Source organism: Calypte anna, chromosome 24 (assembly GCF_003957555.1).
Source record: "Calypte anna isolate BGI_N300 chromosome 24, bCalAnn1_v1.p, whole genome shotgun sequence".
Taxonomy (NCBI): domain Eukaryota; kingdom Metazoa; phylum Chordata; class Aves; order Apodiformes; family Trochilidae; genus Calypte; species Calypte anna.
In genome coordinates, this window is record NC_044269.1 from 1,483,106 (window position 1) to 1,608,399 (window position 125,294).

Genomic DNA, 125,294 nt, shown 5'->3' on the forward strand with positions numbered 1-125,294 from the left:
ATGTTTTTGGGGGGGCACAGCTGTGGTTTTGGGGCACATTACGGGGATGCTGCCAGGCTGCTCGCGGTGCTCTTGCTGCCGGACGCCAGGGGGCGCTGTGCCGCACTCCCGCGGTAGGCGTGGCCTGTGATGGAGGCGTGTCACGGTTGGTGGGCGTGGCTGGTTACGAAGAGGTGGGCGTGGCTTGCAGCGACTTGCGCGACCGTTCCGATTTGTGGCGTGGCTTGTCTCGAGGGCGTGGTCAGCAGATGGGCGTGTCCCGGTGTGGGGCGGGGCCTGTGGCCGCGGCGGGCCGGGGGCGGCGGGGCCGGCGGTGCGGCCGGGGCTGCGGGCGCGGGGGGATGCGGCTCGGCGGGCAGGTAGGGCCGGGCGGGCTGTCACTCACGCGGGGCCGGGGAAAGGAGGGAGGGGAGGGGGGTGAAGCGGGGGGGAGGCGGGGCGGGCGGACAAAAGCGGCCCGGGCGGCGGGGCACGTGCGGCGGCGGGGACCCCCCCCCCACCCTCCCCCCACACTCTTCTTCTCCTTCCCCTCCGCCTCCAGCCCCTTCGATGCGGGAAGTAACTTGCGTGTGGGTGGCTGTGTGTCCCCCCCAGGGTCCAGTCCCCCGCCCCCCCGGGCTAACCTCCAGCCCGCTGCGGTTTGGCGTTGCGGTTCTCTGCGGTGACCCCCCCCCTCCCTTCCCCCTCCCCAGGCCGGTTGTGATGATTTGGGGTTGGGGGCCGTGTGTGTACAATCGTCTAGGGGGCTTTGCGGCTCCCCGGCCCGTTGCAATACCCTGTGCAGACCCTCGGCCCCCCGGGGAATTGCAGCTCCCCCCCCCCCCACGGGTTGTAAACCTCCCCGGTTGTTACCCCCCCCTCCCGGATTGTAAAGCCCCCTTCCCGGTTGTAACCCCCTCCCCGGTACTTTGCAGCTGCCCCAGCCCGGTTGCCTCTGCAGATCCCCGAGCGGGTGTGATGTTCCTCGGGGGGTTGCAGACCCCCCCTGACCATTAGCAATACTCCTGAGGAGGTTGGCAAACCCTCCCACCCCAGTGCAATGCCCGCCCCGCCGGGGTCTGCAAACCCGGCCCCCCCCTCGCCCTTCCTTGGCCACTTGCAAAGCGCTCTGCAGCCCCCCGGCCGCTTGCGATGCTCTCGGACTGTGGCATTGCACCCCGGGGAGAGCGGAGGGGGGGGGTTTGCAGAGTCCCCTCCCAGCCCATTGTGAGACCTCTGCAAACCCCCAAACCAGTTGCACTGCCCCCCCTGGGGGAATTTACGACCTGCGCCCACCGGCCAGTTGCAGCCCCCTCTGGAGACCCCGACTGCTTGCAACCCCATCGACTTGTTTGCAAAGCCCCTCCTGAGGAGGGGGGGGTTGGCAAGTCCCTCGCTATTTGCAGTGGCCCCTTGCAGCCCCCCACCTCGCCAGCTGGTTTGCAGTACCCCCCAACTGGTTGCAAACCAGTTGCAATCGGGGGGGCGGTGGGGGGGTGTGCAGCCCCCTTAGGCTGTTGAATGTCCCGCGGGGGGGGGCGAGTTTTGGAGCCCCCCTTCGGGTGGCAACGCCCCAAGTAGTTTGTAACCGCCTGACCCTTTGCAAATGTCCCTCTCGCCCGGGGGGAGCGACTTGCAGCCCCCACCGCCAAACATTTTGCAGCTGGGAAGTCCCTCCCGCCGTGTGCATGTGGGCGGGGAGGTGTCACCTTCCTGGGGTACCCTTTACTTTGGGTCGTCACCCCCCCCCAAGCAGCACGCGTCACCCATCTGGGGGGTGGAGACACGCTTGGGGTCTTAACACCAACCCCTGGGGTTCCCCCCACCCCGGGACACCCTAACACAGCTCCTCCCTGTGTGCCATTGAGACGGGGATAAATAATGCATATATCCCCCCCCTCCCCCCTATTTTCACAGCTTCCTAACTATCCGGAGGGGGCTTTTTTTTTTTTTTTATATTTACAATTACTTATATATATATATATATGTATTTTTTTTAGCGCGTTTACACTTTTAGAAGCGGGGGAAGTTGAAAGCAAGGATCCCTGGGGTCCCGTTGTGTGTGTGTCCGTCCTCCCCCCTAATTTTATCAAGACTCAGTTTGGACTCTTTGTTTGGGCTCCTCCCGATTTTTTTTTTTAATTATTTTTTTTTCTGGCTCCCAAGGATCTTTTTTCCCCAGTAATCTCCTTGCTCGGGTAATGGGAAACCCTAAACCCGGTGGGATCTTTTCCAACTCCCAGCCGGAGCGATTAGAGGACGGGCAGAAGAGAAGAGCGGGGGGGGGGAAGGTTGGATGGATTATTTTTGGCCGGGATGCGGGGGTAGCTGTCTGCTGGTGACAAGGAGCAAAAAAAAGGAGTGAAAGAGCTTAGAATCTCCTTTCCCCCCCCCACTTATTTTATAATGAAATCTCCCAAAAACTGGCGGGAAGGAAGAGGGAAAACCCAAGGGATGCGGCTGGGGCGAAGCTTCGCGCCTCCCAAAGCGCCGAGTCGGTGGGTTTGGCATCAGAGGCATGAAAAAAAGTGTGTGGGGAATCTGGGAAAAGAAAAAAATACACCCAAAAAACCACCCAAAAAACTGGATTTGAGGTTTCGTGGCTCCGTGTGGATGGGGAGAGGAATTTGGGGAAAATAATGGTGTTTTGGTGCATTTTGTTTCAAAAATTGCACTTTTTTCTTTGGATTTGAAACATACAGAGCAGATGTGATTGAGTTTCCCAGGATTTTTTTTCCTCCCTCCCATTTTATTCCACTTCACATTGTTTTTAAGAAATTTTCCTTTTTTAAAACAAAATTTTTTTTTAAGGAAATTCCCCTTTTTAAAGAATGAAATCACGGATTTGGAATGAAGTCTTTCTGGAAGGAAATCTCATTTTAAAAAGTAAATCTTACCTTTATTAAAGGAAATAACCTTTTTTTAAGGAAATATCCCCTTTTTACAGGAAATCTTTGTCTTCCCAAGGAAAATCTTCCTTTCATAAGGGAAATCTTCCTTTTTTAGAGAGCAATGCCTGTTTTTTTTAAAGGAAATTGCCCTTTTCCTCAAGGGAATTCTCCTTTTCCTCTTTTAAAAAAATAACTTCATTTTAAAAGTAAATATTTATCAAAGGAGGTTTTTTTAAAGGAAGTACTTTTTTTTAGGGAAATTCCCATTTTTTTAAAAAAAGGAAAATCCTTTTGTTTAGAAGAAATCACTTTAATTTTTTTTTTTTAAATTTTTTTTTTAAGAATTTCCCTTTTTTAAAGAAAAAAATTTAAGTCCCTGCCTGTGAGACTTTGGATTTCGGGGGCATTTTTTTATTTCCCACAAACTTCTGTATAATTCCACAGATTTTTCCTGTTGATGGAAGCTCTGGGATTAGGGCTGGTTGATGGATGATTCTTTCGGTTTTGCAAATTTATGGGGAGAATTTTGCTGCAGTCCCAACGACTCATTTCCCAAATAACTTTCTCCACCACTGAAGGGGAGAATATGAAAAAAAAGGAATTATTTCCTGGCTTTGTTAATGGGATTGCTCTGGCTCAGGTTAAACACCCAGAGGGGTGGGAGTTAAAACCCAGTTAAATTTTTGACCCAGGTTTGAGTCCCCTCCAGGTGGGCAAGAGCTGAGCTGATGGGATTTGGGGCTTTTTAAAGAAAAGCTCTGAAAACGGGGGCAAATGTTGGTGCTGAGGGGGATGCAGAGACTCCCAGGGAGTGGGGGAAGGATGGGGAAGGGAAGGTTGGGAATTGGATCTCAAACTTCAGCCTGGGGGCTTTTTGAGCTGGAGACATCTTCCATCACCATTCAGATTTTTTAAACTTTTAATTTTTTTTAATATAATTTTTTACATTTAATTATTAATTTGATTAAGTTTAATTTCAATTTCTAATTTAATTTTCCATTGTTTTTTTAATTTTCAATTTATTTTTTCAATTTAATTTTTAAGTTTCTTTTTACTTCTAATTTCATTTTAATTTTAAGTTTTAATTTCACTTATTCATTTTAATTTTAGTTATTTAATTTTATTTTTTAAAAAATTTCATAGTATCATCAAATCCTGAAATAATTTAAAAGAATTGAAATAATTTTAAGAGCCGTTAAGGTCATCCAGTGCAACCACCAAATCCACTACTAAGCCACATCTCTAAGCACCCCCACCCTTATTTTATTTTTCTTTCCACGTTTTAATTTTTCTTTTCTATTATTTTTTTTTAAATTTTATTTTAATTTTTTGGGATAATTTTCTTTTCCACCCCATGCTTCAACCATCCTGTGCTGTTCAACCTGTTCCATCCCACATCCACCAGCTCTACTCCAGGCAGGAAAATCCCAATATCTAGGTCATCCCAGCAAAACGCCAGAAAAATTCCAAGTTCTCACCCAAAAATTCGCATTATTCTAACACAGGCGGAAGAGATTTTCTTCCAAGGTGATGTAAAATCCTACTTGGATGAGGAGAAAGTAATAAAAGATAAGTAGTAAATACAATAACGTTTTAGGTAAGAACTTAAATAATATAAAACTATTATTTATTTATTTATCCAGCTGTTTATTTTTTAATTTTTTTCTGTCTGTCTTTTGCCTTTTTCCTCTCCCTGAATCCCATTGAGCCGATTCACAATAATCCAAATTTTGGGTGGATTTGGAAGGTTCCTAATTCTAATTCTCCCCTTTTTTTGGGGGGGTTGGTTTGGGGCAGGAGGAGCCCCTCAAGCTCAGTCAGGAATTGCAGCTGCAGTGAAACCTCTGGAATGGATCCTTCCCCTCCCCCCTTTTCTGCACTTTTCTTTCCCCTTCCCCCCTCTTTTCCCCCTTTATCCCTTTTTGGACCTTTTCCCTTTTCTTTCTGATTTTTATTTTCCTGTTTCCTTGTTTCCTCTTTTTCCTTTTTTCCTTTTCCCTCTTTTTCCTTTACTTTTCTCCTTTCTTTCCCCTTTCCCCTCTTAATTTTTCCCCTTTTCCTTGTTTTCCCATTTCTTCTTTTTTCCTTGATTGCTTTTTCCTTTATTAAATTTTTCCTTTTTTCTCTTTTTCTCCCTTTTCCCCCTTTTCCCTTCTCCCCCTTCTCCCCCTTTCCTCCTTTACCCCCTTTACCCCCTTTTCCCTGTTTTCTCCCCTTTTCCCCCTTTTCCTCTTTTTCCCCTTTTCCCCCTTCTCCCACTTTTCCCCCATTTTTTCCCCACTTTAGGGGTAATGTTTCATTTTTTAGGGATGCTGGAACAATTTTGGGGGGTCCTGGTGTGATTTGGGGGTGCTGGTATGATTTTGGGGGTTGCTGATGTGATGTCAGAGTTGCTGTGGAATTTTGGGGATCCTCAGGCACTTTTAGTGATGCTTCTCCAATTTTAGGTATGTTGGTGCTGTTTTGGGGAAGTTTGGTGCACTTTCACTGATTCTCATCCAGTTTTGGGGATGCTGGTGGGATTTTGGGATTGTTCATATAATTTTGGGGGCGCTGGTGTAGATTTAGGGATGTTGGTGCAGTTTGGGGTTGCTGGTATGATTTTGGGATTGCTGGTCCAATTTTGGGAATGCTGGAGTAATATTGGGGATGCTGGGTGAAATGTTTGGGATGTTGATATGGTTTTGGGGATGTTCACATAATTTTGGGGTTGCCTGCTGCAATTTTGGTGACACTTGTGTGATTTTGGGGATGCTGGTCCAATTTTGAGGATACTGGTACAATTTTGGGGGTTATTTTGTTATTTTGGGGTTGCTGGTGTAATTTGGGGGGTGCTGGTGCAGCTTTCAGGATGCTTGTTGACTTAGGAGTGCTGATGCAATATTTGGGATGTTGTTAAAAATTTTTTTGGGCTGCTGGTGCAATTTTGGGCATGCTGGTGGGATGTTTGGGATGTTGGGGGTGCTCATGCAATTTTGGGGGATGCTTGTGATTGCAGGAGTGCTGGTGCAATTTTTTTAGGGATGCTGGTGCAGTCTTTCGGATGCTCACTTAATTTTTAGGGGATGCTGGTGCAAAAATTTTGGGAGTTACTGGTGTGATTTGGGGCTGAGGGTCCAATTTTGGTAATGCTGGAATTATTTTGGGGATGCTTGTCCACTTTCAGGGATGCTGGTGCAATTTTTAGGGATGCTGGTGCAATTTTTAAGATAGCAATGGTGATTTTGAGGATGTTCATGTGGTTTTGGGGGTGCTGGGGCCCTTAGATTCTTGTCTGGTTTTGGAGGGATGCTGGTTGCAGTTTTTGGGGATGCTCATGTGATTGTGGAATGCTGATGCAATTTCAGGGTGCTGGTGCAACTTTAGGAGTGCTGGTGCAATATGTACAGATGCTGATTGCAATTTTGGGGATGCTGGTGCAACTTCAGGGATTCTCGTCCCAGTTTTGGGGGATACTGGATGTAATTTTAGGGATGCTTGTGCACTTTCAGGGATGCTGGTGCAACATTTGGGATGCTGGTGTATTTTGGGGGATGCTGGTGGGGATTTTGGTGATGTTCACACAAACCTTTGGGCGATGAATTTGCACCCGTTGTGTTTTTCTGGACTTCCTTTTTCCCCCTTTTTGGACATTTGGTGTTGTTTTCCCTCATGGGGTGGGGTTATTTACTGTGCAGCCATTTGGGTCGGGATTGGGCTGGGCAGAGGGAATTCCATTGGCAGTCACTGGGAAATTTTATCAGCTCCAATTCCTGCTCATTTCCCCTTGGAATCCCCTTTAGAAAGAAACTTTTAGGAAAGACCCCTTTAGGAAGAACCCCTTAGCAGGACCCTTTTAGCAAAGACCCTCCTTTAGGAAGAAGCCCTTTGGGAAGTGATCTTTAAGGCCCCCTTAAGAAGAACCTTTTTAGCAAGAACCCCTTAGCAAAACCCCCTTAGTAGGAACCCCTTGGAAAACCTCCCTAGCAAAACCCTGTTAGTTAAGAACCCCTTGGAAAAAACTTCTTAGCAGGAACTCCCTTATCAAGAGTCCCCTTGGCAAAACCCCCTTTCCAAGAACCCTGTTAGCAAGTACCCCCCTGGCAAAACACCCCCCTTAGAAGCCCCCTTAGTAAGAACCCTGAGCCGTGCAGCCAGAATCCAGAACTTTGATTCCCCTCCACAAGCCCCCTCTTTGTGCTAAATTTTAATTAACCCCCAGGGGTGGGGGTTGAGACTATAAATACCCTTCTTTTTTTTTTTTTTTTTTTTTTTTTTTAGGGGAGGGGGTGGACCCAAAATTGAGTTAAATTCATTTAATCCCAACTGCCTCATAATAAAAAAAGGGATTGATTGTAGAGCGGGAAATCCCGGGTTGATTGGTTTCTAATTGATAATTATCGATGGGTTGATTGAGGATCAGCAATTAGCAAGCTCTTAGGGGAGGAAAATCATCCATCGACCTGCTTGGATACACAAAATATTAACTTTTCCAAATGTGAAAAACAACTTTTCTGATGCTCTGGTGCTGTGGTCTTTTTTGGGTTGTAACATGAATTTCAGACTTTCCATCCCATTTGCAAGCAAGGGAGGAGAATAACATAGAGGTGAGGTCCCAGGAACTGCAGGAACAGAAAAAACAGAAACAGAACAGAAAAAGAAAATGGGAGAGAAAAAAAAAGGGAAATAATAAAGTAAAAAGAAAAAAGGGAATAAGAAAACTGGTAGAAAAAGGAAAAATTTAAGAAGACAACATGTACATAAAATACAGCTATGGAAAAAGAGGAAAAAAGTAAGTAATAAAATTGGACAAAATCGAAAAAAATAGGAAGAAAAATAAATAAATAAGTAAAAATTTAAATAAACAAAGTACCTTGATTAGCAGAGATGCTTGTGAGGCATCTAATGAGCAAAGGCCCAAGCAGAACATTGGAGACCTCAGCACCCTAATTAGCAACAAGCTCGATGGGGCCTCCCAAATCACCAGAGAGGGCACCTTAATCCTGATGAGGCACCCAAGTCAGCCAAAGATGCTTGCAGAGCACCCTAATTAACGAGGACCATGGGGTGGCACCCAAATGAAGCACAGCCCGCTGGGGGGGTCCCTGGATCAGAGACCCTGCAGTGCACCCCAATTAGCAAAGCTGCTCAAAGGGCACCCAGATGAGTGAGGATCCTTGCCCAAAGTCAAACTAAACAAATGAAGCCTATATATATAAAAAATATAATATAAATTAATATAGAAGATTGGGGAATAGATCTGAGAGCCCTGGGGCTGTTGAGGCTGGAGAAGGCTGAGAGGGAATCTCTGAATGTCCATCAATATCTGAGGGGTGGGGGGCAAGAGGAAGGGTCCAATCTCTGCTCAGTGGGTGCCCAGGAATAGGACAAAGAACAATGAGTTTAAGATAGAACATAGGAAGTTCCACCTCATCTTGAGGAGAAACTTCTTGCCTGTGAGGGTGAGGGAGCCCTGGCCCAGGCTGCCAGGGAGGTGCTGGAGTCTCCTTCTCTGGAGACTTTCCAACCCCCCCTGGATGTGTGTCCTGCCCTGGAGGATCCTGCCCTGGCAGGGGGGTTGGACTGGATCAGCTCTAGAGGTCCCTTCCAACCCCTGATATTTTGTGATTCTGTAGTATAATGCCATATAATATCACATTATATTACACTGTATTATATATAGTACATTGTATTAAATTACACTACATGTTTTTGAATTGCACATTATTGTACAGTATTAATTATATGTATATATATTGACAATACAGTATATTGCATTGCCTTAGGTTACATATATGAGAATATATATTGTTTAAAATGCTATATTATTTATTCTCTAAATAACTCCCCAAACCAGCATTTGTATCCCATAGCTCTCAGCAGTGAGGACCCACAGGCCCAGTGGGGACCCAGTGAAATTTGGAGGGCTCCAAAATCCAGGTTTTACCTTATTTTGTTAAGTGATGAACCTGAAAACCCATCGGTGCCATTTGCTTGATGCAATCAAGGCACTAATGTGATGCTCAAGGGCTTTTTGGGGGTCTTACCATTAACCTCCCCCCCCAAAAAAAAATAGACACTCCCTCCCCTTCCCATCCTTGCAGTGAAAATTGGAGCACTTGGTGCAATTAATGCCTTTGTTTAATCACCCCCCCTGTCCAGAGAAGAATTGTCTTATGGATAATTTCATTTGCCTAACAAGATTTTTCCCTAATTAAATCTCCTCACATTCTCTCCTGGCAGGATAGGGAATGGTTGTGAACCCGCTGGCTAAATAAACCTTTTCCACTCTGGGAAACCTCCCCCATGGGGACTGGGGGGATGCAAACGTCCCCCTGGTAAATTAATTAATTTTTGCAACCCTAAAAAAGCTTTTCCATCCCCAAGAATCTCGACAACTTGCTCCCTGTATTCTCCTTTTGCTCTGGTGCAGCCACACAGCTAAAAAAATTGGATTTCTGGTTGTGAAGTATCAAATTCAGGAAGGTTTGGGATTATTCAGGGTTCCTTAATTGGGGAAAAATCCACCTGGGGTTTTCAGGCTCTTTGTGTTTTGGTTCTTTGGGGCGTTGCAGTGAAAAGCAGATTGGTTTTGGAAGAAATGGGATTTTTGTAAAGCGGAGGCATTGCCAGGATAGCAAAATCCTGCAAAAATCTGGGAAATGCAGGAAAATTAATTCAGGAAAACCAGGAAAATTAATTAAGGAGATTTAGGAGTTTCAGGGAATTTGGGAAATTCAAGAGAAATGCATTCAGGGAATCCAGGAATTTTGAGAAACTTGTTTAATTCAGGAAAATGCGCTCAGGAGATCCAGAAATTTCAGGGAATTTGGGAAATGCAGGAAATTCAGGAAGGAAATTCTTGGAAATTGAGCAAAGATCCAAAATCACTCATCTCTGTATCACAACACCCTTTTTTGCCCTTAAAATCCCTATTTCCATGGTTCCCCTGGGAATCTCTGAGCAAAATTCTCTTTGGATTAAATAGACCAGAATGGAATTGCCCAAGTATCTGGAAATGAGAGTCCCAGATACCTTAAATATTATTATTTCTCAGTAGATCTCAATGGAGAGAGAGAACGGGGATGTATCAGGGGTTTCAGAATCATTATGAAATATTTTTATCAATTGAGTTGAAATCACTCAAATTGAGGTGTGTCCATGTCCTTGCTGCCAGTGGCAATGATTTTGGGTTGGTTTGTGGGTTTTTGGGTGTCTGTAGGGGCCGGAAGGGTGGGGATTGATTTAAAAAATGCATCTATTTTCTATAGAATAAAGGCTAAAATGTGGGGATTGACTTAAAAAATGCGTATTTTACATAGGATATGGGGAGAAACCACAGGGTTTTAATAAAACATATACAATATATATAAAAGATAAAAGATAATGGAAGTAACATATAATATAGGGTAATATCTCTTTTTACTGTGGTATATATAAAAATATTATATTGGTGTGTTTGTAATACGATGATCATATAGGAAACAATAGATAATATAGATGACTATATGTATGATTATACTGTAGAAAAAACATACAGATTATATATATATATAAAATATGTCCTGTGTATTTTTATAGAAGTGTTATTGCATATTTTTTCACACATCGTCTTCCTCTTCCCCTTTTTACCATCAAAACTCCAAAACCAGCCCAATTTTCTCCCAATTTCCAGCAGCTTTGCCCAACAAGCACCTTCCCAGCAGTGTCCCTGCTTGGTGCCCTCAGGCGTTTTGGCAGCTCCTAAATATTTGTGCCTAGGGCTTTGCAGCGAGATTTAATAGCATTTGATAATATTTAATAATACTTTTAACATTAATATAGTGATAATGTTTAAGAATATTTAATAGGGGCTGATAACATTTAACGAGAGGTAGTATTTAATAATATTAAATATCATTTCATATTATTGACATATTGACATAATATCAGATAATAGTACTGTAAGAATTCACATTCTTTAATAAGATCAAAATAATGTTTTATAGCACTTTATCCTATTTAAATAATATTTATTCTTAGTTTAAATCACAGTTTTTCAGCGTGAGCATCACCTGCAGCTATTAGGAGGCCAGAAAAGTTATTGGTGAAAACGCCAAATCCCTCTGAGAGAAAAAAATCTGTGACTGAGGAGAAATCTGGGCCAAATGAACATATATAAAAAATAAATAAATATTAAAAAAAAATCATATATATTAACCGAAACATTAACTCTCAACATGAGTTTGACTTCCCGATGGGGAGCTGGGAGGGGGGAATGCATGGCAGCGAGATCCCACCATAAGGGAAAGAGAAAAAAAGAAAAAAAAAAAGAAAAAAAAGAAAAAAAGAAAAAAAAGAAAAGAAAAGTGGTTTTATCTCTGGTCTCTGTGTGATAATGATCTTCATGGGGGTGGGAGGCGGCGAGGCAGAAGAACGTCATGGTTTTTAAATGAAAATCTCCTCTGCACCGAGGTTGGAGCTGAATTTTGGGGTATTTTAATTTTTTTTTTGAGCTAATAATATTTCGTATTATTTGGGGGTGATATTTTATTATTTTGGAGGTATTTTATGAGATTTTGGGGGGTATTTAATTTTTGAGAGGGCTCCTTTATTATTTTGGGGGTAATTTTAGGATTTACTTGGGATATTTTATGGTTAATTTGGGATATCCTATCATTTTGGGGGTGTATTTTAATATTTTGGGGAGTATTTCTTTTTTTTAAACAGGGCATTTTACCATTTTGGGGGAAAACTAGTATTTGTTTCGGGTGTATTTTAATTTGGGGGAGGGGAATTTTATTACTTGGGGGGAATTTTATTATTTATTTTGGGCGTTTTGGTGGTATTTTATTACTTTGATTGTTTCGGGGAGGATATTTGTATTTGGGATTTTTGCTTTTTTTTTTTTTAAGCGTAGGAGTGTGTTATGATTTTGGGATAATTTCATTATTTGGGGTATTCATTTGGTAACATTTTATTATTTTGGGGGGATTTCATTGTTTAGAGATACTTTATGATTTTTTTAGGGGTATTTTATTTTTTGTTACTTTTTTGGGGTACTTTATTATCTTGGCGGCACTTATTTTATTTTTTTGGGGGGATTTTTTAGTCCCTGTCTTGTTGGCTTATCCCAGAGAGATTGAAGAGGCTCCAATTAGGAACAAAATAAGAAAAAAAAAACCCCAAAACTTTTATGTGGACGTTTTGCCTCTATTTTGGGGAAACAGGAGGGGGCAGTGATTTAAAAGTATCCCAGAGGCTGCCAGAGCCAAATGGGGAAAAATATTGGAATAGCAGCAGCAGGGGGATGCTGTGATGGGACTGTCTGGCTGCAAACCCCTCTTTGAAAAATCTGGAAATGCAGATTTTTGGCACTTTTTTTTTTGCCTTTTCAAGGCATAAACTACTCTTTGAAGAACTTTTTTTGGGTGCTAACCCTTGTTCTGAGGGCTTTTTTAGTGCAAACCTATGTTTCAGGTGTTCTTTTGGATGCAACAAGTGGGGTTTTTTTGGGTGCAAAATTTTTTTTAAGAACTTTTTTTGCAGCTACCCCTGGCTGAAATATATTTTTCAGTCCAAGCGTTTTTTTTTTGAAGGGCTTTTTTTTTTGGTGCAATCCTATTTTAAAGACCTTTTGATCACAAATTTCCATTTAAAAGTGTTTTTTGTTGGTGCCTACCTTTTTAAATGCATTTTTTTGGGGAAGGGGCAGGCCCCCTTTTTGAAGGCTTTGAGTGCAAACCTGGTTTTGAAAGGCTTTTTTTGGGGTGCAGACCTCCAATTTAATGGACTTTGGCTGGGACGAGTGTAGGATAGGCTTTACTTTGGAGGAAAAAAGACAGGATTTTAGGAGCAAGGAGTGAAGAAAGGGTTTTAGAAACATAATTTAGCCTTTTATCCTTTCCTGCTCCAAGTAAATCCCTTAGAAATCGCCATCCATAATGCTTTGTTTCCTATATATTTTATATATTTTAAATCTGGTTTTTATTCTTATAGTAGAATAACTCATCCTTTACTAAAATTAATTTCATTTTGCATTCAGAAAAGGACAAGTTTGGTCCTGTTGCCAGCCCAGTGCCTCCTCACGGCCACCCCCACGAGCGAAACCATCTTGTTTTTAAACCTTTTGGGTTTGGTTTGTTTTCGCCTTTACTTTTATCCCCCTTTCCAACCAATTTTTTTCCCTCTCCGTGGACTTCGTACAGGTGGAAAAAAATATTTATTTGATTTGGAGAGGGGGAGAAATGAAGTTTTCTCCACTTTTCCACCGTGCCACACACTCGCCACCCGCTGTCTGTTTTTTCCTCATCGAGGTTCAGTTCTAATTATGGTTGATTTTCTTCCAGCCCACCCCCCTCCCAGCGAGCTTATTAGGGGAATATTTTTATTTATTATCATTTTGCCCAACTCCCGCCCAGCATTTCCAATTACTCTCACCGCTTCCTTGTAATTGTCTTTCCATAATGGCTGCGAAACAATTGCGCTAAATGAGGTGGCTCCGGCAAGATGAGGGTTTCACTTCATTAAGGCTAATGGATTTCCCAGCTCCTGCTCTGGTGGGCTTAAAAAAAAAAAAAAAAAAAAAAAAAAGAGATTTAAACAACTTCTTGTCTTTCAAGGAGGCCACTTTTTTTTTTCCATTTTTTTCCTTTTTTTTGGTGGGGGCTGGCATTATTTTTCTCTAAACTCCCTCAGGTTTGCAAAAAACTGGCATTCCCCTTTTTTTTTGGATGAAATGTATACTGATAGAGTGTATTTTTTGCCATGAACATGTTTATGTTATAGATACTACATATCAGTATAATAGCATCTCTAAAGAATATAAAATATCTTAATACAAATATTTATATAATATAAAACATCCTAATTTAAGACATGAACATACAAATGACATAAATATACATAATAGCATATAAATAGAAAGTATTATGTAAATATGTGACATACTGGCTGAGGCAATATATTGATGTATAATATGATTGATATAAGCAATACATCAATAAATATTGATAAAAGCAAAATAATGATGAATAATGTTTGATAGATAGGGATATATTGCTAAAATGTTTCTATTGCTGTATATTAAATAGCACAGAATATTTATTACAGCAATAATCATATTGCTCTCTAGTGGTATATATTTATTTTTCTATTTACCTTTTCTATCTAATTTATCTATTTATCTGTCTCAATATAGTATTTTTATTGCTATAACATACTCACTTCTGATATCAAACATCTGTCCCCGCAGCCAGGGGTTGAGGCAAACCTTTTTTTTAGGTTTTGGTTTAAAATTGAGTATTATTTTTTGCTCCTCAAGCAGTTACTAATTTTAATGTTATTTTTCTTCCTAAAACCTTAGTTTTAATTTTTTTTCCCCTTAATTTTCCCCATTCTTCCTCTGTGTTTTCTCATCTTTTCCCTGGGCCCAGGTGTGGGACAGGGCTGGGATGGATCCAGGATTCATCCTGGTGCTGGGACTCAGGGATTATTTTTTCAGTAAAAAACAGGAATAAATTCACAGGGGGACTTTATATTGATTTGAAAAAGAAAAGGAAAGAATGGAGCCCTTGGTGGGGTGCTTGGGGCTATTTTGAAGCACAGGATGATTTTTTGGAGCAAGGGGCACCCCAAAGTAAGAGGGAAGGAAATGCTTTTAATTTGGGGGATTGCTGATCAGGGAAAAATGAATTATTGCCAGCATGCTGGAGGGGGAAAACCCAAGAACTTCAAGAAAATGTGGGTTTTGTTGTGAGAAAAGTGCAAGTTTGTGAAAAAGGCAAAAAAATGGCAGCAAGGAAGGGTTAATATTTACAGAGATGGGATGTAAGTATTAGAGATGTGCTGGATACATCACATTGTAGCCATCCCTTGGATAAAAACAGATATTTTGGATATTCCCCGGTCTAACCACCTTATATCCATCCATTGGATATGTTACATGTATCCATTAGAGATACTGTATCCAGAGAAGATTATATCCATACTATGCATCCATGTAATATCTCCACTGGATATTTATATAGTAGAATATATCCAATATATCAATAAAATACATAATTTGTATATATTTTAATACATGTCTATGTCCTGCATCCTTTCCCCCTCATATATCCCTTTTCTATATATTTAGGCTGGTTTTATATATACATATATATATCTGTGTCTTCATCCACATTATCCAACTAAGTCCATGTATTATATATAATAATTCAATTAAAAATGCATTGGACGGATTTAATGAGCTAATATGAAGACAGGTGTATCTCTAATATATATATAATATATATAATAATAGGATAAGCTATATATTGGGTGGATATTGTTGGATAATGAGGATGACAGATCTCTTATTTGTTATATATAAAATAATCCAGTAATATATATGTTGAGTGGATATATATATATATTATTTTTTTAAGACATAAACATATTTTACATCTACAGAAGAAGGAAAGCTCTTGTGTCCCGTGGTTTCCTTCAGTGTCTTGCACACATCTCGTGTCTCCCCACAAAGCTCCCTGCACCCCATTAAAAAACAACTCCCCCTCAAAAAAAAAAAAAACCCTAAAATAATTTTTTTTGCCATAGGAACAAGGTCTTTTCATTGGAAATATATTTATTGTTTGGCATAATAGTGGAAATACTGAACAGTGCATCCTTCAGGGAGCTGTGAGAAATTCCCATGTGCCATCCTCAGCCCGGGGCTCCTCACCTTTATTCCCTCTAAGAGAGAAAATGCATTTAAAAAAAACTGCAAAATTTAGTATTTTAAGAAACTAACGGACCTTTGTGCCCTGCCCTTTAGCAAGTGGGATTTTTCCTGTAGAAATAGGAAATTTTTTGGCACACAAATGCCCGCAGGTGCCACCCAAGTTTGCAAATCGGTTGAATCGCGATGGGGGGTGACCTGAGCTTTGCTTTAACCACCCAGAGATACAAATTTAGCTTTAGAAAGAGAACAAACAAACAATCAAACAAAAAACCCCACCAAAAACCCCCTTTAAAATTAGGATTGCAAAATTTTGGGCCATGGCTGCGGTGCCGGTTCACACCGGATGGTACCGAAGCACCCAAGAATTGGTGCAGAATCAGCCCCCTCCCTGCAAATAACTCTCCCTGGAAGAGATTTTGCAGGAATTTGTGACCCCAGGAGGGGGAAAACCAAGGAGCAGCAACTGCCTGCCCTCCCCTGGCACTGACAATGGGTTATAGCATCCGATTGGGGGCAAAACCCCCGGGGATTTTGGCAAAGGTGTCTGGCAGCTGCTGCTGCAGAGCTCCATTAACCCAGCGCCGGGACCGCCCCAGGCCCCCATGTCGTTACCTTAATGATTTTTTCTAATTTTCACCCTGTCCTTTCAGGGCTCCTGACCGGCTGCGCGCCGTTGCTTTCCTCCTTATTTTCCCAACAGCTTCATCCTCTTTCTCCTCGGGGGGGATTGCATCCCTCCAAGTTTCCATCTCCTTATTTCCAAGGAATTTCAAGAGCATCCATGGTTTTTCCCACCTGAGAACATCATCATAGCAATAATTCTGGGGGTTATTTTGAGATTATTTGGGCCCACAAGCTGAACTACGGAATTTTTTCTGACGTGGCCTTGCAGGGTTGATCAACTAGACAACCAGGGATGCTCATCTCCAAAAAAACCTCAGCCCAGGGCAAACTTGGTGCAGGGTCCTCTGATGAAGCCATTGTGCCCTGACCTTAATTAGGCTTTTGTCATTAAGCACAGAGCTTAAGTAACCCCATGACCAAACCTCCCCAGCTCTGGATCGGGACTTTATGGTGCTCAAATGCATAGAAATAAACTAAAAAAGCACATGAAGTAGCTGCAGAGCATCATGTCTCAGCCACCTCCTTAGTAAAATAATTATCAAACCGTTTTGCAATTATTTGTTTTTTGTAGGATGCAACATTTCACAACACTTGAGGCTTCATTTCTCTTCATCCCAGGGCAGAAGAATTGCCTGTAAGGTGGCTTCAAAGCTCAGCAGAGTAGTTTTTTGGTCCTATTTGGGAACTGGGTGTAGTTCTGGGGACTGTTTTTTTTACCTCCAGTTTTTGCATCACTTTTAGATTTTGCAGGGAAAACACCATTTTTTGCAGCTTTCTCTGTCCTGGAGTTATTTCTAGGAGTTAATTCGAGCTCAGGTGTGCTGAGAGAGTGGGGAAAAAATAATCTGGGAAATACCACCTTTTTTAAAAAAAAAAGATACAAGCCCACAATTAAAAAAAGCATTTTAATTGAATTTCAGATAATGAGGATTTTCTGGGGTATGGGGAAGGACATGGCCAGACTGAATTACTCTGTGCTCAGTTTAGCTGATTTACCAATGCAAACAGGTGTCAAAAAAGCTCCCAACAAACCCCAAATCTTGAGGTTTTTCCTATGAACTCAGGAACTAAACACCTATTTTTTTGGAAGGGTTGCTGGAAGCCTTTGATGAAGCTGAATATCTCTTGTGAGGGAGCAGCCCCCATTGAACAGCCCCGTGCAGAAATTCCTAGCAGTGTGTTTTGCAAGAAATTCAGGATAAAAAAAGTACCTTATGCTCTGGGGTTTTCTGATGAGTTAAAAGTATGGCAGCAAATGATTTTGCAGAATAAAGGCATGGAATAGCTCTGGGCTGAGGGAGTTGAACCAGGCATGTACCAGGCAGGCAGTGCTGAGCCTCACCAGGCTGCTGGTGGCTTGGGGAGATGGAAAAATGGGCATTTTATAAAAGTCGGATCAAAGAGTGAGTTGTTGAACTTTGCTCTTAGCCAGTGTCTTTGCTTTGGTCTTAGGCTATGTCTGTGCTTTGCTACAGGCAATGGAACTTTGTTTGGGAATCCTGGGGTTCATTTTAACCAGGTTCCTTGGATGAATTTTAACCAGCATCCTGTGTTTGATTTCAGTCAACATCCTGGGTTTGATTCTGGCATCCATCAGTCTCAGCCATCACCTTCCCTTTGCTCCTTGGGCTGGTCTTAGCCAGCATACTTGATGTGACCTTCACAGGCATCCCTGGGTTGTGTTTAGATTCGGTTTGATCCCAGCAGCCTTGAGCAAATCCCCCCAACATTTGTGCTCTGCTCCTCAACCACCATCCCTGATGGGATTTTTAGGTCATGTCCTTGGTTCAGTTCTACAGAGCATCTTGGCTTCAACCTTAACCAGCATCTTCAGTTTGAATTTATTGTCAATCCTTGGTTCATATCCCAATCAGCATCCTTGGTTTGATCCTGTCCAGGATACTTGGGTTGGTGCTCTCCAGAAATCCTAGTTTGATCCTGGACAGCAACTTTGGAGGTCCCTTCTCCAGCATTTCTGGCTTGATCCTGCCTAGACTCCTTGGTTTAGTCTTGGTCACCATCACTGGATTGATCCTCACCAGCATCTTGGATAGGTTGCATTCCCGATCTGATCCTAGCCAGCATCCTTGGTATCCTTGGTTTGCTCCTCCCCAGCATTCCTGGCCTGATCCTGACCATCATCCTTGGATTGGACCTGGTTCAGCGTCCTTGGGTAGGTCTTCCCTAGCATCCTTGGATGGGTCTTCTTCAACATCCTTGGGTTGGTTCTCTCCAGCATCCTTGGATTGGTTCTCTCCAGAATTCCTAGTTTGCTTGTGGCCATCATCTGTGCTTTGGTCCTCTCCATCACCCCTGGTTTAACCCAAGGTGGTGATTTTAAACCTTGTTTTGCTCTGTGCCACTATCCTGCTGTGTAAATTCACACCATTTCCAGCCTCTCTCTGTAAATACATAACATAAATCTAAATCCATATGAATTTATTCCTGAGGGCTGCCCAAGAAACTCCGTCAACACCTGGAATGACTTGAACTGAGGTATTTTTTTGGCCCATTCCATTTTGTCCTTTCGCTGACAAAACACTTTGCTGAGCATGTTCTTTTGTTAGCTGCTGCTAATTATTTTAATTTTGCTGTGATTCAGCCACCCCAGACTCTGTTTTCTTCCCTGCCTGGAACCTGGAATTCCTCCTTTTGAGGTGTGTGTGGGGGGATGACCATGCATATCTGGGCTTGTCCGGCAGAATTCTCTCTGGGAAGGAGCAGGCGCGCAAGGCCGGCAGGGAAATGATTTTGCGCGGGTTGGTGCAGGGTGGGAGCTACCCTCAGCACAACAAAACCTTTGCTCTTCCTGGGCAGCAGCTGAGTGCTTGGTTTGTCTGGAATGCAATAATAATTTTCACCCTGGAAAAAAAGAATACTTAAAAAATAATAGGAAGGATCAGCATGGGTGACTTGGTAAGCCAAAAACCTGATTTTCCATGCTCAAATTCCTTATTTACAGTTTTTGCTCCCACTGCAGAAGAAAAAAAAAAATCACCCCCAAATCTGGGAGCATCAGGGTGAGACCTGGGAGGTCAGCGAGCAAAATCTGTCTGGGTTGTGCTCCAAGGGCTGCTGTGCACATGTGGGTGTTTGCGTGTTGGGATGTGCATAACTGCATTAGCAAGTTTCCATGTGTGTTTTTCTGCTTGTCAGTGTGTGTTTGTATGTTTGCACGTGTGTTTTCCTGTGCTTTTCCATTTTCATGACTGTGCATTTGCTTGTGTGTATCAGCACGTTGGCACGTGCAGGTTCATGTGTGCATGTGTGCGTGTTCATGTTTGCATGTTCATGTTTGCAGTTGCATTTGCCTGTTTGCATGCAGGTTTGCATGTTTGCTCGTGCATGTGCACATTTGTGTGTGTCTGTGGTTGCCTGTGTGTATTTGGATGTGCACCTACATTTGCAAGTTTGCTTGTTTATGCTTGCAGGTGAATTTGCATTTGCATTTGTTCATGTTTGTGCGTGCACATGCAAGTTTGCAAGTCTGTGTTTGCACAGGTGCCTGCAGAGATGTTTGCTGCCATTCCAACCCATTCATATGTGCAAAAAGACTTGGAGCAAAATCCACCAGGTTTTTTTTTTTGCAGGCAGGACTCCTGGCGAGCAGCACATGGGGATGTCTCTCCCCCTCGATGAGCTCTCCTGATTTACACCCTCCATAACTTTCTTGCCTTTCCATTATCCCTAACCCACAGACTCCAGGAAGTTTAATTTCTTCTGCCTGATAATCACCATTAAACAGAAATTGTCGTTTTCTGTGTAAACACGTCATTAGCGGCGCTGGTTTCTGCAGGGTCCCGATGTCATTTTTATGAAAATGAACCATTTTTTCGGCTCCTTGCCGTGGCCGCCGATGAAGGGCCACGGTCAAACCCGTTGGGTTGGCCACAGCTAATTGCACCTGCGGTTGATTGGGGCAATTAGGGAAATCCTGGCTTTGCCTGCAGAAGAATTTGCATTTTCCCTCTTTCCTCTGGGTCCCACTTCCCTCCCTGGCCTTCTGGCTCAGCCTGAGCAGCCCAACCTAAAAAGAAGATTTTTAGGAATAAACCATCATTAATTATATATTATTCCCATCATCTCATGTATAATATGATTTGTGGCAATAATGGATAATAAATAACTTCTTGTTCCTATAGATTATGATAGATAATGTATAATCTAGGGGGTTAATATCTAATATATTATTGGAATGATTTGATATATATGATTGCCATTTAGTATGATTAATATAATAAATAGTACATTGTTATAGGACATATGTACACCCCTGAATATGTTTGTAGAATATAGAATACATAATATTATAGAATGCATAATAGAATACATAATAGATGTTATATACTGCAATTTGGTGACAGTATGGCTGCTCCCTCTCTCTCCACCCTACCCAGACCTTGATTTTTGGACTGCATTACTGAAAAAAAAACAAACCCAAATTAATTCAGAATATACCCTCTACCCCATAGACCCCTTTGCGGTGCTTGTTTTGCCTTCCGAGTTTCCCTATCCCATCCAACGTGGAAAATCCAATTTTCCAACATGGGGGAGCAACATATCTCCCAAATCCACCGTTTTTGCCCCCAAATCAGTAGCAGCTCATCTCCTCACCCCAGGCCCTTGCCCAGAGAGATCATTTCACATCCCGCAGCTGCTGGGCTCCTGTTTGCACAAACACACGAGGGGACAGTGAGGGGTTGTGGGGCCACAGCAAACCCTCTGCCAGCCCAGCCCAACCCAACCTTTTTTTACCCAAACTGCTCAGACGAGCTTTCTTTTGCCTTGCTTTTATTTGATTTCCTTTTTAATTTTTTTAATTATTATTTTATTGTTATTGCTTTTCCTTCCTTTTCTTACTTGGCTGTTTCTTGTTTTCTTTGTTTGTTTGATTTCTTTTCCTTCATTTTACTTTGATTTTGCTTTTCCTTCTTTATTTTGCTTCTCCTTTCCTTATTTGTTGCTTTTTGTTGCTTTCCCTTCCTTTTCACCCCTTGCTTTTCTTTCCTGTGAATTTTTATTTTTTTCTTGCAGATTCCTGCAAGCAGCTAAGCCTCCTAGCTAGGATTATGGTGTGAAAAACAACCTTTCTGGGCACAGGGGCTCATTTCTCCCCCAAATATATATATATATTTTTTTTTTTTAAGGGGGGCGGGACTATCGCTGCAAAAGGAATCATTGCCTAGGTAAGTAAATTCCAGCAGTTGTGTTAAAAGCCACAGATGCCCCAAACCAGAACTTTCCCCCAAAACACAGAAGGGTAGTGGCTTGGTTGCTCTAGGGAAGTTAAATTGCACAGAACTCCCCTACTTAGGGTTTAAAAATAGTGGAAATAGGATTTCGGGGAAACAGCGGGGTTCTGCATTGTCTCTGACACCTGGAATTTTGCAGCTGAGGTGGGGGTTTGTGTTAAAAACATCTGCCTGAATTTTGCAGGAGACTTAAGGAAAATTCTAGCTCAGGTGTCTGGAGTGATGCAAAGGTTCAAGCAAAGTTCCAAAAAATCCCAAACAAACAAACCCCAAAAGCAAGCAAAGTTGAAAGGCATTGAAAAGTTTAAACACACATAGCACTGGAAAGCTGCAAAAGTGTCCAAACCTGCAAGCACATTGCATTGCAAAATTAGCAAGCAGGTTGTGTTGGAAGAACTGCAAATGGATTGCATTGCAAAACCAGACAGGTTCCATTGCAAAGCTACAAGAACACTGCAGATCCTGCATTGCCTTGGAAAAACTGCAAAACGTTGCATTGGGAAACTTGCAAATGTGTTGCATCGCATTGCAAAACCTGCAGATCGCATCATGAAACCAACAAATACAAAACCTGCAAATGTGTTGCACAGTGTTATGTTACAAAGCTGGAAATTCATTGTATGGCATCGCATTGCAAACCTGCAACACGTTGCATGGAAAACTTACAAACAAGCACCTTACGTAGTAAAATCTGCAAAAAAAATCACTGCATTGCAATGCCTTGCATTGCACTGAATTCCCTTGCAGTGCATTGCAGTTCCTTGCATTGTAAAACCTGCAGACACCTCCGATTGCATCCCAGTGCCAGAGCTTTGCACTTGCAGAGTTCCTCAGGTGCCAGCCTGGAGTTGATTTATTGCCCCTGCCAACAAATTAGTTCCAGTAACTCAGTGTTTTTCTGAGGCCAGGAATGAATTCCCTCTTCTGTGTTGCCTTTGGAAACTCAAGTTTAATGATTGGAATCTTTTCTTGCACCCATGTCCCCATTTATTTCTGGAGCCTTTTATTAGCCTTTAATTTCTTACCTGGCCTGTGCCCTTCCTCACCACCCCAAATTTCTTGCTGCTTATTAAATACAAAGGGATTTATTTTCCTTGGAGAGTGGTGTTTCCCTGGTTGGGGAGAATAGTTTTGCTCAACTCCAAAAGTTGCTTTAAGCCTGTTGGAAGCCACTGGGACAGAGGCTGCTCTGCCCAAGCCTGGGCCTTATTATTTTAATTTAAGATTTATGAAGTGACCGCGGTTGATTTTGTGCAGATAAAATTAATCTGAATGAGTCCACCTGTCAGGATGTTAAACCCTACTTGGGTTGCTTGAAATTTGAATTTTTTGCTCCAAAATCCTAAAACCCACCGAAACACTGATGCGAAAAAAGAGGGGTGAAATTAGTGGAAGGTTTAATTGTGGTATTTTCAAACTCTGGAGTTTTATGTTCCCATGGCAACTGGTATTTTTATCCTCTTGGTTCGGTGCCTTGCGAGATGTAACCATCAGGAAGGATCTTCCCCCCTGGGTCCCCCAAAAGTGTTGGGGTCGGGTCAGGAGGGAAATAAAAATACATCCCTGCTTGCCAATTAAAAAATGCAGGAATTTTGTTGCTCTCCCTCTTGCTACAAGCACAAAAAAACCCATTTTGGGGGATGTTGCAACCATCAACAGTTCTTGCATCCTCATGCAAACCTCTAAAACACACCAACCCCCAGATATAGGTGAAAAAAAGCATAATTTGTGCTGGAAAAATCTTATTTTTTCCATCTTCCCATTCTCTGTTAAGTGCTCTGGCTTGGGATGCAGTTTCATGGGCTGAGTTGAAACCTGAGGAACTCAAGAAAGAGAGGAAAACAATCCCAAATTTTCAATGGAATCAAAATGTCCCGTCTTTGTCCCCAGAAAAATTGTGGATTTCGAGATGCTTTTACTCCAATAAATCTGATCCCTGCCATATTCCCCAGGCTTCCTCTCCCCTGTGATTAATTTTTTTAAGTTTCTCTAAATTTTTCAGAATTTCGGTCTGCTGCTTATTGTAATTTTATTTTTAGTCTCCATTGCAGAAAAGTTCCTTGTTGGAATTGCATAAAAATCAGTGAAAACAGAACAAAATTGGGGATTTTTCAGAATTTTACATATTTGGACTTAGTGTGAGGAATTGATTCCTTGGGGTCGTGTTTGGGTCGAAGCAGGAGACAGAAATGTAGATTTTAAGGTGAAAAGGACTTTAAAACTCTAGAATTTTGCTCCTAAACCTCAAAACAAGAGGAATTTCTCCCAAAAGCAACACTGAGAATTTAGGCAAAATCAAAGCTGGGTTGAGCTTGCCCTATTACTAAAACTTTATGAATATTAATTAATTTTTAAGATTAATTTTTTTCCTATCATGGGGAGCGTTTTGAGCGTTAGCCAACTCCTGGCTAGGGGTGCAAAAGCCAAATTAAGGAAAATTCAAGGTTCTTGTGCCATAGTTTTCTCTTGCCTGCCTCCAACCATGCTGTTGGCATAGAAACAGCCTTTTCCGGAAAGGTCACCTGCAAGGAGGGTGGTTGAGGTGTAATTCAGGGAGATTACAGGGGATTAGGGTGCGCTCATATATATATATTTTATAGAGAGAAGGCACGTGTGTACTGTAGCATTCATATATATATATGGATTTAACTTCATGTGTGCACCCATAGCCATATATATTTATTTTAAAATTTATTTTTCTTAAAGGAAATATGATAAAAGAGCAATACTGGTGAATTTAAAAGTCTGTGATAAAGGTTTTATTTATTTTTTTTTTCCCCTATTTTTCCCCACCCTGTCTCCCCCCTCTCCCCCCCCTCCCCGCCGCATGCAGTGGGGCGATATCAGAGCACAGAGCTTTTCCTCTGTGTTTTTCACTTGGCTTTAATTAAACCTCAGGCAGGGCTGGAAAAATGTGGTGAGACGAGATAATTGCACTTATTCCCTGTGCGGGGCCGTAGACCCGGCTTGGAAAAAGGAAAAAAAAGAAAAAAGGAGATATGGGGGAGACATAAAGGTATGGGGGACCCTCTCTGTCCAGGATGGTGGAGTTGTGAGCTTCAGGATTAAAAACTTTGCTTGACAGCCCAGCAACAGCTCCAAAATTACCAATTTTCAGCCCATTTTGCAACTCTGCATTTTTACAGCCGGCTCCTGGAACCAGAAAAATCAGTAAAACTCGTTTATTTTTACAGCAACCAGCCTGGATTGCTTTTCTTTATTTTGCTTAAATTTTCCTCCCTTTTTTTTTTCTTTCCTTTTTTAAAATTTTTTTTTGGCAAAGCAAGGCAGGAATTTAAAAGGTGAGATCACTGGAAAATTGCATTTATATTGAATTAAAAAACCCACACACCCTCTGCACGTGCTCCCTGCAAGAGCGAGGAAAATTCCCAGGGCCATTCCTCCCTCCAAACTGCTGGAGGTGATGGGGTGTCATTAGTGCAAAACTCAGTGAAAATCCACCCCAAATCAAAAGTTGCTTCTTCTAGAGGAGAAAAACCATCTTTTTTCAAGTCTTTTCCCCCTGCTGTTAAGGAGAATCAGCATGTTGGAAATGGTCCTGGATATTTGATGGGGCTTCTTGCAAGTTAATTTTTATTCTGTTGGGATATAAGAGAAAAAATTGTGGAAAATATGGAATTAGGTGGCAAAAAAAGGGTTCTGAGAGCTCACAAGAACAAAAATCCCTGATTCTCTTCTCTTCCCCACGTAGCTATAACTGGTTCAGATTATTTTTTTGTGATTACGGATTGTCAGAAAATATTTGTGTCCTGGAGGAAATACTGCATCCTAATTTTTTTTTTCCTTTTTTTTAAATGCATATATCTAAATTTTTTTTTCATTGTGAGATTCCAAAAGCATTTTCTGTTGGGACTCACTGGAGCGAAAAAAAAACTTCTTGGCTCCATCAGCAGACGTGAAATGTTTTGACATTTTAAAATGTTAGTTTGCAATTGACATTTCCGCTTAAAACAGCATGAAAATGGGACTGAGTGGAGCTGTAGATTCAACCCAAGAACTAAATTTCATTGAGGCATTTCAAACCTTCTTATTCTTCTCCATTCAAAGCCAGTGTTTTGAAATTAGAAGCATTTATTGATTAAGAAATGAAATTTTCTCCCTCCCCCCAGTTTTGGTCACCATGCTGGAACTCTCCAACTTGTGCATGTTGGTGAGGACCAGACACCAAAGGAGTTTTTCCCCCATCTAATTACAAAAATGCATAAATCGCTGTATATTCCTCCAAAAATATAAAATTCTCCAAATAAATAACATCAACTGAAAAAAAAACACAACAAAAACACAATTTGTTTTTATTCCAGTGTTGGTCAATGTCCAATGGTGTTGGAGGTGGGATGCATCTGTTCAGCAAGGAGCAGATGTGTAGGAGATGGGCCAGTAATGGAGAGCTGAAAAGCTGCAGAGCCCTTCAAAGTGGCTTTTACTCTTTTTCATCCCAGTTCTTGCAGCTTCATGGTTAGTAAAATGTAATAAAGTAGTGATTAAAGCATCAGGAAAAATTCCATTAAAAAAAATTACCATTTCCACTGGGTCACTCAATGACTTTTTAGAAAGATCTTCTTTAGTTTGACCATAATTTATGGCAAAGCCTACAACCACCGAGAGCTGTTTCCAGCCCAGATTGCCAAATGAGGTCATGAATATTCTCTTTCTGGGGATTTCTTGCAATATCTGAAGCAACTTTATAGCGGTGTTGGATTTTTTATGGCAATCTTCAGGCTGTTGGCTCAAGTCCTGCTTCTGTGTCATGTAGGCATCAAGGAAGGGTTTGGTCTTTTCTGAAGGGTCAACAGGTTCCTTGTTGCTTTTGTTTAACAACTGCTCAACTATATCCATGTCAGTAGAAGATCCATCCCATGGTTTGTTGGGAAGCAGAAGGTCTGTTTGCAACATCATTCCAGGATTTACCTTGTTCTCTCTTGGAATTAGACAAAAATTAGGGACGTTCTCAGCTTCCATGTAAATGAAAGCACTGAAACTTGGAACATTGTAACGCTGAGTTTCTGGAGGTGAATTTTATGACTTTCATTAATTTTCTTGGAATATTAATAACTTAACAAGCATAGAGAAACACTAATTAGCAGCTCAACAGTGTGGCTTAACACCACACCCAATGCTCCTTGGGGCAAGGACTACCTCCACATTACTCTCAAATGACCAGATTTCATTTTGATGGAGAAAAACCTGAAAAAAACCCCAAACATATTTCCAGGAGAAATGCTAGGTTTCCCGGAACTGCATTTTTCATGGAAGATGTCTTAAGATTTACTTTTTTTTTGAGCACAGGCATCAGTAATAACACCTAGTACCCAGGCGCGTGGAGCACACACAGCTCAAATCTATCACAGCCTTCCTGCAGGCTATTAATAGTTTATTAACTCCATTTAAACTCTGCCTAAATGCTCCCAGTGTGCCAAGTGTCTCTGCCTAGAAATTATTAAGAAAAGAGGTTTTTAATCAAATTAAAGTGGTGCCGGGGCACATTTGCAGCCCTGCGCCATGCCCCACATAGCTGTGCTTGTGCAAATATTCATGTGCAGATTAATGTGAAAAAGAATATTTGGAAAATTTGGGGGGTTGCACTCCCTCTTTCCATAAGGATTGAGGCATCGCTGGGAAAAAAAAGGCTTCCTGGGAGCTGATTTAAAGCGGCATTTTTTGCTGAACCCACCCAAAAGCCTGGGAGTTTTGCAGGAGCAATTGAGATTGCAGGGATGAATATTTGAAGGAGATTTGGAGTAACTCAGGTAAGGGGAAAAACAGGGATTTTAGAGATCTATTCCCAAAACAAGGAAAGAAGAGTTGTTTTTCCAGACAGCTTCAACCTATGGAAAACTCAAAACTTCAAGAAAAGGCTTGTGGGTGGTGGAAAAACATTCTTCAGGGGGGAATATTTCTGCCCCAGAGATGTGAACCTACAATTTCTCTTTGCTTTTATTGCTGTTGCACACCAAGAAGGGATCCTTGTCATTTGATCTCCCTTCCTGCCAAACGCAGGAAAATACTTTTAAAATTCATTTTTCTTCCCCTCCTTGCACTTTGCTGTGATGTTTCGTTGTCTTGTTGGTCCCTGGGTATCGAGAGTCAAGCCGGGACATTAATATTGATGTGGACCCTGGTTATTAGGAGCTGCATTTCTGAGACTGCCAGAAGCATATAAATACTATTACCAGGTAATTAGTGAGTATCAAGCTGAGTTCAGATTGAGCAGGGCTTGGGTGTCCTACTTTTTTTTTTATTTTTACTTTTTTTAAACTGAGTTGTCGGGGTTTGCCCGAGTAGGAGCTGGAGCAATGAAAATCCCACCTTGGGACCACCTGGATGCTCAATGAACTAGAAAGAAGCAAAACAGAGAGGAAAAACTGGAAGAAAAAGACCTGTTAGGGTTTTTTCCTCTTTGAAAAGCTCCTGTATTTGAAATGCAAAATCACTTCTGAGTTTCTTGCTCATTTTTCATCATTTCTAGCCCTTCTCGATGAGATTTCTTGGTTTGCAGTTTCTCTTCCCTTGCCTCGCTTTGATTTTTCTCCTCACACCCTGGACAAGTTTTGAAAAGCTTCGGTGTTGCCAAATGGGCTGCTCTGGTTGGATCCTTAGTATATCCAAGAAATATTTTTTAATCGAAACAGAGATGAGGAGATACCCCAGGGTCCTGGCTCTCTCACCAGATCCTTCATGCCATCATGGGGTTTCAATTGAAATGCCATGTGAATAATTCAGGGCGTTTTGCATCTTTTATACCTCTTGAACTTCCGCTAAAAGGGTTTGGAGATGCTGCTGCCCAATCGCATCTGAAGGTGAAAATGCTTGAGTTTTGCATGAGTTGAAAGGGGGGTAGACAGCGAGCCGGTCTCCCTCTGGGAAGCCTTTGTACATGGGGAGGTTTAACATGTTAATTTAATGTTATCTCATTAATTTTATGTTACTGTTGGAGAAGGGGTGTGGGCTGCAGGGGAATCATTGCAGGTCACTCTGCTTGGGGGTAAACCACTGCACCCAGGGCTGCAACCCTGATTTCTCCCCGGCTCTGAACTCTCCCTGCACACCTCTTATTTCCCATTGTGGCTGGGGAGCTGCCTTTCCCTCCCCCTGGGGGGTGTTTCGGGTCAAATCTTCCCCTTTTCAGAACTCTTCATCAACTGAGGCTTTGAAGAGGAGGTGGCAGAGCCCTGTTGGTTGGAACACACTTGTGTCCCCCCACTTTCAGGTGCTGATGGAGAACTTTACTTTTCAACTGCACCCTGGGGCTGCACCAGCAGCAACATGTGGGCTTGGCAGGGCTCTGCCTCAAGTTGATGAAAAGGATTTAAAAATCCTGATTAATTTCTTTTCCAAAACAAATGAATTTTTAGAAGGGCCATTCCTCACTGCTGCAAAGCTGTTGAATTTATCAGAGCCATTTCCAATTTGTGATGGGCCTATTAAAAGCACCTGGTGTGGGGCTTGACATCACTTAGACATGGGAGGTGGGGTGGGGTTTTTTTGTTTTTTAGGGGGTGGAGGGGCTCATTTTACCTGGCTTCGCCCATAGAGACATGAAGCTGTGTTTGGAAAAATGTCAGCTCCCTCTTCCCAGCCCCTTTGTCATGCTGGGGCAGTGAGGGCTGAAAGCACAAACTGCAGCCCACCCATAGGGACGTGCTGCCCTGCTACCACTTAACTGCTTCAAAGTACCTGTTGGTGATACAAAACATGCAGTAAAATGAATCAGTTCCAGATGTCCCTCCTGCCTGTTCCCCTCGCCACCCTCATCCACCTGAAGGCAGCCAGCATGGCATGGTTCCTAGCTCCACACTGACTGCCCGTAGGAGGGGGGTGGTGGGTTGTTTTGGGGGGTTTGGCCATCACCGGAGCAGGGTGATGGTCCCAGATCCTGGCCAGTGTTGGTGTGGGTTGAAGGATGCAGATAGTGAGGTCTCAGTGCAGGGTCACCCTACCTTGGGATTGGGGAAGGGGGTTTCTCCATCCTTGGGTTTTGGAGGGGATCTTTATCCTAATGGCTGGAGGGGATCTCTCTCTCCCTGGAAGGTCTCCAGGTTGGGGATTGGGGGATCTCCATTCTTGAAGTCTGGAGAATCTCCATATTCAAGGTTGTCAGGGTTCTTGGGTTGGGGGGGTCTTAATCCTTCGAGTTTGGGGAATTTCTATCTACAAGGTTGGGAGAATCCTTGGATTTTGGGGCTTTACACTCTCAGAGGTGGGAGGCTCCTTGTCCTTGAGGTTAGGAGGATCTCCATCTTTAGGTTTCTGAGAGCTCCACCTGTGGGGCTGGGGGTGCTTGTGGTTGGGAGGATTCCCATCCTTGGTATTAGGAAGATCATTGTTGTGTTTCGTAGAGCTTCATCCTTGAGATTTGTGTGTCTCCAATGTCAGAGTTTGGGGTTTGCTTCCCTCTTTGGGTTATGGGGATCTTCTTCCTTGGGCTTGGGGACGAATCTTCATCATCGGGGCTGGCAGATCTCCATCCTTGGGGATGGGGCTCTCCATCCTTGAAGGTTTTTCATGCTTGGGGATGGGGTATATCAATCCATGGAGAATCTCTGTCCAAAGAGAATGACCATCCATCCTCCATCCTGGATGAAGCCAGGACCACAGACTCCTCCATACCACACCTGCCTGGCTTAGGAGCCCCGGGGCCTTATCCAGACTCATGCCCTTGGACAGCTGCATTTTTGGTATGATGGGACCTGCTCCTGGAGCAGAGCAGCTCATCCCAGCCAGCTCATCTCACGTGACCTAAATTTTTTTAAAAGCTCCACAGAACAGATGGTGGGGTGTGTGTTTGATGTTGAATGAGGTATTTGCAGGAGGCATAAGCAACAGTTTCTTTGGTATCGGGTTCTTGTTGGCTGGAGAAAGGCTGGTGTAGAAGGTGCTGAAGTGGGTACAAAAGCTAAAATTACTATTCATGGCTAATATCTTGCATGGCACCAATTAATTTTTAAACATCCTCACTGGGGACCTCATTGCTAAAACATGATGTTTTCTCCTCTGGCACCATAACTGTTAACTCAAAACAAAGCAGAAGAAAGGGTGAGGAACTGCAATGTCCATCAGCACCCAAGCCTGTTCAGCTCTGATGGCCAAATCCTGCTGCTGTGCTGGGGGACACACACACTCTCTGTCACCCCCCTCTGGGAGGGTCTTTTTGGGGGTGTGGAGTCAAGTCCAGCTTGCCCAGAGTGCAGAAATGTGGCTTGAGCTGCAAGCAAGCTGGGAGCAAAGGAAAAAGCTATTTTTGGCTTCGCTCTCACCTGTCTCACTTTACCCCAGTGTGGCTTTCCTGAATATTTTTAGCCATGTTTTATTACTGGCCCTGCAAGCCCCAGACGGGGGGTGAGGGGCAGGGGGGATTGTGGGTTATTGCTGTTGGACATATTATTTAAGTCTGTCTTTGGTAAAACTGAGGACAGACTTGCCTGACTATTTTCATTGTTGCTGACATCTAAATCAACACCCAAATATGTTTATTTGACATTTCCCATCATGTGATAGATGGAGTGTTGCTCCTAAAGTGTCCAGAGCTTCAGACACTTTCTCTTCCATTTCTGTTTAATTAGTCTTAATTATCATGACACTTTTCTTACCACCACCTTCAGTCCACCTATTCATTCTAGCTTTTTAAGTTTCACCTTCTGTGAAAAAAAGAGGGATTTAGCAAGCTTACCAGAACTATTAAAAAACATACCAGGTTTGGTGGTTTAATTTACACTCCCCTCTTTTACCTTTTCCTTTCAAAATTAGGAAATCCAGTGATTGGGGGTAAATTTTTCCTGGGCTGATGGCCTCAGGATCTGGCCTGAACTAAGTGGTGTAAAAAATGACAATTGCAGCATTGCAATAATTTTTTTTTTCCCCCCTCTCTTGGAGAGAGGTTTTGCCATGTGCTAGTAGCAACCCCGGGGTGAGGGCGGGCTGTGACCAACCCGAGATGGGGCAATTTCTGTTTCCATGTGGAAAAGGGATGCGGCATCTGGTTTCACTCCCAGCAGCTGGCAGCTTGAAGCCTGTGTTGTGTGTGGTGTGGAGTAAAGAGAAAATAAAGTGTTGAATTGTTTGGCATTATCAAGGATTTCTGCTCCCCAGGACTCCTGCATAAAGAGATGGAAATTTGATCTGCTGGAGCCAAGAAACACACAGAAGTATATGAATTTATTACATTTTATCTCGTTTCCCTGCAAACAGCGCTGGAAATGTCAAAAGATCATCTTATTGTTGCATCACTTAGAAAGAATTTTTGTTTTCTAGTTGTCGTGTCTTTGATGCATGGCTATGGGGAAGGAGGAGGAATTGGAGCAGGAGGAGGTGGCAGGTTGAACAGGCAGGTTCATCTGGCCACCAAGCTCCATGCATTTAAATTTTTCACATCCCAGGTTTTTAATTTAACAAATGTAATTAAAGCTGGGGTAGGTACTCGGATTATTCATTTACTCCAGATGGAAAAAAAAAATAAATTAAATTGAATGCAAATTCTGTAATCAGACGTTGAAGCTGAGGGTGTCGGACGCGATGGGGGAAGTGGCGGCACGTTCATCGGACCACGCTCCTGTAACAGCACCCAAACCTGAGAGCCAGGGATTATTTGAATAATTGAGGTGGCAGTTGATAAGATACCTGATTGCTGCTATCTCCTTAAGACGGAGCCCTAATTGTGATTGTCCATCAAGAAGGATTAATCTGAAGAACAAGGCTGCGCTGGGAATGGTGTCGTGTCAGGCCACTTCCCAGGAATTTGGAGCTTTTAGTGAGGGCTGATGTGCCAAGGGAAGACGCCAAAGTGATTTATTGCTTCTCCTCTTACTTTATATGTGAACCAAGAGGTCATCAGGTAGTGTAGCTGGGACCTGGGAATCCAGGCATCCAAGGTTACCCAGAAGCATTGGCCATGGCCTTGGGCATTGGGTCTGTGTTTTGGAGGAGGATGCATTGTGTCTTCTTAGTGTCCTCACAGGACAAGTAAACCTATTTTTCCCTGTAAAGTGGCGAGAAACTGTCCCCACTTCAGCAGAAGACCTTGGTAGAGGACCAGGACTTCACAACACTGTTGGGATCCATCCTCAATGCTCTCAGACAACACTTTTGGGGTCAGTGTATGTTGGCTCCCAACTCAGCCTTGGCTGGGGTAGGAAGAGAAGTTTCCACCCCATCTGGCAGCAGAGCTTTAGTTGTAGTCATGGCTTTTCTTGCATTTCCACTACAGTTACATGTTCCCACAGGAGAAATCACTTTTTTAGAGTCCTTTTCACTGCCAGCACTGATTGTTCCTCTTGAAATCAGGCATGACAGGGTGGGGAGTTGAGGGTGGACTTTGCTTCTTGAATCCCACCCCCTGGGTGATATTAGGAAGCATTTGAAGTCCCAAAAAGGCTAATTTAAAAAAAAAGCAGCAAAGAAGTCTATCCATGTTGAAGACCCAGACTTGTAAACAAATAACCGTTGTGGTTTTCTTTCTCCCCTCCTCCATCTAGCAGAGGATGAAAAAAGAAAATGCAAAAAGAGATTAAAGAGGGCAAAGGGATAAAGCTTGAAAGATTTCCTCTGGTTTTTCTTTTTTTCTTTTTCTCTTTTTTCAGAGCATTTGTTTTGAAACAAAATGTAAATGGGATATAGAAAAAAAAATGTGTTGGGAAGAAAATATTCACTACAATCACAGGGCGGCCCAGCAGAGAAGAGGACAGATGTTTCTCTGTCTCTAAAGTAAAACCTAATGTGGAGATTTCTTATTTCTCCTTATTTTCCCACCATCCCACCTTCATCCTGGGGTTCTGTACTAATTGTCCTTTCTGCTAAATGGGTGTATTTATCAGGATGTGATTTTAGCCCAGCTCTGAGTGGTGCTTTTGCAACCAGAAAGGAAAGATTTTCCCTCAAAGGAAAAAAACAAAAAAAAAGTAAAAAAAAAGCCCCCTTACCTCAGATAAGTTGGGCCTTCTCTTAAGGTTTTAAATTGCTTGTTTGCTCCTCCAGCTGGAGCTATTAATTTAGAACAATTAACACACCATTTAAAATGGAGATGATGGTACTGGGAAAAGGAGCCTGGTTGGGATGGTGGGTCCCAGCTTTGGAAAAGTCAGATGGATATCTCCAGGTTAGCTTTCTGTTGATTTCCTGGCAGACATTGTGGGGAATGACATGAATACTGGAGATTTTACCACCTCAAGCCCCTCTTAGTCTGTGGGGTTGGATGATGCTCAAAGGAAGAGACAACTGGGTCTCTGTACCCAGCTGGAAATAAAGCACTGATGTTTGTCCCTGGGTTGAACTCACCATTGAGACAGTGCTGGTGCCACCCTGCCTGTCCTTCAGATTTTTCTCTTCGTCAAGGAATAATGAATCTGAAAGTGAATACTAAAATGATGCCTAGTTTTTTGGATGAGACCTCTTTGCAGTGCTTTGATTGCTCTGGCTCCACCCTTTAAGCATTTCTGGAGCATCATTTCAGGTACCTGCCATTGATTTTCTGGGGTCACCCTATTTTTTTTTCTTCTTTTTTTTCCTTGATGCAGGTGAAGAACAAAAGCCTAAATCTGGAGATAAACCCCAAAATGCACCAGCAGTAAGTGAGCTCAACCTGCTTATAATATTCTGGGATTAGGCGCTTTGCACAAGGACAGAACTTATGCTTAGGCTTTTACCGGAGGCTGTGTAAAATACTGCAGGAGTGGAAGATTCTGCATATTTGCAGACCAGTGGTGGCTTATGGGATGGCCCATCTTTTCATGCATCTGTGCAGCCTTTCTTCTCTGCATTCTTCCATCTGTGCATCTGTGCATCTTTGCTTCTCTGCAGCCTTGCATCCGTTCCTCCGTGCATCCATACATCCATGATTTTTGGTCATGTATCTCTGACCATAATTGCACAAAAATTTTATTAAAACACCCAAGAATGTGTTTTTTCACCTGAGAAAAACCACACGCAAATCCAGTGATTTTCCCTTTATATAAATCAGCATGGCCCAACACTCAGCATCTTTCCCCATCCCCTCCCAAATGATGGGGAAAAGCATTTTGCCACCCAAAAGCCTGGCACTTAGAAGTCAGTTCCTGGGGAGCCCTGAAACCTGTGCCTGCCTCAGCTGCCAAAGCCAAGCCAGTGATCTTTAAGAGCTTTTTCTGCCAACCCTTTCCCCTTATTCCTCCACACGATGGATGGATGGAAGAAGCAGCCTTGACAAATCTGAATAACTAATCAGAGTCCTCATTAACCCCCTGCTGAGATGCTCAAACATTCACTTTTTTGTTTGTGAAGTGGGGGAAAAAGAAAAAAAAAAAAAAAGAAAAACACCCTTATCAAATCCAACCCACCCCACATTAAAATTGATGTGTTGTTAGCCCTGCTGTTCTGGACCTTGTGGAGACCCAATTCTGCTCCATCTGGCCCAAGGCTGATCAGCATGGTGCCACTTCTCTGGGGTTGCTTGGACATTCTGTTATTTATCACTGCAATTTCAAGTGCGGTCGCTTTTGTTCCCCGCGTCCAGATGTGCACATGTGCACAGCCAGGAGGGGGTGGCCAACATTCCTACTTGGATAATGCAAATCATCTATTGGTGAGCTCCTAGACAGTAATTTGTGTCCGGGATGTGTCTCCCGGACAGTATTTTGTGGCAAACAGCTTTAATTTTGCAGAAATATGGCAATATTGCATGTGTTTGGGAATGTCTTAATAATTTGGACCCTCTCCAAGCAAGGTCAGGTTTGGTGTGCCACATGTGGGGCTCGGGGAGGATGGAAATCCTGTATTGCTTTCTGTACCATGGAGAGGGGGAGGAAGACCCAACAAAACCAAAAAATTTTTTCTTGCAGTAGTCATTGGAGATGACAGCAGGTGTTGTCAAAGCTCTTGGAGATTTGTGGTTGTCCCTTTGGAGCTCCTAAAGAGTTAAACTCAAGTCTGAGCTTTGATTTCTGCCTTTATGCTATTTTGCACAGGGTTTCTTGGGTTGTCCCCATGGGTGTGGAGCTTGGGGCCAGTACAGCTTGCTTCTGGGCCTAAGGTGGGGTATAAAAATAATTCAGCAACCCAGCAGCATTATTGGGGATCTCAGTATTTGTGGTTTCCACTTGGACCAGAAGAGCTGCTATTAAATGGATTAAAAAATTACAATCCTGATTAAACAGTGTCATGATCTGCTCATGTTTTCTGAGGGGGCACACCTGGAAGAGCCTTTTGGCTTTAAAATCCTAGGATTTATGCAAAAATCCTGCATATTGTTTTGCTAATAAACGGCAGCTTTGTTAGCATCCTTTACACTTGGTTAAAGCTTTATCAGCAGGGATGCCCTGGGTGTTTTGCAGCCAGAATGCTGGTTCCCACCTCCATTGTTGATGCTTTTCAGATCAAGTAGATCAGGATTGAGGGACTTTGGGGGGGATTGATTGGGCATTTTTGGGGACTGATGGCTTGTCATAAATGATGTCTCATTTGTTGATCCTCAGGCAGCTGCTCCATGCAACCTTGAGTGCCCACGACAGGCATCTTGCATCTTGAGGAGCATCTTGAAGAGGGCATCTCCTCTGTTCCCTCTTGTGTCGGGAGGATTTCAAACGCCTCTGCTGCACTTCAAAGGATGCCTTTTGAAGTGGCTGAAAGTGTGTGCTGGCTCAGAAAGACTTCTCTCCCTCTGCAAGGGTGTTTAGGGAGATGTCCCTGGTGGGATTGGCTCTTGGCACTCATTGTGATGGGGACAAATGCTGAAGATAGCCCAGTTTTGTCCTACATGTATGCAGCATCCAAAGCCTCAGCCCTGATCTCTTTTGAGGATGAAAATAAAAGTCTACCAGAGCTCTCTTAGCACTGGCAGAGCCTTATTTACTTGCTTCTTTTCCTCTACTTCTCATGTCTTGTTCACACAGCAAGCCCAGGTGGCAAAAGCATTTCACGCAGGATGGAAAGAAGTCCTTGTGGGGTGAAGGTTTGCTTCAAACCATGAGCTTCGTCATCACAAACCTAACTTAAACTGTGCATATTTGCCTCTTCAGGCTCTTCCCAGGCATGGGCCTGTATTTTTTCTTTTCTTTTTTTTTTTTTTTTTTAATGCCTGATCATAAATATCCTCAAGGATATTTCAGCAGCTCTTGAGGAGGAATAGTTTTGGCCTCAGAATCCTTTGGAACATTCAGTGGAACTTGGGTTAGGTTGCTAAACCTCTCAGCAGGACCTGCACTTGCCCAAGAAGTGAAGGGGCATATTGGCCTTTTGCCCCTTTCACCAAGGTTTCCATGGTTGGGGGGGAATCAGCCCCGTTTTGCCCCGAAATCACTCAGTTGCTTCTATTTCTCTCCTTGGGCCTTGGTAGCATCCAGGTTTCCAGAAATGGCACTTCCTATGCAAGCCTCTCCATATGCTTCTGGCTTTTGGACCCATCTCTTGGCTGTGATGCTGAACATGGACTCTGAAGGCCCAGAAACGTGGGCATTCTGATCATGGAGGGTGAGTGGGATAGAAATGGTTCTCATGGGTCTCTCATGTGGCCTCACCATGTCAGGTACAGCTCTCTGCACGTTGTATTACCTGGGAGATCTGAGGAGCTCTCTGGAGATGGTTTGCATCATGGTAGATATATCAGGTGTGTGTTAGGGCTCTGAGGAGCTCTCTGGAGGTTATGTTCATCCAGAGATACCCATGTCAAATGTACACTAGAATCTGAGCAGCTCAGCAGATGAAGGCACATACATTAATATATAGGTAAATACACACTAGCCACACATCAGCAATCTGAGGAGCTCTGTACCAGGTTCTTTGTATCAAGGGAGATGTTTCAGATGGAGATTGAAGATCTGAGGAGCTCTCCAGAGGTGATTTACATTGTGTTAGATGTATTGGATACACAATGGAGTTCCGAGGAGCTCCAGCGAGGTGACATATATCAGATATGTACATCTCAGGTGGATATGTGTGAGGAGCTGCCTAGAGGTGATTTATAGCAAGATGGATGTATCAGCTATATGCAGAAGATCCAAGGAGCTTGGCAGAGATAATGTGTATCAAGGGACACCTACCAGGCAGATGCTGGAGAACTGAGGAACTTTCCACCAGGTGATAGGTACCAAGGAAAATATAGCAGACATATATCAGAGATCTTGGGTGATGTTTGTTGTCTGATAGAGAGGTGATACCTTGATGTGATGTATATCAAGGGACATTTCTTAAAGGGATATTGGAGAACTGAGAGGCTCACTGGAAGTGATGTGTATGCAGAGATCCAGGGGATTTTCTCTCTTTCATTCCTTTTCTTGGAATCAAACACAAACACCACCATGTTGGTCCTTGCTCAGCCCATCTCTGTATTTCCACTGGATCTGCTTAGATGGGTCCAGAAATCCCATCCTCAGCCTCCCTAATGGCCAGATCCTTGATAGATGGTGGACTTTTCCTTCTTAAAATAACAGCTGGGAGCTCCCCCTATTTTGAAGTTAACGGAGGGGGACTGGTGACAGCCTGACCAAAAACAGGGCCACAGCCAAACATTTAATCGGTTTTTCCCTTTTTTCTCCTTTCCAGACCTGGATTGTACTGCTAACCCTCAGTGAGATCCTGTGCTGGGGATTCATCACTCCTCAGGAGCTGAAGAAGACAGGACAGGACCTTCATCCCTTGCATACAGACCAACAGCCAGGGCGCCTTTGTCTTCTGGACGCCTCTTGGTTCGACCTTTAAAACTTTTTGATTTATGTTTTGGCCTTCCTTGGAGAGGCTCAAACCTTCCTGGGCAAGACCGTGGGATCTAGATCAGCCACCAGCCCTGCTTTCACCCCCTAGGGGTTATTTCCACCTTAAATTTCCTTGATTCCTTCTATTTTCCCCAGTATCCTCCAAAAATAAAAGCACATCAAGACTTTCCCACTATGCCTTTGCTGAAAAGAAAGCTCCATCCTCTGCATAAGATTTTACCTTCTCATTCCAGTTTTTTTGGCAGGATTCAAATCCTTCACCCTTTGCTTTCCCAGGTTGTGATCCCTACCCAGGGCATCTTGTTTTTGGGGTGGCAGAAGGACGTTTGCAGAGCAGTGGCTCCCTGAGCACCCATAAAAAGGTAAGGCTGCTTCGTTTTGTATTAATTAGGAAATCAGTGTATATTAATTGCACAAATATATCTATTAATCAAGTGGGATGTGAAGTCATGACTTCAATGTGTCTTTTATTGGGGGAATTTGTGCTCTTTTTGGGTAAACACAAATTATATCCCCCCTTTCTCAAAGTGCAGGGAGCACTCAGAGGTGGGAATCACAGGGTTGGGTTTTTTGCTGTGTTTTCCTTTGTATTTTTTAGAAAACAGGCTGTGCAGGGAAGCTGGCTTTAAAACTCCAGTGTTGAAAACATGTTGTGATGAGCCCTACAATCCAGGGCCAGCCTGGAGGAAAACACAGATGTATTTTTGTCAAAATGCCCTGAAATATGGTCTGTTATTACTGCCACATTTTGGCACATCAGTAGGATATAGAGAAATGGTCACCAGCTAAAAATAACCCAGATGCAGAGCTTAAAATAAGATGCACATGAAACCAAGGGTCTTGCAGTCCTTTAGTCAACTCTGGTGGCTAAAATTAGGGCTTGACAGAGTGACAAATGTGTTTGATCTCTGCCAAAACTAGAGGCACAGGCCAGGTGACAAAAAAATAAACCTTCTTTGGCTGCAGCTTTCCTCCTGATGGAGCAAAGAGAAATCTTTAGTCTCTGGAAATGGAGGTGCCACCATCAGTTTGTGTAAATATCCTGAAAAAGTGCCTGATTTCTTCCTAAACTGCTAATATTTTAGGGTGGAGGGATCTCAAAAGCTTCATTTGGTCCATAGCACATCTTTTCTTTGAGTCTTGGCTCCTCTGGAAGTCCCAGTTAATAAACAGCAGCCAATAATGGCATTATTAACTCTTCCAGCTAATACATCCACAGAGATGCTCCTCCATAGCCAAGCTGTACCTCTTGTCATCGTGCAAAAAAAAGTTGCTAAACCAATTTGACATATCTGTCTCCCACCAGAAACCCTTTCCAGTTGTTTAATGTCCTCAGTTTCCTCATTGGCTTGAGTTCAGATCAAACTGAAGGTCTTTTAGAGTCTACCACTCAGGGTAAATGGAGATGACAGTGTATTCAATATTAAGTGTAATTAAAGGAGTTCGAACCTATTTGTAACTCCCTAGATGGCTGGAGCTTGTATAAATCACAGTGTCACATCTAAAACTTATCTTTCATCTGTGAGGCTGGAAATACAGCCAAAAAATTGCTTTCAAATGAGCAAATAAAAGACATTTAAATTGAAGCAATTAATCCAGCAGCTCACGTCGCAGTCTTTGGTGTCGTGGCTCCAAGCTTGGATGGGGACAACTCTCCACTGATACCAGGAAGCCTGGCATGCCTCAAGAAAACCTGTATTTTTCTCTTCTGGTATGTGAAGTCCTTTCTCCTTGGGAATTTTGCATTTTAAAAGAAAAATCAAGGAGGAGGGACAACTGGGAAGAGCTAGAGAGCTGCAAGAGTGGGATTTGAATCAGAAATTCCTCGAGTCAGGAGCTCTGATTTATCTGCCAGGCAGGAAAGAGGAAAACAGCCAGCTCCAGAGGGATTTTTCTCCTTCTCCCTGAGGGAAAATTTGCAAGCCTGTTAGCAAGATATAGCAAGAAATTAGGCAGATTTAAGGGAGGAGAGGTTTTTATTAGGTGAGCTGCAGCACTGCTCTGTTTTCGGGGCTTCCCACACTCCTGTGTGTGTCTCACCACATTTCTATTGTTGGGTTAGTTCTGCTGCTTTTATCCCAATTCCTGCAAGCCCACCAAAATCGTAATTTCCATCCATCCTTATCCAGTGCCTTTTATTCCTGCAGATGTCAGGAGATCTGCCTGAGGCCTCCAAGCTTTGCTTTGCAAATCAAACACCTCCAAAAAAGTGTTATTAAAGATTGTGGCATTGCTTGGGGGGGCCTGATGATGGTTTTAAGAAGTTGTTGCGTCGTGTGTGGTGGGACCTTTGTTGGTGTGTGGCTCTGTTGAGCTCATGGGTGGGTTTTGCACCAGGGTTGGTCTGTTTGCACTTTGCAATGCTTGGGCTGTCTGAGAAATGGGTGATGACCACAGTTGTCAACCAAGGATGGAAAAAATGTGGCTGATGTTTAAATTTTTGCTAAGGAAGACCTTTTTTGGACCATACTCTTTCTTTGCTGCTCATTCTTGAAACACAAGCTCTGATGTCACCTTACCTAGTGAGACAGAATATGTGTAAAAACCCCAAATCTCCCATTTTCCCAGCACCGTGTTTATCTTGGCCCCACACTTAAGCTTCTTCCAGCCCATCTCTCTAGAACTTATCACTTTTAGTCATTGTTGTCTTTGTCCTCAACAAAGCTCCTCTGAACCTTTTTGAGACCTTGAGGATCAGACCTTCCCATGGCAGGGCCAGTGCAGGATTGCGACTTGGAGTTGACATGATGGAAATGGGGGTGTGGAGCATTTCCTCTCTCCTGGGATCAGCTGGTTCTGATGGAAAACGGAGAGCGCAAGTCAAGGGCTGGAAGCATCGGGCAAGATTTTGATCATGAATTATTCAGAGTTAATTGCTCGTAGCAAAGAACTGTTGGAAAATTAATCCACTCCCTAGTTTTTGCAAGAGCTCTCAAGGCAATCAGAAACCTTTCGTGGACAATTCATGTCCAGCAAGAGGAAGCTTGTGCATTTTTTCGGTTTCTTGGCTTCATTTGACATCAAAGCTTCTCAATTTGCCCTCTGAAAAAAAAATCACAATTTGTTCTTTTAGGAACTTTGTTGGGCTGGGGCTGGATTGCACAAACTGCAAGTATTTTCAGGTTACTTTGAAGAAGCTTCTTTGATGTCTCCCTGTTCTGGTTTGTTTTGGAAGGTGCTTTAATGGTCTCCCTCTATAAAAATAACACTTTAAAATCCATGTAGGTGTCTCAGCTCTTCACTTAAAAACAAAGAACAAAGTTGTTTAATGCTGCTGTTCAAGGTACATTAACCTTGTCTACTAAAGCTCTGACTAGCTCTTGCAGGTTTTATTCTCGTGTTTATGTTGCAGAGATATCCCCGGAGCCTTTTAGGGATGGGTATCTACAGAGAGAAGAGAAATATTTAGCAGTAATAGTTCTTGTTCTCAGCAATTCACCATAGTGGCTTGACCCTTTCTATGGAGCTGGGGCTGGGGGTGGGGGGAAAAGGATTTGCAAATCCAAAATAAATGCAAATATTAGACAAATAAATCCCAATACAAGATTAATAAAGAAATTAAAATATAAAATCAATAAATTCAAAATATTAAATAGATAAATGTTGCTGCGCCCAGGGGAGATGTCACATTCAACAATGAACCAAACTTCTGCTTGGTAGGAGGTTTTTGGCATCATCCAAGGTGGCATCTCCCTCTTACCCTCGTGATTATGTGTTGGCCAAGAGCTTTTTTTCAGAGAAAAACAGAAAAAGGGTTTGCTCTAGTCCTGTGTTTATACTTCAGAATTCAAATCTCCATCTGCTTTAGTGGTTGTAGCATACTCAATTCTTTTTGGTTGGACAATAGCCCAGCAAGTGAATGCCGGGAAGGGTACAAAGGTCAATGTTTAGAGAACCAGCATCTTGGCCCAGAGCAAAGGATGCTGCAAGTGCAGAACCTGGGTTCATATAGAAGTTTGGCTACCTAAATTCCTAAAAAAAGGAAAAAAATAGAGAAGTACCTTTCTTAGGCTGATAAAACATCCTCTAGTATCTTTAATAATTCTGGAACTTTGGGTAGAGAAGAGGAAATGCCTGAAAAGCTGATTTTGTGATTTCTCATGTTGAAACCTCTGGTACCAGTGGCATGTTTTGCTGCAGGGAAGAACTTGCTGAATGAGCTGGAGCAAACGATGCCTGTTTTCCCATTGAGTCAGGAACTAGAGTTGCGCCTTGCAAAGTTAAAATAAACATCTGCTGAAAACAACAACATGGGGTCCAACAATGTGATTTTTAAATTTTTTCCTGCATTCAGCTCGACTTCTAATATGGTTTTATAGCTGTTTGGTTAATCAAGGAGGTCATAGTCACTAGGGGGGGTGGCAGACAACTGTCTGCAGTACTTTGATTTTTTAAGAATGTTTTAAGGCATCAGTGACCACACTGGGAAAAAAAAATCAACTTCTCAACTTAGTCTTTAATTATTTTTATTTGAAAGAGGAGGTAATAAATTGCTGGCAAAAAGGCAGCCTATAAATCTGAGACTCTTTTAGGTATACTCAAGCTCTGCGGGAAATACATTTCCAGCTTAATGGTAATATTTCAGTGATAGATGAAATAATTTTACTGCATAAGGAAATTTAGGATACTTTTATCTCAGGTTGCTGCCAAAAACCTAAAGTACTCCGCTCCTGGAAATGAGAGAGCCTTTATGGGTTTTATTGCTCACTTCTTTTTTCCTCCATGCAAATGCCCCAGGAGCTGGCTGCAAGCCCTGCCCTCCTTTGCCCCCAGCCCCTCAAAATTCACTCTTTGCCCAAAATTTGATTGTCGCCTTGAGCTGATCTGTGCAGGGTTGGTAAGGCACTGGCAGTGCTCCACTCCTTCCGTCATCTGGCTGCCTACAGCCAAGGGTTCACGAGGCTAAAATTGATTTAAAAAACGGGGGAAAAAGTAAATATATACATCTATGTATCTGAGAGGATTAATGCATAAAATTAAAAAAATGTAAAAAAGAAGAAAGGATTAAGGCAGCTTTGGACCCTTCCTTGGTTTTGGCTGCTGATAAATCCAAGGAGCTGACAGCTTTGCTCTGTTATCCTGAGATTCATGGCTGGGGGCTCCGAGTGAAACACTCGTCCGGCTTTTCCCATGGGTGCCCAGCACTTCCCTGATATTTATGGCACCCAAGTGCATTTGTTTCCCCTAGCATAAATACACCACTAGTGACAACAGCTGTCTCTCATTTATTTTTAGCTTTTTTCTCCCCCACCCCTCCCTTTTTATTTTTTTCACATTCAGCCCCAAGTCCTGTTTTCCAAACAAATTAAATGCCCAGACAGCCTGAACCAGTGGCTGGATTTTAGCAGGTGAGATGACAGTCAACAATTAATTTGGGCTCTGGACTGCCACCTTCTGGGAACACATTCAGCTGTAAAGCTCACACCCCGCAGTAAGCCACCACATGCTTGTGGTAGGCTCGCTCCTGCTGGGAACAATAGATGCCAAGCAGGACTTTTTTTTTTTAATTTCTGCCCCAAAATAGCAATCTCTGATTTTTTTTTATTTTAGCTTTCCACCGAGATTTGTAAACTGTCATGGTGCTAAATTCTTCTTTTCTCCAGCTGTGGCTATTTGTGGTGGGGAAGTTTCCCCTTTGTGTCACCCTTCAAGGCTATGAATGCCCCAAAGATTTTAAGTTCAGGCAGTAGCAGCTCATTTTGCCTCCTGCTATTTTGCTGTTGGGGAAATAAGATGAAAATCTTTGGTTTTAATCCCATAAATGCAGTATCTTCCTCACTGTGAGAGGTCTGTGTCATGCAAGGACCATGGTCCTGCACAGGATTTTTTGTGTGCTCTCCAAATATCCCCCTCACAGCAGCCATACTATTGGAAAGTGTGAGAAAAGCCATCATGCATTGTTTTTTTAAAAAATATATTTTTAATTTATTCCTACAAAATAATGAGTGGTTGACACTCAACCTGTGCAGACAGGACTGGCTTTCCACACAAGCGTGGTGCCCTTCGTGCCTGGTGATTCTTGTGAAGCCCAAAACCTCATAGAGAAGATCAGAATATTGGTAATCTTCCCTCCCAAAAATGTGGGCCTCATGGAGAAGACCAAAATACTGCAAATCTCCCCCAAGACAACTGTGGATGTTATGGAGAAGACCGGAATATTACAGATTTTCCCCCAAGTAACTGTATACCTCATGGAGAAGACTAGAATTTTGGGATTATTCCCCAAAACAATGTTGACCTCAAGGAGAAGATGAGAATATTGTGAATTTTCACCCCCCACAAAATGTGGAGACATCTGAAGACCCAGAATGTGTCTTGGTTTTTACTGAATTCATCTGAGCTCATCTTCTGCCTTGTCTGAGAGTGTTTCTTCCTGCACATCACCATTTCATGGCAGAAGCCACCCCCTTTGGTAGATCACCTCACAGTACCAGAGTACTTGAAATAACTTTCTGCATTTCTTCCTGGGATAGCTCCATGACTCCTCACAAGATGCAAACCCAATGGGCAACCCAACCCAACAATGAGCATCACAATGAAGCAAACCCTTTGAGAGACACAATCTCTTAGAAAAATGTGTCATTGCAGGGACAGGTAGACTTTTGGAGGCCCTGGAGGGATTTTACTGAGTGGCTTTGTGAGTTTTCTGACTCTAGAGCTCAGAACCTCAGAGGTAACTCAGGGCAAGGATTTTTTTTTGAGGATTTAAGTTAGGTTACTGGCTTTTCTTCTGAAGCAGCCACACAGCTGCAGTGAAATAATAGGAGAGGAGGAATTTTGGGGCCAAGAGTTGCTTTTTGTTTAGATCTTCCACCAGGTCTGTCCCTGAGGACAGCATCCAGCCAGGAGGTTTTCTACAAATTTGTCCTTTCCTGGTGTCCCTCTTCTTTTCTTACCACCTTGGGACCTGAAGATACCAAAAAACCCACAGTCTGTTTCTCCCCTAAATAAATACATTTAGAGAAGGAAGAGCAACTTCAAGAGAGGTTGAGGGTGAGATGTTGCAGACTGCCTCCTGGGTTCATGTCCATAGTGATGGGTGGTGGCATGGTGTTCAGTTTCCATGAGACTGGAAAACTCAATAAAGGAGTCAACTGGGTTGGTCAAGGCAACACAGAAGTCACCTGCGTTGATCATCTCAGCACTGGGTATTTGATGTCCCTTCAGGATTTAGCAAAGTCTGGGCATGTGACTCCACAGTGCCAAAAAGACAAAGTCATCTAGGGTTTTTTTGTGTGTGTGTAGTTTCAGAAAATGGAAGGTTTTGCATTTCTGAGTTTTCTCCCTGCTTCCAAAACAAAGGAAAAACTGAAAAGAGATGGAAATTCCCATTTAGGCATGGTTGTTACAGTCATAAAGGGTGGAAAGAAAATGCCTAGGGTTCACAAGGAGGAAGATCTAATGAGGTGCACCAATGGCAGCCACTATCTCTGAGACCTCTGCCCTTTCCTGGCTACTTTGCAGAGAAGGTCTCCTTATCAGTGACCCTCCTCACTTCATCCCTCATGTGTTCTTTATCCAAAATAACACATTGCAAATAATAAATTACAGCAAGAGTTGTCAAAGTTGGAGTTTCTCCTTTGAGTGGTGGAGTGGTACCATGATGCTCATGTGAGGAACATCACCTCTCCTCTCTGTCCATTTTTTTTTTTTTCTTTTTAACTTTCAAAAGGCTTTTTTCTGGAGGAGATGAGGAGATTCCCCTTAATCCAGTGGCATTTCTCCCTTGCACAGGTTCTCAATGTGACTCCTACCCAGAATGCACCATGTCTCCCCGGCACCGGCTCTGACGATGATGGCCACGCAGACTGTGCCCCCTCCTCCCTACCAAGACACCCCACAGGTGAGTGTCCCCCAGCACCCATGGGCTCCTGCAGACCCCGTGTGACACCTTAGCTCCTCCATTAATTAATATAATGACTACTACAAAGTATTTTACCCCAGAACACACTTCAGAGCCTGGCAAAAATGAAAACTGGCCTTTTGATTTAAAGACTTCCATCTCCAGTGTTAAAGGAGTCGAATAAATTTTCCAATCATCGTTATGGAATTATTAAAAAAAGATGATTTTGTCCAAGAGAAACCCAACTGGAGCACCCCAGTGGGCTGGACAAGGTTGGAGTTTGGAGATGTCCATCCTGAGATTTTTTGGGTGGGGCCAAGTGACATTTCCAGTTCCCAGTGATTGGGATAGAGTGCTGAACTGGATGGCATTCTGGGTTCAGAGCTGATCTTTGGGGGTTGATGTGGAAAATTTCGAGGTTTTCTCCCATGTGCTGAAAAAGTCCGCTTCCAAGGGAAAAAAAAAAGAAAAAAAAAAAAAAATTTAAAATCAAGCCTGTTCTCTGCGAGCTAAAATAAATAAATCGACTTTTATGGGCCCTCCTGGAGCCACCCGGGTCTCCTTTCTGCTCATCTCTGTTGGTGGGAAAAGGTCACTTCTTGCTAACGACACCTCGGTGGGGTTTTTATGGCTCCTCCAACTTCTCTGTCATCGTTTGCTCGCTTCGCTGCTCTGCTCCGAGACGGTTCCTCCCCCCCTTTCTCCTCCCCCCAATTTTTTTCTTCCCTCTCCACCCTTCCCCCCCCTCCGTTTTCCCGGCTGGAATCACATCGCCTTTCTAGCTAACGCAGCAGGGAGCCGCGACGCCGTTTTAACACTAATGGGCAATTTAAGGGACTTTTAAAATAGCCGAGATTTGCCACAGCATCCTCCGGAGATGTCCCCGCTGCCTTGCCCATCCGTGCCCCTTATCTGCTCATTCTTTTAATACATTGAATTTTGGGGACCCTCAAGAGCGTCGTTGCCCAAATTATTCCTTTTTTCCCCCAATCGGTGGGGTCGCTAGAGCGTTCTTCCTTCAGTTTCATGCATTTGAAGGAAAAGCTGCAGCCAGGAATTGCTTTTTTTCCTGATTGACGCGGTGACAGCTTTCTTTTTCCCGTGAAAAACTGGGATTTTTGAGGTTTGGAAAAGCAAATTGCACTACATTCTGCTCCTCAAAGGTGGGATAGAGATGGGGAGAGCGGGTTAAATTTAAAAAAACATCAGTTATGAGAGAGGCAACCATCTCGTCATCATGGGATTTGGTTTTGGGAGCCAAGTGCTAAAGAAGAGGATCGAGGGAGAAGAGATTCGCACATTTTGTGCAAAAAAAGAACAAATTAAGGGAAAAGCTGCTCTTCAAAGGAAGTAAGATGGCTTAAAAGTCACCTGATGCTGCTGAATGGCTGTCATGGAACATCATTTATATAGAGCAGCTCTACCTGTTGGAAATGAAAGAGGCTGCATAAATATGTGTATTTTTTCCATAATAAATTAAAAGCCAAGAGAAAGTCTTCAGCCATTGCATAAGAAAACTTACCAAAATAACATTGGGTTAAAAATAGGCATTTTAAGTACTTAAAGTGATGAAAGAAGCTTTGCCTTCTCAAAAAAAGTGTCTTATAGGTGGCTCTGTCAAGACCAAAATTGGAAAAATAGTTTTAAAAGGGAATTAATTAAGTAATTAACTTTTTATCTAAATAGGTATTTTCAAGTTAGTAAAATTAGTGTGGAAGTGTTGATTTTTCAACATCGGACAGAAAGCACTAAAACCAGTTTTGCCCCCTCCCCAAATTGTTTTTTAGGTGGTTCCATCTAGGCCAAAAATGGAAAAAAAATGAAAAAAACCCAAGATTTTTTTTTTTTTAATTCTTAAGAATTTAATTCTTAAAAAATATGTCGGATTTTCAGCAGAGAAAGCAACCAAAGCATCTCTAAAAAGTGCTTTTGAGCACCATTGGGACCATTGGGACCAAAAATGGAAACTTAAAAAAGTAATATTAAAAAAAAAAATTAATAACTTTTTTTTTAAAGTCACAAATTAAAAATTGGGAGATACGTTGATTTTTTTAGGAGGCTTAGTGAAAGCCCAAACTCCAGGTGTCCTTGGCACATTTTTGGGCTCAGAACCATTGTGATGGTGGTAGAAAAATTTTACTGTCAAAGAAAAAGGAATTGGGTAAACCTTGCAAATATAAGGATTTTCTTGCCTTGAAGATGCTGTGGTTGCTCCCTAAAATTGAGATATTTGACACTAATCTTCAAAACAAATTCAGGCAAGAGGGAAAATTGCACTGAAACCTGCTATAGGAGGACTCTATCTAAGGGTTTCCTTTGAAAAGAAGGGTTTTGTTTGAAAAACGGGAGTCTTGCAAAAATACAGGGATTATTTTACTTTCCGTTTTTACATTTTGGAACAGCTTAAAAAACTTTGTAGAATATATTTTGTCGAACTTTTAAATCCATCAGAGTTTCAACATCTTTTCTTACATTGTTAAGCATAATTTAAACAATTTTTTTTAACCTTTTAAACACTGGAATATTTTAACATATTTTTAACACTTGTGCCCCCTTTTGCTTTACTTTTTTACATAACTGAAACAATTTTTTTAACCTGTTTTACTTTTAAAAACCTGTCTTGGCATAATTTTTTTTACCTTCTTTTTTTACTTTTAGAAGATAAAACGTAATCCCAACCTAATTTTTGAAATGTTATTTTGGTAACACCTTTGTTTCCCTCCTGCAACTATTCATGGCCATTAAAAAATTAATTAAAAAAAATCCATATTTAAAAAAATTTCTGACACCTGCAACTTTAATACTCAAATCTACACTCTTTTCTCCCATAATTCCTCATTTTTCCAGTGCCAAGATGCTCCTGAGCCAGAAACCTGCTGCCTTTTTCCTCCATTCCCATCCCCACCTACTCCATAAAGACACTTTTTGGCATAATTTTTCCCTCCTCCCCACCAAGCAGTTCTATTCAGGTGCAGATACTTGCATCCAAGCATCCTCTCACCTATTTTTCCAACAATTTGGGGTTCATTTTATTTTTTATAATTATTTACTTTAGTGCAAGGTGAGGTAGTGGCTTCCAAATGGCTGCTGAGGAGCCTTTTTTTTTGAGTAATAGCACAGTTAAGTTGCAGACTTGTCTGGAAAATGATCCAGGTTGGCGGGATTTTGAGGCAGAATGCAAGAAGGACTTTGGCCTCCTGTGAATGAGAGTGACAAGGGGAAAAAAAACGAAAAAAGGGGGAAAACCACCATTTTTTCTCCAAAAAGAAGTAATTTTTAAGAGAGACAATAGGGAGAAAAAAGAACAAGAGTACAGGGAGATATTCTACGGTGTGGTTGGAGCATCCCAAAATCCACTTGTCGTTTGGTTTTAGTTAGAAAATGGAAAAAAAAAAAAGTGCTGGGATAGTGAACCCAAATTTTCACTCATTTATTGTAAGTAATTTCTGGGCTGGGGGAGTTAGCACTGAAATGGGTGAATTTTGAATTTGTACGTGCTGGAGCCAAACTTCAGAGTTGGAAACAATAAAGGAGACTAAAAAAAAAATAAAAAATAAAAAGCTCAATACCAGCAGCAAAAGGTCAAGCAGGAGATATTAAAGTCAAACATTTTTGAAGCAGAAGGTGGCCATGTTTGGGGCTGGTTTGGGTTTATGCAGCTTTAAAGGGCGATGAGAAATCGGCTTTTTTTTTGGTGCTAAGAACCTGAGTGTTGGGGTGAGTTTGGCTGGAGAAGAATGTGGACACCCACCCATATATATATGTATATTAGTTTTTTTAAAAAATATATCTATTTTTTAATATATTCACATGTATTTCTTTATCTATTATATATTTTATATTTTATATACTTATAATAATTCCATTTCTATCTGAATAATCACAGCAATAAATGTAGAATTCTATAAGAAAAATATCTATACAAAGATTGCTTTTCTCTATAAATAAACACAGGAATAAATTTAAAATTCTATTAGACAAATAAAGAATATATAAAAATATTTCTATATTAATAAGACGAGAAATACATAAGCATATCAGTCAAATAAATAAATAAATAAAATCTAGAGATATTTTATTTATCTCCAAATAAAAGCAGGAATGAAGATACAAGTATATTAGACAAATAAATGTTTTATGTACCATACTTAGCAAGAGACAGAGGCTTTCTATCCAGCTCAAGGAAGGACTGAAGATTTACTCATGAAAATAGGGAAATGTTGATTTTTTTACAAGATTCCCACACCACAACAGGTGAAACACCCCTTTGGTGTGCATTTTCCACAGAGTTTTATAGGTAAAATCACTAGATTTGGGGAGGTTAGGGGGTGGCTGATGCATTTTAACCCAAGACAATGAAAATTCTCCTTAAATTTTTGCTTGTAGCTGATTCTTGTGAAAATAAAGTCGATGTGTCATGGGGCATCTGCCTGGCCTACATGCAGCAATTTATTTCCTTCATGTAATTGTTAATTTTAAGGAGAAATTACCTCTAAGTATGTGCAGTTTAGGGGGGTGATGGTTTTGGGGTGCTACTGGAGGGATGCACAGTGCTTTATGTGTGTAGCAGCATGCTCACATCTCCTATTGTAAATACAAATATTGAACAGAAATATTTCCCGTTCTTTAGAAGGAAACCAAAGTCCTTAGTAGAGCAGAGGGAATTTTTCCCTTATTGATTTCCAGCCCTGTTCCCATTGCATCAGCTGTCTGGGGCTAAAGGTGGGTGATTTGGGCACTGGCAAGATTATTCTTTTTTTCTCATGGCACAAAAATGACTCATCCTGGACTTGGAGAGCTGGAAGAGGCTGAGGAAATTCTGGAAGGTTAGAAATGTCTGTGTGTCTAGACAATAATACCTGCTTGAAAAAAGACTTTTGGCAAGCAGCTGATTGTGCAAAGCATCCCATAATAAACTACCCCCCTGCCTAGGCTGTACTGCTGCAATAAGGATGTTGGGAATTTTTTTCCTGTGTTTTCCCCAAGTAAAAAGTGGGGGGAAAGTGGGAAAAGCCTAAACCTTGTCTTTCCAGGATTAGATAAAATGCTAGTATAAATTTTTACCCCCCAAAACATCCTTCTCCTGTTTAAACTTTAACAAATTTGACGCAGAAAGCAGCAAAATGCAGTGAAAACGTCTGACAAACAAACTCAATTTTCCTTTCCTTTTCTTTTCTTCTTTTTTTCCCCTTCTTTCACAGATGACAGCAACAACCCAGCAACCCACCAAGGCTCAGCCCGTCCACCTCCCCACCTCGGCCACCACCGCCCCGGTCCCTGCAGCAGCTGGTGACCACCAGGCACAGCTGGAGGCTGACAAACGAGCTGTCTACAGGTGATCTGAGCTAATGAGCAGTGGGCGTTAATTAATTAATGCATTCATTAATGCATTCTTTCATCAGTGCATTAGGGGTTGTAATCTATTATTAATGCATCGATCTGGCAGGGCATTAATTAATGCATTGGTTAATGCATCAATTCATTTGTTATTTTAATGCATTATTAATCCACTGTTATTGTAGTGCATTAATTAACACAACAGAACGGGATGGAGGTGGGGATTAGCAATTAGCTGCTTTTTAGGGTTAATTGTTATCAACAATAACTGTGCAAAGTGATGGAGCTCCTTCGTGGACCTGGTTTTGCAGCATCCTCCCCTCCAAAGTATTCACTCCCACAACCTATCTCCAAATCAGCCTTCTTTGAGGGCAAACTCATGCAATTTGGGGCCAAAAAAGCTGTCAGAAGGAGTAAAGTCAGGTGTTAATTTGAAATCTGCAGTTGATGGATCTGTAGGGGTGTGGGCAGCAACAGGTGTGGGGTGGAGGAGCCCTCATGCTCCTCTTTTTTGGGTCACTTTGGAATTATTGTATAATTGTAATAAGTGTCATAATTATGTAAATCATATAATTATGTAAGTAATATGTAATTTTATAAGTGATATGCAATTTTTTACAATATTATAATGCATACACTAATGATGCAACAATAATGTATATTATAATTACTGTTAAAGCTTAAACCAGTGCCATGGGGTCTTGCCAACCAAAAAATTGCAAGTCAGAAGTGAAGGAATCAGAGTATTTTGACTCCAAATATCACAAAAGAACTGGAAAAGAGGATGAAGGCATGGAATAAACCCCCCAGCATCCCAGGAAAAGGATTATTAGTGGCAGGTCTCAAGATTTTTTCCCATGCTGGAAATAACTTTCTCAAGGCAAAAGCGGTCACTTCAGAAAAGAAGACACCTTTTCTTTGCACTTCTGCATGGATTTTTCGCAACATTTATGGGAGAATGAAAACAAAAAAAAACAACTTTGGAGCTTTCATAGCTTTAATGTGAAGTACAAAAAAAACCCAACCCAAACCAAACCAAAAAACCCCAAAACAAGCCAGCAGTACCTTTTCAGTGGTATTTCCCACCAGAAAAATGGGGAAAAACTTTTTGGCTGGTCCCAGGTATGGACTTGGTTGCCCAAACCTAGATGTTTGGTTTTGGATACCAGCCAAATCTCCGCCCCCCCCCCAGTATGGGGAGCCTTTTTTTCCTGTGCCCAAAATCAGAATATTCAACTGTAAAGCCAATAATCTGGGTCATGTCTGTTTCATTAGTAACATGTGCACACCAGAGGGTTTTCAGCCCTCCTCTTCACCCAGAACAATGTTTTTTTGTTGATTTTGTTAATTTTCAGTATTTGCATCAGGTGGAAGTGTTGGCTGCAAACGTCAAATGATCAAGATGTTGGGAAATCAGTGGCAAAACATGATGGGAAATAAAAAAACAATGGGCAAGTCATCACCAGGTTTTGTGCTCCACCAGCAGCCCATAAAAACAGTAGAAAAAAAAAAGAAAAAAAATTATCCCCCCCCCTCCCTGCATGGCCTGGGAGCAGCTTGGCCAGGACTGGTCTAGTAGCATCACTTCCTAATGGAATTACTTTCCCAGCAAAAGTATTCTATTTACTTTATGCCACAGTGAAACCCAATGGATCCCAATGAATTTTGGACCAGTCAAGATTCGGCTTCCATGACAACTGATTCTTAAGCCACCCTGAGATGGATTTTTCCAATCTTTGCATTAAGTTTATTTTCTACTTTTTTGTGGTATTTTGGAGGAGGGAAAGGGGTATATTGGAGCTGGGTCAAAAAAAAGTAGGTTGGGCCAAACCCCGCTGAAGGTGTGGAATGACGCCATTAAAGGAATTCATTTCTCTTTATTAGCCCATGTCAAATGCTTTTTATTAGTGTCTGCCAACAACCTCTTTCTGGCAGGGAAATGTCAGGGCTGGTTCAGCCATTTGATTTGCAGGACTCCCTGGGAAAAAAAAAAATTGCAAAACTATATTCTACAAAAGAAATTTTTCTGCCTTAAAACCATTTCTTGTGCCATAGGGGTGATTTTCCATCTGTGTAACACCCTCAGTGGCCAAAATCCTCCTGTTTCCCCACCTGTCGTGGACATCCAGCTGTTTTTCCCTCCAAATTTCATAGTAAGGATGGGCTTCAGCTATCAAGTTTCATGCCACAACATCCACTTACATCCCCCATGGATGGGCATTCCTTCCCCTGCCTGTCAAGGACACAGGAAAGTTGGAAATAGAGGAAAAAAAGCTTTATTTTTTTGGCATGCAAAAAGGAAATAAAAGTTGCAACAACCAGTCAGTGGGTAGCTTATGGCAGAAACCCAAATTTTGCCACTCCTTGGGCAGCACACTCAGCTACAGGCCTTGGGGCTCTCTCTTAACCCATGGCTAAGGGGTTTGCACCTCCCCCTGTTTTGTTTTATTATTATTTTTTATTTTATTTTCATTTTAGCCTATTTTATTCCATTTTGGTTTTTTTTTTAACACTATAATTTTTGTAATGTATTTGTTGATTTGATTGGATTGGATTCTATTTCACTTCATTCCATTGCATTTTATTTCTTGTTTCTTTATTTACTTTTAAAATAGTTATATTTTGTTTTTTTTTATTTCCAACCAAAAAGCAAACCTCATCCTCCTCCTTTTGAGTGCTCCAAGACCTTCATGGGGGGGGTCATCCCCCAATTATTAATACCAAGCATTGTGAGTTTTACCCATCCTTGGTACCTGGAAACCCTCTGAGGAAAGGGGCTAGAAACCACCGGGGGGGGTGGGGGGGGGGGGGGGGCTGCAGTCCTCCCCCCATATTCTCCCCGATCCTTGGGGTCATTCCATGTTTCTGTTCCTAATTGAAGGAGCAGCTCTGGAAATAGCAGCGAGTGCCCACTGCTGAGCTGCCAGCTCATAAGTCCCAATAATTCTGCTGGCCGCCTGGAATTTGCTTTTCATATCCCTCAGCTCAGCCCCGGTGGGGCTGCCCAAATTATGAAATTATTTCCACCCCCCTCCTCCTCCACTCTCCACTCCAGCTGGGGTGAATCTTGCATTAAACCAGGATTAGCACAGCTTAAACTATAATATGCTGCGGTATTAGCAGCTGCAAATGAAGATTTAGCCCAGGGGTTTAACCCCTTCACCTGAAACTGAGAGAGAAAAGAGAGGTGAGAAGAGATTCCTCATCAGTTTTTGGAGGTGAAGTGGTGGAGTCACTTATAACTGAGGTGTTGTGGGAGACCATCCCTAGAGCAGCATCTTGCATTTCTCCCCCATTTCTGGTCTTCATCTGCTTCTTCTCCACGTGCTTTGGTGTTGGTCGTATTTTTGCATTTTATATTTCATCATCATCAGAGCAAACTGGCTTTGCAATATGTGTCAATCTCTGCTTTCTAAAAGGCATCTCATGGTAAAAAAAAAAGTAGGATACATCATTTTTCCCTTAATGGGTGGGTATGGGTGTGCTTCACAGAGGCACAAAGAGACATCTTGGAGGAGAAGCAGCCTGTAGCAAGGTCAGTCCCCAGGATGCTGCAAGGACCAACTGATTCCCATAATCTCCAACCAAGAGAAACATTTTTGGGTAAAATATTACCAGTGATGAGCAAGGGCTGATGTCATTCCCCCAAATGCAAAGCTACCTGGACAGCATATGGCTCTGAGACAACCACACCAAAGCCAAACCTTTATGGCCATGGAAAAACCTTTTGGAGGTTTGGGCTCTAGTACAGTGTTGGAAACCACCAAGACATTGGGAGAAGTCATTGCCTGGTAGGGAAGATGGTGAATTGTGCAGTTTTTAAGCTTTTTTTTTGTTGTTGGAAAAGGTCTTGAAAGACCACATTCATCAATGGCTTGGGAGTGAGGTTTGAACCAGCAGGCTGGTGATGGAATGACTGAATGGTGTGGGGTGAAAATGGACATGGGACCTCCAGCAGTGGGTGTTATGGGGGGGTCTCCTTTATCCTCTGCAGGCACCCACTGTTCCCACTGCTGACTCTGCTCTTTGAGAAGTGTGAGCAGGCAACGCAGGGCTCCGAGTGCATCACCTCTGCCAGCTTTGACGTTGATATCGAGAACTTTGTCCACCAGCAGGAGCAGGAGCACAAGCCCTTCTTCAGCGATGACCCCGAGCTCGACAACCTGGTAGAGGCTGCTGGGGCTTGGCAGATGGTTTTTGGGAGGTGGGGAGAGGGTAAGGGATGAGGAACAAGTTATGCAGATAACATTGTGACCAGTGTCTTGGAGCTCCATTTGTAGTGTTGGCCATCTTGTCAATGTTCTCTGTAGACCTTGCAAGACCTTCTCCAAGACTTTCTCTGAGACCTTTTCCATAAGAGCAAAGAGTATAAGACCTTTCCATAAGGGAGCAAACCCCTGCCCAGTTTTTAGATAGTTTTTACACACACACACACACACAATGAGGACAACACATTTCCTGGGATCAGCCGAGACTGATGGCTGGTTTGAGCCCCAAAATTTGGAATCTCTTTGGGAATTACTGCTCTTCAATGTAGCTTATGATAGAGTTCATGTTCTTGTCTGGTACCCTCTTGTTTCAAGTCTGATGGCCAGCTCTTGATGTAGAAACAAGGCAAAATAAGAGCTTTTCCCAAAAAATGGTGATGCATATCAATGGTTTGGGACACTTCGTATCATTTTTGGTGGCTTCTTTGTCATAGCAACCCAAATTTCCTACTGTACCCATTGCTGTTGGAAGGTGCCGCAGAAGATTCCATTTGGAATGGAGATTTTCTCTTCCAGCTAACTCTGGAAACATCCCCAAGTGCCATTATTTTGCCCATCAAGCCTCCACATGTGGTCTCCATGGAAAGCAAGTGGGTAGACAGGTTCATGGCATCATCCTGATGCACTCTTTCAGCATTCCATATGTGAATTTTTAAGGTCAGAAGAGGCAATTTTGCCCACCTGGTGATGCAAAGAGCAAAACACCTTCCCTGGGGGTTGGGATATATTGCAGAGGGATTCTCATATCAGTAAAGGAGCAAAATCAGGCAATTCACAGGCAGCTTTGTCCAGATACTGCTGATATAAAGGATGTGAGTTTGTCCAGTGACCTGTCACAAAGAGAAGAACAAGTAATGCTCATCCAAGTGCAGAAACGAACACTTTTTTTTTGCAAGAAACAATCTAAATATATATTAGAATTCCGCATCTTTTGTGCCCAATTTCAGCTTGTGGAGTTCTGTGAGATCCCTAAATCAAGAGTGGCTTGGCAGGCTGTGGAGAGTCCTCCAAAAAACTACAGACCACACACAGCCTGTCTTGCAAAATTTCAGATCCAAGAACAGAACAGCTCAGGGATGAGTGATAAACCAAGCAACATTCTGTATTATTTCCCTTTGAGGACTGCACATGTCAAATGTCGAGATGCACCAAAAAAACCCCAATGTATTAAATTAAATGGGTGCAATGAGGAGAGTGATCAAGCCACCTGAAGCAAAAATTCCTACTTATATCAATGTGAATCATCTCCAGAAAAAGGTCAGGGCAGGAGATAAATCCAGAGAGGCCAGGGCTTTTTTGGTGTTTTCTTCCAAAAAACCCCACAGCAATGATATTTTTGTTGCAAGTCTTGTTTTTGGGAGTGACTCTTGCTGCTGGGGTGAAATTTAGCCTTGGATATGCAGTGATGCCACGGCTGTCCTTGCAGCACTGAGGATGCATCTGCATGTATATGTTCTAATCCATTAGTCAGAACTTTTCCAAAGGCCATCCAAGGGTGGTTGGCCTCCATCAAGACGGAGATCCTGGCAAACATAATGCTGACAATGGACTGTTGGTGGGATGTGCCAACTGGAAGGACGTGTGGGGGGTTTGTTATTTTTGGGGTGCTTTTTTCATTTTTTTTTAAACACCACCAATTCCCTGGCAATCGTCAATGGTGAAGCAGGGATGAAAAGGCCAGCGGCATTAACTATCATTAGAGTAAGAGTCATGTATTCCTCACCACCGAGATGCGCATAATTAGAAATTAGAAAAAGGTCAGATCTCACCATTATCAACTCAATCAGCTGCCGACTGCCACACAGTCAATTAATTCAGCATCTGTATTTTTTACAACCCCGCACACGTACGCCGTCGGATTGTAACTCTTTATCCGGACAGATATACGGCGCAGTGGAGCAGGGACATAAAATGAGACCCTGAGCAAATGAGCTGAGATAATTGAGAGATTTATTTTTTATACATACATGTGTCAGGTCTTCTTGCCTTTGCCCTTGAATATTGACTTTCATGGCCATTGAGCTCTGGGGGAGCTGGGGCACGATGCCTCCACCTTGCACTTTGCCTGTGCCAACAGGAAAAGAAAAGCCAAAAAAAGTGCCAAAATGTAGCCAAGAAAAAAACCCCAAAACATTTAAAAAAAACAAAAATTTTTTTCCAGCCACAACCCATTGTCTCTGTTTTTTGCCAAGCGAAAATTCACTTTCTCCATGGTGTAACCTCCACCTGAGTTTGGCTCTGGCTTTTTTGGGGCTGTTTCCAAACCATGGAGAGTGGCAGTTTGTAAAGATGACCACTAAAATTTGCAAGTTAAAAAACACCCTTTGAAATGCAAAGACGCTTTGTTACATAAAACTGAATTTATTGCCCCGGAGTGAATAGCTGAAACTTTATATATTATGCAAGATTTCAAATAGCGGCTGTAAAACTGAAGGTTTCAGCTCAGCGAGAGGAATGTTTTATGTGTAAATTTTTCAACATTTATGGGGCACGTTTTAATGAGGCCCAGGCTTTGCACCGGCAATGGTGTACGGCACGGTTGCAGCCCTGTAAGCTTGTTAGAAGAAGTGATCTCCAGAGAATAACCAAACACTTTCTGACATGCAAGAGCTATGGGCTTGGACTTTTTTTAGGGCATGGGGAAAAATTCTCCTGAAGGCAACAGTAATTTTTGGGTACTTCAGCTTCTTTGGGTGTCAGAAATTTGAGTGATGGGGAGTGGAAGGTGGAGGGATGGGTGAGAATATAGATGTTTTCTTTTTTCTTTGTTGTGTTTAGAAAGGAAATGCATTTAATTCTACTGTACGGTTCTGTTGAGGTTGTATTTGGGGTAGGAATATTGAGAATAAAGTAGGCTTTTTTCTTCCAACACACAGAGAATTTTAACTTGGCTATTGTGTCCTTGCATAGATGGTGAAGGCAATCCAGGTGCTGCGCATCCACCTCCTGGAGCTGGAGAAGGTCAATGAGTTGTGCAAGGACTTTTGCAACCGATACATCACCTGCCTCAAAACCAAGATGCACAGTGACAACCTACTCAGGAATGACCTGGGGGGGCCCTACTCCCCCAACCCCTCCTCCATCACCCTCCACCCCCAGGTAACACCTTCAGCTTACTGGTAAGCACCACCATTGCCCATTGGCCAACAGGCAAGTTGGGCCAGAAAGGCTGGGAGGTTGGTCTACAACTCTTGTGGCCTCCTGGCAAGTCACCAAAACCCATCCCCAGCTGAGGAAAATAATTAAAAATAACCCATAACTTGCTCATATGGTGCAATAAATGACACTATGGTGATTTTTAAAAATTAATTTCTTTCATGGCCTTTTTTTCATGGGTTTGGCAGAGCTGTCTGTGTCTCAGCAAAGCCAAGACATGAAGACCTAAATTCTGTTGTTGCAGCAATGAAGCATGGGGGGAAAGCATCGTATAAACCCCGTACATGGGAAAATGAACAGGAAATTTGCATTTTTTCATGAAACAGTACTATTTCTTGGTAGGAGGGACAGAAACACCACAGTTTTCTCCATTTCTTCTCTTCCCATTCTTGTCTTTATTTCAAGGCAACTGAACACAGTTTTGGGTTTCGCTAAACCCTTGTTTGCCTCTCTGCTCCTCCTTTTGCCCTGACACATCTTTCAGTTCTCCCTCACAGGTGCCAGCTTTCCCAGCTTGACTTTTTTTTTTTTTTTTTGCATATTTTGGGTTTTATCTGGGAGAAGGAAACATTCAGTGCTTCAAGCACAGTGGGCATGTACAAGATGTCTAAGAACTGCAGAACTGTGAAATGAAATGACCAACCCATGCTGCTCCTTGGTGTCTTTTGGGACAAAATAAGAGGTTTTAACTTAATATTTGGAAAAACTGGGGGAAGTTTCCCATAGGTTGTTGTTTTCATGTGCATTTGCTGTGAATGTTGGCTGTTTGCATCCCAGAAATCTTCCTTGGTGCAACACTGGATGTCCTGTAGGGATTTCTCTGTCCTAGATACTGGATTTTTGGGGGGAAAATTTAATTCAGGGTTGCCCAATCCCCCTAGAAATAACTGCAATCAACTCAAAATAAGCCAGAGGTTCCAGGAAGCTTTGGGGGATTTCCCCACAAAAGGAGAAGGAGTGTGTGACTTTTTTAGGGTGTTTCAGGGCATTTTTAGAGTTGTAGAAAGGAAAAAAGAATGGATTTAGCATCTCATGTCCAAGCACTGCAGAGTTTGATGTGCTCCAATGTGTGACGCTTGCGGCCACTCTCTTCCCCTAGCTTTGGAAGGACAAAAAACCCCAAAAGTTTTCTTTCTTATTTGGGTTTTGTGAAAGCACCAAACCACTTAAATCATTATCTTAAAAAAAGCAACCAAACAAAAAACAACCCGGCTGCTTTCTATTTTGCAATAATCTCTAGAAATGGACTTATTATCCCTTTGCTGCTTTATGGTAGCATTCCTTATGATCAGAATTAGCAAGACACTTGCATAAAAGCGAACAATAATTGCTCAACGAGCATCTCGTTTGTAATTTATTAGTTTCTATTATTGTGCATCACCATGGCAACAGCTCACATCCCGGGTGATGAGAGAGATGTTAGATATGAGCCAACGAAGCTCCCGGTCCCAGCAAATGGAGATGCACGTTTTTTATCAGTAATTTTCATGAAAATAATAAGTGAAGGAGTTAATGAGATGGAAAGCCATCCTGTGGCTATTGTGATATTTTTTTCCCCTCTTTTCCTTATTTTTTTTTTTTTTTTAAAGTGTTGATCTAATTAGAATGCATCGGTCAGTAAAAGTAATGAGGATTTAGCGCCTCACAAAGAGGTGGGGATCGTATCAGAAAATTAGCAACGCGTCTTTGGATAATCGGGCCCATGGAGAGGTACCCAGAGCCTTCGATTCCTGCAGACCTGGAGCCACCGACATTTCCCCTCTGAGTAAGACTTGAAAGTTGAGAAATTCCAGTGAGGATTTGGAGGCAAGTTGCTGAATAAATAGGAACACACCCAAGAAAGACCCAACTGGAGGGGAAACACTGACTTAGTGATCAAGAGAGCTGTCACGAGCCAAAATATTCATGGTGATAGACCTGAAGGAGACACCATCTTATCTGGTCATTGTATGACGTAGCAGCGATGATACAATGGTGATTTTTCTTCCAATTATCCAACTACGCAATATCAGATGCTTGAGGGCCTCAACTCATGGAGCACACTAGAGTCTGCAAGTTTTGAAAAAAAGGGGTGAAATACTGGATATTGAGTTTGAAGTTGAGTTTGAAGGGCTGGGGATGCTTCATAGGGGTGAAGAATTACAGGATCCATAGTTAAAAGATGGCGAGTGGGATAATTTTGCTGATTATTGTCCAATTAAATTTACACTGAAGGCAGGTAAACCAGCTCAGGGGCCACTAATTTAGGAATTAAAATCTAAATAATAGAAATGTGATTAATATAAATGAAGGAGGTTTCTCAGAAAACGGGTTTTCACAGGACTAGGAGGGGGCATTGAGCATTTTCTGAGGATGTATACCAGGTTGGTTATGAAAGTGAAATATTTCTATTTTTTGCAAAGTTTTTTATCCCAGGACAGCCTGCTTAAGAAGTTCGGGGTATGCAGTAACAAGGATGTCAACTGAAAATAAGAAGACAACAGCTGAAGCTGTAAAAATGTCATTGCAGGAGAATGGGAGTTGGATTTATTGGTGTTAGTTGTGCTTTTAAAGATAAAAATGCAAGAAATTCTGGAAATGCAAAAATGCCTGAAGATGATGGAAAGATGAGAGAACACCAGACAGCTGTTTTGACTCTTGATGAACCTTTTTCTGTCACCAAGTCTGGACATGGCTCCTGGTCACAGCCAAGTTTGGGGTGAAAAGTTTGGGGTCTTTTCTGTGTGGAGAACATTCCCTGACCCTATAATAACTTTTCTACCCTATTTTGTCTATCACTTTCTCATTTCGTGACCTGTTTTGTTTTAGCCTCTTTGGCCTGCAGGTACAGTGAGCCATTCTCCTTCTTCTATTTTTCTTGTTTGTTTTTCAGTTGGCTTCATTGCTCTTCCTTGAATGAGGGCACAGACCCTTTTAAAGTCCCTCCCGTCATTTAATGAATATTTATTGAGTTTTTCAGACAAGGGAGGTGCCTGTTGCAGGACAGGGGGTGGGAAAAGCCAATTTAACCCAAAGTCAATCAGTTCAAATTTCCTTTGATATCACAGTGGTCCTACCAGCTTAGACAGCTGTCTTCACTTGCAAGAAAAAAAAACAATGCCATTCATATCAGGAACCTCCATCACAGCACTCCCAGGGCTGTTTAAATTGGATTAGATCTTGCCTCTTTCAGCTCTTGTTTTGAGTGACAACAGTGTTTATATGGCCATTTCCAAGACAGTGTTTAATCTTCTTGTCTTCCTCCTCATATTGCTGGTGGTTGGAGGCTAACAGATGGGTTGACCTGACTCAGTGCAGCACTTCTCTGTATAGATATTAATTTATTCAGGTTTGCCCTATGGACAAGCTTGAATTTCTGTTATTTAAAGCAATTTAAAATTTTTGTTTCATCTCCATCACCCACCCATCCATCTACCAAGGAGTCTCATGGATCTTCTTGGACTTGATGTTAGACTTGTTGATCTCAGAGGTCCCTTCCAACCCAGACGATTCTATGATTCCTACCTTTGAGTTTGGCCAACTCTTTTTCACTGAATTCCTATTTCTTTTTTCTCCAACAAACTCTAATTTTTCTCCAGCTTAACTTGAACATAGATAAAATTCTTAAAGTTCTGATGAGACAGAAATTTTTACACACCCCAAAATAAACTGCTTTTATCATGAGGCATGAGCAGAATGTCAGCCCAAGCAGTGCCACATACACTCAGCCATTTGGAAGTTGATATTTGCCTTATGGTAGGAAAGGGTTTGTACCAGATCTTTTACTTCATTGAAGTGATTTTTAATTCAGTGATATATTGATTTGAGGAGGGTTGGTGCCAAGAAGTGGGTCTGCAGAGACCTCTAGTGATGCCTTTTTATTTTCTCTTCAAGTTTCAAAACTGCAAGAAATGTTTTAGCTTCTTCAGCTTCTAAAATATGAAACCATTTCCTACTGCAGCAAAGTCACAAGTGTAGTATAATTTGGCTGACATTTGCAATTCAAGGCAATTAGTATGTAAAATATATATATGATTTTTTTTTTAAATCTTGTAGATAGCTACGTTTATTTTAAGCCTCCTCTTCTATTGGTAGCTTCATGGTGAGGTTGCAGAAACATCATTAATTTCTTTAATTTTTTTTCCTACTAATTCTCAATATTCTTTTTTGCAGTCAGCTGTGCTGGTGTTTTGGCACAGTTCTCCTCCCTGCCACCCAAAAAATGTCAGTTTTTACCACCATATAATGCTGTTAAAAATAGTTTTGCCCCTTACATACAGAAATGACATTTTCTTCTTCGCATTTTCTGATATCCCAAATTATTTCTTCCCAATGCACTTGCAAAAATTATCTTCTTCCATTCCTTTCTTTGGAGGAATCATGAGGAAACACAAGGAGGGAGAAGAAAGCTGGAGGTCTTAACACTGGTCCAAATTTCTCATCTCCTTTGGCTTTATGTGATGGCTTTTCCCCACCCCATTTGGTTTTGTGTATTTCTACCATTTTTGTTAGCTGGGCACTTAGCAAAAGCCGAGTCCAAGTGTATAGGAAAGCAACCAGGTTTTGCTGAGTAATCTTTGTTTTTTAAACTGAAAACCATTTTCCCCCAAAAGGCTGAAGATGGTGAAGTGATATTAAAAAAAAAAAAAAAAAAGGGTACATTTTCTGATTATATGATTTTTTTTAAAAATTAATTTAATTATGAAAAGGAATGTCTAGGGTGTGAAACAAAAAATTCATAACAATTGCAGCAAAATTCCCAGATAAATAATAATCTGGTCATCAATGGAGAGGCCAAAAAGAAGTTGTTGCAGAGTTTAGGGAAATGCAGAACCAAACCTGACATTTTTTACCTCAGCGATGGCAAATAAGAACAGACACAACAACACCCTAATTCCCTGCTGAACCATACACCCACATCACTCCTTGATGTAAAATTACTCTCCTGTGATAAGAATTATTTGCATGTAGAGATAACGATCTTTATGGTTTTATTATGAGCAAAAGAGAAGCTACATGTATGGTCACCTTCACCAGTGTCACTGCATGTTGCTAGTCCAGAAGGATCCTCTTTTCTTAAACCAAAAAACATATTTCTTGGAGAAATGCATCAAAATTAAGAGAAATTGCTGCTCCCTTGACAAAACCACTCCAGAGCTAGGGTTCCTACAAAGATTACAGCTCCTGGCTAAAAAAATGCACATTTTTGCAAGTTATCTTCAAGCTGCAAGGACTGATACAAAATTGGGGTACTTAATTCTTTTACTGTTATTCAGGCAAGGGGAAGCTGAGGGGCTTACCCCACTTTTTAGCAGATGCTGCTTCATGCAGTTCTAGTCAAAGCACAAAAAAAAAAACCCAAAAACCATCATGCTGTTACTTTTTTTCCTTTTCTTCTTCCTTATGGGAAATTGTGGCTGCACAAAGAAGTTGAGTTTGGGGAAGACACTAAGTGGAAGTTTTGCAAAGCAGAAATCCTTATTTTCCCCACCCTTTTTTTTTGTAAGCGATGTAAGGAAAAAACCCTCCAATTTTGCCCATTGAACCAGCTCCAGAAGATAAAAGGCAACGGAGCCAACTTATTGGAGGTGGGGGGGCGGGGGTAATGAAAACCATGTGTTAAAATTCAAGTTATTAATTAATTACTTTTTCCCCCCCCCAGGAGATGCTGCAGAGCTCACCTGCCGCACTGCCGCCTGCCTCCAACCCCCCGCCAGGCATCGTGGTGCCGGCAGCTGCGCTAACGCCGGGCAACTTGGCCATGAGCAGCGGCAGCGGCTCCCCCGCCGTCCCAGGTGGGGACCCCAGGGGAGCTAGTTGATGGGGAAGGGTAAAAATCTGGGGGTAAAAATCTGCCCCTATGAGCCTTTTTTTTCCATAGGTGGAGCCTTGTACCAGCCTGTGACAATGGTCACGTCACAAGGCCAGGTCCTTGCTCAAGCCATCGCCCCTGGTACCCTACAGATCCCCAATACCCAGGTAAGATCTGTCCCACCCCAAAATTATATTTGAGGGGCTCTTTTGTGCTGCTGAAGCAAGCAAAAACCTCAGTTTCTTCATAAATTTCAGCACTTGGGAGTATCCTAAATTTTTAATTAGCAGAAACTTTGATTAAATCCATCTGACAGGTGCCTCTAGGGTATCTGAAAAGTTCTAACGAAGACCTAACAAATTATAGCAATGCATATGCTATGGCTATACTATAAATATTGTATTAACTGAATTATCAATTAAAAAATTAATTAAAATTATACAATATAGTACAGTATAGTATGGTAAAGTGGAATAAAGTAGAATAGAACATGACATAACATAAATGTCAATATATGTTTACAATATATTTATTATATATAACTGCATTTGTTATTTTTATTATAAAATAATTAATATAAATTAATATAAAATATTATTTATGTTATTTTTATTACACTACATATGACATTAATAGAATAGTATGGACCCGTGATTACCGGCATCACCTGTCTGCTACACCAATCACAATACTCATAGGAACAGCTAAGTTTTTTCCCTTGCTTTCTGGATTTTTGAGGAGATTTTTCACCATTTCCTCTGGTTTTATTCTTTTTTTGGGGGGTCATTAGCTACATGGGGTTTCCCTGTCTGGCTACATCTTGCATTAAGTTGAAAGTTTGGAGTACAAATGGATGTAGACACCCTGACTATCTCTGCTGACTCAGGATCTGTTCCAAGCCTCCACTGGCCAGGAATCTGGTCAAAAAAAAATCTACTGTTTCCTGGGGACAGATCAGCAAAAATTCCCCCAAAATGAAAATTTTTTAAATTTTTTATTTTTTGAAAGATGCCAATTTAATGGCAAGAAAATAAATAAATAAATAAGTAAATGACATTTTGGAAATGGATGACACCTGGGTAATGATTTTTTAAAAATTTTTTTCTTTAATATCTCCCTGTTGAAAGCCAAAATCTTGCAGCAAAACCTTTTGTGAAGGCGAAAAGCAAGTGCAGGGGTAAAATCAGGGCACAGAGGGAGCCCTGGACAAGCACCTCTGGATGCTCTTCTTGCACCACAGGCATGATTTATTCAACCAGAGCCCAGAGGAATGGCAGGGACCTGATGGCCCTATGTTTAATTTATCCAGGAGAAGCATTTTGATGAAGGGCTGAGGGGAAAAAAAAAAAAAATTAAAAATCCCATTTTAGCTTGAGCGCTGATATTTCAGTTCTGTCCTCACAATCTCATTAAAACTTCTCTTGCAGCAAAATGTTTTGGGGTTTTTTTGTTGGTTTTTTTTGGGGGGGAGGGCGGGGGGAAGGGAGAGAAGCAAATTTTTCCCCTCAATGGCCACATTTCTATTTGTGATGGAAATGGAATGGATGAGGACCGAAGATTCGCAGAGGGCACAGGCTGAACCTGAAGTTTAAAAATATTTTGGGGGGATTTTTTAGTTGGGTTTTTTTTTTTTTTTGAAAGGTAAAAAGTGTTTTCCCCCACAATTGCGTACTGAAAATGATGGTGACATCAGTACCAAGGTCCCCAGCTGTGCTAGTGCCATCATAGTGGAAAAAAAGTCTGTTGTCCTCTGTGAAATAGGGGGAAAAAAAACAATTGAAGATGTTAAATACAGATCCTAGAGGAAATGGGGATCTCATGAAAATTTTGTGGGGAAATAAAAAGGTTTTTGAATGCTCTCTGTGATTTGCTGTGTTTTGCAGTCACACCACTCCCTTTTCGAGTTGGTTTCCCTAATTTTTTTTGATTTGTTTTTCTTGGGCTTTGGGTTGGTTTTGCTTAGTTTTGGCATTGGGTTTGCCCATTTTGGGGGTTGTTTTTGCTCATTCATGGGATTGGTTTTGCTTGGATTCTTTGGGTAGGTTTTGGGGAGAGTTTTCTTCATTTTTAAGGTTGATTGTACTTGGGTTTTGGATTGCTTTTGCTCAGTTTTGGGGTTGGTTTGGGTTGGTTTTTCCTCCTTTTTGGATGCCCATCACAGTTTAGAGCCAATTCTCTCCCCATTCCTCTTTCCTGGCAGGTGAACCTGGATATCACCTCCCTCCTTGATGGTGAGGACAAGAAGTCCAAGAACAAGAGAGGTGTCCTGCCCAAACATGCAACCAACATCATGCGCTCATGGCTCTTCCAGCACCTCATGGTGAGCACTGCAACTGCTGAAATGCACTGAAAGCTGGGAAAAAAAGGCAAAACCCCCCCAAAATTAACAGGCTGATGTCATGATTTGTCCCAATTTATATTTAGGTACACAAGGTGGGTTTGATTTTATTTTGGGGAGTATTCTGGGGATGACAGGTTTTCACTGCAGGTGGCAAAATTACTTTTTTAATGCATGAAGAACCAAACCAAACCAGAGAAGTACCATCCCAAGCTAGTTTGTGCACCTCCCATGATTTTGGAGGGTTGGACTGGAGGGTTACAAGCAGAAGAGGAATTTAGAAGACTAGAAACTGAAGAACGATTTTCTACCAGGTGCTCCCAGAACACCATGGTGTGGAATTTCCAAAACTGGATCCAAAAAACCCCTAAAATACTTCAACTGCACTGTTGGACTCTTGTTCTCAGCCTGGTCCTCACGGTCAAAAGATGGTTGGGCTTTCCCATGGGATTTCTTCATCTGACTAATTATAGATGATGCAGGATTAATTCAACAGCATCGATGCTCATCAGTGTTTTGGGTTTGGGAGTTTTGTAGTACCAGCAGGAAGAAGGAATATAACAAAAATTGAGATTTTTTTTTTTTTTTCACAAAAGAGACATTTTTAGTCAGTTTGGCATTACCGAGGCCTGGGTGGGATGGGTGTCTCCTGCATGACTTCAAGTGGTTTTGTCAAGGAACTCAACAGACTTCGGGGGCAAACAGCTGGAAAAGAAGTCTCTTAAATCAACACTGACTCTAGGCTCCAAAAACATGATACACAGGGCTGGTTCGGTAATAGTTTCATTTTGTGAGTTGGAAAGGAGGATTTTAGCGCAACTGGGAGTGGGATGTTGGAAGTTTTGAGTGCTGGGAGCCTCCTAATGCAGATGTTTCAGTGCATGTTATAGGTACGCTGAAGGAGCATTGTTGATCATGGCAGGTTTTGATTCCCAAATCCCACCTTTAGTAATGACCGTTGTTGGAAAATCACTAAGATTAAATTAAAAAAAAATGTTTTCCTTTAAGAAAAAGCCTTGAGAACACCAGGGAAACCCGGATATTCTCAGATGCAACCTTAAATGCAATAATCCACTAAATTTGGGGTGAAAAAATGGAAAAAAACCCCAAACTCCACTCGGGGCTGCCATTTTGCCTGCAGGGAAGTAATTTCGTTGCCCCATCTCTCCTTTTTTCCAGCACCCCTACCCCACAGAGGATGAGAAGAGGCAAATTGCTGCCCAGACAAACCTGACCCTCTTGCAAGTCAACAATTGGTGAGTGCATCGGTGGCCCCTGCAGGCATCTTGCAGGCTCTGGATATCTATTCCACCCTATTTCGTGCTATAAATGCTTTTTTGGATGGTAACATGGGAAGTTTGGGATGATTTCTGGGAGATGAGCTCATGGGTGGGTTAATTGTCAGCATTGGTTTGCAATGTCTCAGTGCCCTCTTGTGGCGAGCTCGGTGGTGAGCAGCTTCTAACTCCTGGCAGGAAAAATTAATGTGACGATGTCACGTGCCACAGACCAAGAAAATAGGTTTAAAAAAACCCAAATTTTGGGGCCAGGCAGTCAGTTTTGAAAGGGTTTTTACTTCGCAGCTCATTGAATTGTTTGAACTCCAAATGAAATGCTGACTCTTCCCTACTCCAATGGTCTCTCTTTTCCCTGGGAAGGTTCATCAACGCCCGGCGACGTATCCTGCAGCCCATGCTTGATGCCAGCAACCCAGACCCAGCCCCCAAAACCAAGAAAATAAAATCTCAGCACCGGCCCACCCAGCGGTTCTGGCCCAACTCCATTGCTGCTGGGGTCCTGCAGCAGCAAGGTGGCAATTCAGGGACAAATCCTGACGGTAAGGACAAACACTTGAATGCCCCATCCTAGGGGGGCAGTCATGCATTAAATTATTAGTGAAGGATTTCTAGAGCCCTTTAACCATCTGTGAAGGAGAACAGGTTGTAGAGGTGGTCCACACAAGGTCCTTCAAGCTGGAGGCAATGAGGAACTGCCGGAGCATAACATCCCTCAAAGGCCATCTACTATGGGGGATCCCCAGGTGCTGGGGAGGGAGTAAAGAGGGAGATGGAGAGAGAAGCCAAAATGAAAAAAAGATGAAAAATTGAAAATGAGAAGATGGATGAGTCAAGATGAGGAGACAACAATGCAATGAAGAGAAGAATGTTAAGAGATGAAGGTGAAATGAGAATACACAGGAGACAAGATGGAAAGGGAGAAGATGATGATGAACAGGTGGTGAAAATGAAGAGAACAGAGAAGATGGAGACAAGAAAAGGAGCAGATGAAGGGGGAGCAGATAACATAAATGAAGAGGAATAGACAAGATGAAAAGAGAGAAGATGAAGGGACAGGAGGGTGGAAATTAAGATCTGTCTAACCATTTTGGGCATCTACTTCCTGAAACTTCAGCTGCTTCATAGAAACACTATGATGGCTTCTTGTTATTTAATGATGATAACATGAGCTAAAAAGCTAAGAGATGGACTTTGGGGATTGGCTGGGTGGGACACCCTACAGGATGCTCCAGCTGGGTACAGCTTTTTGCTTGCGTTATTTTGGGTTCATACACTTTTTTTTTTATTTTGTCCTTTTTGTATTATTTCTTGGTTTGTTTGTTTTGTTTTTTAATTTCAGGCTCCCTCAGTGTGGACAACCTGCAACCCCTCTCATCAGCCACAGCCACCATAGCCATGCAGCAGGCCATGCTGGTGGCCCATGACGACTCCCTTGATGGCACCGAGGAGGAGGAGGAGGAGGAGGAGGAGGAGGAGGAGGAGGAGGAGATGGAGGAAGAAGAAGAGGAGGAAGAGCTGCAGGAAGAGCCTGGTGGCCTCCCGGCAGCACCTGGTGCCGACCTCGGCTTGGACCACAGTGACTCACTGGAGTAAAGTCCTGCGCTCTTCCTAGAGCAGTGACAAGACCAGAAGCAAAATTTCCCTCCCAAAATGCCAAAAAAAGAAAAGAAGAAAGGCAAGAATAAAAACTGAATTGGTGAGAAAAAAGCAAACTGGAGGTGCTGGCGGATGCCGCAGATGCCCGCAGGAGCGCGGGGACCACCACTTCAGTGCATGGAAGTGAAGGACACATGTTTACAAGGCACATATTGTGACCAGAACAATTTTTTTGTTTCCAGGTTTTAAACTTATTTTTTTCCCTTTTCCCTTCCATTTTTGGGTGAGAAAAAGCATTTTTAGGGGGGAGTTGTTTCCCCCAGGCCATGCTGAGATGATGTTGGGCGACAGCGGGTTTTCACCATTGGGCCAACGCATCCATCGCTTGGATTTCTTGGTGCTGGGAGTAAGTTTCCCCAGTGGTTTTGACACTGAATCAGGAAAAAAAAAAAGGTGTGTGTGTGGGAGAAATTGGTTTTAAAAAAATGCAACTTTTCTCTCAAAATTGAATGGTGACCTCCTCCCTGCAAATTCACCCAGGCAGAAGGAAATTCAGTGTTGTTGCTGGGAATGGTTTCTCCACAGGACTGTCCATCCACATGGGAAAATGGTGGAGGTTTATCCCAAAGGAGCCACAGGGGGAGGACAGCTCTGTGAAAATATAATGTGTTTGTGATGGGATTTTTTTTTAATGAAAGCAAAAGGGCAAATTTCAAATTAAAATGTGAGACAGGGAGAAATTCAAAAGCAAACCTGGGTGAGGCAGGGCAAAAATAATAACAATTTTCTTCTTCAGGTTCCTCCTGTAATTGCAGATTTCTGTAAAAAGGGTACTTGGGGGTTTTTTTGTGGCTTTTTGCCAGTTTTGTCCTTATTGTTTGTTGGCTCTTGAGGAGCTGAAGAAAGAAAAACAAAACAACAGGGCAGCTGGGGGAAAAACAAAAAACAAAAAACAAGGAGTGATGCAATGGGCATAAAGGCCTATTTTTCGATATTGATCTGGCGTGAATGTAATCTGTAATTTCATAAAGGACTCATTGTAATTTAGTATTAATTCATGGCCATTTATTATAAAGTGCTACGAGATGAAGGTTTGCAGCTGTATTTTATTGGCAGCTTCTTCACCAAAATGGGTGAATTGACCCAAATTCACAATTGAGTGATGCAATGTAAACAGGATTTCTAATTCCCAAAATCATGCTGCTCCCCAAAAATCAGTAATCATCCCCACTCTCCCGCCCCCAAGTTCCAACATGATTTTAACCCAAAATAAATGATGGCTCTCAAACTGAGTGATGCAGCCCCAGAATCTTAGACCTTCACCTAAAATAAATGATGTGCACCCCTAAGTGAAGGATAGCCTCAAAAAATGAATGATGCACCTACAAAATCAGTTGTTTCTCAAAAAAAGTGATTCCCTCCCCGAATTAGATGCCCACACCGAAAATGTGGTGCTCAGCTCAAAATGAACTATATTCTCCAAAAATGGGTGATTCTTCCCCAAAAAAAGTTATTCTTACCCAGAATGAGTGATATTCTCTAAAACTGAGTGATGCACCCCAAAAAAGAATGAGTGTCCCCCCAAATTAGGTGTTTTCTCTAAAAAATGTGTGATATTCCCCCCAGAAGAGATGCCCACACCTATGTGATGCTCACTGCAAAATAAGTTATTCTCCAAAAATGAGTCTTCCTCAAAATGACTGATTTTCCCTCAAAATATTAATATCTAATGTGTAATCCTTGCCTCAAAATGATTTTCTCAAAAAATAGCCCCCCGAAAATGTGTGTTCCCCACCCTGAGTTATGTTCTCCAAAAGGTGCCTCCCAAAAAAACGATTGATCTTCTCAAAACCATGATGCTCCCCAAAATGGTTCTCCAAAAGGAACAATTCTTCCCCCAAATGAGCCAGACTCACCAAAAATGAGTGATATTGCCCCAAAATGATGCTCTCCCAAGCAAGCTGCCCCCCCAAAATGAGTGATTCTCCCCAGGATATAATCCCCCGCATTCCCTCATGAGCCATCACTAATTAACGGGTTGAAGGGGGAAAAAAAAATCAGTGATTTTTACACAATTTGTAGCAGAAAATGGAGCTGATAAAAGAGTGAAAAATTGGCAAAATTGTCTCAAAAACGGAATTTAAGGCTAAATTTTTGCCTTTTGGGTGGCGGGGGCTGCCTGCAGTGCTGCAGTTGGCTCCCAGACCCCAGGAGCTCATTACCCATCAATTTGCATATTGTTCTAAAATGCTGAATATTCATGAGCACCGCAGCCAAAGGCTTTGTTGGGTATATATATTTAAAAAAAAAAATTAAAAATGCATTTTTCTCTCTAAAAGTTGCAAAAAGCAGCATGGGGACACAGGGAGGAAGATGTCAGAGGCTGGTTGCTTAATTAATGAAACAAATTATTTATTTCCTTGCTGTGCAAACGGGGGAGGAGAGGAGAGGAAATGGGGGAAAAAGGAGTGCTGGGGGAGTGGGGTGGGGGAGGATGGAGCCACGGGTGACCCATTTTCCTTGGGTTTGGCCCTGTTTTTGTGGGGAGGAGATGGCGAGGTGCAGAGCTGCGTCAGGTTGGGCAGAGGACTGCAAAAAGAGAAGGCATGGGTGGGCATGGCGGTGTAGACACACTTGGGGGGACGACACGAGGGTGCACAGGGATGCATGAGTCTGCATGATGATGCACGAGCATGCAGGACGCATGGGGATGCAGAAGGCTGCTTGATGACATCTGAGTGTGCAGAAGTGGTGCAAAAGGGTGGGTGAGTGTGCATGGAGATGCACAAGCATGTAGAAATATGCAGGATACACGAGTGTACAAGGAGGTGCATGAGGAGATACGATGATGCACAAGTACATCCAGAGATGCATCAAGGTGCAGAGCAAGTGTGCACAGAGGGTGCGTGATGATGCACAGGGATGCACTGGGGTGCATGCATGAGTGTGCCTGGGGGTGCATGAGTACACAGGGATGGATGAGGATGCACAATGGGGCAAGAGCATGCCTGGGGATGATACACAAGTGTGCACAGGGGTGCACGAGGGTGCACGATGATGCCCACACAGGGATGCATAAGGTTGAACAACGATGTATGAGGGTGTGTGGGGATACACAAGGGTGTATGGGGATGCACGGGGCTGCAGAAGGCTGCACAAGGACACATCATGATGACAGAGGGTGCACAATGATGCATCAGCTTGCACCAGGATGATGCAGCAGAGTGTACAAGAGCTGTGGTGGGAGCTGTATGAGGCTGCAGGCAGGAACAGACACGGAGCTGCAGGAGGGATGGACAGGTGGAGTGCATGACGCTGCCTGAGGGGATGCATGGGAGTTCAAGAGGCTGCAGCTGGGCCACATAACTGTGCAAGGGAGGATGCCCAAAGGTCTGGGAAGGTGTGTGAGATGCAAGAGGCCTGTGCAAGGGATGCAGGCAGGATGTACAGAAGATGCATAAAGGATGCAAGGAAGGTGCAGGAGGGATCCATGGGAATGCAGGAAGGGTGCACAAGACACTGCACAGGAGCTGGACTTGGGAGTCATAGTGCCTGCATGAAGGATGCACCAGAGTTGCATGTAAGATGCATGAGGGATGCAAGAGAAATACACAAGAATGCAGAAGGGCTGCATGAAGGATGGGCGGGGATACACAAGAATGCAGAAGGGCCCCAGGGAGTATGCAGAGAGGTGTGCATGGAGGACACAGGAGGTGAGCTGATACCTTTGAGGATATAATCAGTGAGCAGTGTGGGTACCTTCTCATTCCCCTCCTTCATGGCAAACAGGACTGTGAGGGAGAACAAGGCCATCAGGCCAGCCCTGTTCCCCTCCCCCAAATGTCCCTCTCACCCCCCAAAACCAGTTGCCCACAATGCATCAGGCATGAGACCACCTTCAGGGCAGAACTGCCAAACTGGAGCTGAGCAGAAAGGGGGAGGGGGGCTTGCTATGAACCCGTGGTGCAAAAAGCATCTTTCCTCCCCTCCCAAAATGAGCTTCGTTGCAATAATGTACCCGGGTCAACTGCACCTCAAAATGTTGCAATGCTGCAAGTTTGTTTTGCTATGCAAATTGGTTACATTGCAACCAAATGCTGCAACAATACCAGGCTGCAAATGTTGCACTGCATAAGAAAACATTGTGCTGCCATCCCCCAAACCCACCACGATGCAAAACAGCTGATGCCACCCCAAAAAAACCAACCCTGGAGCCTTCTCCCCAACACTCACTGTTGGTGAGCATCTGCAGGTCCTCGACAGAGGGTGGCGACCCTTTCTTCTCATAGGGGATCACTGTGTTCAGGTACTGCAAAAAAACCACAAGCAAAACAACCCCAATCCCAACAAACTCACCCCAAAAGCCACCCCTGTGGCATCAAACAGCTGCTTTATGGTGTTTTCTTTTTAGCTGCAAATTGTCCCAAATTGGCACAGAATTTGTTTTTCCCACCCTAGCATTTAATTTGCAGGAGCAAAACCCACCCCAAAATCCCCCCCTGCTCAGGGAAAGGATTTTGGGGTGAAAAAATGGTGATTTTTGCACAGCAGGTTGCAGGGGACAGAAAGGAGATGATAAGGAAGGGATGTGGGGCAATTTGTGCGAGAAAAAGAAACAACTGGCACCTGCTTCTCGGTGGTGGTGGGGCCGAAGGTCTGGCGCAGGCTGGAGTGCAGGATGCTGGAGATGCCCTCCATGCTGAACCGCTGGGGACACGACAGGTCATGCTGTCACCTCCTGGGGACACTAACTCAACAGCACCCCTGGCACAAATGTGTCCCCCCCTACCTCCCCGAGTCCCACCATGTTCCCCCCTCCTTCTGTCCCCATGTCCCCAGCTGCCCAAACCCATGTCGCCTACTCCCCCGTCCCCATGCCGCGTCCCCTCTCTTGTCCCCGTGTCTTAAGTACCTCTGCCCTGTCCCGTCACATCCCCACATCCCTGTTCCTTGTCCCCCCATCCCCACGTCCCCATCCCACCTTCCTCAGCCCTGTCCCCTCACTCCACCGTAACTCATCCCCCTGTCCCATGTCCCTTTGCCTCGCGTCCCCCTCTCCCTTGTCCCCCATCCCTCCTCCGCCATGTCCCCACCTTGCGTGGCAGATGTCCCCCACGCTCGGGCCGCCCCGCCTGTGTGCCGGAGCCGCGGTCGCGGCGTCGGCGTCGGGCAGCCTCGCGCTGCTCCCGCTGCTCGCCCTGCACAGCCAGCAGCGCGCCGATGAACGCCGTCTTCACCTCCTTCTCGAAGGCCAACTCGTCCCGTCGTGCCAGCTGGGCCACCAGCTCTGCCGACAGCGCCCGGCTGGCCGCCTCCGCACGCCCCGCTGCCACCGCCAGCTCCCGCGGGGACAGGAGGGACAGCCCTGTGCCCGCCGGGCACGGGGACAGGCAGCATCAGTTAGTGCCACGCGCTGCCCAGAGCTGCTGGTGCAACATCTGGTGCTCAGAGTGTGAGGCTCTGTGCAATGCGTGTGACACCGGTGCAAAAATGAAATGCACGATGCAATGGTTGCAATGCCTGGTGCACAAAGTGCAACGCGTGCAATGCCCAGTGCAAAAATGCAATGCACGATGCAATACACGGTGTGCAACACCTAGCACACACAAAAAAATGCAAGGCACACTGTAATGCATGCAGTGCCTGTTGCAATTAAAAATGCAACGCATGCAACAACCAGTGTAAAGAGGCCGTGCACAGTGCAATGCACGCAATGCCTGGCACATAAAAAAAATGGAATGTGTGCAACATCCAGTACAAAAATGCAACCCACTGTGCAAAACACGATGCCCAGTGCACAAAGTGCAATGCATAGAGCAACGCATGCAACACCTGTTGCACAAATTGCAATGCACAACACAATGCATGCAACACCCGGTGCAAAAAGATGCATTGGATTGTGATAAGCATGCAATGCCTGGTGCACAAAGCACCATACATGGTGCAACATCTGGTACAAGAAGTGCAATAAATGGCACAAAAACTCAGATGCACAGTGCACAAAATGCAATGCACAGTGCACAAAGTACAGCGCATGCTGCAACACATGCAATACATCCAGGACATTAAGGACAACGCCCAGGTGCAATATCCATTAGAAAAAGTGGGATGCCCATCACAGTATATGCAATGTCCTGTGCAATTAGTGAAATGCCCAGTGCACAAAGTTTAACACACAGTGCAAAAAGCTCAAGGCATAGCGCAATTAGTCAGATGCTCAGGCCAGTTACTGCAATGCCCGGTGCAATCAGTGAAATGCCCAGTACAACATGTGAAACGTCAAGTGCAAAACATTCAGTGCCCAGTGCAATAAATAAAATGCCTGGTGCAGGAAATTAAATGCATGTAGCAATTAGTGCAACACACCGTACAGTGAGTGAAATGCCCAAGCAACAAGTGTAATGCCAAGTGCAATGAATTAAATGCCTGATGCAATTAGTGCAGTGCACAGTGCAAACACTGCTGTGTGTAATGCAATTAGGGAAAGGTACCCTAAAGTTTGCAAAAAAGCTTCCTGCACCTGAAGGTGCAAATATTCAGATGCAGGAACTGCAGATAGCTGCCTGGTGCAAGTGCTGCAATGTTTGGGGCAGTGAGTGCAATGCATGGTGCAACTAGGGAAAAGCAATGCAAGTGGCATGCTCAATGCATTAGTGCATCATCCGATGCAATTAGTGACAGGCCTGGTGCAAGTGAGTGGGTATCATGGTTACGCAATTAATGACCTGCACGGTGCAATTAGTACAACCACGTTGCAAAACCCCCTCCTGTGATTAAAGGGATGCCCCATAAATAACCACATTGTGCAATTACTGAACAGCCGGGAGATATTACAGAAGGCCTGAAGCAATTAGTGACATGCACAGTGCAATGAATGAAATGCAGTGTGAAGTTAAGGGAATGAGCTTTGAATCATAAGCAAAACACCCCCGGGGGTTGATTTTAAACAGGCAGTGTGCAATCAGTAACAATCTGGAGTGCATTTAGGAGGGCATGCTGTAGGGTGGGCTGGGCAGCATGCACAATGCAATCAGTGAAAAGCACCAGCATTTTCCCCAGGGATTTCGGAAAACGCCTCCTGCAATCAGGAAAACCCCTGGTGCACAGTGTATTTATTTGCAATCAGCGCGTTCCAGGGAGTTAAACCCTCAGCACAGTGCTGTCAGGAGCATGCACCCTGCGTGGTGCTATCAAGAAGCTGCATTTCCTGACATGCAAGCAGTAAAACGCTATCACCAGGCATATTTTTTTTTTCCCCCAGAAAAAGGCAAGGCTAGCAAAAGCTCAGAGTGCACGGAAGGAGGACAATGCAGGAAGCCCTCAGTGCAAGGCACACAATGGTGTCAAGCTCTTTGCAAAATACACTTAATAAGCTTTGCAAAATAAACCAAATTGCACTTAGCAAACTGCTAAATTCAGCAAAAATGTGTTAGCGCACCGAAGTGTTATTTGCAAGCCCCCCTCAGGTGCAAGCAATACCCAAAGCAGTATCCTTCCAGGGGTGCTCACTTTTTGCCAAGAGCCCTCTCTCCTGGTTAGCCCTAACCCTGGAGAACCTCAGTTGTCCAAACTGATTGGAACTGGTCCCCAAAAGTGAGGAGCACGGGCCAGGTGGGCCGTACCTTCGTGGGAGCAGTTGTTGTTGAAGGTTGGGCAGAAAGCCTGCAGCTCCCGCAGGAGGAAGGGCTCTGAGCCCCCATTGTCACCCTCAGCATCAGCCTCTGTCTCCTCCTCCTCCTCTTCCTGAGGCGGGTCAGGGTCAGCCTCCGTGTCAGGTGAACTCTGCATCAGCTCCTCCAGCTCCTCAATCACCTGTGGGGGAGCTGGGGTTCCACCTGCATCCTGTAGTGGCACCCTGCACCTGCATCCCACATCCTGTGTGCATCCTGCACCCTCCACCTGCACAACTGCACTTCACATGCTGCACATGCATCAGCACCCTTCACTCCACACCTTCATCCTACTCTGCTTGCATCTCACATCCTGCACCGCCACCCTGAAACCTGCTGTCTGCATCCAGCACCCTCCACCTGCACCTACATCAGCACCCCTCACCTGCAACCTGCACAGCACCCTGCATACTGACCCGACTTTGCACTGCCCCCTTACATCCTGTACCTATATCCCAGAACCTGCACCTGCATCAGCAGCCTGCACCTGCTTCCATCTGCACCCTCCTGCTGTATGCATTCTGCAGTACACATCCAGCACCTGCACTTCACATCTGACACCTGCATCCTGCACCCCACGCACTGCACTTGCATCAGCACCCTAAACCTGCATCCCACACCTTCATCCTGATATCTGCACTCTGCACCTGCATCCTGACCCATCTGCATCCTGTACCCTCCACCAGCACACCTGTGCCTATATCAGCACCCTGAACCTACACCCCACAGCCTTGCACCTGCATCAGCACCCTACACCTGCATCATGCTCCCTGTCTGCACCTTGGATCCTGCCTTCACCCACTGTCCCTTACTCCCTCCATCTGCATCCCAACCTCCCACCTGCCCATCCATCCTCCCCTTCTCATCTCCACCCAACTTCCCTAGGCACCCACACCCTGTCCCCTCACACTCCCTCCACCAGCAAAAGTGACACCTCTGCCCTTGGGTTTGTGCTTCCAACTGGTGGTCACTGGGCTGGGGTGGACCGAGGCCACTTGGGGGGCTCTTGGGGGACACCTGGGTGGCCCCAAGTACCTGTTCTGCTGTCAGCAGTGGCTCCTCATTGATGCCCGAGTCCTGCTCACTCCTCTCAGTGAGCTCCTCCTCCTCTTCCTCCTCCTTCTTGCAGAGCTGCAGGAGACACAGGCTGGGTGGCCTTGGTGGCACCACAGGTCTGGCCACTGCCCAGGCATGGCCACAGGACAGGGAGAGCCACCAGGGAACCACAGCTCAGGACACACTGCACAGCAGTGGTGTTGCATGAAGACACACAGGTGGGTATGTTGGGCAGGGAGACATTGGATAGGGAGATGTTGAATGGAGATGTCAGGTGAAGAGACATTGGATAGAGATACTGGATATGATGTATGAGATGAGGGCACTGAATGGAGATGTTGGAGATGCTGGATAGAAATGCTGCAGACATTTGGTGAAAACATGGGATGGAAATAGGTTGGACAGGTACTGAGATCAATGGAGATGGTGGATGGGGAAATGTTGGACAGGGATGCTGGATGAGATTTTGCACAGGGACACTGGAGACATTGAAGAGAAAGATGGATAGGGAAGCACTGGGAGGTGTTGCAAGGAGATAAGATAGAGCTGCTGGACAGATACCCAGGACTGGGAAGCTGGCCAAGGAGATGTCCAGGTGTACTGGGTGGAGATGTTGGATGGAGAGATGTTTGAATTAATATACTGGATGGTGCCACTGGATAGGAAGGTGCTGGAGATGCCGGATGGAGATGAAGGGGGTGCTGTACAGGGAGAGGATGGTAACAATGATGAATGGGAAAGAGGCCAGATGAAGACACTGAATGGGGAGGTGACAGCTGGAGATGCTGGATAGGGAGACATCCTCTTTTTCCCCCACCTTTCAGTTCATTTCACCTTTTTAGCAGAAAATAACCCAAGAAACTGGCTTCCCTCCCTTCAGCACCAGTGGAACACCCAAATGGGTTCAGTTCTGCGGATTTTGGAGATTTCTGGAGCACCTCCAACCCCAGCAAATCACAGCAGGAACTGACTACAACAAAGAAAACATCATTTTCTACCCAAAAAAACCCCAATCACCTCAACCATGGCTCAGGAGCAGATTGGCAAAGATCAGCTTGCCAAACCAAATGTTCCATCTTGCCCGTTTAAATGTAATTTCACCCTAAAATGTCAGCCCACACCCCCCCAATGCCATTTTTGAGTAGTTTGATGGTCACTGAGCCTCGGGGCTGGCTGACAGCTGCCAAACATCACCAGGGGGTCATGCAGGGACAGGGGGTGGGGAGCCAAGGAGGGGCCACAGCTGTACCTGGAGGTCGGTGCTGTCGGGGGCCTCAGCCCCAGGGAGCAGCCAGGGCTGGGGGGAGCCCCGGGGGGAAAAGCCATCAGTGAGAGCATCCCAGACCCTGCAGGGAGGTGGGTGGTGAGTGGTGATCCCAAAATGTTGCCTCCCAGAAAGCTGTCCCAAAGGGACCAAACCACCTCAAAACATCCCAAAATGTAGCCTTGAAATGCCTTCAAATAAACCCCAACCACCACTGAGATGCCCAGAACATCTCAGGGGGAGAAGGGGAGAAAGAAGGGGGGAGAGAGAGAAGGGGAGGGAGAGAGAAGGGGAGGGAGAGAGAAGGGGAGGGAGAGAGAAGGGGGAAATTAGGAAAAAGGGTAAAAGAGGGAAAAAGGGGAAATAAGGAAAAAACAGAAAATAAAAGAAAAAAGGAGAAATAAAGGGGAAAATGGGGAAAAAAGGGAAGAAGTGGAGGGAAAAGAAAGGAAGAAAAAAATGGGAGAAATGAAAAAAAAGCTGAAAAGCAGTGAGAGGGAAAAACGTGAAAAATGGGGGAAAAGGTAAAAAAGTCAAAAATCGGGAAAAAGTCACAAAAAGAGATTAGAAAACATCTCCCCAGTGCAATGCAACCCCCACAACATGGTCCCACATCCCAATTCACCCTAAATCACCCCAAAACCACCTGCCCCCATCCTCCAGCTCCTAACCTGCTCATTTCTGGGTATTTACCTCATCGCCCTCCTCCCAATTCCTTCCAAAAACACTCATTTCCCAAATTCAAAAACAAAAAAACCTCATGTCAAAAACCCCATACCCTTATATTCTAATTTTTAACAAAATGTGTCAAATTAGGAAAAGATTTATTTTCCCCCTAAATTGTGGTGTTTTTTTCCACTCTTAAAGTGCCAGGCTCAGGCTAGTAGCAGATTTTTGGGTTAAAAAATGGCCAGAATTGGTTAATAACTAGGGAAATGCAGCGTCTTTGAAGCCCATCCCCTGCTCTGCACACAGGGTTCATTCAAGGAGAAAAAGAATCCCTGTTTTTCTGCCCAAACTGACCCCAAAAAAAGCCACAATAAGCAGCACAAAGCGGCGACAGCGCGGCACTCCCGGCCACTGGCCAAAAGACTTTTTTTTTTTTCTCTGAAAAACCATCAGTTCTGCAAAGCAATTCGACTTCTGGATTTTGGTTAAAAAACCCAAAACAAATAAACAAAAAAACCCCTGAAAATTAAATAGATTTGGGGGCTTTTGGGTTGAAAACAGCCATTTTAGCATGGTGAAAATGGAGTAGTGGGAATGGCAGCCTAGGAGATAATCCCAATTAAAACAAAAAAGTCAGTTGGAAAAGTTCAATGTACAAACTTCACTGAAAAAAAACCCCACAAAAATTGTGCCAAAAGATGGTTTTTCTTGGCTAAAAAGAAAAAAGGGTTTTTAATGAAAATTTCATGCAAAAGCTACTATATTATGGCCAGACAGGGGAGATTTTGCCCCAAACTGGCTGCCCCGTCTTAGTGCAGATTTCACACACTGTAAGTAGGAGGCTCAGCTCTACTCACATGTTACTCCATATTTACATTCAACCCATTACAGTCTTTCCTCACACAGACTGAGGCTGTTGTGACCCCCAATTACGTGCTAGGGGGCACCCTGCTGTGCACCCTTATAGGATACTACGTAGCTACTTCAAGTATGCTCTATGGCCAGTCCAAAGATGCCACTCAGCTACTCCAAGCTACTGTAGGAGACTTATTTTCCATCTGGCAGAAATCCTGCAAGAATGCAAGGAGGTGCAATAGGCCCCAGAGGGGCATTACTAGGCTACTACACTGCTACTCTGATGTGCTACCACAACTACCTGCAATGAGGTAGGTGGGTGTGCATGCCTGGGGAGGGGTTGTATCTCATGCAAGAAACCATGCAGGCCTATGGGTGGCCTACTCATAGGATACTACAGCACTATTTTTGACAAAGTGTGTGACTATGATACAATGCAGGGGGCTAGTCAGGGAAGTCTCTCAAGGCTGCAAGGAGACACACAGGCTATGAGGTGGCTTACTCAGAGGTTGCCATTATTGCAACCCCAATGCTGTGTGTTGCACGACCAGGCTCTGATGCAGGGAGCACAGAGGGGGTAGTGGACTGTGCAGGGGTGAGAGGAGGCCCATGCCCCCCAGGAGTAGGGGTCCTTACTCACTCCTCATCCTGGAGGCGCTCCTCCTCTTCCTGCACCTGAAGATGCCCCCTCACGGGGGCCAGGCTCTCAGTGGCAGCATCATAGTTGCGGAAGCAGACGGTGAGCTTCTCGTCGAACTCCTGCACCAGGTCCTCCATCGACTTGAAGCTCATAATCTCGGCTGAGAAGCTCTCCAGCTCGACCAGTGCCAGGTCCACGCTGCGCTGCGGGGTTCCCCCATCATCCCCAGGTCCCTCCTCAAACTCCTCCTCCAGGCTCACCAGAGGTGCCTCCATCCTCCTCAATGCCAATGTGCTGCCCTAGCTGTGGAGAGGAGGCTGCCCATGAGGCATTGGGCTACTTACAGGCTACAACACCAGGGCTCCCTCTTCCCTCTGTGAGCACTGTGCTGGCTGAAACTAGCACCCATGGCTATTATGCAACCAGTAGTAGCCTAGCAGTATCCCAACAGCATCTTAGTATTGCTATACAAATATGCTGCTTTCCCAACACTATAATAGTAGTACTTAACTAGCAGCAACAAAGTGTTGGTAGTGGACCAAAATTATCTTAGTGCTACCCTCATAGTATATAACAAGTGTCTCAACACTACCTTTTTTAATGAATTAGTAGTATCTTTATACTATATCACTATTATCTTAGTAGTGGTTTGAAAGTACCACACAGGTACCAATAATTTGCTGACAGTATCCCAAAAGTTTGAGTGTTGCCCTCAAGTATCCCTGAAGTATCTTACCACTGTCTACTCTAGTGATCTTGCAGTATCTCAGAAGTAGCCTACTGATTTTCTACAAGAACCCTACTAAAAAATTTGTACTGTCCTTTGTACTGGCACCTTAGCAGCATTATAATAATAGTCTGAGAGTATCACAGCAGTGATCTGATACTATCTCTGTAGTATGTTAGTAATGGCCCTGTGATATCTTAGCAGTACCTCAAAACTGTTATGAAAGCATCTCAGTGGTATTGTTAGAGTATCCAACCAGTATAATCTTAGTATAATCCTGGTAGTACCTTTGTGCTATGCTGAGAGCATCCTAGTAGCAGCCATTGAAAAGCTCAGCATTGTTGTAGTAGCAGAGGTAGGATACCACAACATTAAATCAGGAACAACCCTGTAGTGTACTACTTATATTCTAACAGTGCCCTGGCAGTATCACAGTAGGGTGTCCTAATAATGATCCTGATAAGATCCTAATAATGGCACATGGCTAGTATCTCAGTAGTGTCCTGACAGTATCTACGAAGTGTAGCGTAACGTCCAGGTATTATCCTAGTGTGTTGTTACTATGCTGAAAGGAACCAAAATGTATCTGCTGCTGTAGTATCCTGGGAGCACCACAATGGTGTGGCAGCACTGCTCCAGTGGTAATTTCAGTATAGCATCAACCCTAGAACAACATTTGGAATATCCTAGTAATATCGTGGTAGTACTCTGACAGTATCTTAGGAACATTCTTGCAGTATCTCAGTAGCATCCATATAGTATCCTGACAGTATCTTAGTGCTACCCTGAGTGTGTCTTAGTGCTGCCAGTAAACTGACAGCACCACCAAAAACTTCTAAGAGCCACTCAGTGGTATCCCAGTGGTATCCTGAGAGCATCTCAGCTGTCTTGATAACATCCCCCCACTCTCTCACCAGGTTCATGTGTCTTCCGCTAGTATCTTTGTAGTAGCCTCCCAGGAAGCAAGTAGTTACCTCGTAGTAAGGCAGCAGCAGCAGCCCAGTAAAGGTGCCACTACCTCAACCTGCTCCCTCTGGGGAGTTCACACACAACGGGGTGCATCCGTGCAAGGAGTAGGTGCAGATGGGGGTGCATGCCCGCAGGGTGCACGTCAGTGTGCGTGGGTGCGTGCCCGGGCACAGAGCACGCACCTGTTCACACGCAGATGCATGCACCGCGGAGCTGTGCACCCTCAGCACTGCTATGCATGTGTGCTCACCCTCTGCCCCCCCCAGCTGCACCCAGCAACCGTGCTACGTGCAGCTCGGTGCATCCCCGCACCCCCACCCCCCTAGCAGCGCGTGCGCATCCCACAACGCACCACCCGCGCACAGATGCTGATGCGCTGCCGAGCACCCCCCCTAACCCCTCCTCCTCAGAACACGAGCACCTTCCTCCCCCCCCCCAAAGCACCGATGCACCCGAACTCCAACACTCCCCAAAAATCCACATCCCCCCCCCGCAATGCACCCCAGCAACGGCAACACCCCCCGCGTATCCCCGAAAAAATACCCATCTACCCAATGCCGGCGTCACACACCCACGCGCTGCAGCCACGAGCCCCCACCCACACCGTGCACCCTCCTTCGCGTACACCCTCCGCAGCACCCCGAACCCCACCCCCCCTCCCCGCACCCACCTGCGACCCCGCATACTCCGCGCTGCTCCACGGAGAGAGGAGATGGGGAGCACCACGCACGCGCAGGGGAAGAGGGTTGACGTCACCGGGAGGGAGGGTGCAGCTGTGGTCAGAGGGGTTCTGGCGTCATCCTTCGCTGCCACCTCCGTCCTCCTCCAGGGGGTGCTCTCCAACCTTTTTCCATCCCCATTGTTACTCCCTCACCCTCTCCGGTGTAGATCTTGAAATACAAACTTTTTTTTTTTTTTTAGTAAGACAAAGATTAACAAAGATGAACAGCTCAAAACATTATTATTATTATTATTATATATATTAATATATTTGTTTATATTATATTTATATATTTATGAATATTTATTTCTTACAAAAATTTTTTCCTATGGAAAAAACAACCAAATCCACCTAATACCAGGTTTAGCATCAGTATCTCTTACAACAAGGCTTAAGTTTTTTCTTCTGATACTGAGGTTATTTTTTTTCCCTTGAAATTATATTAAAGCTAAGTTTACCTGATAATTACAAGGTTAAAATCAGTTTCCTGCATAATACCATATTTAGAATCAGATTCCCCGATTTCACAGCTATAACCTCCCCAACCACGAGGAGTGGGAACACTTACATGCAGGATGGGGGTCTCTATTACCTGCAGGGGGAACTGCTATTACCTGATTGAGGTTTGTGGTAAAACACAAACCTGTAGGCCGACTGTTGGTGGTGCTGTGGGTAGGGTTCCATGTGAGGGTTAGGGCCGGCCAAAGTTTTCAGTGGTCACTCTTTGCATTTGTTTGCAAGTCTCGATCGTTTGGAGTTTTGGGAGGCCTATTGAGCAACAGTGGGGAGTGGCCACCGAGGGCTGGTAGCTTCAAGGTTTTTGGTCCCCCCCCCTTGTCTCCCAACTCCCCCTTCTCCACCATAGAGCAGCCCCCCTGCACCCACACGCCCTCCAGTTGTTATCTTCCCTACTACCGCTCCCAGGTTAGGGACATCCCAGACAGGGCAAACTGGGATTGTGTGTGTTTGCCCTTTCCCTGTGGGTCCTCCCTGAGTTTCCCTCCCCTGAAATTAGAGCACCCAGTCCCCTCGTCCCCCCTTCCCAAACTTCAGCAGCAGCACCCTCAGCCATTGCTCCCCCAGTTATTTCACAAGGAACCGAGCAAGGATGGAAACCTCAACAGGATGGGGACCGCCCACCCAAAGGGATGTGGACCTCTCAAAGGAATGGGAACCCCCCAAAGAGATGAGAACCCCAAAAGGGATGGGAATCCCTAAAAGGGATGGAAAACCCTAAAAGGGATGGGAACCCCCCAGAGACAGCCCCCCCTAGAAAACCTAAGGGAAAGGCCCCCCCAGGCCCTCTACCCTGCTCGGGTGAACACACCATCTCCTGGCTCTGCACTTCCATCACCATGTTGACCGTGCGCTCATCATTGAAGATACTCCGGATGCGCAGGAAGTCCCCATAAGCGAACAGCGGGGTCCCGGCACTACGAGGACCGCTGGAGGGGGTTGAGAGAAGGGGGGGCAGGGGGGATTGGTCACTAAAAGCCTTTGGGTGGCCGATTCCCGAGCCGGGGCTCTGCGACGATCCTCCTCGTCCAGCACCTCCAGCTGGAGCCGCAGCGAGTGCAGCACAGAGGAGGAAAAGGCGAAAGTTTCCTGAGCCATGGGCAACCCCAAGAAGACAGAAGTTCAGGTTTTAGGGCATGGGGAGGGAGCAAGGAGCTGCCTCCTGCACCTTTTGATTGAATAAATTAAGAGAACCACAGAGTAATATTAACACCAATTGCTTTATAGTTTGAAGGTGTAAGAGCATGATATCTCTCTTCCAGCTAGTACTTCAAGCAACACAATGATGGAACCATTTAGATTGACCCTGCAAAGTAGAAAACTAGAAAATATTAGAGCTCTTCAAAAAAAGGTGCAGTGAAAAAGGAATATGGGAGTATCATTCCTGTCAACCTGTTTCTGCTGTGGGAGCTGTTCTAGCCATCAGTTCAGTTTAGATCTGCTGACATGAGAATCATGCCTTAGGAATATTAAAAAGGAAATGTAAGTAGGTATTTCAAGGACACTTTTAAACTCTTCTAACATAGCCTAACATAAAAGAGAATCCCGAAGCAATATTTAAAGCAATTGCCTTAAGGTTTGAAGGTGGGACAGCCTTATACTGCTCTTCTAGCATTTATTTACAGAAACATGTATGTTGCATAGCCATTGGAAGCTGGCATAGATTATCTCGTGTAGCATCTACCCAGATAAAGGAGAAACCCAAACCAATATTCACATCTATGGCTTTGTGGTTTGAAGCTGTCATAGCCTGATAGCTCTCTTCCAACTTTTATTTCAAGAAACTTGATGTTTCAACACATTCAGAGTGAAGCTGAGAAGTAAAATCTAGGAAACAGAACAACATTTTGAAACCTTCCAGGCACTGAAGTATATGGGGATATCTATCCTTCATAGCACCAGTTTTGTAGTGTGAAAGCTTTTTCATGAATCCAACTCAGTTTAGCTCCGCTCCTTTACGCAAAATGCCTTTGGATTATTGAGAAGCAAAAGTAAACCAGTATGTGAAAGCCATTCCTTAACTCGTTCACCATCTCCCCACGTAAGGGTAATCCCTAAATAACATTCACATCTGCTTTAAAATTTGAGGGTGTCACAGCTTTTTATCTCTCTTGCAGCATTTCTTTTCAAGAAACGTGATGTTGGAAGGTATTCAGAATAAAGCTGAGAAGTGAAATCTGGAAAATACTAGAGCATTAAAAATGCTACCTGTCACTGGTTACAAATATAGCAGCTCTTTTAAAACCCTCAGGTTTTAAAGCAGAGATGAGTATTGTTTCACGATTCCCTCTGCGTGGGGAGGTGGTAAACGAGTCAAGGAATGCCTTTCTCATACTGGCTTACTTTCGCTTCTCGAAGAGTCCAAAGGTGTTTTGCATAAAGCCAAACTGCTTTTTTCCAATGGAAAGTCTGGAGCTGGGGACAGAGAAAGAGCTGCGGGCAGCAGAGATGGGCAGGGACTGAGAGGGAGCTGCTGCCTGGAAGATGATGGCAGGGGGCATTCCTGCACCTCCCAGCCATCCCCCGCAGAGCTGCTGCCCTCCCTAGTGCTAAACCCTGCTCTCTGTCATACAGCACAGTCCCCCAGCCCTTCAGATCATGGGCACTGAATTCTGAGGATCCTTCCAGCAGCTCCCCCCACCAGAGGGGAGAAATGCTGGAGTCTGGCCTGTGCCTCCCTGTCCCGACTCTCTCGGCAGCAGAACTTTGGCAGGTTCCCCTCTTGCCCCTGCTGCTGCTGCCCTTGTTCTTCCCCTTCTTTTTACTGGGCTGCGGAGTGAGGATTCAGGTGCAGCTCGGACACTGATGCTGCAGGTCCTGTCTTGCTGCTGTGTCCATGGAGGAAAAGCATCCAAAGCACCTGAGATTTGGGGTGTGGGGACTGCAGGGTGTGGGGCTGGGGGTCAGCCCACCCTCCCATCAGGATACCCCCATCTTTAGGGTCTTTGCCTCTTTGTGCAGCTAAGAGCAGAACTGATGGACAGAGCGGCTGTCCTCACTCTGCACTAAGGGACAGTCCCTTTGCCTCTCAGCACCCTCAAGGTTTCACTTGCAGAGCTCCTGGCTGGGGCAGCTCCAGCCAGCAGATGTGTCCATGGCAAGGAGGTGTCCATCTTCCCTCTGCCCTCTGGAGCTCTGGGCAATGCCCTCTGTGAGGCTGGGGAGGAGCTGACCCTCCCTTCATCAGACCAGCTCCCCCTTCTCTGCACGCAGCCACAGGCAATCCTCTCGCCTTGCTCTGTTCTCCCCAGGTGCAGCAGAAACACTGAGGGTTTGAGCAAGCCAAGAACATTCTCCAGGGGAAATGGGGGGAGCTGAAAAAAATCCCAAACCTCTCTGAAATCGCTTTCTGCCACCCTGCTTCATTAGTACTGAGAATGTAGATGGTGATAACCCCTTTTGTTTAGCACTTCCTTGATATGACAAAGTTGACAACTAGTGCTTGCCCCTGACACCTAGTCCCTCGAGATCATAGCTGCAGAGCAGATCTGACTCTGAGGCAGCCACCACAGAGAGGTTCTGTTCCTCACTACACAGTCAGCCAGCAACATTCAGAGATGGAGAAGTTTTGATAGAAATGTCCTTGTCTTTGCTCCAGGAAAAGAAGGTCTGGAAACTGTCTTTGATCTTGCAGACAAGTCTCCTGGAGTGAAATGATGTATTTGAGAAAATCTGTCTTGATTACTCCCTTTTTTTTCTCCTATGACAGTGCACCATTCCCAGAGGCAGCAGTCCAACAGCAGCTCCATCAGCCAGTTCCTCCTCCTGGCATTTGCAGACAGGTGGGAGCTGCAGCTCTTGCACTTCTGGCTCTTCCTGGGCATCTACCTGGCTGCCCTCCTGGGCAACGGCCTCATCATCACCACCATCGCCTGTGACCACCACCTCCACACCCCCATGTACTTCTTCCTCCTCAACCTCTCCCTCCTCGACCTGGGATCCATCTCCACCACTCTGCCCAAAGCCATGGCCAGTTCCCTCTGGGACAACACCAACATCTCCTACAAGGGATGTGCTGCACAGAACTTCTTTGTCTTCTTCATCACAGGAGAGTTTTCTCTCCTGACCATCATGTCCTACGACTGCTACGTGGCCATCTGCAAACCCCTGCACTACAGGACCCTCCTGGGCAGCAGAGCTTGTGTCCACATGGCAGCAGCTGCCTGGGGCACTGGGTTTCTCCAAGCTCTGCTGCACACAGCCAATACATTTTTCCCTGCCCCTCTGCCAGGGCAGTGCCCTGGACCAATTCTTCTGTGAAATCCCCCAGATCCTCAAGCTCTCCTGCCCACATTCCTACTTCAGGGAAATTGGGCTTTCTGTGCTCACTTCCTGTTTTGCTTTTGGCTCTTTCGTTTTCATAGTGGTGTCTTATGTGGAGATCTTCAGGGCTGTGCTGAGGATCCTCTCTGAGCAGGGAAGGCACAAAGCCTTCTCCACGGGCCTCCCTCACCTGGCCGTGGTCTCCCTGTTCATCAGCACTGGCATCTTTGCCTACCTGAAGCCCCCCTCCATTTCTTCCCCATCCCTGGACCTGGTGGTGTCATTTCTGTACTCGGTGGTTCCTCCAGCAGTGAAGCCCCTCATCTACAGCATGAGGAACCAGGAGCTCAAGGGTGCATTTTCAAAACGGATAACTAGATCTTTTTTTAAAAAATTTAACTGACTTGCTTATTCTTCAGTTCCCTCATACTGCAACTCAATACACTCCCAGCCAGCCATCACCTATTTTTTTTCCAATTTATGCCCATATAGGAATGTTATTTTTTTTGTCCATTCTCATTATTTTTTTATTCAGATTTTCTTTGACCCAGAGACTTTCATTAAGAGCTGTGCTCTTTTGGTGTATTTAAATAGAATAAAGAGCTTTCCAGTGTCTTGTTTTTTTGAAGACCTTCCTTTGAGACCCTCTCTAGAGCTGCAGGGCAGTGCCTGTGTGCAGAGGTGGAGGGGAAAGAGTCCTGGCACAAGGGCACTGCCCAGGAGCACCAGCGCTCGATCTTTTCCAAGCTGTCCCCTTTCCACCTTCACAATCTCCTTCTGCACCCTTCGGTAAGGCCTGAGTGCTCTAGCAGCTTGGTCACAGCCCTGCGGTGTGTGACAGTCCTGTGCCCGCAGGCAGGGACAGGGCATGGGCACTGCTGGGACAGAGCTGGCCTCCAGAACAGCCCTTCCATCATCACAGGGGATCTCCTCAGCTCAGCTCTTCTTCCATACTTGCTCTCAAGAAAGCTGCCCAAGGAGTCGACTGCAGAGATTGTTGCTGTGCTGCTGCTTTCTCTGTGGGCTCCCTGTGATGCCATCATGGTCCCAAAGGGGGGGTTGGGGACCTAGGGCTGGTCCCTTTGTCACTTCTTTGGTGTCCAGAGCCCTCAGGGATGGTGAATGTTGTGCAATAAAGACAGCCCACGGCACTGGAATCAGGCAGGGCCCCTCTGAGCACCTTCCATGGGCACCCAAGAGCTTGTGTGGGAGGTGGTCAGTGGCAGTGAGCACCATGAGCTGGGTCTGCCTCCCAGCTTGACCAGCACAGCCCATGAACAGAGTCAGGTGTATAAGGAAAAGTGTGTCCAGCAAATCTAGGGAGGTCTATAGGGCCAGTGGTGAACTGGGCTGCATCAGCAAAAGTGATCTAGCAGATCTAGGGAGGTTTTCTTACCCCACTACTCTGCCCTGGTGAGACCACACCTGGAATACTGGATCCAGTTGTTCAAGAGAAACTGGGATCTACTGGAGAGAGTCCCAGGGAGAGAACAGATTATTAAGGGACTTGAACATCTCTCATATGAAGAATAACTGAGAGAGTTGGAGCTGTATAGCTTTGTGAAAAGAAGGCTGAGGAGGAAATCTTATGAATGTCTATAAATATCAGAGGGGTGGGTGTCAAAAAAAAGGGGGCAATCTCTTTTCAGTGGAAAAATGGGTTTAAGCTACAACATAGGAAGTTCCACCTCAACATGAGGAGAAACTTCCTGACTGTGAGGTTGTGGGAGCACTGGAACAGGCTGCCCAGAGAGGCTGTGGAGTCTCCTTTTCTGGAGACTTTCAACACATATTGGGTATGTTCCTGTGATTCCTACCCTGGGTGATCCTGCTTTGGCAGAGGGGTTGTACTGGATGATCTCTATAGGTCCCTTCCAACCCCTAACATTCTATGATTCTATGATTCTATGACCTCAGTCCCTGGGACAGTGATGGGGTCCAGCCTGCTCCAGGCAGGTGAAGGACAAAGAGGGGATTGCTGAAGCAGAGTGGGCAGGGCAAAGAAAGGCACGGGGTGCACCTGGCCTTTAGCAAGCCCTTTGCCATGCTCTACCATTGTCCTGTTGTAGCCAGACTGGTGATGTCTGGATTGAAGAGGTGGGTGATGTGGTGGGTGGGAAGTTCATGAGATGATGAGGGTCACAGTGCCATCAGGGATCCAAAGTCCTCCTGGCAAGCAGTGACGGTGCCTCAGCGTCCAGCACTTGTGCCAACACTGTTTGCTGTCTTTATAATCCCCCTGTGGGGTGGGACAAAAGGTACTTTCACCCCCTTGGTGGAGTTAGCCATGCTGGGGAAGCCCTTGAGCAACCTCATCTGGTTCATCCTGCCTTGAGCAGGGCACTCAGACAAGGAGATGCTCAGGGGTCTCTTCCAGCCCTCCCAGAGCTATTCCGTGATTCCAGAGTGATCTGGAGGGTTATGGGAATGATCTGTAGGATCATGCAGCAGGAGGAGCACAGAAAGCTCATCCTGGAGCAGCTCCAAGAGACACTAGTGCTGGCTGAGGCTGATGCTGTGGATGGGATTAAGAAGGGAGTTCCATGGGGACAGGGGCAGGGTTGGCTTCAGTTGAGTGGGATCATGGAATCATGGAATGGGTTGGGTTGGAACTAGATGATCTTTAACGCTTCCAACCCAACCCATTCCATGAGTCCATGATTCTGTGACTGAAACAGAGAAAGACCCTGACAGGGTTAACTCCTGACCGGATTAATTCCTGTAACTTTCCACTAAAGCAGTGTGAACATCTGTCTTGTGAGTACTGATCTTGCTTTTAAAAACAAGACATTGCCAAGGCTAACTAGGCACCAAAGGAATGCGAACACACGCACAAAGACAAGATAAGAATGACACAATGTCCTGGTTTGGGCCAGGATAAAGGTGGTTTTCTGTTTCTGTACTTTTGCTTTTAGCTAAGTCCCTTGTAAGTAGTCTCTCTGAAATTAACAGCAAGTTTCTCAGACAGTGTGTGTTTCTATGATTGATAACACTTGATGTTTATAGTTCCAGCCAGAGACTGGTATGCAGAGCCAAGGACACTGCTTTCCTCAGCTCTGAGGAAAACGTTTTACTGTCCAGGAGGATAAAGAGGTCCCACCTGAACCCTCCTTTAGGGAGGAACGGACAAGATAGATGCCAGAATTGACCAAACAGAGTATTCCATCCCATATACGTCACACTCAGTATAAATTTGAGGCATCACGTGGGCCGAGCCAGATCTTTTCCTGCTTCCCTTCCTTCACCCGGCATCCTGGAAGGATCCTGTCCGTTCGTCTGCCTGTGGTCCTAATCCGTGCCAGCCCATATCTGTGTGTTCCTGCCTCCGGTTCCTGACTGCTGCCGACTCCAGGAGTCCAGCCTGGACTTTTCCAGGGCTGCCCTACAGCCTCGGTGGTGACGTGAGAGTTATTGGGGGAAAGGGGGGAGGAATGTGGTTTCCATTTTCCTGTATATTTGTATATATTTAGTAATTTTTCCCTATTTACCATTACTGTTTCATTAAAGTTGTGTAGTTTAGTTTCCAACTCATAAGTCTCTCTCCCTTATTCTCTCTCCTTTCTTCATCGAGGGGAGAGAGAGATTAAAGAGAGCGTCTGTTATTCGGTTTAATTGCCGGGCCAGTGTTAAACCGTGACACACAACCAGCAGATAAGGGAAAAATTATCGCAAGGGTCCAATTTTGCTCTGTAACAAGAGGATGAAATAATTGAAAACAAGAAAGATAAAGAGTCCAAGTTTTGAGAAAGATTTCTTACTTCATCCAAAGACCCCCCCGACGTCTCCCAGGAGATGACTCCGCCCAGGCTCCGCCCAGACTCTGCCTGTCATGAATATTATAATTATATATTGCAAACTTATGAATATGTATGTAACCTCCCCTATAAATACCCTAACCCTTTCCCTCGGGTGGCAGAACTCTTTGTCCAGGGCGAGCTGAGAGATCCCCGGATCCGAAAATAAATACCTTGGCTGTTTAAAGGCTCAAAACTCTGTCTCTAAACAGTTTTGCTTGGCCTTTTTGGGCTTCATGACACAGTCCTAGCCAGTTCCAGGCCTGGGAGTCTCCACTGCCTCCACCAGGGCTTTGTGATGCAGGGTCTGGTGCCTGCACACCACTGTCATGGGGGTCTCTGCAGTGACCCGGGGGGTATATAAGAGGTGTGGACACCTGGGGTGCCCATATCTGGGAGAGCACCTCCCTCAGGAGTCAGCAGCTGCCCTGGGTGACCATGGAATGTCTGTGGCAGAAGATGCCCAAGACGTCCATGGAGAAGGAGGTGGAAGCCTGCTGCCAGCCCTCCACAAGACCCCAAGGTCAGTGACTGAAGGAAGGGCCAGAATAGAAGTTCTCCTGCAAGCTGTGGGGAGAGGGCAGCTGTCCCCTGCAGCCCATGGAGGAGCACGGGGGGGGCAGATGTGGATCTGCAGCTCATGGAGGAGCATGGTGGGACAGATGTAGATCTTCAGCTGTGGAGAAACCCACACCTGGGTGATGTTAGTTGTTAACTGAAATACATTAAGATTTAGGAAAAAAGTCACATTTGAGCAACGTGAGCATGGCTGGGGCAAGGGGCTTTTGTCTCTCTGTGTCTAGATGTCCTTCTTTTCCTTTCCAGCAGGGCTGTTCCATGCCAGCTGTGCAGTTGAGTTTCCAGCCCCTCAGTCTCTCTCCCTTCTTCTCTCTCCTTTCCCCAGAGGGGAAGGTGTCTCTGCTCCAGCACTGCTCTCCCCTCGGGGACTGCTCTCAGCTGCCCCTCTCCTGTGCCCTGCAGCTCTCAGAGCGGTTCCTTTCCCCTGCTTGAAGATGTTGATGGCAGAGGCACTGTGGCTGCTCAGAGAGCTGTGTTTGAATTGGGTGTGCTTGAAATGCTCGAGTAGCACAGCTGGCAAAAGCTCTGGGTGTTTGAGGAGCAGATTCTGAGGGTTTTCTCTTTTCTCTGTCTTTACAGAACAGCCCATAGCCTTCTGTCACAGCCTCCAGTCCTGTGACCCTTCCCACCATGTTTCAGTTGTTGTTCCTATGATATCATAACTACCTGACTGGGCATGGAGCTCCAGTTCCTCCTCTTGATTTGTTTTCCCAGGCTGCTTGTATTTGTATCCATACACTTCAGGAGGCTGATCTTTTGGTTCCTATTTAAGGAGAGAGCCAAGGAACATTTTACACTCCTCTGGCTGGCCTGGTTTCATCCCAGATCAGTTGTAGTGGTGATGGTGGGGTGATCATTGCCATCTTGGATCCCTCCCTGCAGGTCCTTCAGTTTAAAGCCCCCCTCTCCAAGCTGACCAGTGGGTACTGACGTGCCACTTCCAGGCTCCTCTCTAGTAAGCCCAGTTTTATCTATCCAACCCCCTGCCATGGGCAGGGACACCTCCCACCAGATAAGGTTGCTCGGAGCCCCATCCAGCCTGACCTTAAAAACTTCCAGGGATGGATGGGGCTTCCACCACCTCTCTGGGCAACCTGTGCCAGTGTCTCACCACCCTCGTGATGAACTTCTTCCTAATATCTGATCTAAATCTTCTCTCCTCTAATCTGAATCCAGTCCTCCCTGTCCTGTCACTACCTGATATCCTAAAGCCCATCACCAGCTTTCTTGTAATCCTCTTCAGGTACTGGAAGGCTGAGGTCTGCTTGGAGCCTTCTCCTCTCCACACTGAATAACCCCAAGTCTCTCTGTCTGTCTTCATAGGAGAGGTGCTCCAGCCCTCTGCTCATCCTTGTGGCCACACTTTGGGTGCAGCCATCAAGGCAGTTATCTACCCATGGTCCATCCATCCATAAACCCATCTTTTACCAGGTTGGAGACCAGGATCTTGTGTGGGACAGTGTTAAAGGCTTTGCTCAGGTCAGGGTAGCTGACCTTGGTGTCTCTTCCCTTGTCTGTTGATGCTGTGATATTCCCATAGAAGGGCCACAAGGTTTGTCAGGCACGGTTTCCCCCTGGGGAAGCTGTGTTGATTCTACCCAATTCACCTCTTCATTTTTCTTCCGTTCCAGCAGTGCCTCCAAGAGGATCTGCTCCATGACCTTACGGGGTACAGAGGTGACACTGACCAGCTTGGAGTTCCCTGGATCTTCCTTCTTCACTTTTTTGAACATTGGGTTTATGTTTCCTACAGATCATTCCCATGAGCCTCCAGATCATTCTCAATCACAGAATAGCTCAGGCTGGAAGAGACCCCTGAGCATCTCCTTGTCTGAGTGCCCTGCTCAAGGCAGGATGAACCAGATGAGATTGCTCAAGGGCTTCCCCAGTATGGCTAACTCCACCAAGGGGGTGAAAGTACCTTTTGTCCCACCCCACAGGGGGATTATAAAGACAGCAAACAGTGTTGGCACAAGTGCTGGACGCTGAGGCACCGTCACTGCTTGCCAGGAGGACTTTGGATCCCTGATGGCACTGTGACCCTCATCATCTCATGAACTTCCCACCCACCACATCACCCACCTCTTCAATCCAGACATCACCAGTCTGGCTACAACAGGACAATGGTAGAGCATGGCAAAGGTGCACCCTGTGCCTTTCTTTGCCCTGCCCACTCTCCAGTAGATTCCTGCCCCTTGAACAACTGGATCCAGTATTTCAGGTGTGGTTTCACAGGGCAGAGTAGAGGGGTAGGAAAACCTCCTGAGATCTGTTGGGCACACTTTTCCTGATTCACCCCAGGGCACCATTGGTCCTCCTGGCCACAAGGACCCATTGTTGACCCATGGAGAATTTAGTGTCTACTGGGACTCCAGATTTTTCTCTGTGGAGCTCTTTTCCAGCAGGATGTCCCCTCATCTGCACTGGTGGTTGGTGTTATTCCTACCCAGATGCAGGACTCTACACTTATCCTTATTGAACTTGATGAAGTTCACCTTTGCCCAGCTCTCCAGCCTGTCCACATTTGATAGAGAGCTTCTGGTGTCTCAGCCACCTCTCACAGCTTGGATCATCAGTGAACTTGCTGAGGGTACATTCCATCCCCTCATTCAGGTCATTGATGAAGAGACTGAAGAAAACTGGACCCAGTACTGATCCCTGGGGAGCACCACTGGCCACAGGCCTCCAACTTGACTCTGTGCCACTCATCACAAACCTCTGAACTCTGTGGTTGAGCCAGTTAACCAATCTACCTCACAGTCCAATCACCTGTTCCTCACTTCTTCAGTTTTCTTATGAGGATGTTATGGGAGACAGTGTCTAAAGCTTTACTGAAGTCAAGGTATATGACATCCACTGCTCTCCCTTCATCTGCCCATTTTGTCATCCCTTTGCAGAAGGATATCAGGTTAATCAAGCAAGATTTCTCCTTAGTAAATCAATGTTGTCTGCTCCTAAGAACCTTGTTTGTGTTTGCACGCTCAGAGTACTGAATATTCTGTAAGGCAGACTTCTCCTTTCCTGCTCAGTATTGGAGCTACATCTACCACTGCAGACATGTGGAATCCCCTCAGTGTCAACACAAGTTTTCTCCTTCCCCTCTTTCCATCCTGTGTGGTACTGACTGGAGCACAATGGACCTTCCAATACCTGTAGGATTCTTAGTGGAAGCCTGAGCAGGGACTGCTTGCAAGGGCCTGGACTGATAGGATGAAAGGCAATGGGCTGAAGTTAGAGAAGAGTGAATTTGAACTGGATGTTAGGGAAAAGTCCTTCATCATGAGAGTAGTGGAAAAAATGGCACATGTTGCCCAGTGAGGTGGTTGAGGTCTCATCCCTGGAAATATTCCAGGTCAGGCTTGAGGTGGCTGTGAACAACCTGATCTAGTTGAGGGTGTCGCTGATTACTGCCGAGGGGTTGGAATGGGTGAGCATGAGAGGTCCCTTCCAAACGAAAAAATTCTGTGATTTTGTGATTCTCTGATGATATGACCTTCAGCCATCTCAGTTACCATGGGGAATTCCCAGAGCTCTCCCAAGATGGGGTTTAGAGACCCCAAGGGATCTCCAGTCTGCAGAGGTTGATGATGGGTCAAGGCTCAGTGCTGTGGACACTGTAGGCAGTACAGGAAGATCCTGGGGGTGCCTGAAGGGTGGGTTTGGGCATGGTGGAGCTTTTCTTCAGAGTAGGAAACAGTTTGAGCAAGAAAGAATGGCCCAAAGTGCGGCTGGGGATGCCTGGAGTGGAGAGCAGAAGAAAGAAATGTCACTGCAAGGGCCATGCTGGGCCATGCTAGGTTGTTCCTAACCAAAGGTCTCTTCAATCTGCTCCATTTTTTTTGTTGTTGTTTGTTTGTTTGTTTTCCTTTTACCCTGCATTCAAAGCAGGGTTCTTGTGCTCATGGATTTAAATCAGAAAAGCAGGGGCAGGGAAACCTCCATTCTTTGTTAGATATTGGATGAAACACAGTTATCAAAGATGAGGAAAAAGCTGAGGTATTTAACTCTTACTTTACCTCAGTTTTCAACAGGAAGATGTGTTCCTGAGGACAGCTGCTTCTGGGGTTGTAGAGAGAAATAGGAAGCTGAGTAGCTCCCCTGTAATCCTGGAGGAAACAGTTTGTACCTGCAAATCAGTTATCAAATGACTGCATGTGTGTATGTGTAAGGTGCTTTGCTGAACAACAAAATACTGGAAATGTGTTTTTACACATCAATCTGAAATTTTTGCTCAGAGTACATCTGCTTCCAATTAATCTATGGATTATATAGTGTTGTTTCACATTACCCAGGGCAGGGGTGGAGTCACCATCCCTGGAGGTATTTAAGAGGTGTTCGGACCTGGTCCTTAAGGACATGGTTTAGTAGTTAGCTTATGGCCAAAGGTCGGACTGGATGATCTTGGAGGTCTCTTCCAGCCTAAAACATTCTGTGATTCTGTCATTATTAGCTTTGTTTTTTCTAACTACTGATGGCAAAGCAGAATGGTTACCAAAGCTGGTACCCTAACACAGGATCAGCCTTCTATTCCTGCTGGAATTCTCAGTATTAAGTGATACTTTGCCTTCTTGTTTTTCACCTAGTGTGAGTTCTTAACAACCAGCCACATCATGAACAATTAATAAAAAGGTTTGTAGTTTAGGGCTAGGATAGGTTAAAATGCCAAGGAACATACTTATGAGATATAAAATCTCCTCTAGAGTTATTTGATCAATAGGAATCAAATTGAAAATTGCAGTGTAGTGAAATGAGGCAACCAGGTGCCACTAATTGCCATTAGTGGGCGTGAGCTTGTGTTAAGCCCACCTGTGCCTGATTAGGGCAGGCCCCCATTGCGCATAAATACCAGGGGGCCAATAAAAGGTAAGGCTCAAACTCACAAGCTCAGCTCACGCTGGAACTCACAATCTCGGCATGCTTTGCTTTAACTGCTTCTTTCAGCACCGCACTACCTTCATTGCTCCACTAGAGCTCATTGCCATCAGGGTGAGGCTTCTAAGTCTCGAACCCATGGCCTCAGCATTGCTCGGGTTTGTCTGTTACTGTGTGCTAGCCGGCTGCGCCACTCAAGCCTCACCCTAATCAGGCACAGGTGGTATTGAGCTTAGTCTTAAGCCTCACAGGTGGGCTTAACACAAGCTCACGCCCACTACCTGGCAATTGGTGGCACCTGGTTGCCTCATTTCACTACATTGCAGAAATGGAAGAATTATGGAATTATGTAATTATGGAAAAATTACAAGAAATAGAACAAAAATGTTCTATTAGAAACACGCCAACGTGGCGAGTGTTTTTCTGTCATTCTTGGCTTGTATCAGTTTTCTGTATAGGAGTATAAAACCGTCAGCAGTTAACTTTCTGACCTGGAGGCCTGCTGGCTTGAGGGTTGAGGAATTCTTTTTTCAGAGCTACAGCTGTGGTTCTCTTTGGACATCATTAAGGAGGAATTTGTAGATAGAGGTAGATCTTCCATTGTATACACAAGAAAATGTAGAAAACCTGGGCATACCCTTTCCTTCAAGTGTGAAGCAGAAGCAATCCACTTTGCAGCTAAATACCAGCTGAGTTTTTCTGACTTCAATTAAATACCAATGAGATAAGATGAGGGAAACTAAAGACAGGCATTAGTTGTGGGCTTAGGAGGATGCATGTCTTTGGAAGCTGTCTTTTCAGCTCAGGAGCAAGGAGCAAGAGTGATTGTTTTTGAGAAATGTTCCCCCTCTTTTGGTTCCTGTCCCTTAGTAAATGTTGATGAAAATCCATTGTGTATGTTTTCATGAGAGCATTTAGGAGATTGATGGCATTTAGTCTACTAGGCAGATTTTTGCACAAGTTTCTATTAGGATATATAAGGTATTTGGGTGGCTTTGTTGTGGAATTCAGTGCCAGTGGAACGCTTACTGTGGAGCTGAGAAACTGCAACCATCAACTGCTAGTGGGAGGTGACCGTGCCCAAATCAGGAGGTGAACAAAACCAAAATCAAACAGAAAAACCCCACACAAACCCAAAAAGCCCACCAGCTATTCACATGTCTACCCTCTTAAACTCTGCCCTGGGTTCTGCTCTAGGTTCTGACTGGATGCAGGTGACAAGGAAGTTTGGGGTTTTTTTTTCTACCCTTCCACAACAGTTGTCACTCTTGGATGGCCCTTGGCAACTTCTGGGCAAATCCCTTTATTCCAGAGAAAAATCATGCTGGTTTGTTGATACAGTTGCCACCAAGAACTAATAAAATCATGAATGCTTTTTTAAAACTATGATACTCCATCATCTGAAATTTAGAACAGAGAAAAAAAAAGAGGCAACAATCCTGTCAGTTATAAGTTTAATTGCTTGCTTCCTAATAAAGAGTAAAACAGAACATGCTCGAGCTAAACCAAATCCCACCCTGTCCCCATGAACAAAAATGCAGTTGAACCCAGACTGCTGCTGCAGGCTCCAGAGCCTTTTAAAATTAGCATCTAAAAATATTGAAGTATCAACAGAGAATGTACCCCCCTTTATCTTTCAAATAGTATCTAAAATCCATCTCAATAGATCAGTATGTGTATCTGTAAATAGGTATAAATATGTAACAAATAGTACCTAATATAGATTCTGTATACATAGGTATAAATATCTATAAATATGTATAGATATGTAATATCTGATGAAGTGCTGTTAAAAACATAACACCTACAATAGAAATACAATCCTATTTTAAAAGTTAAAAACCTACTTTGAAGACCAACTTAAAACTACAAAAACAACAAACAACTTAGCAGGTATAAAGCATCACAGAAAAGGTGAAAAAGTGGAGCGGTGAGTCGCCTAAAAAGAAAAAGTGAAAGCAAAATCTACTCCAACAGAGCTGAAATAATCCAGCTGATCCCCTGCTCCTCACTCCCTTCCTTCTTCCTCCTGAAAACAGCCCCGCTTGCAGGATGCATCTCCCTGCAGGTGGAAATCTAGGAAGAAAAGGGCATGCTGAGTAAATCTCAGTCCTTGTGTCCGTTCCACAAGAACTGAGCGGGAGGAGCAATGAAATGCTCAGACTGCAGACAAGAACGAAACTATTCTCATCTCCCCTTTCTCTAACACTTGGGTCAGAGGAGCTCTCAGGTCATCTCTCAAAAAAACACAGAGTCTCTCTTACTGGTTTGATAAAGGTGATTTTCTGTCTTGTACTTTTGCTTTCAGTTCAGTCTCCTGTAAGTAGCTGCACTTGCTGAAATTAACAGCAAGTTTTTCAGACAGTGTCTGCTTCTGGGACTGATAACACTCGATGTTTACAGTTACTGGTAGAGACTGGTGTGCAGAACCAAGGACACTGCTCGGTTCTGAGGAACATTTTGGGCTCTGCAAAGAGAAAAGGAGTAAAGAGGTCACACCTTCAACCCTCCTTTGGGGAGGAATGGACAAGATAAATGACCAAAACTGACCATACAGAGTATTCCATCCCATACACCTCATACTCAGTATAAATTTGAGGGATCACAAGGGTCAAACCCCTTTTTCCACTCCTTCCTGCTTCCCCTTCTTCTCCTGTCCCTGTTCGCTTCAGCATCCTGGGAGGATTCCATCCCTTCCTCTGCCTGTGCTCCTGATCCATACCAGCCTGAATCTCTGTGTTCCTGCCTCCAGCTCCCAAGCACTGCTGAGTCCAGGAGTCCAGCCTGGACTTTCCCAGGGCTGTCCTGCAGCCTCGGTGGTGATGTGAGAGTTATTGGGGGAGAGGGGGGAGGAACGTGGTATCAATTTTCCTCTATATGTGTCTATATTTAGTGACTTTTCCTTTTTATCATTACTGTTTCATTAAAGTTGTATAGTTTAGTTTCCAACCCATAAGCCTCTCTCCCTTGTTCTCTCTCCTTTCTTTATCAGGGAGGGGGGTTTATAGAGAACATCTGTTATTTGGTTTAATTGCTGGGCCAGTGTTAAACCCTTACAGGGAACCTCCACAGATGTGTCCTCAGCCCATTCTCCAGAGCTCCTGGATGCTCAGCAGCAGGCAAAAACCCATGAGTGACAGCACAGCCTCGTGGGGAAGTTCAGCACCAGGCTGCTCTCTGCAGTCCACTGCCACCAGGTCCTCCCCAAAACATCAGGAGCAGAGCTGCTACAAGCACTGTGCACGTGTAGGGTGTTAAAGGGACAGCCTGGTGATGCTTGGGACAGGAGACTGGGACAATGTGGCAGACAAATAACCCAGCCACAGTCCACAAGTGTCAAGATCTTGTGCAGCCACAGCCACTGTCTCTGGCAGACTTCTTGCTGTCTGTGAGTGCTCAGCACACTTTGGGTGCTCCTTGTGTGAAGGGAGGACACCATGGGGCCCAGCTGGTTGTTCCAGCTTTACTCACCTGCAGCCATTTCCCCCAGTTCACCCCTGCTCCTCTCTTCAGAGCCAGCAGCACAATATCCATTGGTACCATCCCAGGCTTCCCTTCTTCAGTAGGGATCTCAGGAAGAGATCTGCCAGGGACCGGACTTCCAGGTCAGGGTCCTTCCCCAGTCTCTGGAGGGCTGCAAGGGAAAAAAAAGAGGGAGCAGTGGTGAAACCCCTCTGTCTGCAAAGAGCCTCCTATGCCAGCCCCATCCCTCTTTGTCCCTGGCCGGGAGGAAGAGGTGGGATCATTCCTGCTGCTCAGGAACTCCCCAAGTGCCCCTGAGCAATCCTGACTATTTTGCATTAGCCAGAGCAAGCTAAGGGCCTTGAGGCCCAGCTGTGAGGTTACTGAAAGATCAACTATGTGCAAAAGATAAGGGAGTTGGCAGCAGAATAGAAGAATAACAGGCTGGGAAATCATCTCATAGACAACACATAAAGAGTTGTACTTAACCCGTTAGATAATGCACAGGCGGCATACGAAAGATGTGTTGTACCAATCGGCAAAATGTTTGTATTACTGTTATCTGCCTGCCTGTGTATAAAAGAGCTACTGCTGTTCCAATAAAAGGCAATACTTGGATTAGATTAATCCGTGTGTTGTCCACTGATTCTCCCGAAACACCGCTTCCATGCCTCCAACCTGGGGCACTGGGCCTTTCGGGCCACCAGTGACACACCAGTAACATCCCTGTTCTGATCCATACTGCTTTGGGCTGGAAGGTGTTAAAAACACTGACTCGATGTATCAACAATAAAACCTTTTATTGAGAGAGATATAAGTAAAGCAGCCATAAATAAAGCAGCCCCTGGGCGGCTGGGGAGTGGCAGCTTTACCCACGCAAGTTCAATAATGTAAAACCGGTTCTTTTATACTTTACGTAATCCCCTTCCCCTCAGTCTCTTTTCAGTTTATCATTGGTTTTCGTTTCACAGGCTCTCCCAGCATTGGTTCTTGTTTCACGGGCTTTTGTGTTCGGCCCCCTCTTCTTATTTTTCTGACTTTTCTTCCTTATAAGTACGCTTAAACATACACTTTAAAATTCCAGGATATAATATGCTATTTCAACAAACAGCCAAAGCAAACATTATTAAATTGAAAGATACACTCAACAAAACAATAAATTACAATTTTAAACCTTTATTTTTTACAGTTCCTCCCTTTCAATTGTTATTGTTTTGTTGCACTCTCAATGGTAGAATGTTGGAGGGCCATAATATAATGAGAGGACCTAACAGAGAGGATATTAGAGGACTGTTCACAGCCCCAATATGCACAGTAATAATGTCCAGGATAGTTGCAATAACGCCTACCCACATAAACATTATTAAATTGAAAGATACACTCAACACAACAATAAATTACAATTTTAAACCTCTATTTTTTATGGACACTAAGTAGGACCAGGGGTCACAACTCTCTGAAACACTTTTTTCCTAATGAGGCAACTCTGTCCCTGAAGAGTCCATCTCTTTCCACTGAACAAGAATTTCCAGGAGTTCCCAGCTGAGCTGTTGAAGGTGCTGTGAAGGGTCTGCTAGACAGAAAACTTACAAATAGTGTGCGCTTGGGAGAGAAAAGTAGGGCAAACTGAATTCCAGAGACGAGGTACCTGAGTCATCTAAGCCAAACGAGGAAGTGATGTAGCAGGGGAAGGAGGGGAAAGGGAGAGGGGTGATGATCATTTGCTGACCATCTTTTCCTCCTCCTGTTCAATTTCTGGGTGCGTTGGGGCTGCCTCCCTGCAGCAGCACAGCCCCTGCACCTCAGCATTGCCACCTGAGTTCTCAGGGCTCCCTGTTCAGGGTCACAATGGAGACAGAGGAATGTCCCGAGGGCGAGTGGGGGCCGAGGCAGAGCAGGACCAGCATCAAGCAGAGATTTCCAGGAAATGCCTGAGCCACTCCGGACTGCCTGCCCAACCCTCTTTTCATCTCCAAATACACCTTTTCCACCCTAAACCCCTTCGTTTTTATGTAAAAATGCCCATTTTTTAATCCCAAATCCTACATTTTCCACCCTAAATTGTTTTTTACCAAAAACCGCCCTTTTAGACCCCAAATCTCCCTTTTCCACCCCAAATCCCTTTATTTTTTACCCCAAATGCCCATTTTTCAACCCCTAAGCCCCCTTTTCAACTGCAAATCCTCAAATTTTTACCCCCAAATCCCCTTTTCTGTGTACCTTTGGTGGCTATTTGGTGCTTTTTGGCCATTCTGTCCTGGCTGGGCTCCAGTTTGGGGCATTTCAGGGCGATTTGGGAGGGATTTTGGGTCGTTTCTGCGGTGTTTCAGGTCGGGTCAGTCCTTGGGGGATTCCGGACTACATTTCCCATCAGCCTTCGCGCGCCACCACTCACCCTTCGCCCACAACTCCCATCGTACTTTGCGCCTCTCTCACCGCCCCTCCTCTGCGGCGCCGTCGCGCTTTCTATGACGTCACTGCAGCTGCTCTGAAAGCGGCATGGGAGGGAAGAGGTAAAAAGCCACCACCAAAACCTCCCGGAACCCCCCTGGACCCCAGATCCCCCCCAGCTCCCTCCCAGTGCTCCCGATCTCCTCGCAGTGCCCTCCCGTTGCCTTTCAGCTCCTCTCAATATCCTTCCAGTCCCTTCCCAGTTCCTCCCAGTCCCCTCCCATCACCCCCTCGGTCTCTCCCAGTTCCCTCTACCTTCTCCCAGTCCCCCCATATAACCTCCCAGTCCCTTCCTGTGCCCCCCTATCCCTTCCCAGTTCCTCCCATCCCCTCCCACTCCCTCCCAGTCTCCCCTGTTTCCCTCCCAGTCCCTCCCAATGTCCTCCCAGAGTATTAAGGAGGTTCAGACCAGTAACATTCCAGTCACACCGCTTCCGTGCCTCCAGCCTGGGGCACTGGGCCTTGCGGGCCACCAGTGACACACCAGTAACATCCCAGTTCTGATCCATACTGCTTTGGGCTGGAAGGGACCTTCAAAGGTCATCTCCTCCACCTTCCTGCTCTGCAGGGAGGGTGTTGGTGCTCCTGGTGTGGAACTCTGGGCTTGGCCAGGTCGGAGCAGCTGCCCTGGCCTGGAGCCCATGGTCCCTGTGGATCCCACAGAATTCCAGAGCTGGGGAGAACCCAACACAACACAACCCCGTGCACCCACAGAGTTGGAGTCTGCAGCCTCCCCAAGCTCCAGGTGCTCTGAACAGAAAACAATGATTTGAGAGTGAATTCTGGCCTAGGACCAGAAACAAACTGAGCCTGAAACTTCTCCCCGGGGTGAGGGCGTGGGGAATGGTGACCGCCACCCAATAGGGAGGATGGAGGAGCTGTGGTTGGGTCTCCCCCCACATCATCCAGGGAATCCCAACTCATCCTGGGGTGGGGGCTGTGATAGGGACCCCCAACTCATCCCCAGGGTTTGGGGGCTGCAAGTGGGGACCCTCAAATCACCCTGGAGCCAGGGGTAACCATGGCAACCCCAGAACCCTTCCAGGGGGCTTAATAACCTCAGGGCTCAGGAGCCACAGTCAGGGACCCAAAAACATCCGAGGGGACCCCAGCTCATCCCAGTGGATGACAGCTCATCCTGGATGTGGGTGTGATGGGGGAACCCCCAGTTCATGGTGGGGATTTGGTGCCACAATGGGGAACACAAAATCATACCAGAGATGTTTGGTGGCATGAAAGGACCCCTAAATCACCCCCAGGGTTGTTGACAGGAATAGGGGAGAAGTAAAAAATCTCATGGAGTGTAAGTGCAAAGGAGTGATCCCAAGTCAAGCCAGAACTGGCTCGCAACCCCAGTACCCTGGGTCACACCCAGTTCCCCTTTGAGTTTTGGGTGCCAGTGTAGCTCCTAAAGATGAAGTAAAGGATGATCACTGGGTGCCCAACTCTATGGGTAACCTCCTCATTCCACCTCACACTCCAGTTTCACCCACAGGAGGACTGATGTAGGTTTTGGCTGCCCACCCCTACTTTGTCACTGCACTATGGCTTCTTTCACAGGCACAGGGTGACTCCATCTGGGCAAAAACCTCTCTGGGTACCCCAAAGATCAGACAGCTTTTGGTCACAGTTTGACATTAATGAAAAATAATTGAATCCATCCAGGAGAAAAAATTGACATTGTCCAGGAACATGGGAAAAGGTTTAGGATCTGCTTTGCCCATCTCCACCATCAGAAAATCCATCGGGGTGAGAGACCCCAGAGATGTCCTGACTGCGGGAGACGGTTTAGCAACAGCTCGGATCTGGTCCAACAGTGACACCATCACACAGGCACCATGTCCTACCTGCCCTGACTGCGGGAAAGGTTTTAGCAGGAGATGGAGTGTTATCCAGCATCAATGGATCCATAGGGGTGAGAAACCTTTTAATTGTTCTGAGTGTGGGAAGGAGTTTTCCCGAAGTTCCAATTTCTCACAACATCAACGGATCCACAGGGGAGAGAAACCCTATAAGTGTCTGGAGTGTGGGAAGGGCTTTACCCAGATTTCCCATTTATCACACCATCACCGCATCCAAACAGGAGAGAAGTTGTATCCCTGCACTCACTGTGGGAAAGCTCTCAGCAGTAGCACCTCTTGGATTAATCACCAACATGTCCACACTGAGGAAAAACCCTACACATGTCCCCAGTGTGGGAAGGGCTTCACAGCCAGCTCGGGTCTCACCCAACACCTATAGATCCATACGGGTGAACATCCATATGAGTGTCCCAACTGTGGGAAGGGCTTCACAGAGAAATCAAACCTCACCAGACACCTACGGATCCATTCAGGTGAATGTTCCTACAAGTGTCCTGAGTATGGGAAGAGCTTCAGGCAGAGCTTCCACTTGCTGAGACATCAGCGACTCCATAGGAGTGAACGACCCTAAAGCTGCTCCCAGTGTGAGAAGAGTTTTTACCAGAGCTACGATCTCATCTCTCATCACCAGACCCACCTCAGCCATCACCAGAAATGAAGGGGCATGGTTAAGGTCACCACATTTTCCAAGCTTTAGCGTTTCCAAGATTCCACATCTTTAGATTTTTTTGAAAACAAATAAGGTAAAACAAGAAAGTGATTATCACAATGACATGCTCGTCAGGGGAGGTGTCTGAATGGGCCCAGGTCTATTTCTTTTTTTAGTTTGGGAACACCTGTATGCAGCATTTTAGTGTGACTTTGAAGCAGGACTTGAAAAGAAAATGGGAGTGAGAATTTGGAATTGTGTCATTTTGAGGTGAAATTACAGAGCCTTTGCCTCCCTGCAATCATGGCCTCCAGCGACCTTCTCAAAAAGTCTCTGCAGACGCTTTGTCAGTAATGGGACCCAATGGAGCCAATCAATACTGCAAGATAATTTTGGTTTTTGTTTTTGCTTTAACTTCTAATAACTTTTTTTTTTTTTTCAGTTTTCTGTCAGTCCCTGAGGATCACGGACTCAGTCCCTCTGGCACCATGGGGCCCATTACAGTACTGAGCAGCCATGAGTCACCCTGTGGTGTTTTTAGTGCTCAAGACTTGCACAGCAAATCAGAGAGGTTCCAGTGTGGTGGAAGATCACAAAGAGCATCAAAAAAAATTATTGTAAAGTTCTATTTTACTGGTTTTCAATTTAGAAATATATATTCAATTGGTATAGGTGCAGAGTGTCTCTGCAAGGGGCCTGGGCAGTGAGGAAAAGCCTTTGAGATCCAGCATTCCATGAAGAACATTGCTCCTCACCACCCCAAACACAACATTGCTCTCATTGGCTCTCTGGGAAGGGTCTTTGATTATTTGCCTCCACCACCTTGTCAATGCCACCACCTCTACCCTCCAGCTCACTCCTGTCCCCACGCTGCCACTTCATCCCCACTCACCCACCCCCCATGGCACCAGCATCATCGGGGTCTCTGCGGGGAGCCCCAAGCGCTGGCAGCGATTGTCCTTTCCCACAACGAGGGGATGGGGGCAGCGGCAGCGAGCCCGTTCCTGCCCTGCCTGCAGGACACCTTCCCTTAGGGGCAGGAGGAGCAATGCATGACAAGTGTCCCTTTCCAAAAGCCCGCAGCAGCCTCTCTTTCCTACGGCAGCTGCTTTCTGCACTGCCATCAAGAACGCCCTGCAGGCTGCACTTTGCATTTCCCCCTAAGAAAGGGAATGGTCGTTCTTGGCATCACCCAGCACGGACACAATGTCCTGGCTTCGGAAGAAAACTCAACACAAAAAGGGAGGACACCCACTCCCACTGCCTCACGGGTGCCAGCCGTGCCCTCCGTGCCTCCCACCAGCCCTGGACCCACCGTGATGGGTTTGCCCGGGGGCTCTGCAAGTGAAGAGGGAAAAGGGGGAGGTTGGGGCCAGGGAATCCAAATGAAAAGAGTCTCCAGAAAAGTCGCCAAGAAAAGGTCAGGCTGTCCCACCAGGCATTGCTCTGGGGGCATCACATGGAGGTGGGGGAGTGGCAGCATGGTGCCAGGTGAAGTTTCTTAAGGAGTGCCAGCTGCCAGCCAGAGGTGACAAGTGGTGGTGACAAGCTGGTGGTGGTGACAAGGTGGCAGTGGCAAGGTAGTGTTGGCAAATTGTCCCTGCCCCCCAAGAGATTTTTGTGTCTTTTCCTTCCCTCAGATTTCTCCCCTGCAGGCTGCAGCTGGACTTTACAGCTCCTTTGCACCAGCTCCCAACCCATCTGCCTTAAAGAACTGCTGCTTTCTTTGCAAGCAGAGAAAAGTAAAGCAGATAAAGTTTCCTACACTCTGCAGCCATCTGGTGGGTATAAGCTGCCTCTAATGAGGTTACATTTCTATAGGGGAAAGGGTTTTGGTAGCTACAAAAAGCTACAAAAAAATATGTTTGGTTTTTTTATTTTTTTTCTTGATGTTAGCATTAGGTTTAGTATTAGTAATAAGAATTAAGTCTATTTTTCTTCAGTCATTAAACTATTTGTATTTCATTGTATTATTTTATTTTTTCCTCTTTTTCTCTCCTCCACCTGAATTCTGTTGGAGAGGTGGGTTAGCTGCATGGTGCTCCGTGCCTGGCTGGTGTTCAACCACAACAGTCTTTATTTGGGCCCAACGTGGGGCACAAAGGGCCTTAGATTATGACAGATCTGATCAGAGTGTGTTAAAACAAATTAATTATAATTCTAAATTGTATGTGTTTAAGAGTTGATTGTCACAATATTTGTGGGTGGTTTTGTTTTGGTTTTTTGTTTTTTATCTCTCCTCCTCAGTAAACCAAGTTAGGGGAAGAGATGAACAAGTGAGTGGCTTTGTGGGGCTTAGGTGCTTACTGGGGTAAAACCACCAAGTTACTTTCTTGGTGCCCAATGTGGGCCAGGAAGAATTGAGATAGAGGTCTGATTGCAGTGTGTTAGCATATATTTGCTGTAACTATCCATTGTGTTTGTTTTGTAGTCATTGGTCACCATGTTGGTTGGTTTGGTCTCAGAGCTGTTCTTAGAGCTGTGAGATGTCACACCTTCCTCTCTCCTTGTTTTGTTGTCTTTCAGCTCTGGAGTCTGCTCAGGGGCATCATTGGGCTGTGCTGTGTGGCACTGATGGTGACACTGACCCAGGACCTGCAGCCAGCATGGCTGCCATCTCCCTACTTCAGGTGCCACCTCCTGCAGACTGTGAACAATTACAGTCTTTACTCGTAAGAGTCAACTGGTGCTGAAGTCATCACAATACCTCAGGTGCTCTCCCCTGGACCTGTTAGTAACTCCAGTTTTTACATGTGCTTATGGGGGAGCCCACTTATGGAGGAGATGTGGTTCTGCATCATCCCCCTTCTTTGCCAGGCTAATTAAAAAACCTTTAATGAATTTTGAATGTTTTACTATTAAAAAGGTACCGAAGACAGGTTGAAACCTGCCTGGTCCTGTTGCTGCGAACCAGCACATTCCTGAATGTGGTTAAGGTCTTGTTTAGGATTGCTTTTGACCCATGATTTTTCTGCTCTTACTCTTCCTTTCCTCTTCCACCATCCCACCTGGGGGAAGTGAGTAAACGGCTGTGTGATGCTGAGCTGCCTACCAGGGTAAACCCACAAAGCTTAGCATCTGTTTGCTTAGCATCTGTTTGCCTTTTCTGATGTCCCAGTAAGTCCCTCCTGGCCCTGTCTGCTTGTGTTTCTGTTGTTCCCTAGCAAGGAAAGCATCACACATTCAAGATCAAACATGCAAAAGGGGTTGAAGTGACAGATAGTTTTCTGATAGTCTCTGATAGTTTTCTGATCTTTTGTCTTTTTCATTTCCCCCCCTTTCGTTACAACTTAGGGGTTCTTTCGTCAAGTTCCAAGGGAAGGTTCTGATGCCTTTGAATCATTGCCCACATTACCCGGATCCTTTTGACTATATCATTCAGTTTGTAGTATAGCAACAAATTTAAGAAGGATAACACGAGTATTACCACTACTATGACTAACAGGGGGTATATCAGGTAATGGAGTACTTGCGTAGTCGCTGGGGAATATCCCGTAAAGATATCACACCCATGACGCATCCCTACTTGTTCTTAGCACCTGCTGTAAACCTTTTGAATCGTGTGTTACATAAAGCATGCGTTGTGTAGTTTTATTAACTTCACGAATTAATAGTTCTATATCAGGGTGTATAAGCATTGCCTTCAAAAGATTCATGCCTATTTCCATTACAGTACAGAGTATATTCAGCTTCAATCAATTGCATAGTGGTTATAGGAACACAATAATCAAAATCACAGCCTACGATTCTAGAAAAATTTTACGCACATAAATTTGTACCATTTCCTATCTCAGAAAAATAATCAATAAAAATGTTAAGGCATGATGGTCTAATAAATGCCTAGTAATTTCTTACATAAAATTGTGATCAGTTGTCATTGTGGGGAAACAAATCTTCATTTTCTATACTCACTGATCACTCCTGGAGTGATCAAGACTTGCCCAAACATTATGGCCTATGGGTTGAATCACAACATTCTGATGCACAGTTCGTAAGGTAGCGCATTAGCTATCAGTGCAACAACAGCTTGTCCTGATCCACTGTCCTCACAGGATTAATCCTGTCAGGATCTTTTCTCGTTTTCATAGGAAAAGGATGACTCATCTCCGGAATGTCTGTGTGTATCAGTGAAATGCAACAAAGAGACCTTTTTTTTTTTTTTTTTTTTTTTTTTTTCAAAAAAAAAAAAAAAAAAAAAAAAAACAAAAAAAAAAAACAAAAAAAAAAAAACAAAAACAAAAAACAAAACAAAACAAAAAAAAAACCCAGAAAGAAAGGAGAAGTGGCAGTTTTTCCTCTAGGCCCCTCTCCCTGCACTTCGGTTTCCAGATATGGCAAAGGTAAGGCAAACGGGCTTCCAATTGCCACCACAAATTCTCCTGGCCTCAGGTCAGCTGAGTGTCCCAGTAACAATACTGAAATTTTTTTCTCAGGGTGAACCTTTGGTGTTGCAATGTCAGATTTCTTGTCAATGTCTCTGATAGTTGCTTCATAGGTATCTCCATTCCGTAGCTGAACTTTCAATTGCTGTCTCCCAGATATAGCATTAGTGCTTGATACCAATAGACAGAAGGAGGCAGAAAGAGACAGTAGAAGAGGGAAAGACACAGGAACAAAGTGGACAGTAGAGAATTTGAGTTGGCCAACTCAGACAAAAGAGAGAGACAAATAGAATTTAATACAGACATACATAGCCAATCCAGTCAATACAAAGAGACAACATACAAAACCTACCTCCAGAAATAATGACACAGGACAGAGAAAGGCAAAACACAGCTTTACTCAAGTTTTATTGGTCCCTAACCAAGGAAAGCTGCCTGGCTTTCTATCTCAGTGTTGCCTTTCATTTCTCCAAGCTACCCCTCCGACACAACGCCTTTCCTGCAAAGATCCCAATTACATTTTACTATCATTGGTACCCACTTCTGCCATGAATCCACAATGCTCCCCAGGAGCTGTGCTCCTGGAGGCCTCCTAAATCATCCTGCCTGCCAAAACCCAGGTCCCAGGTCTTTCTGGATCCAAACATAGGCGATGAACATCGCCTCACAGACCGACCGGGACCCGGGAAAAAAAAACACCCAGCTGGGAGGGCGAAAAAAAAAGATCCCCCTGCCAGGGGTCGTTTTATTCTAAGAATTTTTTTTAAGTATCTGAAAAGGAAAGAGTTGTTACCGCAACATACAATGTACAAGCACTGGCTACACTTAAACCACTATGACACGAGCAAGCTAGCCCCCCCAAAAACAAACCATCTACCCTGCAAGAACCTGCAGCTAGAACTATAGCAAATGACTAAGAACTGTGTTAATAAAAATCAAAACATTACAAGGTAGTACACATTCAGGTAAAAGGCAATACAAGTACAGCAGTTCAAGGGAATACCCATTCAAGTATCAGACAATACATACATTTTAGTACAAGGGAATACAAGCCTTCTGTGACTGGTTTCTTCTTCCTGAAAGGCTGGTTCTTTGACATAATTCTGAGGTCATTATCTCCATCAGCTAGGGTAATGCTTTAAAAACTCTTCCATTTAAAAGACTCTTCATGTTCAGACATGCTTGGGCTTGCAGTTGCAGACAAACTGGGAGAATTGGTTTAGTCAATCACGTGTAATTACAAATTGTATAAGTAAACATTATTTTGCTCAATGTTCATCAGCAGCAACCAAAAACCCTGTGTATACATAGCAGATGACTTCAAAAATATTCATCAAATCCAGCAGTACTGAATAAGGGAGCAGCTGTTAGAGCAAGGTTTATAACAGCAAAAAAGAGTGTAGAGAACATGTTAAGGATTCTGGGATTTGTTGTCACAAGAGACTTTTCTGGGTAGGGTCAGGAGATCTGAAAAGATAAAAGACATTCACGGACATGGTCATTAACACCTGCAGATGGAATAGACAGGAATAACTCTTTAGCATCCTGACCTCAGTGGTTGTGGCTGTTGGATAAGTAAAAGGAAGATGGGGCTCAAAGTGAGCATATTTACATGTTCTTCCTAAAATTTGCAGCTCCTATTGGAGATTTAAATACTGGGCCAACTGAAATGGATCAAGTGTAGGACTCTAGTTTTGTCCCAGCTATCTCAAATTAATTTTCCATCTTCTCTTACAACAAATTAATATGAGTTTATTTTGAGCTCTGCATCCTACTGCAGTTTTGTCCAGATGATGAAACAGACTCTTAAAAGAAGACGTACTCATTCCTTTACGTCTCTCACTGTGCGTATTCACTTCATCTGGCTTGTCTGGTAACCTTTTGGTGGTGGTTCCGAATCCGGTCTATTTTGGGAACTTTGAGGTGTAATTTGACTGTGGAGAACTATGCATCATAGTAGAGATGGAGCTTTTTCCAATCCAAGACACACTTTTTGATTTGAGGATATTTTTGGAGCATCCTTAGACATTTCTAGAAAACCAAGCTAGAAGAAAAAGTTGATAGGTTGAATAGTTCTAAGCCCGTGTATAATAAGCATGTAAACTTGAGAGGTGTTGTAGGTGTTCTTCCCAAGTGTTAGAGGAATACCAAGCACATATCTGAGGGGAAAAATGGAATGGAATCCCTAAACCCTGCATTTTTTTATCGCAAATTGAGCAGTGCCTTTTAGCTGTGGAAACTGTAAAGCAAGCCCTCCTATCCTCTACTCTTCTCCTTTTAAAACTGTATTGTGTTATTCAGCAAGTTGACTGTTGGCAAAAAAGAAGCCCTATCTGCTCGGTGACACTGATTTAAAGGCTGTATTTATAGATCATGAGAGCAACAAGGACCTTGACAGTTTCCTAGAAGGAAATATGACTGCTGATATTTGTTGCTAGTAAAAATGCTTATGTTAGAAGTGAGTGTGAGAAAATAGCAGTTTCCTGCTTAATTTTTTTTCTTGCAAAGTTGCCGATTGGAATACTTTACAGTATACACCATTATACGCCATTAGATGACCATACCTAATTTTGCTTACTTGTCTTCGCTGTTCAGTGACTTGTATTTGTTTACAGAAGAGACGCACAGATTGTAAGGCATTGCTGCCTTATTATTGTAGTTTGGTAAAGGTCAGCTGTACGTCTCAAAATCTCAAACTTTACCTTGTGTTTGTGGGGAGAAAAAAACAGGCTTGCCACAAAATAAATATTTGCTTTTCCCACCAGAGGGCAGCAAAGCTTGCAGATTTTGGGCTTGCACAGCTGTACAGCTCAGAAGAAAGGTAAGATAACTATACTGTGAAAAAGGACACAGAAATCTAATCTTTTTGCATAAGTATTATAAGGGCCAGAAGGCTGTTTTGTTTAAGAGCAGTTGGTGTACTGTAGTACCAGTTTTGCCTTAGGAAAAAGACAACATGAAATTGTCTTAAACTGCATATAACTGCAAAATTGGCTTTGTGAAAGTGTATTGCTTTTCCATGTGTTCTTGACAAATGACTGTAGAGAGTGACCACATATAGATTGGAAATGAAGAGTTGCAGATCAGAAGTAGGTTGCATCAAAATGCAAGTGGTATACCATTAATTTCCTGTCCTCTAATTACAAAGTATATATTTCCTGTTGGTATACAATGCAAAAGCTTATTTAAAGGAAGTGAAATTTTTTTGCTGACACAATTTAGTATACAGTTTCTTTTTTTTAAAAAAAACATTATCTTTGTGTAAGATTTAACCTTACATTTGAAGGGGTTCATTGTATTGACTTGACACGAAGTCATAACTGAAGTAAAAAACATAAAGGTTTTCTAGTGGTTGGATCTTGCTTTTCCCCTTAGGCTTTACTGAGAATTTCTTTCCCCACTTCTCTTCAGTGTCAACTAAATTCCCAGTCAAAAGGGCTGTCTCAGCCATTTGGTGTATCTTCCTTAACTGGCATTGTGAGCTAGTGACTTAAAAATTAATTAACTCTCTAAACCTGGGCTATCCAGTTTTCCATCACCAGTACCTGGAGTAGAATTCAGACATTGTTGGTTACATTTTTCAAAAGATTTATGTGAATGGTGCCTGGGTGGGGTGAAGCAGAAACAGTGGACTTCTTCAAATAAGGTCAGTATGTGCAGGGTGATTACCTTACACAGGCAAGTCAAATTATTTGACTTGACAAACTGACTGATGCGGTCTGAAGGAAGAGCAAAAGAAATTCCAGCTGTGACCTGCAAGGCGTTAATCCCAATAACTTTACCATCCAGGTTGACTAGAGGTCCTCCAGAGTTGCCATAATTGATAGCATTTGTCTGAATGTAATCCAAATCTGAGTCCCTCAGGCCCAGTTCTTTGCCATCTCGCTGAGCAGTGCTGACAATACCTGTTGTCACAGTATTCTTTAAGGCAAATGGACTTCCAAGTGCCACCACAAATTCTCCTGGCCTCAGATCAGCTGAGTGTCCCAGTAACAATACTGGCAGTTTTTTCTTAGGGTGAACCTTTGGTGTTGCAATGTCAGACTTCTTGTCAATGTCTCTGATAGTTGCTTCATAGGTATCTCCATTCCGTAGCTGAACTTTCAATTGCTGTCTCCCAGATATAGCATTAGTGCTTGATACCACGGTGGCATCGGTCACAATTAGAATCAGACATAATAAACTCAGATACACTGGAAAGTGGAACGTTTCGACCGAAGAGAGGATGCCTGAGGAAAAGTTCAATGTGCACAACTGCAGGTGCAAGCTTTTTCACCACGTCTGCTATGAAGTTGAATTTGCATCTTGTGCTGCTGGACTGTAGGTAACCCGATTCGCAGGCTCCCTTCTGGACCTGGGCGATACCGGGCAAGCCGTGCTGCAGCACCGTGCGGTTCATCGCCTTCAGCTGGCAGACGTTATCGTAGGTTCGTCCGTCGCTGCCGCATACCTGGGCGCTGAGCTTGTAGTGACAGACCCACCCTTGGCGAAGCGCTTGTCCATGGGGTAGCGGCAGTCGAGGCTGTCCCGGCAGGGTGGCTCTTCCTTGCGGCCGCAGGAGTCCCCCTCACCCGCGGAGCAGATGAGGCAGCAGTTGGAGCGATCGGGACGCATCCGCTGGGGCTGGGGCACTTGGAGACATCGCAGCGGGTAGGGCGCTCGGCTCGGGAGGCCAAGAGCTCGGCGGCCCATGAGCTGCTGCCGAGGGAGAGAAGAAGCAACGGGCTCAGCAGCGACAGCCGCATCCTCGGCGGGATGCTGGCAGGGATGGCGGCGGAGAAGGGCTGCCGGTCCGCCCTGCGCCAGAGAAGGAGGTGAGGAAGGTGCGGTTGCGGGGAAGAGAGGGGAGGGAAAGTCGTCAGGCTTTATGCACACACGGTCGGGAAAGTGTCGTCTATCCCCAATCAGAGGTTATTCAGGCAGAGAGGGGAAGAGCAGCGGCTGGAAGGAAGGCGGCTGGAGGATAAAGCCGCGGACTGAAAGCCAGCTCAGTCTGTCCGAGGCGCGGCTGGCGGGGCTGAGGCGCCGAGCCATGGCCACGCTGCCGCCAAAGGTGAGCGCCGTCCCCCGTCGGCCACGAAAAGCTGAGAGTCTTAGGCACTACATGGAAGGGCTTTTTTAAACTAAAAAAACTGAACATTAAAATTATTTTTGTATTCACTGTACGTGCGATAATAAAAAAGACTACTCTGGTCACTTTGGATCTCATACCATGTTTTTTCCTCCTTTTTGATCCAGTCGAATCTGTGGGAGTCATTGTTATAAATGTCCCGATGTTACAAAATTAGCTTATTTCAACACAATGAAACAAAAAAAGCATTATTGTAGAAAACTGAGAGGAGTTTGCTTTGTAAGGATGAAGAATTTGTTTAGTCAACTGTGTAACAGCATTAAATTTTCCTGAAGCCTTTGAATGTCACTATCTTCTGCCGAATGAACATAGATTAAATATAAAGAAAAGTGTCTTTAGACACATATATAGAGAAGCCTTGTTTACACCATCATATCATGCAGGTGGCTTTGTATTCCAATTACACATTCCATTCTCACGGAACCACTCTTCTCACATAATTATTTTCCTCTTCTGTTGCCAATTAAATTATCTCTTTCCCATTAGCTCATTTTTAGAAAACCTCTAAGTAGGCCTCAATAACCATTAATCCAAGGTAGCCTAAGTCAGGATTGCTCACAATCTGTATATTTCTGAACTGTTTCCCCAACACCTCCCCACCTTTTCTTCCTCCCCCGCCACTTCCCGCAATCACGCTGCAGCTCCCGGGAGGTTTTGCTCCGCTGCCCCGGGGCTGCACCCACACCCCCCACTCTACAGCCGGGCCCCCCCAACTGTTGATCGCCAGAGCATCGTCCCCCCTCCCCACCGGCCTGGACTGTGCCCCCCCTGCTGGTACCGGGAGGTGATGGGAGGGGGGTGATTATCCCAGTACTGCCCAAACTGGGGGTGAGCAGCACAAGTAGGGGAGGGGGGGGAGTGTGGGAGAGAGAGGAACTAAATTTATCCTGGCAGTGAGGGTGGTGGGATTGGTGACCCTCCAACTCGTCTGGAGGGTGGAGGTGCTGGGATTTTATCTCCCTCCAAGGAATTCAGGGGTAGCCCAATACATTCTGTCGGGCAGGGTTGTGATAGGGGACCCCAAAAGTCATCCCAAGTGTTTGGGGGCTGCAGTTGGGGACCCTCAAATCACCCTAGATCCAGGGGTAAGGATGGCAAGTCTGGAATACTTCCAGGGGACTTGATAACCCCAGGGCTTAGGAACCACAATCAGGGACTCTCAAAACATCTCAAGAGACCCCAACTCATCCCAGTGGATGACAGCTCATCCAGGATGTGGGTGTGATGGAGGAACCCCCAGGTCATTGGCAACATTTGGTACCATAATGAGGGACCCAAACTCCTAGTCTAGTGGTTGGGTGGAATGCAGTGACCCCTTAATCATGCCAGGGATTGTTGATGGAAATAGGAGAGCCCTAAATCAACTCTTGGAGTGTAAGTGCAATGGGATGATCCCAACTCAAGCAGGGGGTGGCTCAGAACCCCAGCACCCACCCAATGCCCCCTTGGGGTTTTAGGTTCCAGTGTAGCTCCTAAAGATATAGTAAAGCATGATCAGTGGATGTGCAACTCTATGGGCAACCTACTTGTTCCACCTCACACTCCATTTTCATCCAGAGTAGATTTGATGTAGTTTTTGTCTGCCATCACCACAGAAAAAGCCCACCCCTACTTTGTCACTGCACTATGGCTTCTTTCACAGACACAGGGTGACTCCATCTGGGCAAAAACCTCCCTGAGTGTGCCAAGGACAGGAAAGCTTTTGGTCGAAGTGTGACATTGGTGAAACATCACTGAATCCATCCAGATATACTTGATATTGGCAAGGAACGTGTGAAAATGTTTAGGCCTATCTCCACCATCAGAAAATCCATTGAGGTGAGAGACCCCAGAGATGTCCTGACTGTGGGAGACGGTTTAGCGGCAGCTCGGATCTGGTCCAACAGTGACACCATCACACAGGCACCTGCCCTGACTGCGGGAAAGGTTTTCGATGGAGATCAGATTTTATCCAGCATCAACGTATCCATACGGGTGAGAAACCCTTTATATGTTCTGAGTGTGGGAGGGAGTTTTCCCAGAGTTCCAGTTTATCACAGCATCAGCACATCCACAAGGGACAGAGACCCTATAAGTGTCTGGAGTGTGGGAAGGACTTCACCCAGAGCTCCAATTTATCAAAACATCGCCACATCCACATGGGAGAGAAGTTGTATCCCTGCACTCACTGTGGGAAAGCCTTCAACAGTAGCACCTCTTGGACAGATCACCAACATGTCCACACTGAGGAAAAACCCTACATGTGTACCCAGTGTGGGAAGGGCTTCCCAGCCAGCTGGGGTCTCACCCAACACCTACGGATCCATTCGGGTGAACGTCCCTACAAGTGTCCTGACTGTGAGAAGAGCTTTTCCAGGAGCTCTGATCTCATCAGGCATCGTCTCATCCACACAGGGGAGAAACCCTACTCGTGTCCCCACTGCTCCAAGAGCTTCAGGCAAAGCTTCCACTTGCTGAGACATCAGCAACTCCATAGGGGTGAATGACCCTAAAGCTGCTCCCAGTGTGAGAAGAGTTTTTACCAAAGCTACGATCTCATCTCTCATCACCAGACCTACCTCAGCCATCACCAGAAATGAAGGGGCATGATTAAGGCCACCACATTTTCCAAGCTTTAGAGTTGCAATGCTATGACATCTTTAAGATGGTATGTTGGGAAACTGTCTGGAAGAAAACAGATGTGAGCAATCCTGACTATTTAGCTTTAGCTAGAGTAAGCTAAGGGCCTTGAGGCCTAGTTGCAAGGTTACTGAAAGATGAGCTATGGGAAAAAGATAAGGGAGCTGGCAGTAGAAAAGAAGAATAGCAGAGTAATGATGTAGCCAGAAGTTCTGTGAGAACAGGATTTGTGGCCAAGATATAGCCACCTGCAAGGTATCATTATATAAACAAGGGCTCTAGATAAAGCGAGAGTGAATTGTTAATAGACGACTTCACTTTAACCATACTGGTGACTACGTGTTGTCCTTAAGCCTCTGTGGATTTTCCACATTTGGCACCCGCACAGGGACCCTCTCGCTGTTCATCGCAGGAGCGATGAAGACAGCTGGGATGAGAGGGCAGCGAGAAAGCCGACCGAAGGAACGGTGTGGCAGGAGCAGAGAAGCCAGTCGAAAGGAGACTGCTGCCCTGGAAGTCTATGTAGCTGGTGCCCAGCTACGGAATGAAAGAGGTACCTCGGAATTGAAGAATCTTGCCAGGAAAAAGGTGAGCGGCTGGGGAGGAGATGGGGTCTACACTCTCTAAAGAAGAAGAGTCAGTAGTTAAGCTGCTCCATTGTATTCTCTCTAATAGAGGTTTATCACATGAAGGCAGGACCTTACGTGAGTTACTGAAATGGGCACGGGATAGAGACTTGATCCCCTCGATGGGTGCCATTTTTTACTTACCTACTTGGGAAGCCATAGGTATTGCCCTATGGGATAAAATTAGCGATGGAGATAAGGAGCCACGATGCTTAGCGACACTCTCAAAATTGATTAGAGAAACCTTAAAAGAGGTGGAAAGTGAAAGAGCAGCAGCCTCAGCGTTTGCTGCCTTAGCGCCTGATCTACCAGTACCAATGAATGCTCAAAATATGGACTTGACCTCTAAACAGTTGAGACACCTGAAGAACCCCCACCAGAACCTGCCGGGACTGTACTGATTCAAGCTCAGTCAGCTGTGCCATTTGACCCTGGGGTTTGGATGAAAAGTAAAAATGGGACCGAGAAGCAAAACCAAAAGCAACCGAAAAGACCACCAGAATCATCAGAGGACCCAGAGGGAGAGAAGCCGGAGAACACAGGTGAGGAATCTTGGAATGCAGACCCCCCTCCCTCTCACCTGCCTGCCACAGCTCCAGGCTGCTTTGCCACCGCTGCCTTCCTCTCCACCTCCGACACCTGATTTATCTTCTTGACCATCGATGCCATCAGTTAATCCTCTGCTTCACCTGTCAACACCATCAGTGCCCGCTATAGAGCAACAACCAAGGAAAGAACTGGAACTCAGAGACAAGCAACTAAGGGAACTGCTGAAGAAACTGAAAGAACTGGATACCAAGGATGAGTATACCCCTGAAAAAAAAACCTAGTTTTTGCTCTGGGAAACATTGTGAACAACCCAGGGGCACTAATCCATTTTTACCCCCTGATCCGTATCCTATTCCTGCTCCTACTTCCCTTAACCCTTTAACATCCACTGCTCCACCTCTTACAGATCCAACATGGAGAGGGGATGGTGGTGGTGGGGATAGTGGGGGGTGGGAGTATGGATCCGGTAACTAGATAGAAGGGAATCAATCAAAATGCTATAGTTGAAGGAGAAATGGTTCCCAATATGGGTCTGATGGCTTTTCCAGTGATTGTGGGACCAAGAGGAGGAGGTCAATTGTTGGGGAAACAGTTCAGAAATATACAGATTGTGAGCAATCCTGACTTAGGCTACATTGGGTTAATGCACAAGCAATCCCTTTTCTTTACAAATATTAAACAGAGGGAGCAGAGCCATATTCAAAATTTGTGGATCACTTATATTCAGTGGTAATATCACATCTGGATTTGTCAGAAGAGATGAAAAAAAAAAAAAAGAAAAAAAAAAAGAAAAAAGAAAAAATTACAATGCTAATGAAAAAACTAAACATGCATTAGGACTACTCCCAAAGAGGTGCTACAGCAGCCCAATTGTTAGAAGCTGCTTAAGATAAAGATGCTTAAGATAAAGCTGCTGAAGGATCATCATTGCAATACAGTTCTCAATACTGATGCATATTGTGGTGCATGGTACACTGGTGTTTCATACAGAGATAAAAAGCTTGGTTGGTAATTACACTTGCAGTTTTGGTTTGGGAAATTGAACCACTTCATTTTGTTTCAGGGTGACTTTACCAGATTTTAGTAGCAATATCATTTCATTTTTGAATCTTCTAGTGGTTGTTGTTAGTTTGTCTTGTATATTGGTGAGTGTGAAAAATAAGGGTTTAAAATTGTAGGTTATTGTTTTGTTGAGTGTATCTTTCAGTTTGGTAGTGTTTGTTTGGTCAGTTTGTTGAGACAGTTTGTTGTGTCCTGTTGTTTTGGGGTGTATTTGTAAGTGTATGTTTAAGGAACAAAAGCCAGACAAACAGGAGGAGTGGCCGACTGCAGGGGCCCGCGAAACGGACGTAACATGAAACCATTCCCCTCAGCAGCAGAGCGAAGCCCGCGAAAACGTGAAACCGTTCCCATCGACAACAGAGAGAAGCCCGCGAAGCACGAACCAGTGCTGGGAGAGCCCGCGGTTTGGGAACCAATGATGAACTGATGGGAGACTGAGGGGAAGGGCTTTGTGAAAAGTATAAAGGGCCGGCTTCACCTTATTGAAGGTGCGAGCCGGTGGTGGGGCTGCGGCACGCTGCTTTACTTACATCTCTCTCAATAAAAAGTTTTTGAATCATGTCAGCGTTTTTGACAAATTGGTGCCGTGACTTGGATCCTGAGACTCTGTGCTGCGGAGCTTTACTCCCGGGTGTTACATCCGTTTCGCGGGCCCCTGCAGTCGGCCACTCCTCCTGTTTGTCTGGCTTTTGTTCCTTAAACATACACTTAAAAATACACCCCAAAACAACAGGACACAACAAACCGCCTTAACAAACTGACCTAACAAACACTACCAAACTGAAAGATACACTCAACAAAACAATAACCTACAATTTTAAACCCTTATTTTTCACAATCCCCCCTTTCAATTTTTATTGTTTTGTTGCAAGAATGTCAGGACAACCCCAATATGCACAGTAATAATGTCCAGGATAGTTGCAATAAGGCCTACCGCATACGCAACAGGGCACCAATAGGATTCTACCTGTATTACAACCTCCATCCTGTGATTCCCCACCACATGTACTGTTCTGCCTCTCCGTCGGCCGTTCTTTGGCAAGGAACGCCGGGGAATGCCATCTTCTCGGCAGCAAGCAGCACTCTTCAAGGGACACAGGACAATTTACCCGGCTCCTGGGGTGAGCTTAATTTGCGTCTTATCCTGGACACGATTAGGTGCAATCCACACAACAATTTAACAGAGTAATCACAAAATAAAGATCCACAATCAGAACCAAGGGATTTACAAAGTTCTATAACAGATTGCTTATAATATCGGAGGCGATTCTTAAAAACAGAAAAAGCAAACTCTTAACAGATCTACAACCAAAAATTTTAGGAAGGCTTAAGAAATTAAGGCAGATTTCTTGTGTTCCGGGGAGATATACAGGGCTCCGACAACCCTTAAATTAACAGCCTCCAATCCTCCCTTCCCGTGAAAGGGGGGCACCGTTTAACCCGCCCTTTCAGTCGACAATCAAGGAAACGCGCATAACAAAACCTCAAAGTTACAGTTTGGTTTTTTTATTTGTTTGTTGTTTTTCTCTGCTGCGACCAAGAGCTGTGTCTGCAATCTTTCTAGTCATTCGGCAGGGTTTTTTTTTTTTTTCCTTTGGCCCTCGTTTAGGCACCGGCCGAGGCAGGACGCCGGCCCGGGGCAGTCCCCAGGACCACTCCTCGGCGGAACCGCGTGCCAACCCCAGCGACGGGCGCGCCGGCACCGCTGCTGCTGCACTCGTTTAGGCACCGGCCGAGCCCGGGCGCAGGCCCTGGAACAATCCCCAGGGCCACTCCTCGGCGGTACCGCGTGCCGACCCCGGCAACAGCCGCGCCGCTGCCGCTGCACTCATTTAAGCGCCGGCCGAGGCGGGGCGCCGGCCCGTGGCAATCCCCAGGGCCAGTTCTCGGCGGAACCGTGTGGCGACCCCGGCGACAGCCGAGCCGCCACCGCTGCCGCCTTTTGTTCCTGGGGGAAATCCCCCAGCACCCCAACACGAGCCCCAATGGGCCATCAGGGGAAACATCCCAAACATGGGCCCACTCTCCTCTTGACCCATCCTCCAAGGTACCTTCTTTCATACAATTCAAACGCTTCCCTCCGTTCGTGGCTCAGTCCCTCGCGGGCTCTGAGAACCGCACTACAAGGAGGTCCGCACTCGCTTCGCCCTTCAGGACGTCTCATTCACTCAAATCTCAATCAGGCGCACCTTGGGAACCGGTCCCCCCCCAACTGGAGGAGCCAAACCCTCCCCGGCTGGAGAAAAATAAACCTTCCAAGCCGAGGGAAAACCGTCCCCGGCTGGAAGAGCCGAAGGAATCCGTCCCTGGCTGGAAGAATATATTTCTCCCAGACCAAGGAAATACTGTCCCTGGCCGGAGAAGCCGGAGGCATCCGTCCCCGGCCTGAGGAGCCCCAGACCGAGGGAAAACCATCCCTGGCCGGACACTGCCCGGAGGCATCCCCAGCCAGACACCGGCCGGAGGAAACCGTCCCCGGCCGAGCACCAGCTGGAGGAAACCGACGCCGGCCTGAGGAACCCCAGACCGAGGGAAAACCATCCCCGGCCGGACACCGGCCGGAGGCATCCCCAGCCAGACACTGGCCGGAGGAAACCATCCCCGGCCGACCACCAGCCAGAGGAAACCATCCCCGGCCGACCACCGGCCGGAGGAAACCATCTCCAGCCTGAGCACCGGCCGGAGGCATCCCCAGCCAGAGAAACCATCCCCGGCCGGAGGAAACCGTCCCCAGCCTGAGGAACCCCAGACCGAGGGAAAACCATCCCCGGCCAGACACCGGCCGGAGGCATCCCCGGCCGACCACCGGCCGGAGGAAACCATCCCCGGCCGAGCACCGGCCGGAGGCATCCCCGGCTGGACACCGGCCGGAGGAAACCATCCCCGGCCTGAGCACCGGCCGGAGGCATCCCCGGCCGACCACCGGCCGGAGGAAACCATCCCCGGCCGAGCACCGGCCGGAGGCATCCCCGGCTGGACACCGGCCGGAGGAAACCATCCCCAGCCGAGCACCGGCCGGAGGAAACCGTCATCCCCGGCCGGACACCGGCCGGAGGAAACCGTCCCCGGCCGAGCACAGGCCGGAGGAAACCATCCCCGTCCGGACAGCGGACGGAGGAAACCGTCCCCGGCCGGAGGAAAATAATCCTCCCCAGCCGGGGGAAACCCTCCCCAACCGGACAGAACACCCTAATACTCACTCGTCTCCTGCGAGTCTTTGCCCGGGGTCTTCGTGCACGTGAATTACGGGGGGATCCTACAAAAATTTCTTTACTTACATCTCTCTCGATTCTCGGTATGATCTCTGAGATCTATGGCACTGAGCTGAACCCCAGGTCCACTCGCAAAAATGCGAATGGGGCGCCCACCCGGGAGTAAAGCTCCGCAGCACAGAGTCTCAGGATCCAAGTCACGGCACCAATTTGTCAAAAACGCTGACATGATTCAAAAACTTTTTATTGAGAGAGATGTAAGTAAAGCAGCGTGCTGCAGCACGCTGGGCGGCCGGGGGGGCCGCAGCCCCACCACCGGCTCGCACCTTCAATAAGGTGAAGCCGGCCCTTTATACTTTTCACAAAGCCCTTCCCCTCAGTCTCCCATCAGTTCATCATTGGTTCCCAAACCGCGGGCTCTCCCAGCACTGGTTCTCGCTTCGCGGGCTTCTCTCTGTTGTCGATGGGAACGGTTTCACGTTTTCGCGGGCTTCGCTCTGCTGCTGAGGGGAATGGTTTCATGTTACGTCCGTTTCGCGGGCCCCTGCAGTCGGCCACTCCTCCTGTTTGTCTGGCTTTTGTTCCTTAAACATACACTTAAAAATACACCCCAAAACAACAGGACACAACAAACTGTCTCAACAAACTGACCAAACAAACACTACCAAACTGAAAGATACACTCAACAAAACAATAACCTACCATTTTAAACCCTTATTTTTCACACTAAACAATTTTATTAGGCCTTTTTGGGCCTCAATTTGGGGACCATGGAAGAAACCAGGACTCCACCGTGCCGTGACCTGGGAGGGGTCTGGGGACGCTTTTGGGGCCCCCCAACGAATTTTTGTCGGATAAGCCTCCTCTACCCCCTTGGCTCTATGCATCAGTGGACACCTGACCTTCCTCATACTAAAAAGGTATTTAAGTCCTTCCACTGCAGTGTGAAAT

General features: G+C 45.0%; 2 protein-coding genes and 1 pseudogene across 9 annotated transcripts; 1 reads left to right on the forward strand and 2 right to left on the reverse strand.

Annotated features, from left to right (window-relative positions):
- Positions 1-307: 307 nt before the first annotated feature.
- On the forward strand, positions 308-70,573 carry PKNOX2 (PBX/knotted 1 homeobox 2). Of its 8 annotated transcripts, none has more exons than XM_030464785.1 (15): positions 33,946-33,999; positions 36,742-36,875; positions 37,947-38,089; positions 38,393-38,478; positions 39,716-39,827; positions 45,851-45,959; positions 51,161-51,294; positions 55,291-55,462; positions 58,475-58,663; positions 64,362-64,494; positions 64,581-64,678; positions 66,712-66,831; positions 68,029-68,105; positions 68,508-68,686; positions 69,487-70,573. In XM_030464785.1, exons 6-15 carry the CDS (start codon positions 45,876-45,878, stop codon positions 69,738-69,740), a joined length of 1,440 nt encoding a protein of 479 aa, XP_030320645.1. In that variant the 5' UTR covers positions 33,946-33,999; positions 36,742-36,875; positions 37,947-38,089; positions 38,393-38,478; positions 39,716-39,827; positions 45,851-45,875; the 3' UTR covers positions 69,741-70,573. The 8 variants fall into 8 exon arrangements, with proteins under 8 accessions (XP_030320642.1, XP_030320644.1, XP_030320640.1 ...); XM_030464786.1 differs by having other exon boundaries at positions 39,719-39,827; XM_030464780.1 differs by lacking the exons at positions 33,946-33,999; positions 39,716-39,827 and adding an exon at positions 21,341-21,356.
- A 1,563-nt stretch (positions 70,574-72,136) lies between these two features.
- On the reverse strand, positions 72,137-84,374 carry FEZ1 (fasciculation and elongation protein zeta 1). Its single transcript, XM_030464747.1, has 10 exons — positions 84,264-84,374; positions 81,898-82,200; positions 79,719-79,815; positions 78,449-78,544; positions 77,366-77,555; positions 74,837-75,108; positions 74,370-74,450; positions 73,977-74,052; positions 73,469-73,534; positions 72,137-72,332 (listed from the first exon to the last, which is right to left on the reverse strand). Exons 2-10 carry the CDS (start codon positions 82,170-82,172, stop codon positions 72,316-72,318), a joined length of 1,170 nt encoding a protein of 389 aa, XP_030320607.1. The 5' UTR covers positions 82,173-82,200; positions 84,264-84,374; the 3' UTR covers positions 72,137-72,315.
- A 28,228-nt stretch (positions 84,375-112,602) lies between these two features.
- LOC103532714 lies at positions 112,603-115,889 on the reverse strand (annotated as a pseudogene).
- Between the last annotated feature and the right edge of the window lie 9,405 nt (positions 115,890-125,294).

Excerpts from the sequence above, each read along its gene's own strand:
- PKNOX2 (XM_030464782.1), top strand. The coding sequence starts at position 45,876 with ATGCACCATGTCTCCCCGGCACCGGCTCTGACGATGATGGCCACGCAG. Across the intron at positions 51,295-55,290 it reads GACAAACGAGCTGTCTACAG|GCACCCACTGTTCCCACTGC; the intron begins GTGATCTGAGCT and ends TATCCTCTGCAG. Across the intron at positions 68,106-68,507 it reads CTCTTGCAAGTCAACAATTG|GTTCATCAACGCCCGGCGAC; the intron begins GTGAGTGCATCG and ends TTCCCTGGGAAG.
- FEZ1 (XM_030464747.1), bottom strand. The coding sequence starts at position 82,172 with ATGGAGGCACCTCTGGTGAGCCTGGAGGAGGAGTTTGAGGAGGGACCT. Across the intron at positions 74,053-74,369 it reads CCACCACCACCGAGAAGCAG|TACCTGAACACAGTGATCCC; the intron begins GTGCCAGTTGTT and ends GTTTTTTTGCAG. Across the intron at positions 73,535-73,976 it reads CCTGCAGATGCTCACCAACA|TCCTGTTTGCCATGAAGGAG; the intron begins GTGAGTGTTGGG and ends TCTCCCTCACAG.